Raw genomic sequence first — 144,179 nt, 5'->3', positions numbered from 1 at the left:
AATCTTTCACTTGTGGGACTAGTTTGCGACAGACTCCACTTACGGAACTAAAATGATAAAGGGTCCAGTTACACGACTAAATAAACAGTTTACCTATACATTTATTACAAATAATCAAAGTAGTAAAATTGATATATTGATAATGGACACTGATAAAATTATATAACATACATATATATGCAATACAGAGGAAATGTAAGAGATCTAGGCGCTTTTTTTTTTTTTTTTTTTTTTCAAATAAAAAATTTTTAGTATTTTTTTATTGTTTACAGTTTTTAATAAAAATATTTTTTTTTCAAAAAAAATTATATTAAATTTCAAATCAAAATCAAACAAATCCATAATAAAGCATAGAAAATGATAATTTTATTGAACACATTTGCATGATATTTATACCAATTTCTTTAATTACGTGATATGGAAATTTATTTTTATTTTTTTTTAATATGAACATAATTGCAATTTTGACCTATCACAATGATGTGAAATTATAACAATTGGTACAATGCACTCAAATTTGACACATATACATATTTTTTGTCTAAAACGAACTTTAATTATTTTATTTTTCTTAATTGATAAAAATTAAAATTAAAATTAAAATTATAAATAAATTTTAGGCTGTAACATATTATTATAAGGAATCATTAGAGAAAAGGACATATGCAAATTGGTCTGATTATATTTTCTATTAATACTGAATTACATTTTAATAGTCAATTTGTATTGTTATTATTATTAATAATATTATTATTATTAATATATTATTATTAGTTTTTTTTAGGTGATTAAGATAGAAGGGTAGTAATATATTTCAATCTGCTCAGGATAAATTGTTGGCATTATTAGAATTTAAATAAATTATAATTAGTAAATAATTAAGAAGTTTATTAGTAAAAATAATTATTGTATAATAAAAATAAATACTCCCTCCGTCCCGTGAAATTAGTCCATTTTTCCTCTTTTGGTTGTCCACGAAATTAGTCACATTTCCTAATGTAGTAATAATTAGTAAATACTAATTATAATTACAAATTAACTATATTTCATTCAATTATTAATACCCTTAACCTTTATTGTTTGTTTTATTGTAAATTTAAAAGTAGAGCTAGAATTTTGAAGAGAATATTGCAAAAAATATCTCACACTTATACCTTATTATCACTTTTGTCCTATATTTATTTTCCTAGCAAAATATATCCCACATGTTTACAAAAGACGCTATTTATGTCCTTTGCCCACGCGTGAAATTCATACCACGCGCCTTTACGCGTAATCACGCGCGGCCAAATGATAGAAATAGCGACTTTTGCAAACATGTGGGATATATTTTGCCAGCGAGATAAATACAGGATAAAAGTGATAATGGGGTATAGGTATGGGATATTTTTTGCAATATTCCCGAATTTTGAATAATAAAACTGAATAAATATTCAATATGATATAAATAAGTGTTTGTGTGATATCTAAAATTTTTAATTAACTTTTTAATTTAATATAAAAAATATTTGATTTGATATTTTACGATTGAAAATTAGTTAATAATGATATTTGATTTAGAATTTGATTTTTATATTTCATTAAAAAAAATTTATTTATCACTATTATTAAGAGTGAAAAATATCAATTTGCTCAAATAATGCATGAAAAATACTAAAGTGTCAAAATTATTGTATATCATAAATTTTTATATGGTATGATACCGTACCAAACATTTCAATACGATAATTGCATATACTTTTAGCATTGTTGGTATAATATATAACAAAAATATCAATACATTCTGATATTTTAGTATTTGATATATCGGTCTATATCAATAATTTAGTATATTGATACTAAATAATTAATTTTCTAACATATTCTTAAAATCGTAAATTATTTTTAATTTTTATATTTCAGCGTAAAATATTATATTATGATACCATACATGTAATTCGATTAGAAATGACTCGATATTGTATTTAGATAATACCGAACTATATTGTATACCACACCAAATTTTTTGGTATATTAAAAAAAATATTGATACCATATAAAAAAATTTTGGTATACTGAAATTTGACATTTTCGGTATTTTTTAGTACGGTATATGTTATTTCTGTGATTCATATTTTTTTATCTATAAATTTGGTATACCAAATTATTGGTACAATATCTCATTATGTTAAAATAGTATGCTAAAAATTTTGGTACAATATATAAAATATGCGTTATAAATTTTGGTATGTAATATCAAACTATCCCTACCAACAATCAAATTCAAAAATTTTGATGTTTTTTTTATATTAAAAATTTTAGTATTACGGCCGTTATTTTTGTATTTAAATAATTACAATTAATTTATTTTATCTAATTACATAATTTACAATCAATATAATAATATCTTTTAAAATATAACAATTCAATAAATAAAACATTAAATTTAAATAAAATATAATAAAATAAAAAAATATTTCAACTTTTATTTCAATATTTCATCAAATTTAAAATAACATTTTATTACATATATTATATTAACTAATCACACTAATTAACTATATAAATTAAATTTTCTTAAATTCCGCGCTAAAAAGAAACGTGACTAATTTTGCGGGACGGAGGAAGTATATATTAAGATTTTAAAAGATAAATAGTTTAATGAAAATTTAAAAATTAAAAATTATAAATTTTAAAATTTAATTAAAGTAGATAATAATATTCAAAAAAATAAAAGGATAAATTATGTGAAATGGATCGAAATGAAAAAAAAAATGGACATTTTATGTGGGAATGGAGAATATATGAATTGCTTTAAACAATTATTGTTTATTTAATTGTTGTTTGAAATTAATTTGAAATTAGGCGTTAAATTTGAATTTTTTATTTAAATAATTTTTCATATAATGTTTTGCGAGAAAAAAACAGTATATTTTTATTACAAAGTGTTCAAAATAAATAATAGTGATTTGCAAGGCTGGCCCTAAGCTTGAGCGAGAGGGACGCCCGTCCAAGACCCAATATAAATTGGGCAATAAATTTCGATACAATGATTGTATAAAATTTTATATATCGTATAGACTATTATCATACTAAAATTTATATATTTTCTTATAATTTTTGGTACCTTGGTTAAACCGATAAATTAGTGTAGCATACCAAAAAATCAATACGGTATTGATGTAATATTTTTATACCATAATTTTTGGTATACTAAAATTGATATTTCGAATAGTGCAGTATAATTTTTTTATACCTATTTTTTTAGTATTGCATATGATATGATGTAAAATTTAAAGTTTGAATAACTGATAAAATTAATTGGGTAATCTTTATTTTTAATTAACCATTAAAATAAAAAGTTTCATTTGTAAATAATTAATAAACTAAATTAAATATATTTAACTTATCATACAAAATAAGTTTTATTACACATATATAAAGTGTTTTTTTTTTTTTTTTATGTATGTCTCACATAATTTGTTATTATTTTTGAATTTGATTATTACTTTAATCACATTTTAAATTTTATAATTTATAATTTTCTTAATTTTAATTAAACTATTTAATTATCTTAATTTTAATATATAATAATAATTATTATATAATAATTATCTTTACTAATATACTTTTTAATTATTTACTAATTATATTTTACATAAATGCTCGTGTCTATAGTAATGTGAACACTTTAACTGGGACAGAGGAAATAATACATTATACACATTCATTATTTTTATATTACCTATACAATTCTCTATATCTCACCTAAAAACAAAATTCTTTCAAATTAATTTATAAAAACAAACACACCCTAAATATAACAATATATTTTCTTTCTTCAATTTACAATAAAAAATATTGCTAAACATTTTCATTTATTAAGTTTAAATATAAAATAAATTTACTATCCATTATAAAATTTAATTTATAATTTTAAACTATTAACGATATTATCCACATAAAAAAATAATATCATAGTACACTACTATTAACTTACTAAACATAAAATATCATGTAACAATCCAAACATCTCAATGGTTACGAGACGAAGAGAGTACACTTATTCAAATGATCAATTTGGTTAGAGATACGGTATTTTAAATAGTGTAGATTAGTAAGTTACTAACAATAAGTTATGATATTATTTGATTATTTTTATTGAGTAGCATTGTTGGCATTTTAAATATTTTTAGCATTATATCTCAATAAAAATATAGAATAATATGAATATCGTTTTGTAGATACTATAATTTTATATAATACAAATAAATAAAAAGGATATATTTATTTATAATTAACTTAAAAAACAATTTTATAAAAAACAGAGAGTTTTAAATGTAGATACAAATATTTATTTATTGAAGAGATATAAACCACCGAAACTTTGGCAGAGTATTGCCGAGAGGAAGATGCAGACGGACGCCGAGTCGACGGCGCACCAACACAGGGAGGCTAGCAGAGATCCTTCAAGATGTTCCGAAACCTCCTGGAATATTCCGGAACATTATAGAAGTTCCAAGATCGCCCCTCAACCGAATTGATGATTATAACTAGATTTAGATTATCTGTATCTCTTTATCCATATCTCTTTATCTAGATATCTTTATCTATAGGTTGCTAAGATATAGCATATCCAAGTGTGGATTTGATAAGATATGGCGTATCCATATCTTGCTAAGATATAGCGTATCCATATTAGAGTGCCTATATATAGAGAAGGGGTTTTCACTTGTACTTCACTTCGGTTTTGAGAGTTAAAAGCACTCTACTTTGCCGGGTGCATCTTATAGTGTTCTTACTTTAGCATGCATTAGAGATGTGTGCAAGGCTGTACTAGCGAGTTCTCAAGGGAGTCGAAGAATCGCTAGGCCGACGGGAAGGTGTTCGAGGAGGAACCATCCGACCCATTACAAGAGTGTGTTCTTTTAGTAAAAATCACAATTTCTCAAAAATATATTTTTACAAAAAAAAAATACTATTATTTACACAATTCTCTGTAGTTTACCTAAAAAAATATGTTTTCAAACAATTTAACTAAACAAACAAACCTATGTACCAACGGGAATCTAAGAGAAATTTGCAAACAATATCTCCAACAAAATATATCTTACATGTTTGCAAATACATCATTTTTGTCTTCTGGCGCGATGGTTGTTTCACACGCGGCCAGAAACAAAAGTAGCGACTTTTGTAAACATATAAATATATTTCTCCAACAAGATAAATAAAAAAAATAATAATTATTGAGCATACAAATATTTTTTTGCAATTTTTCCTTACATATTATTGTTAAATGTTACTCTATATATTTTCGAAAATTATGCTCATTTGGTTAAGCACTTATTATAATAAAATCGAGTAATAATAATTATATTTGCTTATAGTAAAAAAATTCTAAGGTGGTATTTTTTTTTATATACTAAAAAAGAACATAAAAAATATTTTTGATGAAAAAACTAAAAAGAGAAGTGGCAAAAGTTTGAGTGACAAATAGTAAAATTTTAAGATGGATGCAGCGATAGTGGTTGTGAGCAAAGACGATCGAAGGCGAGGGGGAGCGGATCATAGTTATAAGTATTTACGATAATAGGCGAGCGGTGAGGATGTTCAGATAATGTTGTGTTTGAGGTGTATGTTAATAGATGACTAGGTTCACATGAATGAAGTAAGCGAACATATATTTATAAGACGTAACAATAGAAGAAGTAAAGGTAATTACATAAAAACTGTTAAAACAGAAAACGACTTCGTTAGTACTTGACCTTAAGGGATTTAAGACATTATACGCAAAAAAAATTATTGTCACTAGAAATTCTGTGGCCTAATAGATTCACGCATATGACTAGTAAATTATCTCAATCTCTATCCCATTAGTGGTTTTACCCTTGTGTTAGCTTTTTTAATCAAAATAGAATTCGGAATATCAACTAAGTAGGTCGACAAGGCTCCTGTGTACTTAGCTACGTTGAACTACCTAAAATCTGTTAATGAATACGATGCCAAACTAGGCTGAAATAGTCAATTCTTCTATGTTCTTCCGCAACGAAATAAGATTATAATCCTAACGTTTAAATGCAAATATGACTCATGGATAGAAACGAAAATGTGAGAAATATTGATATTTCATTACTTACTACAAAAAACAGTAAAATTGTACATTACAAAAGCAGTAAATCAAAGCATGAACAAAACAGTAAACTAATCTTAAAAAACAGTAAAATGAGCGGCCAAAGGAGGAGAAAACCTCAATTCCTCTGGCTATTCATAACTATAGAACTCTCTTACAGGGTTGGAGCTCTAAAAAAGTTATGCAAAAAATCAACACTTGAAAGTATGAATGCGTGTGTGTATATATGTTACAAAAGAATTCTAGCCCTATTTATAGATCTACGAGATGGCGGTTGCAAAGCAGTTTGGCGGCAGTAGAAACTGTCTGGGTAGTTAGGCGGTTGACAACGGTTAATCTATTGAAGCAGTTTCACCGGCCATAACTCTCTGGATGCCGCTTCGCTCACTTCAGAATGTAAGGACGCAGACCTTCCTCGCTTGCCTAGATGGCTGGAGGGCATCAACGCAACTCAAGCGATGCTGTCATCGCTGACTGGTATTGGAATGGCCAGACTATTGAGAGATGAACACTTAGTGATTTATGGAGTGGTTCACTTTCGCTTCGCTGTGGTGCATGTCTGGTCGTTGGCACTGGTTCATTTGGAAAGAGCGCCTCTTTCCAAATAGGAAACACCATCGCTTGGATTCCAATACTTTGTTTTTCTAGAACATAAATATTGCTTAAATAGGTTAAAAACGTTAATAATCTCAACAAATGCGCTTTGGATCATACCAAAAAAAATAATTCAATAAAATGTGTCATAAATAAGATATTTTGATGGTTTTCACATAAAACTTCAAGTAATACACAATTTTGTCAAGTGAAAAATATGTTATTATTTGGAGTTATCACCTCACAACTGGATCATACAGTCTGTAACCAAACTTATATTGATCATAACTCTCAATCATACAGTGCTTCTCTTCATATTCAATTTTGATCTCTCATCTTTTGAAATATAAACATAAGACTTACTGCTGAAGACCCTCAAGTGGGCATATGATGAGTTTCTTCTTGTACATAAATTTTCTGGAATAGCCCCATTTAGAGCAATAGTGTGAGTCAAATTTATGACATGTACAATAGTTAACAAGGCCTCACTCCTAAAATATTTGAAAACTTTTGGTGTCAAATACCTTGTTTTCTGCAATAGTTTTCAAATAGTCCTCGATACTCTTTCCGATTATCTGTTCGAATGCATTTTAATTTTTTTTTTTCCAGTTTGTCTTTCAATTGAAGTTTGAAATTTTTTAAAGTAATCAAGCACTTGATCTTTCGATCTCAAGATATAAACCCATAGCTTCTTCAAATGATCATCAATACATGTCTCAAAATAAAAACACCATTGAAAATGTATACTTTCAAGGGACCAAAGACAACTGAATGCACCAAGTCCAACAGATTTCGGCGATATTGATTAGTCTTGAAATATACTCGATGTTGGTTTCTTGCAAAACAATGCGGATATTTTTCCAAATTGCATTACTCAAACTAAAAATAGCATTCCTCTTTACCAAAATTTCGAGACCCTTGGCACTAATATGACTCAACCTTCTATGCCATAGGTCAGGTAAATTCAGCATTTTCATCAAATCCACACCATCATTTAAGATTGAATCTTGCATAGAATATAGATTTGATTTAAGTTTTTTACCCAGAGCAATCAACAGAGACCTCTTACTCAATTTCCACATACTATTACAAAAAGAATATCCAAAATTATCTTCATTCAGTTAAAACTCATATGAATATCCAACGCATGTCTAACGTACTGTAGTCGGAATATGAAACCAATTCTTACATTTGCCTAAGACTTTACATATATCATTGTTACCTATTCTTAATGAACTATAGTTACTTTAGATATATTATTGTTACCCATCTTTACCAACTGTGTAAGTAGTAAAGAAATATGTTCCGGAAGTGACATGGACTTCAGCATCAGTGTCTAGCAAGCCAACAAAATGTTTTTTTTATGACATCTTCATCAAAGACAACATTGATATTGTCATTTGATGTCATGACAACGTGACTAGTATCCTCAGACTTTCCAGCATCAACATTTTGATTGTAATGCTTCCACTTGAAACAATATTTTTGAATATAGTCCTTTTTTGACAATAATGACACTCAACATTCTTATAGTAAGATTTAGACTTGTTTATTTGTCTGCTTTTACTTTCATTTTTATATTTATGTCTTCTTCTATGCTCTGTAACTAACAACTTAGTTTGTGAAGATGATAAACTTTGAGTGTTTTTTCTTATTCTTCATTCATAATCCCACGTTTTTTGATAATATAAAGTTATCACACTATCAGGAGCAAAATTAGTGTATGAAATTCGAAATATCTTCCACGAATCATGCAAGATATTCAACAACCATAATTCATGAATTACATTATCAAATTTTACCCCAACATTTGACAATGGGTTAATAAGTTCTGAAACTCAGTCATATAGTTAGAAATACAAACATATTCCTTGTAGATTAGACGCATCAATTGCTTGAATAAAAATAATTGGGTAAACTGTTTATTTAATCCCATAAGTGAACCCCTTTATCATTTTAGTCTTGTAAGTAGAGCCTGTCGCAAACTAGTCCCATAAGTGAAAAATTTTCGCTGTTTTAGTCCTTCGGCGCCGGAGATGCCCGCGTGGCTCGCCGGAGGTGACGTGTTCGCCAGGTGTCCCGCCAGGTCAGCGACACCTGGCGGACACGTGGATTTTTTATTTTTTATTTCATTTTTTAAATTTTTTTAAAACTTATTTTTAATTTTATTTGCATTTTTTTATTTTTTTTTACTTGGTCCAATTAAAAAAATTAAAAAATTAAAAAATAATAATAATAATAAATCCACGTGTCCGTCAGGTGTCACTGACCTGGCAGGACACCTGGCGGACACGTCACCTCCGGCGAGCCAGGCGGGCATCTCCGGCGCCGGAGGACTAAAACAACGAAAATTTTTCACTTATGAGACTAGTTTGCGACATGCTCCACTTACGAGACTAAAATGATAAGGGGGTCCAGTTACAGGACTAAAAAAACAGTTTAGCCAAAATAATTTAATAGTCTTTCTTGGAAGCATAAAATTTTTCAAGCTTATCACACAAGCAATGAGGTTCAACATATTATCATCAACTCACTTTGGAATGAAACCACACACTTAAAGATGCTCAAATTTCCAAGCTTCATCATCTTTTGAGTTAAACTTGAAAATAATAAACACAAGAAAATGCAATCTTTTTAAAAATAAGAGATAATTCATCTATGTAAATGTATTAATTATTTAAGTTATTTGTAATTCAAATACCTAAATAGTAAATCATATTTTATAAAAAAAATAAAATTATAATATTCCGACGACAGTCCTATAATGATTTTTAAGGAAAGAAAAGTTTAATTAATTATATAATATATTCTCTCTGTTCCAAAATAGTTGTCTTGTTTTCTATTTTTGTCCGTCTCAAAACAATTGTCATGTTTTCTTATTTAGTAACAATGGTCACCACTTTATAACAAAATTATTCTTACTTTTTTCGAACTATCCATAATTATTACTCTTACTTACTTTTTAAAATCCTTCAAAAAGTAAGGGTATTTTAGTATTTTACATTCTACTTTATACCCACTTTGAATTAAATATTATATTCCTTAATTCTCGTGCCAACTCCCAACAAGACGTCTGTTCTCGAACAGACGAAGTATTAATTTTTCTTGTATCCAAATTTTAATCACTATTTATGTATATTTTACTCTATTAGAAGTTACAAACAATAATGTAATTAAACATTTTTCAATGTATGAAAATACGAAAAGAATAATTATAATTTATATTTTTTATATTATAATGATAATTTATTAAATTGTGCACACACTTACAAAATGGTTGGATCTACCACTGTGTGGGTATTAATCTCCATAATTCTAACAATCAGCAATGCTCTGATGCCACTTTGTTGGGAATAATAATTCAGAGCAATATAATTCCCTAATTAATATAATATTGCAGGAGCCTTAATAAATAGTAAAAATATAACGGCACATTGATTTACGTGAAAAACTACTCCAATAAGAAAAGGAAAAACTGTGAGGCTCTTCGACCTACCAAAAACTCCACTATCACCAACAATATAGTACAAATGCTCAAAATCATAAATTGACATATGACCTAAATAGGAAGTCACTGAAATTTCAATCTCACAAAAATAATGAAAAATCAAACAAAAATAGAGGCAAAACATGTTCCGATGTCAAATTTTTATCTAAAAATCATATTGTTCGATCTCCACCATACAAAATAAAGTATAAATGTCCTCTATTTTCAGTAAAAATTCAAGTTGATCGGACAATGTTTACTATGCCGATCAATCAAAACTTCAAAATTGTGCAAAGAGAAGTGATGTTGTGCGGATCGCTCATTTTATCTTTGTTTCTCAACAATAATTTCTCTATAGAAAAACTAAATAAATAAATTTCCCCAAATTTTACTATTCATTCAATTTCTGTGATGTTTGTTTCTTTGTTTCTCAACAATAATATGATGTTGCAGTTTAAATATCGTGGAGATAATAAGTTAAATTTTATCATAGTAGAAGAAATTGTTTTTTCTGAAGTTAAAAGGGAGTAGAACTTCTGCGTATTTGATTGATTGTATGTTTCCTAAGAAAGCTTTTGTTATTCCCTGTGGCTGCATCTTGTTAATTTTATTGTGTGCGCGTATCAAATTGGTATCAGAGCTATGACAAATCTCAATTCAATCTCCGTGTGTCATGTTCAAAAATTAAAGTGCAAGGCAGAATTCAATTTTGGCAGAAATAGATGGTAACCCATCTTAAGACGTGTCGATTACATTGTTATGTTGCATAAGGTCTTCCAAAGAATGCTAATGAGGACCACAAGGCAAGGGATAACCAAGCATTATCATATATTCATTAGGTAGATGACATATCAATTTTTGGTAAAATAGCTATGGCAGACAATGCAAAAGATGCATAAGACATTCTGGAGAAAACATAAAGGAATTGATAGAGTGCAACAAAATAATTTGATGATGTTGAAAAGGGAATTTGAATTGATGATGATGGACAAATATGAATCAATTGATTCTTATTTCTCTCGTTTTTCGGATATGAGGAATGAGATGGCGGTGAATGATTATGTGTTTTCTGTCAGGGCATTTATTGAGAGAGTTCTCAATACTCTACCTTTGAAATTCGATCATGTGGTAACAGTGATTCAGGAAACAAAAGATTTGGAGAACTTGAGTATTGAAGATTTTCAGGGATCTCTAATTCTACTTGAACAGAAAATTAATGGAAAGTCTGAAGATACAAAAGAAAAAGATGTGGAGAAGGCATTGCAGTCACAATTAAATTTACGGGATAATTGTTGTGGGAAAGATTCGGTTGAATAGAGCCAGAGGTAGTCTGGGCACAATAATTGGCGTGTGGCAGCAATAATAATATAGGTGGATGACAAAATATTTTCAGAGGCAGATGAGCAAATTCTGAACGTGTTCGAGGTAACAGTTATAACTTTAGAGGTGGTTCTTACAGAGGACGTGGTATTTTTGGTCGAGAAAATTATGGTCAACCTAATTTTTCACACTATAACCTTGGCAAAAAAATTCAATGTTATAATTATGAAAATTTGGCCATAAAAAATCAGAATGTTGGTTTGATAATTCAAATAGAAATTTGAAGGCAAAGTTTGTAGTTGATCCTGCACAGGAGCACGGTGAAGCATCGGAAACATTACTCTTGGCATGTAATGTTGTCCATATTGGTGATGAAAATAAATGGTTTTTGGATATTGGATGCAACAATCACATGTCCGGAGAAAATAGATAAGTTTTTGAACTTGATGAGTCATTTCGAGGTGAAGTTAAATTTGGGAATAATTCTATTTTATCTGTACAAAGAAGGGGAGAATTCCCATCAAATTGAAGACTGGTCTTGTTGATTTTATTTCTGATATTTATTATGTTCCTGGGCTTCATCATAATTTGTTAAGTGTAGGCCAATTATCAAAGAAAAAGTATGACATCCATATTCATAATGGTTGTTCTAGAAATTTTGATAAAAAGTTTGGTTTGATTGCTACATTACCAATGTCTTCTAATCGTTTATTTCCTCTGTCGCTAAATGTTGGGATAGCTTGGTTGTTGAGTACTATGATTGGTGAAAATAATTGGTTATGACATGCGATTTGGTCACATGAATTTTGACAGTTTGAAGTTTTTGGCAAGAAAAAGGGATGATAAATGGACTTCCTGATATTCGATGCCCTGAGAGTGTTTGTAACACATGTGTTCTGGGGAAACAACATCGAGATTGTTTCCAAATTGAAGATTCTTAGAGGGCTAAGAAGCCACTTGAGTTAGTTCATTCAAATTTGTGTTGTGTTGAAACTCCTTCAAATGGTGGTTGTAGCTATTTTATTTCTTTCATTGATAATTTTAGCCGGAAAACATGGGTTTATTTTTTGAAACAGAAATCAGAGACTTGCAGTATTTTTCAAAGTTTCAAGAAGTTTGTTGAGAAACAAAGCGGCTGCCAGATAAGAATTTTGAGAACATATAGGGGTCGAGAATATTTGGTCTGTGATGATTTTCTCGCGAAGCATGGTACCCAACATCAACTCACTACCAGATACACACCACAATAAAATGGAGTCGCGGAAAGAAAGAACTGCACCATTATGGACATGGTTAGGTGCATGTTAAAATTAAAGAATATGTCAAAGTCATTTTAGGCCGAAGCGGTAGCATGTGCTGTGTATTTTCTAAATAGGTGCCCTACTCGTAATCATCCAGGAAAGACTCCGGAAGAAGCTTGGAGTGGTAGAAAGCTATTTGTTAGACATCTTAAAGTGTTTGGTTGTATTGCATACTCACATGTTCTGGATCAGCTGAGGCAGAAATTGGATGATAAAGGAGTACAATGTATATTCATTGGCTATAGTGACGTTTCTCCAGCCTATAAGTTATATGATCTAGTAAAGCAAAAGGTCATTGTAAGTAAGGGTGTGACTTTTGACGAAGGAGTATGGGATTGGTCATCTGCAAATTCAAAATCAGGTGATGTGGTTCTGAATTATGAACCGGATTTTGGTGATAATATTCCAATGTCACCTGGTAGTAGCAGTAGACATGATTTTCGCAGCTACTGACAACAACTCACAAGGTGAGACGACAAGTCGTCCACAACGGCAACGTCATCTTCCAAGTCACTTCCAAGATTATGTGATTCAGCATGATGATGCTCTATCTGATGAAAAGATTGTTAATCTTGTTTTATTTGCGGATTGTGATCCATTAACTTATCAGGAGGCTGCTAGTGATGAGAGATGAGTGAAAGCGATGTGCGAAGAAATTCATGCTATTGAAAAGAATAAAACTTGGGAACTTCCTGTACTTCCTCCAAAGAATGAAGCTATTGGAGTGAAATAGGTATACAGGACTAAGTTTAAATTTAACAGGGAAGTTGATAAATATAAGGCTAGACTGGTGGTAAAGGGGTACAAACAAAAGCCTGTAATTGATTATTTTGAAGTGTTTGTACATGTTGTAAGACTTAATACAATTCGTTTGGTGGTTTCATTGGCTGCACAAAAAAAATTGGAAAATTCATCAAATGGATGTCAAATCCGCATTTTTGAATGGGCCGCTCAATGAAGAAGTGTATGTAGAGCAGCCCCCAGGATTTATTCAAATAGGCGAGGAGCATAAGATGTATAAGTTGAAAAGAGTCTTATACAGTTTGAAACAAGCTCCAAGGGCGTGGTATTCTAAAATTGATTCATACTTTCTTGATCGAGGATTTCAACGATGCCCATGAACACACATTGTACATTAAATGCTCTTCTAAGAATGACATTATTATTGTGTGTTTATATGTCGATGATTTGATTTTTATAGGAAATAACTTGAAGATGATTTGTGATTTTAGGGAGGCTATGATCAAATAATTTGAAATGACAGATTTGGGGCTGATGTCATATTTCCTAGGACTTGAAATTTTCCAATTTGATTATGGAATTTTCATTTCTCAAAAGAAATATGCCACTGATATTCTAAAGAAATTCAAGATGGATGCTGCTAAGCCGGTTTGGACTTCCGTTGAAGAGAACCTAAAACTAACAAAAGAAAGTTCATGTGGTTTTGTGAATCCCACATTTAAGAGTTTGGTTGGAAGTCTAAGGTACTTGACAGCTACCAGAGCCGATATTACTTTTGTTGTTGGACTGGTTAGTCGATTTATGGAAAATCCAAGGCAGTCGCACTTGCAGACAACTAAAAGGATCTTGAAATATATTGGAGGTACGCGCACAGATGTAATTTTTTATTCTGAAGATAGCGAAGTTGAGTTACATGGTTACACTGACAGTGATTGGGGAGGTGATACAGTTAAAAGAAAGAGTACTTCTGGATATGTTTTTTTCATTGGCTCAGGTGTATTTTGTTGGAGTTCAAAGAAACAGCATGTGATAGCTTTGTCTACTACTGAAGCCAAGTATATAGTAGCAGCAAATGGTACCACTCAAGTTGTATGGTTGAGGAGTGTTTTAAGTGTGTGTTACAACAGAATCAAATCAGCCCAACAAAGATTTACTGTGATAGCAAGTCGGTAATTGAGATGTCTAAAAATTTGGTATTTTATGGTCGTAGCAAACACATTGATATTAAATATTATTTTATTCGTGAGCTAGTTCGTGAGGGGAAGATTATGTTAGAATTTTGCAAATCTTGGAAGCAGGTGGTAGATATTTTCACGGAGCCGTTGAAGATGGAAACATTTGTGAAGCTGAAGAAGATGTTGAGAATGTTTAACTTTGAGAAGCTTGGTTTAAGGGAGACAACGTTGGAAATTAAACTAAGTTAGTAAATTTTTTTATATTTATTGTAGAAGATAAATATGATGTTGCAATTTAAATATCGTGGAGATAATAAGTTAGATTTTATCATAGTGAAAGAAAATATTTTTTCTGAAGTTAAATAAAATTTCTGCATATTTGATTGATTGTATTTTTCCTAAGAAAACTCTTGTTAATCCCTATACTTGCATCTTGTTAATTTTATTGTGTGCGTGTATCACATAAACCCCAAATCTTACATAAAATAAGTTTATTTTGTCGTTGAAATTAACATAGAACAAAAGACAATTTTATAAATATTAATATAATCCACTTATAAGAATCAATATATATTTTTCTAAAATCATTATGCACAAAGTCTCGGTCGATATCATTTCACCAGTAACATTCCAATAAAATAATAAAAGTATATTTTAAAAATCCATGACATACACACGTGTATTTCTTCAATTATACAAATAATAATAAATTTTTAAAACAAATATATATATATATCTACATATATGTATTGAAATAATCAATTTCAAATTTGAGAACAATAATGGCAAAATTGATAGACGTTTTTATTGATATACATAGATCAATATATATATATATATATAATTAAAAAGGGCATTATCAAAGGATTAAAATCCACTTTCGTGTCAAATTTATTAAAGTGAACAGTGACAGGCTGCTTTAATTGGAATTTTATTTCCTTTTCTTGATTAATGACAAATTAGTGTTCCAAAATCTTATCTCACAGCCAAAATAATAAACATTAAAAGTAGGGATGCCATCGGACGGGTTCTGCAGGCCCCGAGACCCGCCCCGCCCCGCTTTCACCCGACTTAGGACCCGCCCCGCCCCGAATCCTTCGGGTTCGAGGGCCAACCCGGCAAACTTGTTTTTTTTTAAAATATATAATAATAAATATTTTTTTAACAATCGAATACTAAAACAAATAGCATTAAATGCACAAAAAAAAATCTAAAAACAATCAAATATTGATCCATAAAAATAAGATAAATAAATAAATAATATATTTTTATTATATAAATATACATATATTAGGTATAATAATTTTAAAAAATTATTTGGAGCAGGCGGTTAATTGAATTTTATATTTAAAATTATTTAAGTAAATAAATAATATATTTTTATTATATAAATGTACATATATATTAGTTATAATAATTTTAAAAATATCCAGGTTCGGGTGCGGGTCCGGGTTGGGGCGGGTTTTTAGTAAAACCCGTAACGCGCCTCGAACCCGGCCGAATTTAAAATTTTAAATCCACAACCCGCTCCTAAACATATTATTTAGACCCAAACCCGCCCCGGACCCACTCTTAATGGGGCCAATAAAACATTTTTAAATATGAACAATACATAATACACAAATATATATATATATATATATAATAAAATTAACTAACAATGTTTGGAATTATATAAATTACTAAAACTGGATTCAATAAAATAAAATAGGTCAGGGTTTGGGTGTAATTTTTGCAATTTTATTTTTTAGTTATATTTTTATTTGATATTTTGTAAGTAAAATTAATAATTAGATATAATATTTTATATTAAAAGAAGTGTTTGAAGAGAATAACTTATATTTCCACTGACAATAGCACAGTTTGTCATTTACCCTATTTCCAATCCATCAATTCTATTTATTCAGTTTTAACTTTACAGTTGCTATAGTAATTTTATTTCAATCATAATTCCATTTTTCACTGTTACTCTTCAAATATTCAATTTTTCTAATTATTTTAAACTTTTTACTTTTATAATTTAAAATATTTTAAAAAAAATAAAAAAAATAAAAAATAATTTTAAAAGTTAAAATAATTTTTTTAAAAAAAAAATAGGAGTTGGCGTTGCACTGTAGCAACACCAATTTTTTACGCACGATTTGGCATCGGTTGGAGACAATCGACGCCAAAACTACCGACCCAGTTGGAGATGGCCTTAGGATATCTATATATGTTCTTATTTGATACTCCCTCCGTCCTACATAATTTGTCCCTATTTTTTATTTCCGTCCGTCTCACATAACTTGTCCTTTCTATTTTTGAAAATATAATTATGCACTTTAATCGCATTTTAAATTTTATAATTTTTTTAATTTTAATTAAACTATTTACTTATCTTAATCTTAATATTAATCTATAATTATTTTTACTAATATACTTCTTAATTACTTACTAATTATATTTTACCTAAATTCTCGTGTCTACAGTAATACACTTATATTACGTGAAACGGAGGGAGTATGTGTGAACTAATATTAATGAATATTATCTTATTTCATATAAAAATAATAATATTATATAATTCATTCGACATACATTTCTTACAAAGAGTAGTCGATATATCTTAGGGTGTGTTTCTTTAGATTTGTTTGGGAAAATTTAGGTTTGAAATTGATTTTTAATTGAATTTTAAGATATGTTTGAATTTTTTTGTTTCAATTTGGTTTGAGTTTGGGAAATTTTAATATGTATTACTTTGATGGATAATGAATATAATAATATAAATATGTATTAAATTTAATTGATAAAATTAATAATGGTATGATTTGATTATAAATTTATATTATATCCAACATAAATATTTTTAAATTTTTATTTATTTGTATTATAAAAAATTTTATTCTCTACAAAACGACATATATAATATATATTTTTAACCTATAATTACTATAAATATTAAATAATTAAAATATTTAGATTGTATTTATGTTTTAAATTAAAAAGAAAAATTCAACGTCCAGCTTTTGGCGCCCAAATAACTGCGCACAGTGATTTTGTCCGAACCGGGCTTAAAGAAATTTACTCTTAAATATTAATATGTAATATAATGTTTTGTAAAAATATAAATATATATTTATTTCATTTAGTAATATTATATGAGTTTGATTGAACACGAAGATTAAAAAATAATTATATTGTAAAATTAAAGTAAGACAGGTAAAAAATAAAATGAAATGTATTATAAAAAATTATTAAAATTTGATAAAAATTTATTATATATATTATATATATATAAAATTATAATTTATAAATAAATAAAATCATTTTAATTTTTTTCGTAATTTATATATAAATTTTTAAAAAATAAGATAAACGAGTTTGAACGAACTCGAACGAGCTTAATCGAGCCGAACACGAACACGAACGAGCTTAATCGAGCCGAACACGAACACGAACGAGCTTAATCGAGCCGAACACGAACACGAACTCAAACAACAAAATTTTTTAACGAGCCGAGCTCGAACACTACGAACGAGCTCAAAAGCTTAATGAACGAACACGAGCCTTGCTCGCGAACGTTAACGAACACTTAAAATTTGACTCGGCCCAGCTCGGATCGTTAACAGCTCTGCACTCAAAACCAAAGTTGTAACACAAGTCAATTAGTTTTAAAGAATTCAAATGACAAACTCATTATTTTATATAATTACTCTAAGAATTCATTTAATTTTTTTTTAAAAAAAAATTAATTATAATATATATATATTATTTATCATCCAAATTTGTGTTCGTTTGACCAGAAAAACAGATAAAAGAGTAAAAAAAAATATAGAAAAAATAATACTTTTTATTAAACAATAAAATGAGAATCAATTTATACGACAGCCAAAAATAAAAAGTAAAAATAAATTTAGATTCGATAATTTCTTCAATCTTCTTCATTTGTGTAAAAATAGTGAAAGTAATTTTATGAACTAATTTTTCGATTTCAATAATTTAAATTGGGGAAGAAAGAACCTTAAGCTCCTATTAGTGGAAGGGTTATTAAGTTTTCATATATTCTAAGAATAGTAAAAAATTATGTATTTAACGTGATATATTACGAGAAAAATATATATTTAATATAATATTTTTATATATAAAAAAATATTATTGATAAATAGTATTAAAAATTTTAAAAATATACGTATAAATAAATCCTAAATAGTATATTTTTGTACTTTGAATGATATGTTGAGGATGGCGCAGTTTATTCAACTATTTTTACTTTGTTCAATCAAACAATTAATTAAAGTGTTCGATAGATAAAAAAATTTTAAAAAAATTGTTGGAGCCTAAACGGTAATTTTTAAAAAGTTATATATCATCCATTGTTTCATAATAGAGTTTTTTCAATCTATTCACTCAGCGTTCGATGAATTGATTTTTTATATATGTTATAGAAAACTGTGTTGATAATATAAAAAAATATTTTCTCCGTCGTTCAAATCTATTATCATTTTTCTTTTTTGGTTGTCATCCAAATTTATATAAGTTTCCTTTTTTAGTAAAAAAAATATCACTTTTCTTTACAAAAAAAAAAAAAAGTAAAAATTTATATTTTTACATATTTTTCTTAAAATTCGTGTCAGGTCAAATGAGCACACAATTGGATGACGGAGGGAGTAATATTTTATGTTGAATCATTGACTTTTATAAATGGATAATGTATATATTTATAAAAATAAAAAATATTTATGAAGAATTGTTCTGTTGAAAAATATTGAATGAACAAACATATTTTATGTATTTATGTATTTTTTAATTTGTTCTAAAACACTAGTTATCTCTCTCACACATAATAATCTATATTTTCTAATTGCATTATTAAGTACTTCTTTGTCCTTTAAAATTATGTTACTATTTATTTATTGATTTTCCACCAAATTTATGTACAAACCATTTATAATAACCAATTTTATTACTCTTAATTTTAAATATAATAACAAATTTGTTACTATTTTTTCTATTGCAAAATCTTTTTATTAGTTATTTAATAAGTTTTCTATAATATACTTTCTCTTTTTTTTTTTTTTTTTTAAGTCTGTTCTATTACAAATTATTTATTTTTTTTTAGTAATTTTATTATCTATTTAATAATAGAAATACCATTTTTATTTATAATATATTACACAAATGTCACTACCTTTATATCATACAATAGTAATAAAGTTATTTTAGTCTTTTTATTTATATTACATTTCAATATAATACTAATATTTCTATGACTTCATAGAAAAAGTAAACGGATAGATAGATATGAGAAGGAGAAAGTATAATTTTGCTTTTTGTATATCCTACTTAAATATTAAAATATTATTATTTTTCAGTTTTCGTACCCAAACAAAATTACATAATTTTTTCATACTAAGGGAGTAACTATTTTAATATATTTCTAATTTTTTTCTATGTTATGGTCTTATTTTTTACAAATTTAACGTAAATGACATTATTAAATTTTTGTAGATATATACTCTATGTCCCACATAATTTGATTATTTTTTCTATTTCAATCCGTACAATATAATTTGTATTTTTTAAAAAAATATATAATTATATATTTTAATTACATTTTTAATTAATAATTTATATTTTTTGTTTTAATTATATCAAATTTATTTTAACAAATATTCGTCTTAATTACTTACTAACAGGGGCGGCTCTGAGCAGGAGCAGGGTGAGCAACCGCTCAGGACCCCTAATTAACAGAGGATCCATATTTTAAAATTGTATTATTCATTATTATTATTAAATTTTAAATTTTAAAATTAAATTTTAAATTTTAGTTTATATTTTTTTTCTTCATAATCATTCAATTTAATTTTAAAATTAAATTTTAAACTCTAATAATATGTACTTTCCTATCTCTTTCTTCCTAACTATATTTTACCCAAATCCATCCACTCAAACCCAACCTGTCCCACCTTCTCTCCTCTCTCTCTTTCATCTTCACTCAGTCTTTGCTTTTCGAACATTCGGATAGTTCATCTTTCATTTTTTTTTTTCTCAAATACTACCCAGACCGTCGCATTCAACATCTTGTTCAATCGACGCCAATCAGTGATATTATTTTGAAAATACATATTAATTATGTGTTTATAGGAGCTTATAATTAATTTTTTACTCAGGGCCCAAAAAAGGTTCGAGACGACCCTGCTTACTAATTACATATATCCAGTTAAATTGGATAAATTAGTTGGAACGGATGAAATATTATTTTATTTGTAAAATATAAAATTTATTAAAATTAATGCAAACTATAATTATTAATCTTTTTTATATAATGTATAATTTTGTATTATATAAATTTTATATTAAAAAATAAATAATAAATACAATTTTTTGAAATTAAAAACGTGGTGGAATAATACATTAATCAATAATTGAGTACAATAATAATATATATGGTCTATTGTTCTTTTACATTTTTATATCATTTCAAATACAAGAAATTAGACATATTTTCAAAATGCTAAAAGAATAATATAAAATTTTTAATAGTACTTCCATAATTCTCAATAATTAATAATATGAAATTTTTAAAACCCTACACATAGGTGACTAAATATTTTTAAAATAAAATATAAAATATACTTAATATAAACAATTAGTTCAAAATAATTTTTACCAAATAATCTAACAAAAATAATTAATATATAAAGCTACTCAAATCGAATTACTTAAAAGTTAATTGTCAAACACCTCATTATTTTATTTATTTATTTTTGGGTAAAATGTTGTTTTAGTCGCGTAATTGGACCCCTTTATCATTTTAGTCTCGTAAGTGGAGCCTGTCGCAAACTAGTCCCATAAGTGAAGATTTTTCGCTGTTTTAGTCCTCCGACGCCGGAAACGCCCGCGTGGCTCGCCGGAGGTGACGTGTCCGCCAAGTGTCCCGCCAGGTCAGCGACACTTGGCGGACACATGGATTTACTTTTTTTTTTTCATTTTTTTATTTTTTTATTTTTTTAATTGGACCAAATAAAAAAAATACAAATAAAATTAAAAATAAATTAATAAAAAAAAAAAAAAAAAAAAATCCACGTGTCCGCCAGGTCAGCGACACATGGCGGACACGTCACCTCCGGCGAGCCACGCGGGCGTCTCGGGTGCCGGAGGACTAAAACAACGAAAATTTTTCACTTATGGGACTAGTTTGCGACAAGCTACACTTACGGAACTAAAAAAACAGTTTACCTTATTTTTTTTATTTTTTATATAACTAAGTTTAATATTTTAAGGTGAGATAACTATTTAATACTCCCTCTATCCCACGTAAAATTTCTATATTTTCTATTTTTGTATGTGTTATATAATTTGTCTTTTTCTTTTTTAAAAATATAATTATACGTTTTAATTATCTTTTAAATTTTATTATTTATAATTTTTTTAATTTTAATTAAACTCTTTAATTATCTTAATAATCTATAGTTATTTTTATAATACAATAATTATTTTTATTGATATACTTTTTAATTACTTATTAATTATACTTTACCTAAATTATTGTATCTACGGTTTTGTGGATATAGTACAAAAGAGGAGTAACATGTTTAATATAAAGATAGATATTAGATGTAATATGTTTGGAAGAAAAATAAATTAAATGGTAATAACATGCATACAAAATACATAAGAACAAATTTCCTTTGGATTATATAATAGGTAAACTGTTTTTTTTAAGTCGTAACTGGATTCTCTTATCATTTTAGTCCTGTAACGGAACCTGTCGCAAATTAATTTCATAAGTGAAAAAATTTCGTTGTTTTAGTCCTCCGGCGCCGGAAACCCCCGCGTGGCTCGCCTGGCGGACACGTAGATTTTATTTTTTAATTTTTTTTAAAAAAATTATTTTTAATTTTATTTGGTTTTTTAATTTTTTTATTTGGTCCAATTAAAAAAAATAAAAATAAAAAATAAAATAAAATTCACGTGTCGTGTCGCTAACCTGGCGAACACGTGGTTTCCGGTGAGCCACGCAGGCGTCTCCGGCGCCGAAAAACTTAAACAACAAAAATTTTCCAACTGATAGGACTAGTTTGCGACAACCTCCATTTACGGGACTAAAATGATAAGGGGATTCAGTTACGGGACTAAAAAAAACAGTTTACCCTTATATAATTGGTGTAATATATAGTGGGTCTTATATACTTATCTTTTGAACTTTATTTTTTAATATTAGAAAATAATAATTAAATCACATTTGATATAAATTTAAGATGTTAAATTTATTTTTGAAGGAAAATTTTTACTGTGAAATGTAAAATGTAAAATGTGGACAAAACGTTGAAGCATAATAATAATAATAATAATAATAATAATAATATAAGTGTTTTGTTCTTTGTAGTTTTTTCATTCTTAATACATCAAGGGTGTGTTTGTTTGAAGGATTTTGGTGGATTTTCACTATTCATCCAATTTTTTCTCCCAAAAAATATCAAATCAAACACCTATTTTTTATTTTTTATATTATACTAAAAATCAATTTTACATTCAAAACATCACATCAAACCCTATTTATATCACATCATACAACTATTCAAATTCAAAATTTTTACCATTCAAATCCCAACTCAAAATCCAAACCCCCAAACAAACACACCCTTGATATATTTTTCCTTCAAAAGATCATAGTAAATAACTATTCACTTGAAAATAAAAAACACTAAAAAAAAAAAAAAAAAAAAAAAAACCCCAAATTTCCATTATTTTTTGAGTATATGCACAATATTTTCATTAACTACTTATTGGGCTTGCTTTTATTTTTGACATATTTTCCCATAAAATACTTATTATATATAATATTTTTAAAAGTTGATATACTTTTACGATAGATATTAAGAGTGTGTTTAATGTATGAAAGAATTATATGAAGAATATAAAAATAATAAATATATAATATATTAATATTTTTGAAAAATACCGTGTATATATTTTTTATTAAAAGAACACACTCAAATTGTACACAAAAGAACAATAGTAATAAAAAAAATAAAAAATAATAATAAAATATCAGTATTTTAGTATAATTTGAAACTAAAAATAAATAAATAAATAAATAATGATATGATCTCCTTGAAATGAAAAAATATATCAAGTACATTTTTTTTAAAAAAAAAAGAAGTTGAAAAACATATTACTTAGTATAACTTTTTTTATAATTGGAAACTGGCCTAAAAGACATTTTTCTTGATTAATTTAAATAGGCCCCCACTACTAATTTCAATTATTACAGTATTCAATTTTAATTATAAATTCTAAATAAGTTGAAACACTGAATGGGTCCTCTTTGCCATACGCCATGTGACATTCCCTAATTATATCTTCAAGAAATTGCTCATTGTCCGAGTTAAATTTATAAAATAAATATTCATAATAAAATTTAAAGGGATCCCACTAGAGTTACAAGTCAAAAAATAAAAATAAAAAAAAGAGTAAATTGAACTCCAAATTATTTAAAATTATAAGATTAGAACAGACATCCCACATGCACATCCTAAAGGAGAAAAAAAAAAAAAAAATCCTAATCATCATTGAAGCCCATAATATAAAGAATTCCCAAATGCTTATTTATTTCCAATTAACATTTTAAAATCCTAATTATATATATAATATATATATTGCAATCCAATCTTCATATCTTGAGACAGCCAAAAAAATTCCCAAAATTAATAATGATGTGCATGTTAAGGCTGCAATAAAGCCATCATCACAAGCTCCAGCTAATGCATATCCACCCCTACCCACTCCACCCCCCCCCCCACCCCCACCCCACCCACCCTCCAAAATCCCATTACCATTAATGACAAAGCTTGACCCATGCCTTTGGTTGTTGAATCAATCTCTATTCACACTCTACTCCCTCATATGGGATGCACCCCTCCAAGAATACAACATTACTCACTTCACATTGAACCCCTTAACCACCCCCCCACCCCAAACCCAATCACTTCCACTCATTACAACATTACCCACAACACACAATCACCAATAATTAAAAAATAATGGTAATGATAATATATTTAAAGACACAAACATCAACAAGACTCCAATACAAGAACAAGACTATTTTGTCCTACAAAACAGCCCCTTTTAAGGAAAGTAAAGTAACACTAAATCCAAGTGATTAAACCTCAGTTAAGTTGCTAATTATGGTTAGTTCTCACCATTCTAAACATATAATATTTCCAGATTAAGCCCACTAAGCATGCAATTAGGGCAACACAAGATATGCAAGAATATCTATATATGTATAAAAAAAAGAGCGGACAGGGATTTAAAAAAAAAAAAAATTAATAGGCACTTTAGAGAGATACATTAAAATAAAGGGCATGAATTAATATTATTAAAATTATTATAATAATAATATAGGAGGAAAGTAGTAGTAGGAGAATGAGGAAGATCTTTGTTTTTAATAATCAGGTGTGCTACAGAAGAAGATGAGGAAGAAGAAGAAGATATATAGTAATAAATTATTGCAAGTAATTGCCCTAATTTCTCCCTTTCTGCTGCCTGGTTTCAGACAAACAAACCCTTTGCGTCTCCACAGCAAAACTTATGAGAAACAAAGCAATCAATTTGAAGAGATTTTGTATAATCAAGAAACTAGCTAGATTAATGGCAGCTCATAATAATTAAAGATGTGAAATTATGTAAATTATTCTTGTTCTTGAATCTGATGATGTCTAGTTGTTGTTGTTTTTCAAAGAGAGGCTAATCCAAATAAACAAGAGGATGAAGAAGAAGATGATCAGGAAACAAAACCTACAGAAGTTTGAAATTAAAGGAACAAATCGATGCCTCAGCTCAGCTCAGATCAACTCAGCTCAGTTCTCTGTTTCTGCCTAGAATTCTTATTCTAATAATTAATTAATTAATTAATCAGATCAGGAAGAAGAAGAAGATCCGTTTGTACCGTCGCGGGGGTATTGGGAGGAGTCGCCGGCGGCGGCGACGCTGTGGTTGGCTCCATTTCCGGCGGGAGGATGGTGGTTGTCCTTTTTGCCGAGGGTGTTCTTGTTGTTGTGCATCCATACTTTGAAAACGCCTCTCTCAACCCCAATTTCGGCGCAGGATTCGTTAATCAGGTCTTCGTCCTTCTTCTGCATTTTCCAATCGACTTTCTCAGCCAATTCCAGCATTTTGTCCTTCTGATTTTGAGTGAATTTGGTGCGGAACCGCTTCCGGCTGTTGGACTTGAACCGCGGTGCGGAGGCGGCGTTAATCGCCGGAGAAATCGGCGGATTGCTCTCCGGATGCGGCGCGGAGGCGCCATGGCTGAGGGCGAGGAGCATGTGCGACGCCGACGGGTAGAACGACGACGAGATCGGAGGCGGCGAAGGAGAATTGTTCGGGCTGCTGCCGCTGTCGCCGCGGCGCGCCGGAGGCTGCGGCGGCTGGTGGCGATGGAGAGACCTGAACTCCATTGCCGCCGCGAGCGCCGCCTCGTCCGGCTCGCGCCGGTGGAAGTTGCGGTGGCAGCCGCACGCCGCGCATTTGAGCGACGTAGGGTCGGCGGGGTCGGAGCCGGGGGAAGGCATGAACTCGCCGCATCCGTCGACGGCGTGGCCGCCGATGGACGCGGCGTGGTTTTTGAGGCAATCTCTGTACGTCACCACCACCGGAGGGTGTAGGTGCTGCGGCGCGTGCCGCTTCAGCACACCGTTGGCGTTCCCAAAAGACGGCTGGATCCGCGTCGGAGTTTCCGATTCAGCCTCGGGCGTCTTGACAGTCGAATTACCGGCGGCGGTGGCGTCCATGGCAGCTGATCGAGCTGTGCAAACAACATAAACAGGATTAGATTGATTCGTATTCCAGAATTCTGAAACTTTGGGGATTAGGGTTTCTGGGGAAGAGAGAATTGAATTGAAGAAGAATCAGTGGAGAAAAATGGCTGTGTGTGTGTATGTATGCAGATGATGATGATGATGATGTTGATGATGGATGATGTATTTTTCAAAAATATATTTATATAATAATAAATATTATAAATATAAATAAATAAATAATCACTTATGTGACTCTCCTCCTTAATCTCACCTTTTATTTTATTCCTAATTTTTTCACCTCTTATAATATAATAACTCTTTTATTTATACTACTCAATAAAACCACGCCATATTTTTTTATATAAATACATTTATTACATTCTTATCTCTACTATTGTTTTTTTTTTTTCATTTGGTTTATTACACAATTATCTCATTATACAATATTGCCTATAACTATTTAAATATGATATTTTATAAAAAAAAATATATATAAAAGAATTTATTATTTTTATATGAATTTACGTCATTGAAAATCATTTTGGCTACATATATCTTCTACTAGGAATAATTCAAAATAGATTATATTCCTCAAATAATTTATCAAATATAAAGCGAAAAATGACAAAAAAAAAAAAAAAAAAAGACGTATTGGTGATTTTATATATAAATAAATACATGTATTTTACAGACATATTTTTTAAAAAAAAATAAAATTGAATAGTAGTAATTTTTAATATTTTATTTTATTTTTTTTTAAAAAAAATGGGATAGTAGGAAAAGGGTATTAAATTTATGGTTGCGTGAAAGTTACATATTTATACCAAAATGGTGTAAATATAGAGAAGGGGACAGGTCTGCCGTATTTACTGAACCCCCCAAAATATTAATATTAATATAAAAATATATATATATTATTTATTATTTAATTAATTAATTAGGCCGTTAAAGCTGCCACTGCACCAGACCCTTTTTAACCCTCGATATTATTTTGGATGCGGTTACTTTTTTTTTTCTTTTTTTTTTTATTTTAAATTTTATATATCTCTTTTTTTAATACTTACTTTTTTTTTAAGAATAAATTACTATAAATACAAAAATTTAAATAAAATATAATTAATAAATATATGGATAAAAATAATTACTATATTCATTGAGCTTTAAAGTTTTTATTTATATTAAAATATAGTACAAATTAAAAAAATTCAAAAAAATATTTTTTTTAATATTTTATAATAGAAGAACGTTTGTATAAATAATTATACAAATATAAAAAGATATTTAAGTAAATATAACCTTTAGAGTCATATAGAAAGAAGATAAATCAAAATTAAAATAATTAAATAATTTAATTTAAATTGTAAAAATTATAAATTATGAACTTTTAAATATGATTAAAATATATAATTATATTTTAAAAAATCAAAGAAATGACAATTATATGGAATATACAAAAATAAAAATTATGAATAATTTATGTGGAAGAAAATGTGTATATTATAATAAAATGAAAGTTTAAATTATGGTTGTGTTTATTTGGACGATGAATTTTGGTTTAGGATTTGAACAGTACAAATTTTGAATTTGAACAGTGGAATGATTCGATATAAATAAATATTGATATAAAAAAATGTGCTTGATTTGATATATTTATGTTAAAATTTTTTGATAAATAATAAAAATTTGATAAAATATTATAAACAAATACACTCTGTATGTTATATGAAGTGTATTTATTTTGTATTTTTTCTGAATGAATATATTTTTAAATTAGATATATAAATTTATATTTAATAGTATAAAAAATAATATTTATATTAAATAATTGATTTTTCAAGAAATTCTAAACATAATTACATATGCATCACAAGTACTGAGGGCTAAATATATAGATCATATACATTATATACCTCCGTCCCATAAGTAAATATACATTTGTTTTTTCTACGTAGTTGAGAAATATTAGTATTATATTTGGATATAGTAGGAATAAAGTAGAAATGACTAAAATAACTTTATTAGTATGTGTGATATAAAAGTAATGGCATTTGTGTAATATACTGTAAGTTGTAAAAGTATTTGTAATGTTAGATAGATAGTACAGTTACTAAAAAAAGAAAATTAATACTTTGTTATGGGACGGAATAAAATTGAAAAATTGATATTTTGTTATGGGACGGAAAGAGTATATTATATTCCCTTCATCCCGTAAAAAAAATGTCAGTTTCTATTATGTCCATTCTAAAATAAGAGTAGTGTAATTTTCAAATTTAGTAATTGAAATTTTTATTTAATATAATAAATATTTTTATAATTTATAATATATTACACAAAAATTATTATTTTTATATTAAACAATACTAATATAGATATTTTTATATTTTTACAATATATTAATATAATACTAATATTTAAAAAATATGTATAAAACGTAAATAATACTTTTTTTTTATAAGACGAAAAAAATATTCTTTTTGTAATATTTATGGTAATAATATTAATTAAAAAATTGTTGGACGAACGAACTCTTTTTTTTTTTTTTATACATGTGTATTTTTTGGTATCTTGAAGGATGTGTTAGGTTTTTGTTTAAATTTTAATTTTTATTTGAATTTTAATTTAAATAATTTTTTTTCATATTATAATATATTTTTTAAATTGTCTCAATAATACTTTTTAAATACAAAATAATTAACTATTAAATGCTTAAATAAATATATGTATATATATTTCTTTTATTAGATTACTTAATTTTCAATTTATTTTACTATTTATTTAAATTTTTATGCTGAAAATCAAATAATTTAACATAAATAAATGGAAAAAATATTTTTATCAAAACCATTTAAATTGAATAGTATTATTTTTAGTTTAAAATTAAAATCAAACAAACACCAATTTATTGGAGCATTTTTATTTTTTATTTTGATATATCATAGTTTAATGTTTTTGGAGTAAACCTAATATTTTGAGTGAAAAATATGTATTGATATAAATTTTTTAAAAAATAAAAAATAAATAATACTCTTTCCGTCCAAGCAAAATTACTTTTGGTGCGGAGTTTAAGAAATAATTGTATTTAATTATAGTAGGGATGTAAAAGTAATGTAATGATATTTTTGCCCTTACTTTTTTGGTATAAAAGTAATGAGGTGATGTAAAATAGGAGTATTTGTGGAAAAATTGAGTATTTAATGAAATAGTTAATTTGTAATTGGACGTGTCAAAATAAAAATATGTATACTTTATAACCGAACGGAGAAAGTATAAAATATATATTTAAAAATACTACTAAACAAATCCATTATTTTCATTTAATTTAAATTATTATTGTTATTATTATATGCATAAATTTCAAATAAAATAGCACATAGTTTTCTTTAGATAACTCCAAAAAATTAAAAATACTATAGTGAATTTAATGTGGCCGAGAGAGTATGAAATTTTAGAATTTTGATGTAATATTTTGAATCAAAACAAAATATTTTTTTTGATAATTCAAAAAATGGAGTATAATATTTTGATTGATTAATTGATTAAATCATTTCGACACATTTTATGATAAATGTCAGAATAGTTAATACTTCCCCCGTGTCACTTCTTATGTCCACCTTTCCATTTTTGTCCGTCTCATTTATTTTGTCACTTTTCTTTTTTGGAAAATAATTATACACTTTAATCTTATTTCTAAAAAATTTAATTTATAATTTTTTTAATTTTAATTATACTAATCAATTATACGATAATTATTTTCACTAATATATTTTTAATTATTTACTAATTATACCTCTTCTAAATTCTCGTGTTTATAGTAACACGGACAAAATATTCGAGACGGAGAGAGTAATAACCAACCAATTTAAAATATCAACAATATCAGTTATATTAATAAAAATCTAACACACGTTTAATTATTTTACCAAAAATAACCTGGTTGATTATTGGTTGTTGGACGTTGTAGGATCATAAATTCATGAATGAAAAAACACACATAAAATGAAAATTTATTTTTGTATTAAATTTTAAAAGGGAAAATATATATACAATAATTTTTTAGAAATTTATAAATATATAATATAAATTTTACAGTTTTATTTATTTTAAAATTCACAAAAAGTATATGTAAGGATTCTATATACAAAATACAAAAACTCTATGTATCATATTTATAAATATGAGAGGAATTGATGCTATAGGATTATTACCTCATTTACGTTATGCGTGTTGATCTTTAAATATTAATTATTATATCAAAACTTATGATAAATTAAAAAAAAAAAGTATATAAATACTTCAACTAGTATTTTATAATACTAATAAAATGATATTTGTATAAAAAAATTATACAAATATAAAAATATTTTTAATATTAAGTACAATGACACAAAAAGTAAATGTGACTCTTAAAGGCGAACAGAGTGAGTGAGTATAATATAATATTTAATGTGTTATGTCAAAATATAAAAATTCTTTTGTGATTTTAAATAAAAATTCATAATATTTATTTCGATTGATTTTTAATAAAAATATAATATTTTATCTGACAGAACATTATACTAAAATATATTTTGAATAAAAATTTAGATTAATATTTTATTTCAAATTAAGCTAATCTGGCCCTTATATGAATATATATATATATATTAATGGAATGATTAAAGAAATGTGCATAATACATAATAATATATCCATAATAAGGAAAACAATTACAAATTAGTAGTGCTATAAATTTTGGGGAAAATAACGAGATTGTCTTATTGATCATCAAAATAAAGGAGCCTACATATAGGTCATACAAAACAAACTTGATAGACTCAAATCTAAGTAACCTAATCTATTCTATGAATAAGATCAAATCCAGATATAAATCTACTAAATCTAAAACTGAATATCTAAAATATCTCAACAAGTAGAATGTAACATTTAATAATGACTTTTATGACGGGCTTAATATAGTAACATTTTGACATAATTAGTCAGATACGCTACATAGTGATTGTTTGTTTAATGTTATTATTATTATTATTATTTTCTCTATCCACCTCTAAGAGTTAAATTTAGCTTATTCGTCTGTCTCTAAGGATCACATTTGTTTTTTATATCATTGTACTTAATATTAAAAAATATTATTATATTTGTACAATTTTTTATACAAATATTATTCTATTAATATTTTAAATACTAATTAAAGTATATTTACAATTTTCTCTTAATTTTTACTACATTTTGATATAATAATTAACATTTAAATATCAACACACAAAAAAATAAATGAGAACCTTGAAGCCAGACAGACAGAAATAGTATTATTTAGTGCAAGGAATTGCGAAAATGTTATGGAAAATAGTGTTTCTTCTTTTTTAATAAATTCAAATTGAAATTCATTTTATTATTTTCTTTTACAAAATATTATATCAATACTATTTTTAAAATAATTCAAATCAATATTTTATTTCATTTAATTTCAAATTACAGCCCAATCAAATTCATGTTTGAATTATTGATTTTATTATTATATATATACAGTGATTGACTTTTATTGAATGGTATTTATTTATTTAATATTAAAGATTTTTTTTTAAATAATAAAATTTTAATTTATTATTCTCTATAATAATAATAATAATAATAATAATTATTATTATTATTAAATATTACACTTAATTACTATTTAAGCAAACAATAAAAATACAAAATCCAAAATAATATATATATAACTCATCGTGTTTAGTTTTAGTTTCAAATCAAAATTAATATTATTCATTATGAATTTATTTTCAATAAAAAAAAAAATTATCTTAAAAGAAATTACATTAAAATACTAATGGAAAACTCAAATTAAAATTCCAAACTCAAATCTAAATCAAACAAACTCTTATATTAAGTACAAATAATTTTTATTTACTTTGAGATTTTTAAAGCATTTATTAAATTATATTTCATCCGTCCCCACCTAATTTGTCCACTTTAGCTGGGCACGAAGTTTTAGGTATTCTGTTATTAATAAGTAATTAAGAAATATATTAGTAAAAATAATTATAAAATAAGATTAAAATAACTAAATAATTTAATTAAAATTAAAAATTATATAAATCATGAATTTTAAAATATAATTAAAGTATATAATTATATTTTTAAAAAATAAAATAATAAATTATATAGAATGAGTAGAAATAGAAAGAATAAAGAAATTATATGGAATGAAAAAAAAAAGTATATTCTTACCAACCAAGTAAATTAAATAATGACAAAATACAACATATATAAATACAAGTTTGTTTGGTTTTTGTTTGGGATTAAGATTTTAATTTGAATTTTTTTATTTACATGATATTTTAATATAATATTAAAAAAATTTACATTCGTCTTGAAAAAAAAAAAAAAGTATCTTTTAACTATATTAATTGGACGATGGTTAAAATTCAGTGCAGTGCTGAACATATAGTCTACTAATAGACAATATATAATATTACTGCATGCAATTTACCATTTATATTAACATAAAATAAACACAATATATGAAATCATATAAATATAATTTAACACAATATATACAATAATTAATTTTAGTACATAATATTTTCTCCGTCCGCCTCTAAGAGTCAAATTTAACTTTTGCATCATTGTATTTAACATTAAAAGTATCATTATATTTATATCATTTTTTTTTGTAAAAATATTGTTCTCTTAGTATTACAAGACATTAATAAAAATATTTTTATAATTTTTTTTCTTAATTTATACTATATTTTGATATAATAATTAATATTAAAAAATCAACACGCAAAAAGTAAATGAGACCCTTATAACCGAACATAAGTAGTATATTTTTATATAATACACTTATAAATATAAACAAATAAAAATATTAATGGTTGTGTTTACTCGTGAGATTTTGGTTTTTGAATTGAAATATTTTTTAGTACCAATACAATAGTCTTATTTACCATTTTTGTCCATCCTAAAACAATAGTTTTATTTCCATAAATAACCATATCACCATAAAATTACCCATATTTTTTCATTTTTATTACACAATTGCCACTACTTTTTACATTAATATACTCACAAGGGCAAAAGAGTCTTTTATCCATACTTTTTACCCGCTATCAATATAATATCAATATTCTTTAAATCTCGTGTCCAACCCAATTAAGACTATAGTTCTAGAACCGAGGGAGTAGTAATTTGATGTGATATAAATATGTATTGATGTGATGCTTTGAATGTAAAATTTAATTTTAGTGTAATATAATAAATAAAAATAAATATTTAATTTGATATATTTTTTAAAAATATTTAAAATAATAAAACAAAAAAACAAATTTAACGGGTAAACACAGGCAAATATTTTCTACTAATTTTATTTGTACCTAATTAAAAAACTGTGCTGACCTTCCGATATTAATTAACAATAAACAAAAGTATGCCCTAAATATAAAATACTCCCTCCGTTCCACATATCATGTCCACGTTGCCGTTTCTGTCCGTCCCACATACCAGCCATTTTTCAAAAAGGAAAATAATTACATACTTTAATCTCATTTTAAACTTTTTAAGTTTATTTTTTCATAAATTTTAATTAAACTAATTAGTTATTTTAATCTTAATTTATAATTATTTATATTATAAGATAATTATTTTCATTAATATATTCTCAATTATCTACTAATTACACCCCTCATAAAATACTGTCTACAGTGTAACTGACACGATACGTGGACTGGACTGGACTGAGGGAGTAATAAGTAAATACATCAGAGTGTATAAAAATTCAACCTCCGATGTAATTATTACATCTTTAATTATCGTAACATTTAAGTCCACCATAGTCTTACTGACATTAAATACCGCATAACATTAATATTTGTGTACATATTTTATTAAATCATTCAAGAAATAAAGATTTAATTTGTACGTCCAATACAATATTAATGATACGGTTTTCAACATATATATATATATAATATAAATTAATACTCCTTTATCTATATATTCATTTATTTTTTACACAAAATTTTAGAAATATTAAAATAAAGTAAAAATAAAGGTAAAAAGATTAAATTAATCTTATTAGTATTTGTCGTAAATTTATTCTCGAATCATTTGAATTTATCGAACAAACCTCGTATATAAAAATACGAATCAATTAGTAGCGGAAGCAATTAAATCAAATAAATTCAATACCGAATGGAAATGAAATTAAACACAAAGCACTAGGCATAATAACATTCTGGAAATTTGGGAAAAAAAAACGCAAACAAACAGCCCTTAATTCCAAGTACTAGGCAGAGTCTTCCCTGGTTCGGACTTTTGAAATTGAGGCCGCCGACTTCAATCGTAATTCCAAAATCGATGTACAAATCGGATGATTCCATCGCCAACGGTCTCCTCTTGGATGGCGGCGATTCGACGAAAACAAGCAGCGACGAGCGGAAGTCAGCAGCGGCTTCTGGATTCTCCTCCGGCGACTCCAACGGCAGCTCCGGTCATCTCCTCTGACGAAGGGATGCGACTTTCGGCTGACAGAGGTTGTTCCGGGAATGGACATAATGTCCCAATTCCGAACAACTCCAAGAAGATCCGACTGGCAGCACTCCGGTGACTCCGGCGCACAACTTTGAATCTCCAGCGACTCCAACTAACGGACAGACCACCGGTTGCTCCGACGACTCCCGACTAGCACCTATCTTTCACAGGCGGAGAAGGGACGGCGGATATCGATTCCAACTAAATAGTTTAATTAAATATTAAAAAAGTTTTAAAATTTTAAATTTTAAAATAAAATTTAAAATGTATAATTAATTTTTTAAAAAATAAAAAGATAAATTATCTGGGATGGACGAAAATAAAAAATATGGACAAATTATGTGGAACGGAAAGAGTAATAAACACCTCCAAAATTATTGCACATAAATGCTAATTATTCCGTCCTAACTAATTTGTCTCATTTAGTTTAAATATAATTAAAAAATATATTAGTAAAAATAATTATATTTTAATAAAAATAATTATATATTACGATTAAGATGACTAAATAGTTCAATTTAAATAAAAAAATTATAAATTATAAAATTTAAAATGTGATTGAAATATATAATTATATTTCGAAAAAAAATGACAAATTTATACATGACATACGAAAATAGAAAGAGTGAACAAATTAAATAGGACGAAGGGAGTATATATTAAACAAAAAATGATGTAATGATATTTTAATTATATTAAAGAAGTTGATATTAGGGTGTGTTCGTTTGTAGGATTTAGACAAAATTTTACTATTTATTCAAAAATTTTCCCCCAAAAAAATCAAATCAAACACTTATTTTTTATTTTTTATATTATATTAAAAATCAATTTTATATTCAAAACATCACATCAATACCTATTTATATCACGTCATACAATTATTCAAATTCAAAATTTTTACTATTCAAATCTCAACTCAAAATTCAAACTTCTAAACAAGCACACCCTCAGTCCAAAAGAATAGACAGACATTTAAAAAATATTAAGTATTATATTCGTAATTGGTAGAAATTATAAATAAAAGCTTTTATTTTTTGCATTTGCAGGTGTATTGGTGTAAAAAATAGTGATATATATTTAATAATAAAAAAATATAGTAATTTTATAATAATATAATTATTTATAAAAATAAAATCATTCTTTTGAAACGAAAAAAAAAAATGATAGAAATATTTAAATATAAAAGCTTTATCCAAAATATATAGATTTATTTAATTAAATATTTTTCAAACTATATATTTAACGAGACAATGTCTCCATTTAATAAATATTTTGTCTAGTAAAGGATGATTTGATGGTGTGGGGATGAATTCGTAATCGTGAGGTCACGAATTCAAATTTCGACACCTCCAAGTCTTGTATGTCATATATAGTTTGTCTAATGTGACTTGTCTTGTTGGACCTAATATTAGATTTGATCAAGCATTACTCAGAACGCACCTGAAGAGTACTAGTTGCAGGTTCCATATTATCATAAAAAAAGATATTGTCTGCAATATAATAATATAATATCCTTTTTAAAGCTATTAGGTTTGTTTGTTTAGATGTTTTTTTTTTCTTCCAAAATTTTTTTAACACATTTTCCCAAAATACTAATAGCATATTAATTATTTTTATATTATTTACACAATTTTCTATAACTCACGTAAATTATTTTTTTCTTCAAACCAAAACAAAATAACAAACACACCCTATGTTTTGAATTTTTTTTCATGCGAAGTTATAAATAATACTCCCTCCGTCCACTTAGAAAGTTGACATTTGCTTTTTGCATGTTGATCTTTAAATATTAATTATCATATCAAAACGTAGTACAAATAAAAAAAATGACAAAAATACATTTATTAGTGTCTTATAATACAAATATAATGACATTTGTATAAAAAACTATACAAATATAAGTATATTTTTAATGTTAAATATAATGACGCAAAAAGTAAATGTAAACTCGTTAAACGGACGGAAAGAGTAATATTTTAGCTTGAATTTTGACTTTGTGTGACATAATAAAATATATATATTAAGAATTATATCGAAAAAAAATTGTAGGAAAAAAACCTATGTATTATTTATGTAACGAATTTAGGTTTATATTTTCTTAGTACTCCATATTAATCTTGTTAATTACGTTTTTTATTTTTTTTGTTTTTGTTTTTGTATTTGTTTTTTTGTTTTTATCTATGATTAATAAAATTATTTTTGAAAAAACAAATCACGAGATATGCATATATATATATAATAATCTTTTATTTAATGAAATATATTTTACTCTATTTTCAATAATTTGCATAATACATTTATTAAATATTTTTAATTAAATTATATGTTATTATTAATTTAATAATATATTTCAAAACTTATATTAAAAAAATAATATGAACATTATTTTTACTCCTAACATTGATAATTTATCAATGATAAGAGTAACCGTTATAATTATTACCTAACTTTTAATATCATTACTTAATGCATTATTATTTTTACCATTTTATAAAATCTACAGAAATTTATTTATTTTATATATTTTTATTGTCTAATAATATATAAATCATATTTTTTATATAATACTTTTATACTTTAATTTCAAGATATTAATTTATGTAAATTGTAATAATAGTATATAATTTTTATTATTATTTTAAAATATTAAAATTATTCGAATTTATAAATTAATAAGATTAGAAAATTTGAATAATTGAAATAAACTTGGACTCATGCATCATCAAAAAACTTTTCATTTTTGATATTTTGATTATTGTTTTATTGGTCATGTATATGAGAATTTAAAGAAATCTAATTGTTGAATTTAAATATAAAAAAAAAATAAAGAAATATGATTAAAAAGTAGATAGATAAATGTGATATTTAATAATTTAAAATTTTAAAAATTTGGATAGTAATTAAATAATTACTTAGTATTGAAACAATCTGATCATAAGAAAAGTAATATGTAAATGATATCTATATTTCTTAATAAAAGTAATAAAATTTATTATAGTAACAATGATAAAAATAATTATATAAGTAATGAAAAAAATGATCACAAATACTAATAAATGTAATTAGATTAAACACAATTGCTCGCCTTCGCCGTCAACGTAAAATTAAACTCATTCCCTCACCGTCATAGTAGTTGGAGCAAATGTTCCTCCATCTTTCTCAAGATCCCAGTTCTATCCACTCATTATTTCTATCTCCGTTCAAGACTCTTATTGTTGACAATCAAAGCTCAATCCATCACCATAATAATAGTTATAGACTAGAGATCCATCGCCATCGTCTATAATGAGTATTAATTTGTGTTAATTATATATAAATATTTATATTTTTATGTAATTATATCATATAAAATTTTATTCGTTACAAAATGACATATATATTGTGATTCTTAAAATTTAAGTAAAAAAAAAAAAAAAAACAAAAAGAAAAATCAAATTGACAGGACCTACACCATAGCCGCAGATAGTGTTGGTATAGGGGCAATTTTGCGCCCGAGATCAGTTCAACAGTACCATAAAAAAAACTCAAACTTTGGTCGTAGAAACACACCCTTAAGGCCTGGGTCAAAAAGAGGAAATAAAATATCACAATTTATGAAACGTAGAATGTAATTATTGAATTTTAAATTAAAAGAACTAAATGATTTCATTATATAAAATTTCGTATTACATTATGAATTTTGTTAATACATAATTTTAATAATCATTTTAAGTATTCTATACAAGTTGAATTATAGCATGCTGAATGAAGAACAAATATTATATGACACATCTAAAAATAATGTGATTAGACTTAAACAATTTTGAATTATAAACTTATAATTATATCCCAACTGAAAAGAACAAGATTATCTCTCGATGTTTTCTACATTTTTATCTGCATCGCACTACTAGAAATGTTTTAGAAAAATTGTTTTCGAATCTGTGTAGATACGAGAGAATAAATTAAATCCTCTCGGCAATTATCTCGAAATCTTTTCCGTGGCCGTTTGATCATGACAATCTAAAAAAATCACGGAATAGAGAAACAATAGATTGTCTCGAAAATATTCACGAACTCGGCTACTAAATTTTATCTCGAACACCGTAATGATTTATGAGACTATAGTTTGTTACAGCCGGCTGTGATAATTTTCAAAATTATATTTTGTTTCAAATGTTTATAATGATTTTTGAGACTATATTTGTCTTGAAGGGGCCATTATAATTTTTGAAACTATATTATATCTTGAATATTCGTGATAATTGTTTAGATTATATTTTATCTCGAACGGCCGTGATAATTTCAAAATTATATTTTGTCTCAAACGATCATATAATAATTTTCAAAACTATATTTTGTCTTGAATATTTGTGATAATTTTGACTATATGTTGTCTTGAAATTGTCCTGAACAACCATGACAATATTGAGACTGTATTTTATATTATATTTCAAAATAATTGTAGCAATATCTGAGGCTATAATTTTTTATCGAAACCGTGACAATATATGAAATTGTATACTACTATATTGTATCTTAAAAATAATTATAGCAACATCCGAGATTATATTTTTCACAATCTAATGCCAAAATAAGTTAATTATTTTGGATAGTTCATTTCTCATGATATTTTCATAGAAACTAGTGCATATCAATATCATAAATAAAATTATTATCTTAATCTCAAATTATAATACCGCACTTCACACAAATACACCATAATCAAATTACAATCTTCATAGGGCAAGAAATAGAAAATGTAAAATAATGTAAATGTGTCAAATTTGTAATAATTAAAATTGAAAACAAGAGTAAACTGTTTTTTTAGTCCGCAATTGGACCCCTTTATTATTTTAGTCTCGTAACTGGAGGCCGTCTTAAAATAGTCCCGTAAGTAAAATTTTCTCAATATAGTCCTCAATGTCTATGTGGCATCTGCGTGGCATGCTGACGGACATGTGTCGGCCAGATCAGCGCCATGTGGATAACGTTTTATTTTTTTAAATCTTATTTTTAAAATAAAAAATAAATGAAAAATATAAAATATATAAAAATAAATTAAAAAATTAAAAATTTAAAAAATTAAAAAATTAAATAAAAATTAAAAAAATAAAATTATCATCATGTTCGTCAGGTCAGCGGCACGTAGTCACTACGTGGATAATTTATATTTTTTATATTAAAATAAAATATAAAATATATAAAATATAATTTAAAAAGTATATTAATATATAAATTATTAAAGATCACATGGCGCTCGACGGACATATGGATAATTTTTATTTTTTATTTTATTTTATTTTATTTTTATTTTATTTTTAACTTTTATATTTTTATAATTTATTTTTATTTTTATTTTTATTTTTATTTGTAATTCTTTTTTATATCTTCAAAAAATAAAAATAAAAATAATATACGTGGCAGACACGTGTCAACCACATGGCGCTGACATGACCGACACATATCCGGCAGCGTGCCATGCAGGTGCCACATAGACATTGAAGACTAAATTGCGAAAAATTTTCACTTACAGGACTATTTTAAGACAACTTTCAGTTACAATACTAAAATGATAAAATGGTCGAGATTAAAATATCAATTTATCGTAAAAACTATTACTCCCCATTCGACTCAAAGCCACTTCTTATCTCATCACCACCATCCTCTTAATTACGTGGTTCATATGTAGGAATAAATTTGATTAGATCATTTTCATCTAAAAGTGATGGATCTTTCATACGACTTGGGGGTTGCATTATACGCTGAGAAGGGAGAGTGTCTTCATCGAAGTGGATGTAAGGATTATGAATAGACATAATCCATCGAGATTGAGTCTTAACTTTTTTAACTATCTATCTTAATTATGCAAACATTACTAATAAAAATTTATAAAAATGAAATACAAAACTATCAAACAATTTATTCTAGGGTAAACTGTTTTTTAGTCCCGTAACTTGACTCCATTATCATTTTAGTCCTGTAAGTGGAGCCTGTCGCAAACTAGTCGCATAAGTGAAATTTTTCGCTGTTTTAGTCTTTCGGCGTCGGAGACGCCTGCGTGGCTCGCCGGAGGTGACGTGTCCCGCCAGGTCAGCGACACCTGGTAGATACGTGGATTTATTTATTTATTTATTTTTTTTTAATTTTTCTAATTTTTTTTAATTGGATCAAATAAAAAAATAAAAAAAATACAAATAAAATTTAAAATAAATTAAAAATAAGTTTTAAAAATAAAAATAAAATAAAAAAAATCCATGTGGCGGACATGTCACCTCCGGTGAACCACGTGGGCATCTCCGGCGCCGGAGGACTAAAACAGCGAAATTTTTTCACTTATGAAGCTAGTTTGCGATAGGCTCCACTTACGGGACTAAAATGACAAAGGAGTCTAGTTACGGAACTAAAAAAAACAGTTTACCCTTTATTCTATATGATATAGATCCTTCGTGTGTCTTTTCCGCATCAACCAATTCATATTTTGTCGATTGAGTCTCATCTAAATGACCTGTGTAAGGTGGTGATAGATAATTTAGTGAACATAGATAATAAGAGTAATAAATTTATTAATAATTAACGAGTTATATAATTCATATGGACAATAATTCTTTAGCAATACTAAATAACTAATACATAAATACTATATACTATTTGCTATATGTTAATGATTCAAAACAAGATAAATAATTTAATTGCATGTAGATAATCTAAATAAAATCATAATAGACTGATCATGAATGTGAACAATAACAACAAGTTCGACTAATTATTGAATAATGGAACCTAGTATTTAATTATAAATGTAACATTTAATTTAAATTCTTACTATTATAATTGACTTTTTATCTTGAGACAAGAACCGCGAAGCACCATTCCAACTGTATTTCTACGTGATCCTAGCCTTGGCGTCCTCCACCTTATGATTAAATAAAATTACTAAATGAATAAGTTATTTCGATTTCAACTACCAATTTGGATTAACAATGTCAACGGGGCGGGTTCGGGACGGGTTCTGCAGGCCCCGAGACCCGCCCCGCTAGAAAATATTAGGCTCCGAGACCCATCTCGCCTCGCTTCCACCCGGCCCCAGGACCAATCCCGCCCCGAATCCGGAGGTTTCGGGGCCAACCTGGCAAACCCGTATTTTTAAAAAATATATAATAATAAATATTTTTTTAACAATCGAATACTAAAACAAATAGCATTAAAAGCAAAAAAATAATAATAATAAATAAATCTAAAAACAATCAAATATTGATCTATAAAAATAACATAAATAAATAAATAAATAATATATTTTTATTATATAAATATACATATAATAATTTTAAAAAATTATTTGGAGCAGACGGCTAATTGAATTTTATATTAAAAATTATTTAAGTAAAAAAATAATATATTTTTATTATATAAATGTACATATATATTAGTTATAATAATTTTAAAAAATATCCGGGTTCGGGTCTGGGTCGGGACGGATTTTTAGTAAAACCCGTAACTCACCCCGAACTAGGCCGGGTTTAAAATTTTAAATCCACAACCCGTTTCGAAACATATTATTTAGACCCGAATCTGCCCCATTAAGAGCGGATCCGGGGCGGGTCCGGGGCTAACCCGCCCTATTTGACATCCCTAATTTGAATGCATACCTATCATCTAGTTTTCATCAACACTTTCGTTACATTTCAAGCTCAGAAGGTATTCAACTAAGTCCAATTTGAATTCCTAATTACAATTAGGAACATTAATTTACTGATATGCTCAAACCAATTATATAAAGCAACCATCATAACAACAAATAGTAAATATAAATACATATATCAAAGTTCTGACATATAAATTATTTTATGTATAGAGCTTTACTATGAAATTAAAAATAACAAAATCTTGCAATATATATCGTCTAAGATATAATGATATCAATATTTCGACAATATATATATATATCGTACAAGACTTTCATTCGTATGCAGGGTCAGACTTAAGTAAGGGCAGACTTTTACTATGAAATAAAAAGTAATAAAATTTTAAAATATATAGCATCTACGATATAAACATATCAATATTCCGACACTATCTTTATCATTCAATACGTACATACATATACAAGGTCGACCCCGGGCAAGAGTGGAAGGAGCCCTCACCCAGAGCCCATTATATAGAACGGCGCAAGACTCCTATAATTATAATTATATATAGGTATATAATTTTATTTTTCCTAAACTAGCGAAAAATATGCGTACATATATAAATTTATAATTTTCAAAAACAAATAATGTATAACATTTCGAAGATGTCACTGTTATAGAAAATAGTAGAGAGTGATCAATGCTATTTAGGATATTTGTAAAGATAGTATTTTCTTGAATCGAGGCTTTTGAGGGAGTTCATGAAATTGGTTGTCAATGGTGACTAGTGTTCATCTGCGAATCAATTTTAGAAAGAATGGAGTCATAACACTTTAATTGAATTATATATATTTCGAAAAATATACATATATATATATATATATTAATTATTTAAGTTTCTTTATATCTAAATAGCCTAGATGACAAATTTTAACTACAAATCCGTTCTTATAATTATTTCAAGGATCCATTTAAATTTTTTCAAGAAAAAAATAATGAATTATATAGTAGAGACTTAATATATATATATTAAGTCTCTACTCTTTATTTAAACTCTAATCTTCTTCACTTCATTTTATTTTGTATTCAAGGCACATAACATATCGTTTTAATGATTTCTTTAATCCTCTTCATTTTGTGAGCTATTGTAATTACTTCTTCAATTTTATTTTATTTTATTTTATTTTATTTTTTATTTTTTATTTTTATCTTTTTTTTTTGGCTCTTGAGGTTGCATGTTTAAAACTTTGGATTGTGTGGTACACTTATTTAGATTTTTGTTCACTAGTTTTTTAATAAATATAGGATTAGTTTGAAAAATATTTGAGTAAATTGCAAAAAAATATCTCACACTTATACCCTATTATCACTTTTGTCATGTATTTATTTCCCTAGCAAAATATATCCCACATGTTTACAAAAGTCGCTATTTATGTCATTTGCCCGCGCGTGAAATTCACACCACACGCCCTTACGCACAATCACGCGCGGTCAAATGATAGAAATAGCGACTTTTGCAAACATGTGGGATATATTTTGCCAGAGAGATAAATACAGGACAAAAGTGATAATGAGGTATACGTGTGGGATATTTTTTACAATTTTTCCAAAATATTTTATATACTTTAAAATTAAAATTGGTTTAAAGGATTGAGAAATATTTTTTAAAGAAAATTATTCAAAAAGAAAAAATGTTTAGATATGACACTTTTACTTGTGTTAACTCATAATATCTCCCAATCTATTCATATTACTTCAACTATCAAACATTTTGTTGATTTAAATATCCTTATAAAGAAGAAAAAGATGGAATATTGCAAAAAATATCCCACACGTATACCCCATTATCATTTTTGTCCTGTATTTATCTCGCTGGCAAAATATATCCCACATGTTTGCAAAAGTCGTTATTTTTATCCTTTGACCGCGCGTGATTGCGCGTAAGGGCGCGTGGTGTGAATTTCACGCGCGGGCAAATGACATAAATAGCGATTTTTGTAAACATGTGGGATATATTTTGCTAGGAAGATAAATACAGGACAAAAGTGATAATAGGGTATAAGTGTGGGATATTTTTTACAATATTATTTGAAGACAATCTCAACTAAGTTGATAATATTATAAGAATTTATTTATTGAAGGCTCATTGTCAACTATAGGGTTATGACTTCCCTAATAAAATAATTGGAGCTAAATTATGCTATTTTAATCCAAATTGTTTAATAAATGCTAGTTGGATAAAGTATAGTGTAAAAAAAAGATAAAAACATATTTTTGTGTTGCTATTTGTTTTGAGATCAAATCATCAGTAAAAGTGATGGCGGAGGTTAAGGAAGGATTTTGTACTTAAAATAAAAAAGAAAGACTGAATATTTACGTCGGTAAATAAGATAAGATCAATCTATTGCACACTACAAGAAATCATCAATTTTGTAATAAAATTTTTTCTTTACTAAATTTACTTTTTCTGTTATTAATGATATTAGAGACGGAATTAGAGATGGAATTACGTTAGCTACGTGAACTTTAGGAACGGAATTCCGTTACAAATATACTAATTTTTTTTTGTAGTGGCAGTTGCTCTTCGTAGACAATGAGATATTGTGAAAAATAAATATTGAATTTAGCTTTGTAATTCAATTGATTCTTATCGGGTTTTTTTTTTTTTTTTTTTTTTTTTGTGTGTGTTTCTTGCACCAAAAATTGTCTTTTTATGGTTATGATAAAGCTGAAGATTATTCAAATATATGAACTTTTTTGGAGATATTTAAATACTGCTGATCAAAATGACTCTTTTAGTAACGTTGTTTAAGGAAATTCTAAAATAAAAAATGGTCAAATGATTTATCCTAATATTCAAACACTACAAAAAAAAAATAGTATATTTGTAACGGAATTTCGTTCCTAAAGTTCACATAGCTAACGTAATTCCATCTCTAATTCCGTCTCTAATATCATTAGTAACGGAAAAAGTGAATTTAGGAACGAAAAAACCTCGTTACAAAATTGATAATTTTTTGTAGTGAAAAGGATATTGTTTATTGTTGCGCACAAGGGATAGTGCAAAAAATGATTGTTTCTCATTAATGGTTGACGAATCTAGTGATGTTTTTGGAAAATAACAAATGACAGCGGTTGTTTGATTTGTTTATTTTTGTGGGAATGTGAAAATATATTTATTTGCATTGTCCATATGATAGAGACATTTGCTTTGTCTTTTAGGGTGCGTTTGTTCGGAGGATTGGATTAGATTTTCGCTATTCATTCTATTTTTTTTTTCAAAAATATCAAATTAAATACCTATTTTTTATTTTTTATATTATACTAAAAATCAATTTTACATTCAAAACATCACATCAACGCCTATTTATATCACATCATACAACTATTCAAATTCAAAATTTTTACTATTCAAATCCCAACTCAAAATCCAAACCCCCAAACAAACACTCTTATTGTGTGTTTATTTGGGGGATTTTGTGGGATTTCTACTATTTCCACAAAATTTTCCCTCAAAAAAATATCAAATCAAACATTTATTTTTTATTTTTTATATTATACTAAAAATCAATTTTACATTTAAAACATCACATCAATTCTTATTTATACCACATCATACAACTATTCAAATTTAAAATTTTTACTATTCAAATCCCAACCCAAAATCCAAACTCTCAAACAAACACACCCTTAAATGTATTCTTGGTAATGTGTTTGTCGATTGGGGTTTGTGTTTAACGAAGATTCGAGACCAAAATTATGATAGATCAAATAATATGAATGAAGAATTTAATAAGTTAAAAACCTTGAATATGAAAAAAAAAAAAAAAAAAAAAATTCAGATTTTTTTAATATGATTTTCTTTTTAATTAATGTTTTAATATGATTTCCTTTTTAATTAATGTTGTTGGAGTTTCTTGTAAATATAAAGCTCTAATTCGATAAAAAAAAAACAATAAGAAAAGACAGTGAAAGAAATCAAAGGTGATTTTCTTAAGATTGAAAGGCCATTAAATCAAGAGTCTTAAGAGTCATTTTGATCAGCAGTATTTAAATTGTTTTGTGTAATATTAAAAATTCTTCATAAAAATGCTCAAACATGTGCATTATTAGAATATTTGAAGTTGTTTGATTTTGCTTTAATTTGTAAATGATGTTGGTTATACTTGATCTCACACATGAAGTGTCATTAGTATTTGTAACAAAAAAATAAAAATAAAAATAAACATAAATATTTTGAATGCTATACCACTTATAGAGTAAGTAAAGAAAGCTTACAAGTAGTCCCGTAAGGGATGGTCTGCTAATGTAGGGATTGGATTTGTGACAGTGAGGTCATAGATTTAAACCCCCGACGCCTCAAGTCACCTGCCATATATGGTTCGTCTAGCGTGACTTTCCCGTCAAGCCTGATTTGCAGAGTATTAGGTTTGGCCGGAGATTTACCCGCTATAAAAATATTTATAGGATAACGAAATTGAGAATGCAATATATATATATATATAAACTCAATAATTTAAATTGTCAACAAATATAAATTTTAAGTCAAAATATTACTTGATATAACTATTATTTAAAAACTCACATAAAAAAATTATTTTATTAAATAAAATTTAAATTTATCCTAAATTTTTCAAAACAGATTCAAAATAGACTATATACTTTGCTCCAAGTTGCAAGTGAGTAATAATAGGGATGTCAACGGGCTGGGTTCTGGACGGGTTTTGCAGACCCCGAGACCCGTCCCGCTAGAAAATATTAGGTTATGAGACCCGTCCAGCCCCGAATTCGGAGGGTTCGGGGCCAACCCGGCAAATCTGTTTTTTTAAAAAATATATAATAATAAATATTGTTTTAACAATCGAATACTAAAGCAAATAACATTAAAAGCACAAAAAAAAAAAATATAAAAACAATCAAATATTGATCCATAAAAATAAGATAAATAAATAAATAATATATTTTTATTATATAAATATACATATATTAGGTATAATAATTTAAAAAAATTATTTGGAGCAGGCGACTAATTGAATTTTATATTTAAAATTATTTAAGTAAATAAATAATATATTTTTATTATATAAATGTACATATATATTAGTTATAATAATTTAAAAAATATTCGGATTCGGGTCCGGGTCCGGATGAGGACGAGTTTTTAGTACAACTCGTAACCCGTCCCGAACCCGGCCGGGTTTAAAATTTTAAATCCACAATCCGCCTCAAAACATATTATTTAGACCCAAATCCGCTCATTAAAAGCGGGTCCGGGGCGGGTCGTGGCTACCATTTGACATCTTTAGTGAGTATTGCTATAAATCTAAATAATCTAAATAAAAGTTAGGTATTATATAATTACTTATCGAATAATTCCTTTAATTTAAAATAAATCCAACCATTAGAAAGATGCAATAATATTTTAATACATGTAGGAGTATTTTATATGAATTGTAGCCTTCTCCATTTACCATTATTTTATACTTCATCTATCTCAATTTATATTTGCTATTAATTCTATTTTAAGATATTTAAAATATATATAATTTTTGTTTTTATTTTATAATCAGTTTTTACTATTTTACTCTTATCAATACAATTTATAAAATCACTACAAATAAAAGATAAGAGCAAAAAACAAAAATCCAGTATGATACGATAATTTAGGTAAAATATAATTAGTAAATAATTAAAAAATATATTAATAAATATAATTATAGACTAAAATTAAGATAACTACCTGATTCAATTAAAATTAAAAAAATTATAAAATTTAAATGTAATTAAAGTATATAATTATATTTAAAAAAATAATCAAATTATTTAGGACAAACATAAATAAAAAATATGAACGAATAACGTAGGACAGAAAGAGTAATAAATAAATAAATATAATGAATAAAATAGTGTGAAAATGGACGTAGGATTTTTTTGGAGTTTAGTGCATGGCATGGGTGATTAGTCAATAATTAAGTCCTCTAACCATCCTTTAAATACTGCCACGTGTAATCATTATTGACACGTGGACCACGCCCGTTGTCCGGTCCGAATTAAAGAGATTACCTGTCCGTTTGACTCGTAATTTCAGTATTAATTATTATTTTAAAAACCGATTTTATTTATAAAAAAAGAGATAATCATAAAATTAAAAAATTATTTTCAATTCATTAAGCATTGGATTTATTATTTTGTGCAGCAAAAGCTGGAAACCGTTGGGAACTGCAGCATTTTCTTAAGACTATTAATAAAGTAAAATAAAAAAAAGGTAAATTGATTTTTAGTCCCGTAATTGGACCATTTTATCATTTTAGTCCCGTAAGTGGAGTCTGTCGCAAACTAGTTTCATAAGTGAAAAAATTTCGTTGTTTTAATTCTCCGACGCCGGAGAGGCCTGCATGGCTCGCCGGAGATCACGTGTCCACCAGGTCAGCGACACTTAGCGGACACATGGATTTTATTTTATTTTTTTAAATTTTTTAAATTTTTTTAAAAATTTATTTTTAATTTTATTTGATTTTTTTAACTTTTTTATTTGATCCAATTGAAAAAAAAAAATTTTAAAAATTTTAAAAAATTAAAAAAAATTAAAAAATAAAAATAAAATCCATGTGTCCGCCAGGTGCGCTGACCTGGCGGACACGTGGCTTCCGGCGAGCCACGCGGGCACTCTCCGGTGCTGGAGGACTAAAACGACGAAATTTTTTCTAAAGTACAGTTTTTTTAGATATTTGCCTTTTTTTTATATATATATATGAATGGACAAATTTATCCTTTATGATAAGATAGAGATTAAAAATGATAAATAAACGAAGATAAAAAAATAAAATTTGTGTTTAAAAAAAAATAGAACAATAGTTATTGACAGTCCCAAATAAAAAAAATAGGAGATTAGTTCATGGAATATCCACATTAAAGGTGGGTTTGGTTTTATTTCAAATTTAAATCAATACTTCTAATTAGTCTGTAAGATTTTATTTTATTTTTTTACAAAAATATATTAATTCTATTTTATTTTTACAAAACATTACACTAAAAATACACTATTTAAACTTACACTCAAATCAAAACCTAACAAATCCTGAGTTTATTTATAATATTGGGTGTGTTTGTTTTGAATTTTGAGTTTGAGATGTTTTTAACGGAGGCTTGTTCTTCTATGATTTTAAACTGAAATCAATATTATTTATTCGGTATAATTTTCAATTAGAATTATTTTTTTTTAAAAAAAAATTAAATCAAAATACTATTTAAACAAAAATATAAATCAAAATCATTTCAAATTAATTTTAAACCACAACCAAACAAACTATAGAGTAATGGAGAAACATTTAGATAACATAAAAAATAATATTTTTTATTAAATTGTTGATTTTTTAATGGATAAAATATATTATTATATATTTTGTATAAATATATATTATATTTTTTTATAGTATTAATAAAAATATATATATATATCGATTTTTATTTTTTTTGTTGAAAAACATATTCAATAATAATAATAAATCATGTGTGATATTAAAAATATTTGCATAAAATTTAAAATCTTATATACTATACATTTTCTGGAGACGAAAGTCTTCGACCACGATCGCCCTCTAATTTTCTTATTTAAAAAAAATAATTGTTATAGGCCCTACTATTTTAAAATAATAATAAAAATAAAGGAAAAAAAGAATGGAAAGGAGAGATAGAAAATTGCGACTGAATAATTTTAAATTGTATATTTATATTTAATTTTATAAATATAATTTATTTGTAGAATTTTGATTTTGTATTTTAATTTTGATATATTATGATAATTAATAATTTTATTTTAATGTTTACAATTAACTGTTAGTTGATACTTTGTTCTATTATATAGTTTAACTAGTTGAACATATTAGTTAATTATTGCTAAAATATTAATAAAATATTTTTTTTTATATTAATTGTTTATACGTAAAATGAAAATTAATATATTTTATGTGAGAAATAAATTAGCAAAATTGAAAATTGTATTATTATTTATAACCAAAATAGAGGCACATAAATAGTGATAATATACATACTCGATAAATTTGATAAAATAAGACCAAATTTAAATCTAAACATACTCAATCTTAAATTGAATATATAAAATATCTCACAATTTTTATTTTATTTTTCAAATAGTTAGTTGCATTCTTTTGATATATAAAATTTTTAGAATTTTATTATTATTTATTGAGGATTATGAAATTTTTATCAAAATATTTGTTTTTGCTTTTTTTTTTTTTAAAAAAAAAAGTGGATATAGGGTGCACTTTTAATTTTATTTATTTATATTTCTCACCAATTTCTCTTTTATATATATATATATATATTTGTGCATTTATTAGGTATTCATTTGATTTTTTTATGTAAAACTTTGAATATTAGTAATACAATATTCATACATAATGCAAATTAAAAAATAAAATAAAATATAATTATTAGTATTATATAATACAAATATAATGATATTTCAATAAAATATTATTTAAATGTAAAAATATTCTAAATTTTAAGTACAATAAAATAAAAAATAAATTAATATATTGATGAGGAACATATGTTATTCTACTAATATAATACTATTAATAATATAATTTTTATAATTTTTATTTAAAATATAATTATCTATTACCATACATCACATAAAATCTTTCTCATTTATCAAATAAAATTATTAAACTCAATATAATCATTCAAATAAAAAACCTTACATGTAAATATATTTGAAAAATCAATACTTAAAAATCCTCGGAACTAAGACCTCACAAGTAAATATACTATTTATAATTTAGATTTTAAAATGAAATTAATATTGTTCAATTTGTTTATGACAAAATATTATTTAAAAATATTAATTAAATTAAAAGTTAAATTAAAACTAGCTCTAATTCAAATAAAAACCAAATAATTACTAAAATTTATTGAAAATGAAATTATAAGAACAGTAAGAATAAAATTTGAATATTCTCCTAAAAATATAAATAAGTACAAAAAAATTATAAAAATTCGAGTAGATATCACTAATATTATATAAAGATTCGAATGATATGTAATTATATTAGATTTTAATAATAAAAAAAGTAAAATAGTAGCAACAAGTTAATAAAATTTGACATTGACTTCGTCCAAACATCTTAAATTTTTTATCGACATAATTTTCAATTAAATTATAATTTTAAATTTTTTTATAAAAATATGAGTAGACATCACTAATACTATAGATGAATATATACATGTGTGTCTGTGTATCAAATTACAATTTTTATTGTTTATGTTTGTCATTTTAAGTATTCATTTCCTATTTTAATTAAAGTATACACTAATACGAAAATACTTTTAACTTTTAATTAAATTAAAAACATATTATTACACGTATAATTACTTTATACATAAAGTCAATAGAAAAAAAATGTCAAAATGTTTTATATAATTTCACTGACTAATAAAATACTATTATTTCTTAATCTACTACAAAATTCTAAATAAGTATATTCGAGTAAGACCGAGGGAGTACAATTTAAAAGAATGAATTAAAATGACAATTACATGTATAAAATTTGATTTTGATTTTGTTCATACATACACTTTCCAATTAATTATAATTTAATTTTTTTTATATAAAAATATGAATAGACATCCCTAATATTATATTCCCTCCGTTCCATTGAAAGATTGTCATATTTTTTATTTTTGTCCGTACAAAAAAAAAAAAAAGAAAAGAAAATTATCATTTTCTAATTTAGTACTCCTTCCGTCTCACTTAATTTGTCCACTCTTTAATTCTATTTTCGTCCGTCTCATATAATTTGTCATTTTCTTTTTTAACATATAATTATACACTTTAATCACATTTTAAAATTCATAATTTATATATTTTTTATTTTAATAACTATTTAGTCATCTTAAATATTAATTTATAATTATTTTTATTAAATCATGATATTTTTCACTAATATACTTCTTAATTACTTACTAATTACACAATACCTAAAACTTCATGCCTAAACTAAATAGGACAAATTAGCTGGGACGGAGGGAGTAATTGTACTACCTACCTAATATAATAAATATATTTCCAACTTACAATATATTACACAAATGTCACTACTTTTATATTACACAATACTAATAGGTGTATTTTTATCATTTGTTTTACTATAATCCAATATAATACTAATATTAAAAAATCTACGTACAAAAAATAAACGAAAACCTTTCAATGAGACATAGAGAGTATATCGACTCATTTTTATAATATCTATATTTAATCGATAAAATCTACAAAGATTCAATATTTAGAATAGTAAATGTTGATCATATAAAATATTTTAATTTATTAACATAATTTTTATATTAAAAAATTATTTATTTAATAATATTAATTAATTTTAATAATTTAATAAAATTTAAAATCACGCCGTGCGTAGCACGAAAATCGAACAGTATAATATAACTGAAAACAGTAAATATGATTATTACAAACTCGATCTAAACCTTGGGGGCGTTTGTTTGTAGGTTTTATTTGGAATTGGATTTTGAGTTTTGCATACTAAAATTTTATAATTATAATATATATTTTTTTATGTAATATATATGAATATCTATATGATATTTTAAATTTAAAATTATATTTTAGTATGATATAAAAAGAACAAATATTTAACAAAATATTGCAAAAAATATCACACACGTATACCAATTATTATTTCTATCTTGTATTTATTTCGATGGTAAAATATATTCCACATGTTTGTAAAAGTTGCTATTTCTATCATTTGGCCACGTGTGGCCGCGCGTAAGGGCACGTTGTGTAAATTTCACGCGCGGACAAAGGATATAAATAACGACTTTTATAAACATGTGGGATATATTTTGTTAGGGAGATAAATACAGGACAAAAGTGCTAATAGGGTATAAATGTGAAATATTTTTTGCAATATTCTCAATATTTAATTTAATCATTTTAGATATTTTTTTAATATAAATAAGTACAAATCGAGTGAATTACGGGTGTTTCTTTTTGTGAAAAACAAACACATGTTTTCTCTTAAAAAAAATTAAGATATTACATGCATTCATTATTTTTATATTAGTTACACAATTTTATGTACTTCACGCCAAAAACTTATATTTTCAAACCATTTTAAAAAACAAATATGCCCTACGTATTAACAAACACATTTCATTAAATTCATATGCATTTATTTTGTAAAATTATTTGAATATATATATTTTTTACGTTAAATATAAATAATTTCGTAGATAATATAAAATAATTAATATATGTAATATATTAATATTTTAGAAAATGTGTGTTATGTTTGGCAAAAAAAAACATAAATTATTAATTTATATATTACTAAATTAGTACATTAATGTAAAGTAATTATCAAATCATCATAAGACAAATAAGACATGTTTGCTATATATAAAAATATGTGTTGTATGAATATGATACGTGCTGAAATCAACATATATTATACTATATACAATTATATAATAATTCTGCTATATATTATGTTAATATTTGCGGCTTGAGTTATGTACCACCTCTGTCTACCGCGAATCTATCCATTAACTTTTTGCATGTTAATATTTGAATATTAATTATTATATCAAAACATAGTATAAATTAAAAAAAAAATGATAAAAATATTTCTATTAGTGTCTTATAATACTAATGTAATGATATTTATATAAAAAATTATACAAATATAAAGATATTTTTAATATTAAAAACAATGGCGCCAAATACAAATGGATAGATTGGTGGTGGACGGATATAGTATTATATTGTGTTATATAACTTGTTTATTATACTATGGTGCTAAAATCAGAATCTATTGTTTTAAAATTAAAATTATATTTTGCTTAATGTAATTATATAATTTTCTATTAAAATGTTTGCTCTATATTATATTAATATAAACTAATTTCTTTATAAATATTTGTTGATTGGTCAAAATATATTATGTTAAAATCAGAATTATATTTTACAATATATAATAATATAATTTGCTGTTAAAATATTTATTAATATTATATCAATATGTGTTATTTATTTTATACATATTTACTAATTGGATCAATACTGATTTAATTCAATAATCATGCTAACGAAAACATATTTTAAATGTTATATATAATTATTATACGATTTTTAAAATATTTTTTTTTTTTAAAAAAATCTTATTAATTCTTTTTCTTTATTTTAACATTTTTTTTCATTTCATTTGTCAAATTATTTTTTCATCAATTCCTTAAATTTACTTCATTCTTATATTTGGCAACGTCGGAAAATCAATATTTAATTATTACTCTTCAAGTAATATTTATTTACAACAAATATTACTATATATTATATTTTTTCTTTATTATATTTTCTCTTCATTTATTTTAATTACTAACTAAATTTTCAAATATACTCCAACTATTTTTTTTTTCTTTTCTCATTTTTTTAATAAACTCCTTATTTTTTTTATTTTTCGTGTCAAATTCAAATGAATTATATTTTTACCGAATGAAAGTAGTATTTTGTATTGAATTATTGACTTTTTGTAAATAGATATTATATATATTATATTAATACATATATATTATATTTTTTTGATAATATTAATTGAGAATTACATCCAAAAAAAAAAAAAAATTAGATGAACACACCTAATACTTTAATAAAATAAAAAAAATTCATTTTCATAAAATTGCATTGCAAATGAAATAAAATAAGAAATTAAAAATAATTAATTTTTTTTAAGTTTTAAATTTTTAAATATTAACTAAGGGTTATCTTTTCAGTGATTTATTTAAATTGAATACAATAGCCATGCGCTAAACACCTCCCGAAAATAATACTCACTCCGTCACAGATAATTTGTCTCTATCTTCTATTTTCGTCCGTCCCACGTAACTTGTCATTTACTTTTTTGGAAATATAATTATACACTTTAATTACATTTTAAATTTTATATTTTATAATTTTTTTAATCTTAATTAAACTATTTAGTTATCTTAATCTTAATCTATAATTATTTTTACTATATAATAATTATTTTTACTAATACACTTTTTAAGTACTTACTAATTATTCTTTACCTAAATTCTCGTGTTTACAGTAGCACGCCCAAATTATCTAGGACGGAGGGAGTAATGATTTTTTTTTTTTTTTTTGGTATTTGATTAAGTATTTTGACTTAAAACATTAGTATAATTTAAGACATGGAAATATAAATAATATAAAAAAATTAGTAAATTTGAATTTACTATATAAATGAATGCTCAAAACAAAGGGTGGAAAAATATGTGTGTTCCATTTTCTTTTTTAAAATAAAAGTTCTAAACTATTAGAATTAATTCATGTTAGACTTATGTGATCTAAATTACATACAAGCTAGAAGTGTGAAAAAAAAGTATTTTTATCATCTTTATAGATTATTAAAGATTATTGGTACTTTCATGTGTGTTTGTCTGGGCGTTTGGATTTTGAGTTGAGATTTGAATAGTAAAAATTTTGAATTTGAATAGTTGTATGATGTGATATAAATGTGTTAATGTGATGTTTTGAATATGAAATTGATTTTTAGTATAATATAAAAAAAAAATAGTTGTTTTATTTGATATTTTTGGAATAAAAAAATAGAATGAATAGCGCATTTAAAATCCAATCCCCCAAATAATATATTACTGTCAGTATAAATAATACTACTATATACCAAATATATTAGTATTTATAAACCAACACTATAATATATATATTTATATAATACTAACTCCGTCCCACATTGGGTGTATTGCTCACTGTAAACACAAGAATTTAAAATAAGTATAATTAGTAGATATTAAAAATATATTAGTGAAAATAATTAACTTATAATATAAATCATTATCGATTAAGATTAAGATAACTAATTAGTTTAATTAAAATTGAAAAAAAAAATTAATTAGAAAATTTAAAATAAAATAAAGATGGATAATCATTTTCCAAAAAAGAAAAGTGACAGAAGATGTGGGACGGACAGAAACGACAATATATGAACATGATAAGTGGGACGGACGAAGTATAAATACGTGTAAAAAAAAAGAAAAAAGACATGCTAATACAACATCTATAATAGAAATGACAATATATGTTAATACTCTATATAACATCTACTTTTATGAAGTACTATTTAATATATTATTCACTTATCGTTTTAACAATCTATTCATTTTTTTATTTTGATCTGTTATATAATAAAGTATTTATTTATTTATTTTTTTAGTAATTATATTTTCTACTGACGTTAAAAATACCCTTACAAATTACAATGTATTACACAAATATCGTTACTTTTGTATCACACAATACTAATAAATTTATTTTAATCTTTTCTACTTTATTCATACTATACCCAAATATAATATTAATATTTTTAAAATTTCGTGCATAACACAAATAGACAAATAAATAAAAGACATAGGAAGTATCATTTATCGGTTGAGGTTAACTCATGACCTAACACAAGTGTAGTAATAATAATAATAATTTGAAAATTATATAAAATTATTTGAAAGGAATCAAAACAAACATGGTATGGGCTTTATGGAAGCAATTAATAATTCATGATGGAAAGAACTAACCAAATACATATAAATAAATTAAAATAAAATAAAAAAAGGTTTTATTATAACTAAGCCCATAACATACTAACATGGGATTTGCCTTTATTTTTTTTTCTTTTGTCATTTAAATATTTCATCCGTAGTACAAATGTGTGCTTATTTGATTGGACAGATATTTTAATAAAAGTGAATAATAATTATTAATTTTTTCTTTTATAGAAAAAAATAATATAAAAGTAGAATGGTTTTTTACTTTAAAAAAATGAGAATATTTTTCGATAACAATCGAAAAAGAAAAATGAACATAAATTTGAACGACGAGGGAGTATATTATTATGATTTTAATCAAATCTATAAAACTCGAGTTTGGTATATTGTGCTTTTGGTATTCATGAAATAATAAAGGTTTTAAATAATTATTTGATATTATATAAATAAATATTTAATATAATAATACATAATTAATTTATTATTTTAACGGACAAAATAATTAACTTTACAAGAACATTCCGACACATTAAATTTGACTTAAATAGTTTATATCATAAAATAAAATTACTACAATAACGTGTATTTATTTGATGGTTTTTAAAATATTTTAAATTTAAATAATTATGAAACACAATGTTATATTAAAGAGATTTTTTTTTTTAAAAAAAAAAATATAATACTTAAAAAATAAAACAAAATAAAATAAAGCAAATGAACAAACTTAATATCAACATCGTCTTATTTTACAAAGTACTATTTTGGGCCAAAATGGATTGAGGTCCAGCCCACTATCAGCCCGGCCCGGCCCGGCCCGGTTCGGTCAAACCATTTGTTCCCTTGACTGTTATTCTTTCCAAGTCTCTTTTCCCCTCTCTTGCATTTCAATAAGTTTTTAGATTATTTTTTAAATTTATGTTCAAAGCGTGAAATGAAAGCTTTTGGTAAACTCATAGTTTGTTCTTTCAATTTTTTTCGATACAATTTCTAATATATTTATTTTATCATCTCACACTAATCAATATCAACATAAAATATTATTTTTTATATTACCGGTACAATTTTCTATATCTTATATAAAAAAAAAATTCAAATCAAAACACTGAACAATCAAGCCCATATTGATTTATAATTTTTGTGTGTTCTTAACCTCATCGTTCTCCTCATTCTGCTCTCACTCACAAAATCGATAAGGTTTTTAGAATATATTCTTTCCTTAAGTTATGTATTTATAAATATTTTGATAAATATTTTAATATCAATTTTTTCTCTTATCATATTGTTTTATTGTAGATTTTGTAGTCCTATTTTATTCTACGGAAGCAAATGTTTCAACAATGAATCAATCTCTACCGTCTCATAGATTAGAGGTTATGAATATGAAAGATGACATTGTAAAATATTAGTGAAAGTTGTACACAAACAGTTCAGTCGAATGATCCTCCTACCATTTTGGAGTAAACTCCTGAAATTATAAAGAAGTTTAATTCGGAAGAAAATATGTATATCTTATGCGAAGAAAGTAGACTTTGACATTAAGAAATGATAAGTTTCTATAAAGATCAAAGTGATAAAGTATTTGATAAATAGCTTATTTTTAGTGCCAAAAGAAAAGGCATAATCTATTGGACTGATATAATTTGTTTCCTTTTTGTTCAATTCTTTATGTTATGATTTGACACATCTATCATAATACTTCAATACATTTGAATTATCTTTTCTGAATGAATTTTTGGAGAGATGAAACGAGATATTGGTAAAATATGATTTGGTGGAAAATGAATAGTTAAAGACATCTTTAAAGTTAAAGAAAAATGAACATTTATATACGATCATTGGTTCTTTTGCACTTACGGCACATATTTGTGTAAGCATAAATAGTGCCATCAAGAAGTACCTCAGCTATAAGAACAATTTATGCCATTTTTTTTAATGTTTGAAAATTTAGTTGAATCTCGCGGGTATGAATAATTGAAAACTGATTTCAAATTTAAAATTAATTTTACCTATAATTGATTTATTGGCATGGTATTGTAATCTTGTATAAATTTTTTTAATGTAGATTCAATTACTTAATTGCTCACCAGACATACAATCTCAATACCATGATAATTAACCTTGTTTTATGAATTTTACTACTTTTTTTTAGGTAGTTCTTATAAAACAAGCCTAGCAACACTGTTGTTGATTGATTAATTAATTGTATTTTCATTGATTTTTTAAAAACTATATAAATACAAGTTCAAATCTTAAGAATATATTAACATCCAAACGCTAGAAATGAATAGTATATTGCTGTTTAAGAATGTAGAGTAATAATATTTAGAAATGCATATTTTGTTATGTTATTATAATTACTTTAATAGATATTTGCTATATTTTCTTTTATGATATTTCAATTCAACTTCATGTTCTGTTAATTTATTTCAATTACTACATCTAACAACCGGACGACTTAAGAATAATTTGCAGATTCACCAACCCCCGTTGCTACAAAGGTTGGTCATTTGCTTGAGATATTCAGGAGAAGTTCTTTCTAGTGGCTTCATTGTTACCACTTTTTGGCGTGTATATTGCTACAAATATTTTGTTGATTGATATAGCTTTTTGGCGTGTATATTGCTTAGCTAGGTTTTTGTTATATATTTTTTTTTGACCTCTAATGTAATTGTTTCCCTCGCACTTCGGTAGCTTTGGTATTGTTCATTATTTACTTCATCTTTCGGATATGTAGTGACATATTTGTTCATCTATTTTTTCAGTATTACTATACCTCTGATATTTTCTTATTTTGGGGGATATTTATAGTCCTATGCAAATTATAAGGTTATTCTCAAATTGTGTTGTTATTTAGTTGTTCGGAAGCATAATATTATCAATATGGTGGGATACTTTATTTCTTATGGCTTTTCATTTTTCATTTTTCATTTTTCATTTTTTGTTTTTTTTTTTCCATTGCCATTGAAGTTGAAACATCATCATATATTGTTTCATATCTCAGAACTTTACTTTGCTTCACTAACATGTGGCCGGATTGATTGTTCATATAAAATGAAAGAAATTTCGTATTGTTATTTTCCTTACTTTGAATGAAGACGTTTGTATATTGGACCTAAGAATCCCAAATAGTCAGTGTATGAGAATTAAAATTATTTTTGATGTTAGGATTACAAAAAGTGAATGACGTTCACTAGAATCCTCACCTGAGTTTATGTCATTTGGATGATAATGTAAAACCTAATTAGATATAACATTTCAACTTAACTTGTTGTCATTTTTGCAAAATTTTATTTCTATCAACCAGTAGCATAGGATTGAAAGGTTCCGAAATTCCTGTTGTACTAGATGATGCTAATGAACATCCCAGTAAGCAAGAATTGGGATAGTCATGTAAAATAATCAGTCTTGATTCCCTGCATGATGGGATATTGGATGAGACTATTGAGGTGAAGCTTTAAAAAACAAAGGGATGTAACAAAAATAAATCAAGAGATTTATACAAAATTGTGTCATATCGAGATATTTAAGCAGAATTTGAATTGGTGATGTGATTAGGCGACAAATAAGATAAAATAGAAGTAATATGTACTATCTTATTTTGATGTTCACAAATTCACAATATGATGCAATATTCATCATATTGAGTAAATTTGACTTTTGTATTTATAAAAAATTCAAACATACTCACGAATCAAATTTAACCTCAATCAACGGAATTATTTTTGAAAATCAACATCATAATCTCGAACTGATCTTTTTGTATATTAATTTTAGAATATTCCTTAAATAATTTTTTTTCGATAATTAACAATATACAACTATTTACTAAACGAAATAACCCTCCACTCCCCAAAAATTCACCCAGCCCTCACCCCCGTCGTGAATCTCCTAGCCACGCCGCCGCCGCCGTCTTTACCCCCCCGGTCGACCACACACCGTCATCATTGTTCGCCTCCCGTCGTCCATCAAAATAACCCGAGTTCTAATCCCGTCGGACCGAAAATCCTCTTTCGCAATTCTCAGCCACCCGGTCGCAGTCGTTCCAATCCCGCCATCGACCACACAACCGCCGTCGCCGTCAACGTCCAAAACAAATAATCTAGTTCCAGAGCTCTCAATGAAGCCCAAGCCAAAGAAAACTAAGTACATACAAATCTTGTGTGTTCCCAGTAAAGTTTCCGATTTCAATAATTACAAGTTATTTCGTCCTATCGGCGACTCCTTCAGGAATTTCTTATGGGGAACATGCTTTAGGGATTTTCTTTTTATTAATCTGATGCCTATGGTAGATCCAATTTTAAAGTTAATAAGTTTTTGAAATATCGACCGGAAGTGTTTTATGTTTAGATGGGTTGAAATCAGACATTGACGGTCGATATAGGCACTTACGGTCAACACCCAATAACTCATTAACTTTAAAATTAAATCTACACACATAGGCATCGAATTAACAGAAAGGAAACTCCTAAAGCATGTTACCCATACGAAATTCCTTAAGGAGTCGCCGCTAGACCGAAATAGCTTGTCGTTATTGAAATCGGCAACTTTCCTGGAGACACGCGGACTTGAATATACTTAATTCTCTTTGGTTTGAGCTTCACCGAAGGCTCTGGAACTAGATTCTTTGTTTTAACATTGACGGCGGCGGCAGTTGTGTGGTCGACGACGGGATTGGAACGACTACGGCGGAGTGGCTGAAAATCGTGAAAGAGAGTTTCCGGTCCGATGGGATTAGAGCTCGGGTTATTTTGGTGGATGACGAGAGGCAAACGACGGTGGCGGTGTGTGGTCAACGGCGGGAGGGGAAGACGGCGGCATCGTGGCTGGAAGATTCGCGACTGGGTGACTTCACACAGGGGTTAAGGCTGGGTGAATTGTTGGGGAGTGGGGGTTATTTTTCGTCTAATGAATAGTTGTATATTGTTAATTATGGGAAAAAAATATTATTTATGGAATATTCTAAAATTAATACATAAAAAAATCAATGCGAGATTATGATTTTGGTTTCCAAAAATAATTTCGTTGATTGTGGTTAAATTTGATTTGTAAGTAGGTTTGAAATTTTTAGAAATACAGAAGTCAAATTTACTGAATATAATGAACATCAAAATAAGATAGTACATATTACCTTCATTTTAATTTAGACATCATGTTAAAAATACTATGACAGTATGTGTGAAATGTGTGTACTTCATTACGTTTTTCGAATGATTTTTATTTGAAAAGAACTTATATTCGTTTCCAATTTATGTAGTTAATATTTACAATTATAATATAACAATTAATGTATTTAACCTTTTTTTAAATAAATTGATATTTAATTACCTCTTTCCAAAATTTCTAAAATATCCTTCATGAATAACAATCATTGAATTTAGATGAATTTATAATAATGATCTTGAATCTTACATAAAGTCAAGAGGATACCAATAACCACATATATATATATATATATATACATAAAATGTATTGTTTGTTTGTGTTGCTAATATGTAAATATTAGAACATTGAATGATATCATTGAGCATTTTACTTGCCGTCATTTATTAAATATATATATATATATATAAAATTACAGAGTTTGTTCACCTAAAATATTTGAGTAACACAATCTTTAATAAATATTTTAAAAATATATTATTTACACATATTTATACAATATATATATAATATGTATTTTATATACGTTTGGTAAAAATAATTTGAAAGTACAATTTGAATTTATTTAGAACGTATATAAAAAATACTAGTCATAAAAATCAAATGTAATAAAAAATATTATTTTTTTATATAACTTACATAATTTATCGTGTTTTAACATAAATAAATAAATAAATGCACAAAACATACAAAGTGAACCTATCCTACAATAAATTAAAAAAAAAAATTGCAAAAAAAAAATAAAAAGATTGGGTCACACCCCCTACTTCCATTCCATATCCCCAATTTCGGTTTAAGAGATTGCTACGAATCTTCCAAAACACGTTCCATAAACATAGCAGTAAAATTTTCTTGCCCCAAGTCAACGAGTCAGTCAATCATTGAACGAATCAATCAAAACATAGACAAGAAGAGTTATTCCTTCCTACATAATTGTCCAAAATTTTCATTTTGTCATTTATGTTCTATTTTGTTACCCAAAAAAAAAAAAAAAAACTATTATTATTATTATTATTTAATTCTATTTTAATTTTTTTTAATTTATAATTGTTAAAATTTTTAAATTAATTAATTATATTAATTTTAATCTACTATAATAATTTGCATTATATAGTAACTACTTTGACTAATATATTTTTAAATTATTTAATTGTATTATTCCTTATATTCTCTAGTGGAATTTAAGGGTGTATTTCTTTAGAAGGAATTTCGGGAAATTTGAGTTTGAATTTTGATATTTATTTTGTATTTAGGTTTTGGAAATTTTTGATGTATATTGATTTCATGGTTATAAATATAATAATATAAATGCATATTAATTTGTATAATTTAATTATAAATTTATATTTTATCTGTATATATATATTTCTAAATTTTTTATTTATTTGTATTATACAGAAAATTATTCTCTACAAAATAACATATATATATTTTATTAAATTATAATTAATTATAATTTTTTATATTTATAATTTTAAAAAAACTTAAAAAAAAAAAAAGAAAGAGACAGACACGTCTGTCCCCAAAACTCCTCCGGTATTTGCACAGTAATTCAGCCAAAAACTAGGTTAAAGAAACACAGACTAAATTCTCAAAATCGAACAAGTAAAGTAAAATTTAAATTTCTTTGTCTATATAAAGTTAGATAAGACTTGCACTCCTATTTTATAGGAAATCGGACAAGTAAGATGAAACTTAAATTCTTGGAGGCGGATCACCATCCCTAGAATTTTCAAAAAAAAAAACATTTTTCGTTAGGGGTGAGAAAAATATCCGAAATCCGAAAATTCAATTCGAATCAAATCGAAATTTAAATTTGCTTCGGATTTTTGGATTGGATCGGATTAAATTTTTAACAAATTTCGAATTTTCGGATCAGATCGATATACTTAAAATCCGAACCAATTCGAAATTCGAAATATAACATTTTAATATAATTTTTTATTATACATATTTAATATATTTTATTAGAAAAATATTATATTTTAATATAAAAAACTCAAATTTATTAATTATATTTAATATATTTAATATTATAAAATAATAATAAAATTTAAAAGAAATTTAAAATTTTTTAAAATAATAATAAAAATATTTAGAATTTCGAATTTTTCGGTTTGGTTCGAATTTTTTAGTTCGGATTACGGATTTTTGGATTTCGAATTTTTGTTATTTCGATTCGGTTCGAATTGGTTTTTTCAAAAATTTCGAATTTTCGAATCGGTTCCGAACCGAATATCCGAATGCTGACCCTAAACCCCTATCCTTCTTTCTTCATCCTAGAATTTTCAAAATCCCTTATTAGCTTCTTCTTCATTAAAAGACTCGAACTTTCTCTGCACCTTCTGCAACAATGATTCATTCCTTCCTTGTTAGTCTGTCTTAGGTTGTTTCCACTCTCTTGCAGTGACATGGATGTACGGACCAACCTTATAAGAAGTTCTTCTCAATCTCCAAAAGAAACATCATCAAATCAATTCATCATGAATGATCAATCAGATCAGTTCCAAAACCTTCAACTCTTCCCATTCAATCTCAACCTAATCGTTCCAACTATTCTTTTCATCGACTTCCTCGCATTCCATTTCCGCATCAACGGGAAAGGAATCCGGAAATGGTTCGCGGGATTCATCGAATCATCCGACGAGCTAGTTCATGCACGTCCACGGGTCGAGAGGAAAGAGTTCGATTTAAGGGAAGATCGAATTTTGAGTAGAGGTGAAGTCGAGATCGCTCTGAGATGCCTCGGAATGTCATGCGACGACGACGACGATTCCGAGGAATCGAGATTTGACGGCGACGATCTTTATCGAATGTTCGAGGATGAGAATCCTACGATCGACGAACTAAGATCAGCTTTCCACGTGTTTGACGAAAACAGAGATGGTTTTATTGATGCGGAGGAGTTAAACAAGGTTTTGACTAATCTACAATTGATCGAAGGCTCGTCGGAGATCGACGCCTGCAAATTAATGATTCGGGCTTTCGACGAAGACGGGGATGGAAGGATCGATCTCTGTGAATTTGTGAAACTCATGGAGATCTAGTTTATGTGGATGAATTATATCGTTGTCATAATACGTACATATAAGAACAAATGCTATTTCAACTAAGCGTCGATGTTTTTTCGATCTTTCAGGACATCCTAATAGTTGTCAGCAATTGCTATTATTTCATAGGGTAAACTGTTGTTTTAATCCCGTATCTGACCTCTTTATCATTTTAGAATTTTAAGTGAATCATGTCTGAAAAATAGTCCCGTAAGTAAAAAAAAATAATTCGCTAAAATGGTCCTCCGGTACCGGACTCACCATGTTGGCCCGCCGTTGCTAACATGGCGCTGACGCGGCTGACATGTCATCAACTTTTATCATTTTTAGAACTTTAAATGGTTATATCTAAAAATAGTCCATTAAATTTTTTTCGCTAAAATGGTCCAACATGGCATCTAGTGGCGATAATATATCAGTCACGTCAGCAACGACGGACCAGCGTGGTAAGTTCGGCACCGGATGACCATTTTAGTGAAAAAAATTTACTTTTTAAAGTCTTAAAATGATAAAATGGGCGGATGCGGGACTAAAAAAATCAGTTTACCCTACTTTATATGAACACTAACGTAGTATTGAACGGTAAGAATGATACTAACTTGTACAATCACGACATCGAAGAAGAACTTCCCCGTCGCGTCGAACCTGCGAAAAGCAAGCCACGAAAGCATCAATGCAAAATAATCGTATCGGGATAGCCGTGAAATATGTTCCTTACTCGAGCATTTCGTATTTTCACCAATAATCAGCGCAAGAGCAGCGGCCGTCGACGAGCCTGTGAAACCGGCTAACGTCTCTCACAATGATCGTCCTCTTCGCGTGCTTTGAGATGTACTTAGCAGCCGAGTGGCAGTCGTCGCACATCCTCAGGTTCTTCATCACGCGGATCGGCGCTTCCCGGGGTGTCTTCATCAGCGCATACGCTATCGCCAACTTCTCGCTGTGATAACTCAGGAGATCCTCCTTCTGTTCTTCGTCGACGTCGTGGAGCTCGGAGCTTGTGTCGGGGGCGTATCCAATGTTCTTGATTTCGGACAGCAGCTCCTTCACCGTGTCGCGGATTTTAGCAGACTCGACATGTTTCCGGTCGTCTGGAACGAAGATGTGCGTGCTGTTCCCGATCTCGATCCAGCTCAACCCGGGCTCCTTCTTCATGTTCCTCTCCTTCATCAGCCTCCGAATCTGTCGAGCGAATCAATATCGATAACGACAACGACAACGACGTAACGAAATGTAACGATCATTCAGCGGTACCTTCACAACTTTATCCCATCTTCGAGCTTTCGCGTGCATATTCGAGATCAAGATACACGCGCCGCTATCGTTTGGATTCAATTCCAGCACAGCCTCAACGATTTTCTTCCCCAAACCGTAATTTTGATGGACGTAGCACGCGTTGAGCAAAGTCCTCCACGCGACAGCATCGTATCGTACAGGGTTCGATCGGATGAAATTCTCGGCCTCGTCGAGCCTCCCCGCCCGAGACAGAAGCCCGACGATACAGGTGTAGTGCTCGATCCCCGGATCGATCCCGAACTCCGTCGGCATCGAGTTTAGATACTCGAAAGCTTCGTCTACTCGTCTCGACGATGCGCATGCAGAAAGCACTCCCACGAATGTCACGTAGCTCGGGCGACGTTTTGATCTAATCATCTGTCGGAACACATTCAGGGCTTCCTCGCCGAGCCCGTTTGACGAGTAACCATTTATCATCAAATTCCACGACACGACGTCCCGGCACGACATGTTATTGAAAACGGCGTAACCTTCTTCGACTAAACCACATCTCGACAGCATCTTGATCAAAGCATTGCCTACGACGGCGTAGTCCTTCATCCCGATCTTTTCGACACGCGCGTGCAACGAGTTCCCGTACCCGAGCGCTGACACAGCTGCGCACGCATTCAAAACCACCGCGAACGTACACTCGTTGGGGGCGACTTTTCGAAGAAGCATTTTCGTAAACAGCTTCAACGCTTCTTCGAAGAACTCGTTCTGTAAATAAGCAGCCAGCGCCGCCGTCCAGGTGACCTCATTTTCGGAATTCTTGGCGAGCAGAGCATCGAAGAACTTCCTCGCAGATGAGATTTCGCCGCATTTTCCGTACATATCAACTGCTGCACTGCCAACAAAACAGTCACCATCGACGCCGGTCTTTAGCACTCTCCCATGAACCTGTCGTCCCAAATGTAAATCCTCGAAACCTCCACAGGCTCCCAACATGTTAACGCAAGTTACAGTATCCCACCCGTCGTATCTGCATTCGACAAACATAGCAAACAATACAACCCTCGCTTCGGCTACATCTCCCTGATCCAGGAGTCGATTTAACACCGTGTTATACGTGCAAATATCCAATCCAGGGGTGAAATTCATAACCTTTATGGCCTCCTTCGCATCCAAACACATCGAATACATATGCACGAGCGCATTCTTGACATACTGATGAAAGATCAATCCAGACTTGAAGGCGAACCCGTGCCATCGCCGGCCATCATCGGGGAAGCCGGAATTCGCGCACGACGACAGAATTGTAGCCAGTATGTACTTATTGGGAGATAGCTTGTGCACGTCGATCATGGTTTTTGTCAGGTGTATTACTTCTGGACCATCCCCCTTGTGCAAATGACCAGCCATTATACTGCCATAAGTAACAATGTTCTTCTTCGGCATTTTGTCGAACACCTTGCGAGCACTTGATACATCGCCGCATTTCGAGTACAAATTGATGACGGAGTTCCTCTCGATCACTCTGTCTCGAGAGATTTGATTAGAGACGATCAAATGTGCGTGAATGGCTTTCCCAAATTTGAGATTCTTCGCGCCCGCAGATGCTTTCAAGAGCTTCCGTATGTCCATTGGATTGGACAGGCAGCATCAATCTCCACGCCAATTATTACTTGGCCTCAAATCCTAAAGCCCACCTCATTTATGTAATCAAAAGACGACGTCGTCTCATTGTTCTGGTGGAAAATAACTCGAACCCTCTTCTTCCACCCTCTTCTCCCTCGCTCGAATGCTGCGAGCTTTCGATTCGCCTCGTCGCATTAGGGTTTGCTTAATTCTCTCTCGAATCTTCAGTTGTTCACCAGAATTTACTTCTTCAATCTCGGACTCGCCTGGGAGCTGGAAAAACCTATCGATTCCACAGGAAACTCGGCCGCACGAAGATTTATCTTTATCTCCTCTGAATTTCCGAGGCATTGCCGATTCCTTGATATCGAAGTGTTCATATACTGCGGATTACAATAGATGTAAGTCATTCACTGGATTTTTACCGAAGGATTACTTACTTGAACTCTCTTGTATCTACCCTGACATAATCCGTCGATTTTGGCGAATTTCCGTGTGGCAACCTCAGGATGTTCTTGAGATATTACTGGTGTTTGAATCCGACGAGGTTAGGGCCAAAAATGTTGAGTATTTATGGGGAATTTTCAATTGGGCGAGTGGACAGTCCGAGGGGTTTGAGCATCTTCCTCAATCATGTAAGATCATGGCATCGATGCTTGCACGAGCGGGATTTTTCAGTGAAACTGAGTCCTTGCTATCGAGGAGGGAAATGGAAGGAAATTTTTTGGATTGCAAGGAAATTTTCGATAGCTTGATTAAAGGATATATAGAGGAATTTGAATTAGACTCTGCTTTTTCAGTTTATATGAGAATGAGGAGACTTTCATTAGTTCCATCATTGTTAAGTTACATTTCTCTCATTAAGTATTTGATCGAGTTGAACGATACTCGAACGTTGTATCCGATTTATGTTGATATGATAATGATGGGAATGGGAATGGGAGGAAGTGTAGAGGAGAAGATGATTCATAAGAATGTCATTCGTCTGCTTTGCATCGATGGAAGAGTTCAGGAATCGAGGGATCTTGTTAAGGAGCTTGCAAATTATGGAATCAAACCTAGCGATTTTGTTATTAGTGTGATCATTCGAGCTTATTGTGCCAAGAAGGATTATGATGATGTGTTGGGTTTCTTGGCCGAATTCAGGATTTCGCCTGAAGTTGTGGTTGGAAACAAGATTCTGTTCTCAATGTGCAGGAATTTCGGTGTTGATCGAGCAAGTGTGTTCTTGGAGAAACTGGAGAGACTCGGTTTCTACCCTGATGAAGTGTCGTTTGGGATTTTGATTGGATTTTGTTGTTACGAGGGTAAACTAAAGCTTGCTTTCTTTTATCTTTCAGAGATTTTGTCAAGAGGGCTTAAGCCACATGTGTGTTCGTATAATGCTCTATTAAGTGCAATATTTGAGGAAGGCATGCCGATTCTGTCCCAAGAAATAATAGCTGAAATGAATGATATGGGAGTGTCGCCCTCGTTGGCTACCTTCAGAGTTCTGCTGGCTGGGTTTTGTAAAGCTCGAAAATTTGACGAAGTGAAGGCAATAGTCCATGAGATGGCGGACTGTAACTTAGTAACCCTCTCGTCGATGGAAGATCCATTGAGCAAAGGATTTGCCATATTGGGTCTCAATCCTTTGGATGTGAAAATTAAGAGGGACAATGACAAGGGACTTTCTAAGACTGAGTTTTACGATGATCTTGGGAACGGGTTGTATTTAGATACAAATTTGGACAAATTCGATGAACAGATCTCCCAGATTCTTCGCGAAGCCATGGTGCCTGAAATGGGAATTGATGAAATGGAAAGATGGGGCCAAGAAATGTCTCTTCCCGCACTGTCTTCTTTGCTCGGTGGCCTTTCTAAAGCTCCATCGGGTGTTGAGATCATTAGCCATCATTTGGGGGCCATGTTAAAATCAATTTATGATCTTGATCGTAAGAGTTTAAATGTGCTTGTTCGGACATACAGCAAGAGGGGATTTACTTTCAAAGCACGAGCACTTTTCGATGGAATGGTTAGAAGGGGTTGCAACATTGAATACGGTACATACTCTAGTCTGTTGTTCGGTGCGTGCAAGAATGTTGATTTGAAAAGCTTCCATTATTTCCGTAAAATTGCTCAAGAATCCGCGTGGTCACCTGATTTAAAAGAGGCTAACGCCCTTTTAACTTATCTACTTCGGAACAAGTGGATGAACGAGGCATTGGAGCTTTTCGAGACCATGCTATTAATCGCAGCTTCTTCTGATGTATCCGACATTTTTCAATCCTTACTCGAAAAGCTTTGTCGCCATGGGTTCACTGATACTGCTTCTGTTTTGCTCAACAAATTCTCAAGTCGGGCCACCCTCTCGGATCGCATTGCTTACAGTCATTTGGTCACTCGGTTTTGTCGGGACAATAGATTTCCTGAAGCCTTGAAATTGTTCGAGACTATGCTTTCCATTAACTTATCTCCATCTTCGAGCTTGTATGCCGAGTTGATTTCTTGGCTCTGCCGGACCAACAACTTCAAGAAAGCTGTTGAATTGAAAACTACATGCTTGAGGGATCAACCCTCTGCCGAACTTCTTATAAACACAGCTTTGATTAAGGGTTTCTGCAAGTCGAGAAGAGCTGATGAAGCCGGTGCTCTATTCACGACGTCTCTTCTAAAGGGCTTATCTCCCGATGATGAGGTATTCAACTCGTTAATTGAAGGCTACTGTAGAGTGTATAACTCGAACAAAGTTCGAGAGCTTCTGGGGTTTATGATAAGGAAGAATCTGAGCATATTTGGATCTAGCTATAGCCATGCCGCACGATTGTTATGCGCCGAAGGAAGGTTCGCTTTGGCGATTCGTTTGAAAGATCTCATTCTTCGAGTAACTGAACTCCCGGATCTCGTTCTGCATAACGTTTTGATATTTCACCTTTCGTCGTCACGGGACAGTTCCTTATTGGATGTGGCAGTCGGAATGGAAGGAATCCTGTTTGATGATGTTACTTACAATTTTGTCGTTCGGGGATATATGATGAGTAACGACATCCCTCGATCTCTTCACTATCTGACAGCTATGATAAAGCAGGATCTTAAACCGAGTAATCGTGTCCTCAGGGAATCGATCCACTTTCTTTGCCGCAACGGCGAGATTCAGCTCGCGTTGGATTTGAGTCTGGAAATGGAGTCTCATGGTTGGGTTCACAGTTCGTCTGTTCAAACCAGCATTGTCGAGGCACTTCTCAGCACCGGGAACCTGCAACAAGCAGTCGAGTTTCTAGACAGAATGGCGTCGAAGGATCTGATTCCCAAAAATGTACAATACGATCGTTTAATCAAGGAGTTTTGTCGACACGGTCTGCTGGCGAAATCCGTCGACCTTTTAAATATCATGTTACAGAAGGGGAGTCGGCCTGCTTCCACCAGCTACGACTATCTCATCCAGGGCTTGTGCAGCGGCGGGAAATTGAATTTAGCACAAGATTTTTACACGGAGATGGTGTGTCGGGACATGAAGCCGGGCAAGCATACTGGGGATATTCTCGTTTGCAAGCTGTCTGAATACGATCGGATTGGGGAAGCAGAGAATGTGCTTAAATCGAGGATTCGGTTTGGGGAGAAGCCGAGCCATGAGGCTTTCTGTGCAGTGATCGATGGGTATCGGAGCAAGAAGAGCGTCGGGAAGACGACGGAGCTGGTGGAGGCGATGCAGGAGATGGGGTACCGGCCGGATTTCGATACACATTGGGGTCTTGTGAGCAGTCTGAGTAGCAAATGTAGCAAGAGGGATGAGAGCAGTAATTTTGTGGCAGGAATTCTTTCTGGATTTGGGTTGTCAAGGAAGACGTCGAGCTAACCTTAGGCTTATGATGGTGAGAATGACAACATTTCTAAGGTATACCTATTCTTGCTGTGAAATGGATTTTCTTTGTCGTTTAAAGCTTCTACCCTAAGGCTTCTGATGTTTATATTCTAGAGCACAAATTTAGGTTACTGAACCTTAGTTGCTCTCACATATGGGCTTTATTTATTTATTTTAATTAGCTTTTCTACTGTTCCTGCCAAGGTTGAAGTAGATAGCAATGAAGTGAAATCATGTGGTAGGGTGACTTAGTTTTTACCATAATGATTGTGGTATAAGAGTTGTATAAATAAACACACCGGACTGTATTTGAGTCAAGATGAACAGCTGTGTTTGATGTCAAGTTATACTAGCTTTGAAATGCTAGCATCGATTGCTCCCATTTGCTTAATTTTGATGTAGCGCTGTAAAGTTACACACCATTATCCTATGTTTTAATCCGGAATTGGGTCATATTCTGTTCTGAAAGTTTCTTGCTCGCATGGATCCTAGCCAAATCCTATTGATTTTTAGATTTGACTTCTTGAGTGTTTGGGCTATTCCTACTTAATCGTTTTGTGTCTTGTTGTATGTTAACAACAAAAGTGTGTATTACTAAATTATTCCATCATTTTCTGTTTAATATATAATAGGGTGGAATTTATACACTTCCAAGCCATTTATCTGCTGGTGCTAGAGATCTCATTCCGAGGATGCTTATAGTTGATCCCATGAAGCGGATGACTATTCCTGAGATACATGCTCATCCCTGGTTTCAAGCTCATCTCCAGCGCTATTTGGCTGTGCCACCACCGGATACAGCCCAACTGGCAGAAAAGGTATCTAAAATTTGCAGTGCCATCCATTTTTCTTGGTTCTTGAATCATAAAAAAATAGCTGTAAATCTACAGGATGTTAAATCTGGATTTTTGGTGATATTAAAATTTATGTATGCTGTTCAATTTCAGATTGATGAAGAGATTCTTCAAGAGGTTGTTAAGATGGGTTTTGGTCGGAATGGTCTTGTCGATTAGCTGCGAAGCAGGGTTCAGAATGAGGTGAGTATTGTGAATTGTAGTTGACTCAAATGTGAAGTTTGTTTGCATGATGGTTTAATGGCGCCACTGGTGTTCCCTAATCTGTTGTCACTCACAGGGAACTGTTACGTACTATTTGTTGCTAGACAACCGGTTCCGTGTTTCTAGTGGCTACCTTAGACTATTCATGATAAATAAATGTAGCCGTCTTCCTGTGTTATATTCATGAAGATGAAGCTCATCACTAATCTTCTAATTTTAGAATTCTTGTTTCGTCGTTCTCATGCTGATTTCACAGTATCTGAACTTGTAACATCTGAGTATTATATGTGGATCTATCTCCATAGGAATATGGGTACAATCGGACGAATCCTAATGAGACTATAGCATCTCCTGTTGGGCGGGCGATAGATTATCCACAATTTGGGGGGAGCAGGTATCCGGTTGATCGGAAATGGGCACTTGGACTCCAGGTTAATCGCCGTATATCTTTTGCATTTCATTCTTACAAATGTGAAAAAAAGAGCCACTATTATTACTTCACCAAGAATATGATCCCAACAATGGTTTATGCTGCCTATAGAGATCGTAATACTATTGTTATTGTTTCCTACTGCCCCCGGCAGCTGACAACTATTCATGTATCCATCTGTTTTGGTTATTAATATTTCAATTTGCAGTCGCGAGCCCATCCTCGAGAGATAATGACGTACGTTTACTGGAAAAAGATCGGGCAGTACAGCATTAAGTGCAGAAGGGTCCCGGGCATGCTGGATGGTGGTAACTATTTTGGAGATGAGTCTGCCGTTGCCATTGTGGAGAACGACAGCAATTCCAGGCCACAGAACGTGATCAAATTCGAAGTGCAGGTAAAAATGATGATGATGATCTTCAGTCCTTTAATAATATTATGAAATGGAAATTGATGTTTGTTTCTAAAAGTTTGGCTTGTTTCCACTCTATTTCGAGGTATTTTTAGTGTACTTCCTGGAAAAAAAAAAAAAAAAAAAACAGTGCGATGAGATAAAGATCGAGGCAAATTTTTCGATTTAAAATCCCTCGCGCCTCGTGCAGTCGAGGCTTTGCCAATGGATTTCTTTCTCTTTTCTTCCCTCTCCCAACTCAAACCTACCGATTGCATCCGCCTCTCTTACAGTTGATTACAAAATCTTGAAGAGCATTGTCTGACATTAAATTAATTTAGATTTGTGAAGTATATTATTTGTTACGAAATAAAATAGGTAAATGTAAAAAAAATTAAAATAAGTAGTATTCCCTTCTACCCAGATATCTAGACACGGTAAGATATCTAGACACGGTAAAAGGGATGTTGTTAACATATATTTAGAAACAATATATTATATTTATGGTAGTTATCTTATTCGTAGGATTTTTGTCTTATTTAAATGGTTTATATATCACTATAAATATGTACGTAATCTTATGATTGAATAGAGAATTTCAGTTTCATATTCTAACATGGTATCAGAGCCAAATTCTCTCGGTGTACCTCCATGACCCGTTATATCCCGTATATATTTTTATTTTTATTAATGTAATTGTTTCTATCCACGATCATGGTGTTATTTTCATGTCGTCTCTGTCTCTACTACTCCACTGACAGAGTCTACTTTCGACTCTAACACTGTTGAGAGTCATGTTTTCAACTCTAACTCTATTGAGAGCGAGAGAGTCCTGTTTCCGACTCTAGCTCTGTTGTGAGCGAGCGAGTCCTGTTTCCGTCTCTAGCTCTATAGAGTGAGCGAGTCCTGTTTCCGGCTCTAGTTCCGTTGTGAGCGAGCGAGTCCTGTTTCCAACTCTAACGGTGTTGAGAGTTTTGCTTCTGACTCTGATCCAGTGGACGACATCAATCTTGGTGAATTCAGATTTATACGTGAAAGATCTCGGCTATATCTTTTTCGGTCACTTCTAACAAACTCAAGTTTGTTCGATCATATCTTGAGTTTGAGGAGGGGTGTTAACATATATTTAGAAACAATATATTATATTTATGGTAGTTATCTTATTTAAGAGATTCGTAGGATTCTTGTCTTATTTAAATGGTTTATATATCACTATAAATATGTACTAATCTTATGATTGAATAGAGAATTTCAGTTTCATATTCTAACAGATGTAATTAGTATATTATTAAGAATGTATTAGTAAAAATAATTATTTTATAATATAAATAATTATAAATTAAAATTAAGATAATTTAGTTTAATTAAAATTAAAAAAATTAAAATTTAAAATAAGATTAAAGTGTGTAATATTTTTTTAAAAAAAGAAAGTGGCATGGACGGACAGAAACTGTAATGTGGACATAGTATCTGGTATCTGGACGGAGAGAGTAATATTTTATATTTAATTGTAATTTCACCAAATTGTATCAAATTAACAAAGATTTATCAAAAAAAATTATTAAGTGAAACATTTGGCAGAGGTAAAAACATCATATACATGAGTTTTTAATATTTTTTATTTCATATTTATCAATCGATTCTATTAGTATTATAAAGGTAATGACAATGATATTTGTAGTGTTACTAGATAATATAGTTAAAAATAAAATAAAATAAAATAAAATAAAAATTAAATTGGATTATTTTTTACTATACTGACCAAAATAGATAGATTATTCAGTGAGTATAACATTTAAACTGAAAATTGAAAATAAATTATTAATGTGTCTTTCCCTAAATCAGATAAGTAGAGTCACAGTTCCGCCGGGATCCGTTTATACTTGTATGCACTTATATCGTTTGCTTCTGGTAGATTTGCAAAGTTCCAATTTTACCCCCTCTGTCCTCCGATCCGTGATCAATGGCCTCGTGTAATTGCTCAAGGGCATTTCCGTCTTTCCAGGGACGATCGGATCCCAGCTGCGGCGGTTTCTCCGTCGACAACAAAGCCTCCAGCCTCCGTGTCTCCGCGGCGGCGCGCGGCCTGTCTTCGTTAATTTATAAGTTTCCGCCGAACTTCGTCCGACAGTTGAGCACCAAGACCCGGCGGAACTGCAGCAACATCGGAGTCGCTCAGGTACCGGCGGCTTCGTGGTCGAACAACCACGACGCTTCGGAGTTCACACCGGCGGAGGCCGAGGCTGGCTTTGGAGAGGCATTTTCTGATGGCGAGAATGGAAAGCTTGAGGGTTCTCCTTTTTCCGACTACGAATCCTTTCTGAAATCCGATGGCAGCGTTGCGATTCATGCTGGTATGGAATTATTTGATCGAAATAGCTTCAAATGTTGATCCTAAGCTGTACGTGTTCGATTAATTTTGCAAAGTTCTAATTGCGCAGTTGCAATGTTCTTCTGCCTTTTCTTACTGACTATACACATGATCATTATTAAATTAATACTTGTAAGATTCTTAGCTTTCCCTGGTGTTGATCATTTTGCAGTGCAACGTCAAAGTTTGAAATGAACTATAACTCAATTCATACATTTGGAAAATCTTCATTAACTTGTCCAGGTGAAAGATTGGGGCGAGGAATTGCTTCCGATGCAATAACTACTCCAGTAGTTAATACTTCAGCTTATTTCTTCAAGAAAACTGCTGATCTCATTGATTTTAAGGTATATTAATCTGTTAATGAAATTTGCTTCTCATAGAAATGACTATGGCTTTGCTTCGAGTATACCATGCCACATTGGTGATTGGCATGAACTGTGAGCTTACAGCCATTGACAAAAGTGCCACTAGCAGCTTCATTTCATTGCATGATTTCTGAGAAGTGTTTTTGTCTGATCTGGCTGTAAATTTCAAATAATTAAAAGTCTCGACATTTCAGGAAAAAAGGCGAGCGAGTTTTGAATATGGTCGTTATGGAAACTACACTACTATTGTTGCGGAGCAAAAGATCAGGTCTGTTTGGTTTATAGTTTTTGTTTTTGTTTTCTTATGTTTATCTACAAGAAGATTATATGAGTAGGCTTCAAGAGAATACAATTTCAGTTTTACATATGCTTCAGTGCACTGGAAGGAGCTGAGTCGACAATTTTGATGGCTTCGGGAATGTACGCTAGCACAGTTCTGCTGATGGCACTTGTTCCAGCAGGGGGGCATTTAGTCACCACGACTGATTGTTATAGGAAGACTCGGATATTCATTGAGACTATCCTCCCCAAGATGGGGATCACTGTATGACTCTCTGATCCATTTATGTGTTCTTTGGAGGGTGGATAGTGGGAGGGGGTGAATGAGGTCTTCCAAAACTTACAACTCAAATACTTTTTACCCTATTCTTAAAGTAAATACGTGAATGGAATTGGCAATCAATAATATCACCCCATGAGAGGGAAGTTTAACTCTATAAGTATATTGTAAATACTGAAAAGTTAGTTCAGATATCTTTCGACAAAGTAGATGCATGAATAAATTGAACTCAAATTGAAGGAAAAATGAAGGGAAAATTTAGATAGAGCTTAAAAATAGCTAGGTTTGATTCATCCACTTCAAATTTTTTGATCTGGGCCTCTGGATGAGATTTAAGTGACCTGGTGTTTTCTTTCATGAACAAAATGAAGGCAACTGTGATTGATCCGGCAGATATTGGAGGTCTGGAGTCTGCATTAGAGAAGAACAATGTCAGTATGGACATAGATATTTTCATTCTCCTTTCTCAACCTATATATTTTTTCTTGCGAGGGTCCTTATTGAACTATCCGCACATGCTTCCATGTAGGTTTCTCTTTTCTTTACTGAGTCTCCAACCAATCCCTTCTTAAGGTGTGTTGATATTGAGCTGGTTTCGAAGATTTGCCATGACAATGGAGCCTTAGTGTGCATCGATGGGACATTTGCTACCTCTCTTAATCAGAAGGCACTGGCACTTGGTGCTGATATTGTTATACACTCTGCAACCAAATACATTGCCGGACACAATGATGTATGTTGGCTTTGATGTCAATACATAACGAGAGAATTTGGATTACAAAAAGTTTTGAGGTTACTAATTTTTTTGCACTTAACCAGCTTGGTATGCTGTGTAGGTTCTTGCGGGATCAGTCAGCGGCCCTGAGAAGTTAATTTCTGTTATACGTAACCTCCATAACATTCTTGGTGGTGCTCTAAACCCTGTAAGTAGATAAACATTGGTCTTGGTTAATATGCTCTGTTATAGGATTGGTTTGCATTCGTTGTTATTGAATCAATGTTGTTTGAGCTCAACGAGTATGGATTTATGCAACTTTTATGTGTAATATCATTAACTAATGCTGATTTTCCCTTTCATTAGAATGCCGCATATCTGATCATCAGGGGCATGAAAACACTGCATCTTCGTGTACAGCAGCAGAACTCAACAGCACAGAGAATGGCTGAAATTTTACAGGCACATCCCAAGGTAAAAAATGGGATAGACTTGTTATCTGTGATTCAAAGATGCTTTAAGAGGGTTTGCACCTCGTAGTCATATCTTCCTCGGTGATAATGTTGTTTTCCATTCCTACGTGTCTATGTAGTGGTGACAGTAGTTGTCGTCAAAAGCTTCTCAAAATCTCATACCTTAGGCTGTACAGTAGAAGCTCATCTTACTTCAAAATTTCCACATTGTTATTTTACATATTCCAAACCACAATGGTCATGATTTTCTATGTAATACATGTTCATTAGCCATTCAATCAGCTACACATCTTTTTTATAGAACAATTGACAATTAGTTTTTAGCCCCTAAAGTACAGAGTGATTATTAATATAACCTTGCAAATTGTAGTGCATTTGCTGCACGATAATGCATTATTTTATCTTTACATTTTTGGATTTGTAATGTCTCATTTTCCACTGTAATGGGTGAGATCCGTCAATTTTTAAATGCAGATTAGGCATGTCTATTATCCAGGCCTGGAAAGTCATCCAGAGCACAAACTGGCTAAGAGACAGATGAAAGGTTTTGGTGGTGTGGTTAGCTTTGAGGTCAGTATTGCTAAAGCTGCACTGTTAACATAATTTTTTATTTTTTCTCTTCTGAATGTTCAACACATTGACTTCAATTAGGTTGATGGAGACCTACTGACTACTGCAAAATTTGTTGACACATTGAGAATTCCATACATAGCCCCTTCCTTTGGAGGCTGTGAAAGCATTGTTGATCAGCCAGCTATAATGTCCTATTGGTATGTCTTTCACCTTAACTACTCAGCTGCAACTTGAAAGTTTATGTTAATTGATGCTAGAGGAAAAATCATCATTAAAGTGTACATCTGTCACTAGTTGGCTTAATAACTTCCTTGTTTGTTAGAATCTAGTTTAGCAGAAGCTGCACATCTGTTATACATGCACTGTTTGCGAGAGAGGCATTTACTACATGTCATTTTGTATTATTCCATTGACAGCAATGTCTTAACATGTGTATGCCACATAAAATTGCTTGAAACAGGGATCTCTCTCAGTCGGACAGGGCTAGATATGGAATCGTTGATAACCTGATTAGGTTCAGCTTTGGTGTTGAGGACTTTGAAGACTTGAAAGCTGATTTTCTTCAGGCTCTGGATCACATATAAGTTGTGGTTACATCTTTTTCTTGGTCTTTGTTTAGCTGATTTTAACGTGGCATTATAAGTGTGTGTGTTAGAGCAATAGATATACATATGACATTGTACTAAGATGCTATCTAAGTATATCTTGCAGTTCCCCTTCCAAGAACGAAATGGTTCTAATTTCTATTTAGTACAAATGGTGGTTGTGTTGTTTAAATTCTTCAAACTGGCCTAATCTATTATGTTTATGTTTTTCAGCTTTTAAGAGAAGCTAGATATAGATCCACTAATTCTGTACAAATATGTAAAAACTGTGATTCATCTGAAAGTTGTGATTTTAATAACATGCTTATTGCTTGTGTAGTTTTATCCGCGATGGCTTCGTAGATATACATATAAGCTATTCATGATGGTTATTTCGTCATGCTTGGGAGTTGCAGATTCAAAAGCATGTTCTATGTGAGAATTATCATCTGAATGTTTCATTCAGAAAATTTTAAAATTTGTGAACTTCCCTGAAAGCATTTAGGATACCTTTTTGAAAGAAATCATCCCAGACAAAGGGACAATTACTTGTTGTATGAACCTTTGAAGAAGCTCCTCAGGTTTTTCTGCCTTTGTTGGCCTTAATCTGCCCTCCATCCATCTCTTGCCACATCTTCCGGAGTGGTTGTGGAAAGGAAACATTGCAAGAAGCTTGAAAAGTTCAACGATTTCTACGTCAATAAGGAGACTTTTTGCCTGCTCTTCCAGGTCCGGCCATTTTACTATTTCTGTTTGCTTCACTTTGTTTCTTAGTATAATTTTCTGATTATACAGATATTATGAAGTAACTAAATCTGATGAATATTCTTTGTGCTGAGTAACTGAAAACTTTGAAACTATCTGATCAACAGATTTATTTTCAAAGGATTTGATTTCTTAATTCAGTTGAAAAGGTAGGAATGAAGCACATAGCAAGGAAAAAGAAAACTCCGAGTTTCTTGTTTTCGTAGAACTAATATGAACATGAGGATGCAATTTAATTCCTACATGTAATGCAGATCTCATTTACATAGATATGTAAAAAATATATAAACTAAAAAGCTGTGTCTTGTAGTGAATTTGAACAGAAAATTTAGATAATATACTGATCTGGACTTGGAGATTGCCAGTTGCTTCTCCTTATTAACGTAGAAACCGTTGAACTTTCCGAACAGTAGGAAACTGCACCTGAAAAATTGATAGAGCGCCAGGATAGATGTTTGTGATACATCTTGTGAAGGCAGGGTACCTGATCCGAAAGATGGTATTTATATAGCTGTCTGACTCTGGGGAAAGGGTTTGCCAGGTGCAGTTCTTTGACTGGGTGATCTCGAGAAAATTGTGAATTGTAATAGTTTAGTTGTGAGTGGAGATCAGCCTTTATGAAGTTGGATGGGTTCAAAAGGATCTTCTTGGGTATATTCCAATACTCATGTGATTTCTTTATTTAGTCTTACTAGAATTGCTAACTTCGACGTGGCTTTGAATGGGCTTCTGCTCATTGTGCCATTGTGGTTATATATCATTGGATCCTTTCGACGAGAAATTTGATTATACATACGATAGAGAAAGGCTGGCATACGCTTTTGTTGGTTGCGGATATATTCTTTGGCGAAGTTTGCTGCTTGGATCGCACATTTTTTGTCGTTGCTGTAATAGTTTTGTTGATTGCGAATATATTCTTTGGCGAATATAATCTAATCTTGTTTTGTTTAATGCACTATAATTATTTCAGCTCGGAAAAGTGAGCTGGTTTTTACGTTTGTTTTTGATGCTTACTGTAGAGTGCCATTGCAGCAATCACTACATTCCTTCATGTTTGTTGGAAAGTCAGTTGCCGTAACAGCAGAAAGCTCGTCTTGCCATGGTACGCGTTGGTTAGCTATTATGTTGTCTGCAGTCGAGCTAACCTATCTTTGTGGTCATCTTCGTATGCAAGAAACAATGTGAAGTGATTCCATAATATTCCAGCTTCCTCGGGGAAGGAATCAATAATGTTTGTCGAAAATGTTGATATTTATGAGTTGATAAAGCCTACAGCCTCGCCTCCTGGTAAGAACAATGTTCTTCCATCTTGCTCTTGAATTCTGTACTTGTATATGTATTTATGTAATAATATTACTGAGTTGGATTGGATGCTCCATTGTTTCAGTTGTTTGAGTTGTGTGGTTATTCGTACAGAAGCTGGAACAGATGCTGCATTGAATTTGACATTGATTTTAACTACGAAGAACTTGTGTAGCAATGCCAATGACGGACAATGCAGGTAACAATTTATACATACTCAGATTATTTTTAAAATTATATACGTCAATCTAAGGGAGTGTTTGTTTGGGGATTGGATTTTGAGTTGTGATTTAAATAGTAAAAATTTTGAATTTGAATAGTCATTGATGAAAATAGGTGTTACTAAGATGTTTTGAATGTGAAATTAATTTTTTGTATAATATGGAAAAATGAAAAATAGATGTTTGATTAAATATTTTTAGGGAAAAAAAATAGAATGAATATTATATTTAAAATCCAATCCCCAAACAAATACACCCTTAATAAACATTTTTTATGATAGAAGAGTATTTTAGAAATAAAATTAATTAAAATTTTATTAGATAAAGATCACTCAAAATAGATCTAAACAAGAGTAAGTAGTTTAATACTCCATCCGTGTCATTACACTACTTTTAACTACTTACTATAATTAAAATACTATTATTTGGCGCCAAAAGTAAATGTAACCCTTGTAAATTTACGGAGAGACTATTACTATACAATTAATGTTTTCTTAGCATTACAAATTAAAAAACTATTATGTATTTTGTACAAAATATATTACTGTATCTTTTTAGAAAATATTAGTACATAAAAAATATTATGGATAAATTATATATCACTCTCTTGTTTCAGTAAAAATGTATAAAACATCATTTATTTTATTTATTATGTGAAATTATTTTGTATTAATATAAAATTTGTACAAAACATTATTTTCGTCTCAATAGTGATATTTGATTATAAATATGAATAGGATAATAAAATTTTATACAAATAAATATATAAAATATTTTAAATAAAATAAATAAATAATTTTTTATTTTATAGGTTTTTAAAATAAATTATCTAATTTTTACAAAAAATTATAAAAATATATTATTTATCAATTATTTATATATTTATTTATTAAATATTTTATTGGAATTAAAATCTTTATTTAAAATCAAATATTAATATTAGCTTTGGGTAAATAGAATGTTTTGTGTTAATTTTATATTAATAAAAAAAAGTTCTTTAGTTAAATACAATAGAATATTATTTAACTTAGTCAAATATTATTTCAATAAAAAATTCCAAGTGCAAGATCCAAACAAATTATGGTAATTATAATTAAATTTAATTTCATAGCCCAAAAATTTTGGCAACAGGGAAAAAATTATCAATAATTTCAAATTTTGGTAGCAAGAAAAGAATATTTATATGAGCATTTATTCTGAGGTTTACTAAAGTGACAGACCGTCATTGATTAGTGCGTCACAGATCTCCGTTTTCATCTGCCGTCGCCATTGGGAACTGCAAAATCTCATTCTCCGAGCAAAACCCTATCTAGCGTCGCCGCCGGCGTGAAATGGCCACAACCGCAATAATCCTCACGGTGTCTCAGGACGGTAGCGGCGATTACCGGACGGTGCAGGAAGCCATAGACGCGGTACCGCTCGGTAACACGCGTCGGACTGTGATTCGTATATCGCCGGGGGTTTATCAGCAGCCGCTTTACGTTCCGAAGACAAAAAATCTCATCACGTTTGCCGGAATCATGCCGGAGGTCACGGTGCTGACGTGGAACAACACCGCGACCACAATCGAGCACCACCAGTCGGCGCGAGTGATCGGGACAGGAACCTTCGGGTGCGGAACTGTCATTGTTGAGGGGGAAGATTTCCTCGCCGAGAACATCACCTTTGAAAATTCTGCTCCGCAGGTGCCGATATCACTTCACGCTTATAAATTCAGTCAGTCAGATTCTACGGGGTTACGTTAAGTAATTATCTAATGCCATTTTTGAAGTTTCGAGTGGTAATTTCACTGCCATATGAAAATTACGTTATCTATGTATGTAGGGTTCAGGCCAGGCCGTGGCGCTTAGAGTGACCGCTGATCGATGTGCATTCTACAACTGCAGATTTCTTGGATGGCAGGTATAGATCATTGAAATAAATAAATTGTGCTAGTTAGCGTTTTGAGGTTTTTTCAGTTAATTGCAAGCTCCAATAATGGTGGATGTGATGACAACTATAGGTTTTTTGGGGAATCATGATTTTCCTATTGAATTGCCCCCTCCCTACTGTTATTCTTGTTGATCCTGTGTTGCGATCATCTGCAACTAACAGATTTTAGAAGGGTGTATAGACAGACTGTTGAATAATGTTAGCAGAAAATGCCGATTTTCGTGACAAGGATTGAGAACAGTTTCTTAAAAAAATAAATAAATAAAAGCTATTTGCTTTGGTTTATGCTTTCTAGAACTTTGATAGTTTTTGTGAGAAAGATGGATTTTTGCTTAAATTGGGGATAACAAATGACATTTAGAAAATATGGCAGGCGGTTTATAGGAACGTTGTTACAGCTTGAAACTATATCTACAAATGCTATTGTTATTGAGTTGATGTATGCCATTTGAGGCATTCCTGTAACTATGAGTTCTGTTAGGTGAACCAACGCTTCCTTTCTTCGTCCAGAATTTGTAATTTATAGGACTCTTTTAATTAATGGTTTATGCAGGATACATTGTATTTGCACTATGGGAAGCAATATCTACGGGACTGCTACATAGAAGGAAGTGTGGATTTCATTTTTGGCAACAGCACAGCTCTGTTGGAGCATTGTCATATTCACTGCAAATCGGGCGGATTCATAACTGCTCAAAGCAGAAAATCTTCCCAAGAGACAACTGGATACGTGTTCTTGAGGTCTGTCTTCCTTCGCCTTTTGAGCAAACATTAAGTATGTATCGAATCTTCTGTCTGTCCCTTGATACCAGGGAGGCCTTTGACTGACATGATTGGGATTTGTCCCTCACACTGTAGCCCTTTTTCTGTGGAATATCATGCTTATGTTACTTGAGTTATCGCTATTATTTGGGCTTGCGGAGATTCTTTTTCTTGGTGTTTTTCCATCAATGCAGTTACATTAACTATAGCTTCTGCCGTATAATTAGCAACAGTGTTGCGATGTAATTGGTCTTGAAATTTCTCCCAAAGACATGATGTGGGACTTATGTAGTAATTCGATGCAGATGTGTAATCTCTGGTAATGGAGATGCTCAATATACGTATCTTGGACGCCCATGGGGGCCTTTTGGGAGAGTGGTCTTTGCCTACACATTCATGGATAAATGCGTTCGACAAGTGGGTTGGCATAACTGGGGAAAGCCTGAAAATGAAAGAACCGCTTGCTTTTACGAGTTCAAGTAAGTTTTTTTTTAAACTTGTTCGCCTTAATAATATGATTGTGCTTGCTTTTACAAAAAAAACTTGTTTGGCTTAGGATTGTTCCATTTATGACGAAAATGAGCAAAAAGCATAAAAAGTAGGACAAGAAGATTTGAACTCATTTTATGTTATCAAAGTTAAGTGAATTTGGGCGGAGGTAGTTAATATCTTGATGCAATTCATTCATTATATTCGATATATATATATGTATGAATGTATGAAGGTGCTTTGGGCCGGGTAGTTGCTCATCAAAACGCGAGACATGGGCGAGAGAGCTGGTGGATGAAGAAGCTCAAGATTTCATCACACACTGCTTTGTCGACCCGGATCAACAACGGCCATGGCTGGCTCAGATGATGGCGATACGGGTACCCTACTCGGCTATGTCGTAACTATGCATCATACTCATATTCATATGTATTACTGTTGGATCAGTTGCAGTTATGTCGATTGTCATGAAATAAGGAACTGTTGGAATATGATTATTAGTTTTTCTTTTTTATGTATGTATATTGTGAACTACTTACGAATTGATCTCATTCATGTCTGTCTATGTTAATAAATGATACCATAGAATATAATTATATTGCTAGTTGATGATTCAAAAAATGATAAATTAGATAAGATAAATATTATTGTAATTTTTAATTATATTTTTAGTTTGATAATGTATTTTTATAATAATTTAGATATGATATTTTACAAGAATTGAATAATATAAAAATTATAAAAACTAAATAATAGTAAAAAAAATAAATAGAAATTCAATCGTAAAATAAATAAATATATAAACACAATACGCTCGTAATTTTATTTTTTTCTATTTCTCTGCGTATATGATAGAAATAAAACTAAAGAATAGAAAATAGTTTATTTTCCAATCCTTGAATTCTTTGTGTCAATTGAATAAGAGAAATTGAGACATTTTTATTTTTCAATTTCAATTTTATCTCTATCTATATCTACCATCCTTTGTTCGTATGTATATTTGTTAAGTTGTCTCAAATGTGTTTCGATTTTTTTTAGGGTTTTGATATATAAATTTTAAAAAAATAAATAAAATTGTAAACTAAATTTATTTTAAGAATAATATTAACGAAAAATATAATTTTACAAAATAAAATTTATTTTAATTATATATTCAATAAACATAGCTTAGATCTAATTTAGGCTCAAATTTAGAATGTATAGATTTCACACTATATGAGAGGTGTTACGTTACAGCAGTCCGCCCTCTCATCAGATAGGTGCTATTTTTTGTTTTGTATTTATTTTTAATTACAAATTATATTTATATTCTATCCATTTTATTTCATCTTTAACCTTGTAAAAATAAATATAGAAAATGAGTTATTGTAGAATGGTCTTAGACATGACTTTTTTTTTTTTGTTTTTTTGATAATTGGATTGAGTGTAAAGCAAAATAAAATGCCGTCCCATTTGTGTTATTTCGTTTAAAATCTTATTTGTATTGATGATGTTTTAGTTGAGTGGTAAGTTTAATTAATTTCGAAATAAATAAAGAAATATACATGTAGAAATTAATGTGTGTAAATTCTTAACCGTCAGAGGCCAAAGCAGATAAGATAGATTACCAACAACCCGGCCCTACCCGGCCCAATTTTAATGGTTTAAACGGTCCAAAATATGGGAAAAAAATGGAAATGCGGGAGATCGAACCCCGTGCCTCTCGCATGCAAAGCGAGCGCTCTACCATTTGAGCTACATCCCCTAATATTTTTTAATATAGTAATTATTTTATTTCAATATTTAGATGATTCTCTCGTTCACTGAGGGAAGAATGAGAAAATACCCAAAATATATCGGCAATACCGAATTTTCGGTATATTGTAAATTTCTGTACTGGAAAAAGTATCTATTTTTTATTTTTTTTATATATACCGAAAAAATCAACGTATCGAATTATTTTTTATATTTCAATATTTTTGATATAGAATTGTTTCACAGGTACAAAATTTAATATACAATTTATATAAATAAAATTTTTTAGCCTACTTCAAAAGTGATTTTACTTGCATATTTTAAATGTTGTGTATGTCATTCACTTACTGTTTTTAATTCATACCAAGATCGTTTAAATTTTGGTATAATACGGTATAATACAGTATATATGTCAATACTGTCTAAATTGCAATATTTCGGTATAATACAATATATATCGATACCGTTAAAATTTCGATATTTCGGTACAATACAGTATAAATTAATACCGTTGATATCTTGGTATAAATCAATATATACCCGATAACTTACAAATAGTTCATACCAAATAATCGGTACAGTATAAAATATAAATCATACCGAATTTTCGATATACCAAACTTTTGGTATAGCGATTTCTCAGTTCATGCGATATACTGAACTTTTGGTATACCAATTTCTCAGTTCGACAACGGTATGATAAATTACCATACTGAAAATTTTAATACGTTAAGCAATATACTATATAAGTTTCGGTATCCCGTACCAAACCAGCCCTTAACAAAGACAAACCAGAGAGAGAGAGAGAGAGAGAGAGTTGTTCAGTGAATAATATCATCCATCCTTAACTGTGGTTAAGTATCAGAATTTGAAGAGTTGAACTTGAATGAACGAACACCCTCACTCACTCACTCACTACTCAATTCCTGACGCATAAATTATGATTATGCCAAATTAGAAGAAGAAGAATAAAGGCCAAAAAAAAAAAAAAAAAAAAGAGATGGTCTAAAACCCCCGAAAAAGCCGACATCAATCAAAGACATCTAGCCTAACTGGGTTTGGTTTGGTTTGACATGAGATGATCCATCCTACTACATTGATCTCAGATCAGGATTTGGACTCCGGCGACAACAATGATGATGACGGAGGCTCAGCCGAGCTGGTAACAATGATATATACACCATAGCATAGCATAGCATCATCAACTTTCGATGCTCCCTCCCTCTTCAGAGGACGCGAAGCTGCGCAAGGAATGCCGCGCACAGGTCAAGAAACAGGAACTGCGGCCCCTGCACCCGCTGCAGATCCAGCAGATACTTGTCTTCCCGGGTTTTGTATAGCTGGCATCACAACATCCATCACACACATCAATTTCCATTTTTATAATAATATTATTGAAGGAGTGAAGATGACCATCTTTTTTACCTGCACTTCGAATTTGATCACGTTCTGTGGCCTGGAGTTGCTGTCGTTCTCCACAATGGCTATCGCAGACTCATCTCCAAAATAGTTGCCAGCATCCAGCATGCCTTCTCTACGCCCTGGGCTGCCCGGGACCCATCTGCATTTCATGTTGTACTGCCCGATCTTTTTCCAGTAAACGTTCAGTTCTTGCAACGCTTTCAGAACTTCTGTCATTATCTCTCGAGGATGGGCTCGCGACTGCAAATATTAATAAGCAAAACAGATAGATACATGAATAATTGTCAACAAAAGATGCTGCTGGGGCCAGTAGGAAACAATAACAAATTTATTACGATTTCTATAGGCAAAATAAATCATTGTTGGGCTAATATTCTTGGTGAAGTAATAATAATGGCTCTTTTCCACATTTGTAAGAATGAAATGCAAAAGATACGGCGATTAACCTGGAGTCCAAGTGCCCATTTCCGATCAACCGGATACCTGCTCCCCCCAAATTGTGGATAATCTATTGCCCGCCCAACAGGAGATGCTATAGTCTCATTAGGATTCATCCGATTGTATCCATATTCCTATGGAGATAGATCCCACATATAATACTCAGATGTTAAAAATTCAGATACTGTGAAATCAGCATGAGGATGACGAAAAAAGAACTCTAAAATTAGAGATAACAAATGGATATATAGTAACAGCATCATCTTCATGAATATAACGCAGGAAGACAGCTACATTTATTTATCATGAATAGTCGAAAATAGTATTAAGTATACGCACCATGTTCTCCTGAAATTCAGATCCAAGGTAGCCACTAGAAACACGGAACCGGTTGTCTAGCAACAAATAGTACGTAACAGTCCCCTGTGAGTGACAACAGATTAGGAAACATCAGCGGTGACATTAAACCTTCATGACAAACTAACTTAACATTTGAGTCATCAACTACAACTACAACTACACAATACTCACCTCATTCTGAACCCTGCTTCGCAGCGAATCGACAAGTCCATTCCGATCAAAACCCATCTTAACAACTTCTTGGAGAATCTCTTCATCAATCTGAAATTGAACAGCATAAATAAAATTTAAGATCACCAAAAGAAATAAAAAAATCCAGAATGAACATCCTGTAGTAAACAATAAGATACATTCAGATTTACAGCTATTTTTTTATGATCCGAGAACCAAGAACAGCATTTATTACTTTTGAAAAAGGGTCTTCACATGGCACTGAAAATTTTAGATACCTTTTTTGCCTGTTGAGCTGTATCCGGTGGTGGCACAGCCAAATAGCGCGGGAGATGAGCTTGAAACCAGGGATGAGCACGTATCTCAGGAATAGTCATCCGCTTCATAGGATCAACTATAAGCATCCTCGGAATGAGATCTCTAGCACCAGCAGATAAATGGCTTGGAAGTGTATAAATTCCACCCTATTATATATTAAACAGAAAATGATGGAATAATTTAGTAATACACACTTTTGTTGTTGATATAGACACAAAACAATTCAGTAGGAATAAACCAAACACTCAAGAAGTCAAATCTAAAAATCAACAGAGTTTGGCTCAGATGCATGCAAGCAAGGAACTTTCAGAACAAAATAAGAGCCAATCCTGAACTAACATAAGATAAAAGGTGTATAACTTCTACAGCACAACACAAAATCAAGCAAATGGAAACAGTCGAAGCTAGCATTTCAAAGCTAGTATAACTTGAGCTCAAACATAGCTGTTCATCTCAACTCAAATACAGTCCAGTATGTTTATATAACTCTTGTACCACAATCATTATCGTAAAAACTAAGTCACCCTACCACATGATTTCACCTCATTGTGATCTACTTCATGCTTCGCAGGAGCAGTAAAAAAGCTAATTTACACACACCAAAGAAAAACAAGGGACCCATATGTGACAGCAACTAAGATTCAGTAACCTAAATTAATTCTCTAGATTATTAACATCATAAGCCTAAGAGTAGAAGCTACAAAAGACAGAAAATTTGTTGCACAGAAAGAATATGAATACCTTAATCTTTTTGAAAAGGTTAGGAATGTTCTCATCATCAAATGGAAGGGTGCCACAAAGGAGTGCATAGAGAATAACACCACAGCTCCACACGTCGACTTCAGGGCCAGCATATAGTTTCCCAGATATAACCTATTGAAGAGATGCATATAAAATAAAAGGTTTTGGCATCCTGATTTTACATTTAAAAGGGTAGAAATTTCTTCAATCGCTCTAAATACCTCTGGAGCAGCATAGTTGGGACTTCCACAGCTTGTCTTCAGGAAATGACCGTCACGCATAATATTGCTCAAACCAAAATCAGCAATCTTCACATTGCACTTTGAATCCAACAGCAGGTTTTCAGGCTTCAGATCTCTATGAACCACCATATTTCTGTGGCAGTACTCCACTCCAGATATAATCTACAATCACCCAAACACAGTTAAACTAAGTATAAGACTCGAGTAAATGGAATTCTATGAGAAAAACCATGCAAGAAAGCACCCTACCTGCTGAAAGAAGTTGCGGGCCTCTTCCTCATGCAGCCTGCCCTTCTCCACAATATAGTCAAACAACTCACCAGACTTCACATATTCCATCACCACATAAATATCAGACTGCGTCTCGACAACTTCATAGAGACGAATAATATGCGGATGCATAAACAATCTGAGAATTTTGATTTCCCTTCTTACTGCCAAAAAATCATCACTCTTAGATGAGTGCAAAATAGCTCAAAATAATTTGAGATAATTTACTTCTGCAATGCTGAACTAAAGCAATGAAAATAAACGTAAAACAAATAGCATCACAATGAATTCGGCATACACAGCATCCTGCTTCAATGTATACTGTTGGGCCATATCCATTATTCAGGAACATAACCATAAATCTTTAAAAAGCATATAGTTTATACAACTCAGGTAGCTTGTTATTTTTTTCTACAGGGAATGGAAAGCAATGTTATTTATTGTCCTTATAGAGGGATTGAAGGAAAGGGGTGTGAATAAAACTAAAAAAGGTTGCTTGGCGGATCGACTCACCTTTCTCTTCCATATCCATGTTCTTTATTTTCTTGCGGTTAAGGATCTTGACAGCAACCTTGTGGCCTGTCAATGCATGTTCTGCAATTTTAACTTTACCAAACGATCCAATTCCCAGTGTCTTGCCAAGCTTATAGTTCCGCAAGAATGAATCCACACTACTACCCTCTTGGATTGCCCCATCCATATTCCTACATCATATACAGATATAAAAACCGGAAATTAAATGTACATTTGTCGAAACAAGCACGTGGCATTATCGTTTAAACAAGTCAAGCACATCATTAATGCATCATCATCTCTGCAGAAACATTTAATGGGACCTAATTTTGGGTCCGACAAAGATCACACCTGTTTCATTCAAAACCATAAATATACCAAATCAAGCCTCGAGATTGCTAACACATGAATTTAATGGCGTCGCCGTGCAGCTATGATAGATAGGGAAACACATAGTTTCAAGCCTCTTACAGATTGATAATATCATAAAATTCCAAAAAAAAAATTAATCAATCAATTAACAGCTAAAATCATTCTAATCTCAAAGGCAACAAAAATCTTAGCCAAGTCTCAAACATTTCCCCCATCCAAAATCCCAAACTCCGATAACAAAATCCTTCCACAAAAATCCATTTCACAATGCAAATCAAGTACCAAACAGCTAATCTCAGCTCGAAAACCAAAATCCAACAACAAGCATCAACCTCCACCGAATTCCTCAAAATCCATCCTACATAAGACAAACCGCCAATCCCTCCATGCCCTAAAGCTCGAAACTCCACAATTGAACCAGAAAAACAAAATCCCCTCCAAATCTCAAACGCCTAAACACGTAAACCCACTCCCCGCCCGCACAGATCTGAAACTTCCACATAGAAAACAACAACACAACACGCCGAAAACAACTCGAGGCAATTAAACACAAAATCAAAATGCGCAGACGATAATCCCGAGGAACAAAGGGCAGCAAAATCGAGGGGCGGGGCGGGGAGGGCGAAAGCAGACTCACAGAGAAATCATACGACGACGCAGCAGAGCGAGCGAGAGGAGAGCGGGGCGGGGGAGAATCCAATTATTGCGGAAGAGGCGTTGCAGACAATATTTAGAATAATGAAAATGAAAAATAAATAAATAAAATAAATAAATTATTAGAAGCCTTTTTATTTAGGCGCTGAGAGAGGAGATTTGATTCGGTGCGGTGACGTGTACCAGAATCGATTGCCTCCTCCAATCGCCTTTCGCCGGAGTTAAGACCTTCTTCTTTATTTATTTATTTATTTATTTATTTTTAATTAATACTATTATTATTAATTACTTTTTGCATTTAATTTGAGTGTGTTTATAGTTTTTTTTATAAATTTAGATATATATAATTATAAAATCATTATAGAAAATAGTATTTTTTTTATGTTTTTCTTTTTTTTTAATATATGTATTCTGTATTTTTTTAATATTTTTAATAATAATTTAATTTTTGAAAATTTTTAAAAATAATAAAAAATAAATATTTGATGTAATATTTTATAAAAATATGTATACAATATGATATTTATTTTAGAAAAATTATCATGGATGAATAATATCAAAATTGGCATGAATATTGATTTGTAAAATCATCAAATTAGTTATAATCTAAAAATAATAATTGTCAAGAATGAGATAATTTGTGTGCAAAGTAATTGTTGTAGTATTTTATAAAGTTTTATAAAATTCACAAATATTTGTAGCTTGAACAATTTCATTTTTGTAAAAGGTGACTTACATAAGTTGGGTTTTGTATTCATGAATGTTATACTTATATGATATTATTTAATATATAAAATTTTTATCTTATTTATGTTCTATTATCTACTATAAATTATAAATTGTCCGGACGTGCCACATCATGTGATGCTTGTGCTCGTCACGCGTATATGATTGTCCGACCATGTTACATGCTCGTGCTCTTTTCATTAATTAATGTGTTAGCACGATGCTAAAGTACTGTTATTTAAGAAGTAGATAAAATATCAATTTATGAAATTAAATGAGTAATAGTAAAATTTATTTTTAAAAAATATTTATAATTCAAATTTTAAATTTTTTTTAATAATAATCAATCTTTCTTAATGGGATTTTATTTTAACTTTTGATTTGAATATAATGTTTTATGAAAAAAAAAAAAAAAAAAAGAACAACGTTTAAAAATATGTAATTTTGTCATAGTATAGTATGTTAATTATATGAATTGTTTTACATTTTTTTTATGTTTTTAATATTAATTTTATACTCTATATATCTACATTTTTTTTTTTGTAAGTATTAATTCCAACATCTACTTGTATTATAACATATTTTCTACTTAATTATTTAGTATTAACAAATTAATTCAAATTTCTAAAACTATTCTTAGGTATTAATTAATAGAGAGAGAAATAAATAATACTTTCTCTAGTTGGAATTATGCCAAATTGGCTGTATCAGTATTTGAATGTAAAAATGGGTACGTAAACAAAATAAAATAGAGGTATTATAAAAAATTATTAAATAATTAATAATAGAATAGTAAGATAAATAGAAGACGATTGTTTAAAATAAATTATTACTCCCTCCGTCCCATATAACATGGGTGTATTAGCGTAGACACGGAAATCTAGGTAAAGTATAATTAGCAAGCAATAAAAAAATGTATTAGTAAAAATAATTATAGACTGAGATAAATAAATAATTATAGATTGAGATAAATAAATAATTTAATTAAAATTAAAAAAATTATAAAATTTAAAATTTAAAAGTGGAGAGAGTATTTAGTTTCCGTTCTATTAAAAGTGTCCACGTTACTGTATAGATAAGAGATCTTTTTAAATATAATTAGTAAATAATTAACAAGTGTATCGAATTATAAATTAAAATTAACTAGATAATTTTATTAATATTTAAAAAAATTATAAATGGTATAATCACTTAAAAGGAAAGAAAAAATTATATATGATAGACCCCAAAAAAAAAAAAGCATTTTATTAAAATAAAAATAATAAAATTATGAGTAAATAAAATTTACTTACTATAAAAAATAACATAATTATTATAGAATATACAAATGTTGTAGTATAAAAATATATAAGAGAATATTTTGCACATTAATAAATTACATATTCTCTATATATTTTTTTTAAATTTCGACAATAACTATGTATATATATATACAAATATACATAAAGAAGGCATCAATTACAACATGTTAATATTAACTCTTTGAAAAAGCATATAGAACATGGAAATTTTGAATTCCATCAATCAAATTGTATACACATCAACCACTGTGAAAAAGACAACATAGTTTACACATGGTTCGTTTAACGTGACTTTTCCGTCGGGCCTGGTTTACAGGATATTAGGTTCGACCGGGAGTTTATCCAGTGCACACTTTCGGATAGCGAATGCGGATTCCCACTTCATCCAAAAAAAAAAAAACCCACTATATATATGGAAGGAAATAAATTTGAGTCCAAAATCCGTCGATATCCTCTTCTCTTGTAAACATCTAAAAAAAAAATAACAATTGCGGATTCTCAAAATTCACATAAAAACTTAGTACAACACAATCAACCTCATGATATATGACAAAAAAATAAGCTTTTATACTCTCCAATAGTCTCCATGGCCGATCGAAAGACATGACACTCAGATTTCAAATGATGCTTCTGCTTTTGGAATGTACAAAAATACTTGGTTCGATTTGATTGAATAACTTGCCGCTGCTAAGGATGAGAGCCCGAGGAACAAAGAAGGAACTAAACTAAAACTAAATAGCAATGTTGAAACATACGTAGATTTCAGTAGTCGGGAATTGAAGCAAAGTTGTATCCTTCGGTACCCCGCCAAGAATAGTAGGCGATCCGCGTTTCATAGAAGCCTGTGATGATATCAAGAGAGTAGATTTAAAAACAATGGAATGCTCGGACGTAAATTCTTAGAAAAATGAAACAACGAGGGAATTTTCAGAAAACTCGTGAAATTGTACAATACAACAACATTTCAGAAAACTAATTCGATGGTCACATTCATAATATCACAAAATTCTGTAACCCATACACTTGAAATGAATGATAAATATTTACCCAGTCGCATAATATATTCGTACAAAAATATTTTGTATTAGATCGAATGTATATTTGGTTCGATATCATTATACTATCAAAAACACTGGAAAATACTTCCAAACACAACAGATCGCCAATGTATTCTACGTCCGGGTTGGAATGAAAGGACTTCGAAGCTCAAGGAAAATCAGTATATATGAATGATGAAGTAAGCATAATAACAAGAAACCAAGGGAGTGTTCTTTCTACAAAAAAACATAATTTCCAAAAAACATATTTCCCCAAAAAATAATACATTACACACACATTTATTATTGTTATATCGCTTACACAATTCGTCAATTACCTAAACATCACATACAAAAAATTTTCTTCAAATTATTTCACTAAACAAACAAACTCCAATACTCATGTAAACAAAAAATTATTTTATACAACTAATTGAGCATCATATAAGTTAATCTTAATTTATACCGAGGATTCATATCCACATCCCAAAATAGAATCACTTTATTTAAATGAGAACCGCAGAGATATTACCTGGCATGAAAGCAAGAAATCCGAGTCCCAATAGGCTGTATGCTTGAGAGAGCTCCCCTTGCATGTGGCCAGTGAAGATGAAAATGGAAAGCAAGAGAAGAAGGCATCCGAGGAGGAGCAGAAACAGTGCTAGAAATATTGATTTCCAAGGAATTCTGTTGTAGGTTCTGGGTGAATAATCAAATCTGGGATCGTGTCTATTCTGGTCACCATAGTCGTCGTTTTCATCAACAGGTAGATGGCTGTAACGGATATTTCGTCTAGATGCCATACGGTTCAATACAGGTCGGAAATTTCTTGCTGGAATAGAACCTACACATTTTGATTCAAAACAGAGCAGTTATTAAAATAAGGATAAGTAATGAAAAAGAAAAACAACTTCAGAACAGATCGACAACACCTTTCATGCAACATTTCTCTGAACACAGTTGTAAGGAGAAAGTAACAGCTGCTAGTTCTTGCATGTATCAATGCATTCATTTTCTACAAGACTGTACATAACCATCATTCTCACCAACCACAACTCCAGCTTGAATCAAGCAAAATATTTTCGTATGTTGAAATTCTCTTCTAATAAACTCCTTAGAAATTAAATCGCTGGGTCAGACTTCAATAGGAGAATAAAATAATCATGAGTCACATCCAAATCAGCATATGATCCGTTAGTATTGATGCATGATCAAATTTCCATTCCTAGCCTATTATAAACTGGATAAACTACATAGAAAAACTATATAATGGTGTATTATGCTTGGAAACATACGTAGTTTTCATAAAGTACGAGCATGGAGTTGCGAAGGGATTACGAGCACTGTGATCCATGTATTAACCGCACCAGCTAATATTAATCATTTGAGGCCTTGTTTACATAAGGTGATGATACTAGGGACTATTCAATCCTCAATTCCTCATGTGTTTATCACATTTTATACTACTCCATAATAATTACGCCCCCATTGTACACCTCATGATAGGAGAACTGATTCATCACAGGAAGATGTAAGGTGAGAAGCAGGCCGCATTACAAAACTCTATAAGCATGTTTAAATCTAAACTTTTCATAGATAATACAAAACTTGAACCAACAACACACTATATCCAATAATCTATACAGCAACCAATTTTGGCAAACTTTGGATGATTGAACAAATCCAAAAGAGAAATTTGCTTATTAAAATGTAACAATGCAAGAAAGAACAAATTGAAATATTCTTTTCACATGAACAACATCAATTACATAGGCTGTTGCCAATACTAATACTTATCACAAACTATGGAAGATGAAACAAAATCGATGATTTTCATAATACAAATTTAATTTATATAACAGAAAGGAAAAAAATAAAAAAATAAAAAAAAATCTGAAAATACTTTATCCACGTGAATTACATCAACTCCAAGAGCTAATACCTGTTTTTCTTGCTTTCCATAATGATACATACAATTTTATTTACTGAAAATAAAGAAAGTACAATTTTCAGGACGAATCTAACCTAATTTTGAATTACCAAGGAATGAAAGTTTCCATTCACTCGATTAAACATGCTCCGTGAAAACATTTTTTCGTTAACGAAACTGCATAATTCAATATCAATTAGCATTCACAATCAAATTCCCGAGTCATCATTTAGCCGCCATTCCCCACATTCTCCCCGTATAACCGATCCATTTACGCACGCATACACAGAAAAGCTTTAAACTTCGGACCACCTAAAATAACATATAAAGATGATCCATCCACCACAGGTTCGACACTAGCCTCTAAACATCATACCAAACAAAAAAATCCAGTTCCAATAATTTATCATGAAATTTATCAGCATTTTCCAGCGAGCATGAGCGTCAAATTTACCAAAAACCTCTAGAATCATTAGATGCAGCGAAATTTAGCCAGCAAATAAAAAACCAACCTGAAATTAGCAATTGCTGCAAGACGTCAGCTCGCAGGAAAGCGTCAGCACACAAATGGAATTATTCGCTCAATCTCCGAAGAGAGAAGATCCCAGTCGGGACGAACGAATGATCGTTAAAGATAGGCGACGATACTAAGCTTCGCTCAAAGAACTTCTGAGCGGAATAAACCGATCTAGATATGTGGAAACTTACTGGGCCTTAATGGGCTATTGATTGGGCCTACTTTATTTTATTATAGTCACAGTGACGGCTCTGCTTTTGGTCCCACAATTTCATATGCTTTCCCCGTTTTGTCACTCTCTGATTTTTCCTTTGTCTTCTCCAACAAAGTATATATATATATATATATTTTTCTTTTTTTTTTTATAAATTATATAACACCCTTGAGTTTTTGTAAATATATGTATTTTATTTATTGCGTGAAATCCTTGTATTAATATAAATTTCGCACGACAGTCTGTGATTTTATACAAATAAAAAATAAAAAATATTTTAAATAATTTTTTTAATAATATAAATAAATAAATAATTAATTAATCTTTTCGTGCAAACTTTATACTAATATAAAAGTTTCACGCAATAAATAAAACATAAATATTTTGTACATTTTTATTCAAATAGGAGGGAATATTATATAATTTATCATTTTTTTTAATAAGACCTCCATGGATCTCAACTCCAGAGTCAATCCACATCCCATGTACGAATTGAAATCCCGGACCCCCCAAGAATGTCTCATGTAATAAAATCCTGCTATTTTTCGTTGACATTCCAAATCCTAGTAGAAATCCTTATCCAACAAAGATCTGAGAAAATAATAATACAACACAGCTTTTTGCACAACATCCAAAAGAAAACAACTATTATACATTTTCTTACATTATATGCATGCTTATTCCAGCATGATGCCATTTCTGCTGCAGAAGGTTTGAGTTTTTTCTTCTCCAGTTACCGTTATAAGAAGCAGAGGTAAAACCATGTTTCTTCCTCGTATCAAGCCGCAATTTGTTCTTCTTTGAGCTGCAAAGTCATCTGTATTTGGTCTTTGTTCATCCCAAACTCCGTCGCTGCCGTCGTCGTCGATCCGTCGTTGTTCTCGGGTGCTGTCTTCTGTGAACTTCCGGAAGCGCTGCTATTGCTTTGTCTCCCTACCGGGATGTCGTGATTATGCTTCCCCTCATATGTAGTTATCACGGCTTTTGGGTCTGCCGATGCCCTCTCCACATGTTTCCGGACATTACAGCCTTGATATGTACATCTGTAGTAACTCCTGCAGAAAATGGACTCGAAAATGACGGGCATGGCGCAAAATAGGCAATCTGTTTGGTAGTATTTTCCAAACAGCGCAATCGGAATAAGTAATTTCAAAATAAAAATGACAAAAGATCGAACCTTGGATAAGGATTCCCCTTCACTACTTTCTGTCCGTATTTTCTCCATTTGTACCCATCGTCCAAGAGATCGACCTCACTTCTTGTCTGCAAGACAATCTTCGATTCTGTAACAGTTTGATGCGACGGAGCTGCAATTGACGGCGCTGTATCCCTGCACCTGCATCTCCAATAGTTAAGGGTCCGTTTGAATTGACTTAAAAAATAAGCAGAAGTCAAAAGCTTAGGTTTTGTGTTTGAATGAATCATTATAAAAGCAATTTTTCATTAAAAAAAAAAGTATTTTGGATGTAATAGAATTGAAAGTGCTTTTAAACTGTTAAAATTACTCAAAATGACATATTGTGAATAAAATTGTATTTCTATAAAAATTACATATATTTTTAAATTTTTTAATTATATATAAATATTCTAAACAGAAGTATAGAAAATGTATTTTAAAAATTTAATTATTTAAATTTGGTATCTCAATTATAACTTTAAATTTTAATTCAAATACTACAATATATAAATTAAAAATGATAATATAATTATGTATTTGTTTTTAAATTTTTAAAAATGTAATATATAAATTAATTGTTTTTATAATATATTATAGCATTGTATTTATTATTATTATTATTAAGAATAATACAGTTTTAGCTGAAAAGTGTTTCTGCTTATTTCAGACGCTATTCTCAATGTGCTTTTGGAAAAAAGCTGCTTCTGCTTTTGGACAAAAGCCAATGCAAACAGCTACACAGTGCTTTTTTTAGAAGCAGAAGCCAAAAACAGCAGCTAGAAGCCGATCCAAACGGGGCTTAGATTTCCCAATAGATGAAATTATCATTTCAAGAACTAAAATAAATAGTCGAATATGTAATCATTTTACCTTCTTTTGGGGGTGGGTTCTTCGCCATCCACAACCACTGCAGTATCTTTCCTGTCACTGTTTTGACTAGCAACCACACGATGCTCGGTTGCCTGGAAATTTGTGGGCTCGGAGCAAGCTGGTGCAGGCCCGTTGTTTTCGATCCTCGATTGTGAGTTTGTCACTTTGTCTGAAGCATTATTATCCTTTCCTCTTTTCTGAGGCTGAGGCGGATCGTGATTATGTTGTCCTTTGTAGGTAATCTCGGATATACTGCCATCTACGGACCGTTCGACTTTTTTCTTGACGGGGCAATTGAGATGCGTGCACTTATAGTAGCTTCGGGGGCACTCACTTGCCTTAACTTGCTTTTGACCATATTTTCGCCAGTTGTATCCGTCGTGAGCTGGTTTATCAGCGGAGACCTTTTTCTCGGACTGGGAAGCTTCAGAGGAATCTATCTTTGAAGTCTCGGGTTCGTTTGGCAATTGTGTTGTCTGAAGTTGTGTGTGTTCAGCTAGTGAAGAGGAAGAATGGTTTGCCGGAGTCTCTGTGGAGGAATTCTGAAACTCGGCGCGCATTTGCTTGAAAGATTGGGAGAATGCTGCCTGAGCCGTGACGTGCGCAAGGGCCTGCTGGTGGGACATCCCGAACGGGCTCTGCAAAAAAATTCCAAGCAGTTCTTATTAAGTTCATGTTGCAGAATGGAAGCATAGTAATACTTTGAATCACATGACAAGTGTTCATCATCGAACTTTCTAATTCTCATTACAATTCCTATCTATAACTTCATTTGCAGACTTGGTTAGGATTCGAACTTAAACTGGATTGTAGCTTTGATCCTATACATATTATCATTATTATTGTCCCAAAAATTCAGATCATCAAAACTTCATCATGTAGCTTTTACAAAAGCATCAATGGATAAAAAGTTTGTGAGACAATTGGACGAACATTCTAGACTCCTACAAACATTCTTGCACAATCTATAAATTCAAGAAGCAGACAAAGATGTTGGAAATGAAATAAGATCATTGAACTCGGGAATTTGTGTTGAACTTAGACAGAAAAAATTAAGAACCCTAAATTCCTGGAATCAATGTCGTTTTCGAAATGCAGCAATCAATCAGACATCAGCAGAAATGAAGAGCTCAAATTCAGGTTAGGAATTTTGTGATTCCTCATACAGAAGAAATGGAGACGCGATTCATATATGATTCAGCTAAACTTTTGTATGAAGCCCCAAATTCTAGGGTTTGAAATAGTTTCGATCAATTTTGACTCCCATCGCTGAACTCGATGTAAAAAAAAATAAAACAAATCTACAGCATAGTCGGAAGTTTACCTGAAGTGGAGATAGAAATCCCGGTGAATTGAGAAACCCCGGGCTGAGCCCCGGCGGCGCTGCGAACAAGGAGCTTAAATTGTCGATCTGCAGAGGCGGCGGCGCCACCGCCAAATTCATCGGTCGATTCAGATTATGGCCACCGCCACCGCCACCGCCATCTCTAGGTTTGTCTCCACGATTCCCCTCTTTCCCCAAATCAGCGGCCGACGCGAAACCCTGCTTCGCGGCGAGCGGGGACGCCATGGCACCGGCGAGAAGCTGGGAGAAGGAGAAGGGGCTGTTCTCCGGGAACATATTAGAGACAAGGGTCATCGGGCCCGGGCTGAAGCCGGGGCCCGACCCGGTGAGGAACTCCATGGAAGCGCGCGGCGGGACGACGATAGTCGGCTTGGATTTCGCCGCGGCGGCCGCATCTTCAACGCTTTCCCCCATAGCTGAAGTCGATAAAATCGAAGAATTAGAGGCGAAAACGGCAAGAAATCTGGGATTTGCGGAGTAATCTTCTGGTCACCGACTCAACTGCAGCGCGTCTGATGTGTAGATTGATAGATAGATATACAGACAGATGCACTGCTGCGCAACTTGTGAAAAGGAAATTTTATTAATAGTATTAAAAAAATTAAAAATAAGGAAACTGTAGTGCACTGCTGTGGAGCCCAATTCAGCATATTCTGAATAATAAGGTTTTCCTTACACAATATATTTTGAAATTTTGATGATATTTCTGCCTTCTCAAATTTTAGTATGAATTTGGTATTAAAATAATATTTAATAAAATATTTTATAAAAAAATATATATATTTTTGAAAAATGCAGACTTCAAAATAATAAAATTTAAAAAATTTAGAATAAAAAAACATTTTTCATCTCAATTGTCTTTCATTTTTTTTCTTTTTTCTTATTTTAATAGTAAGTTATTATTATTATTATTATTTAAATTTATTAAATATATATTTAACAAATATAAATTAATTTAATTAATTTTATACAATATAACATTACACATTAGCCTTCGCTAATTTATAAAATTAAATTATTTTAATTATAAATAAATAAATATTTTTTTATTTCTTAGTATTATTTAAAATTTTATTCTTTATAAAATAATATTCATAATATATATTTTATTAAAATATTCCCTCCGTCTCATATTTATTTATTTATTTACTTTTTTTTCGGAGATGTAGTAGAAATAAATGTAAAATTACTAAACTATCCTTATTAGTATTGTATAATATAAATGTAATGTCATTTGTATAATATATTGTAAATTAAAAGGTTATTTGTAATATTAGGTAGATAGTACCATTATTAAAAAAAAAAATTGTGACAGACCAAAATAAAAAAAAAGGAGAATATAATATTTAAAATAGTTAAATATATATTTCAAATTTATTTTAATTATATATATTAATTCTTATTTTAAAATTATTAACAATACTATTTATATAAAAATATAATAAAATAATATTATAATTCACAATTATTAACTAATTAAATTATTTTATATAAAAATATAATAAAATAATATTATAATTCACAATTATTAACTAATTAAATTATTTTACCTTAAATAATATGTCTTAAATAAAACCAGTCATTTCAAATGGAACAGATGAAGTATTTTATAATATTATAGTTATAAAATACTACATTTTTTTCTTATAAAATGTTAAAATTTTACTATTCTCAAAATTTTAAAATATTGAAACTTCCAATTTAGATATAATTCTAATAATTATATATTTTAAATTTATTTTAATCATATATATTAATCTATATTTTAAAAATATCAATAATATTTTTTATATACAAAATAATAAAATAATATAATAATTTATTAATTTATATTACCTAAATAACTGCATCCCTGAACAAAAAATCATCTTCCAGGGGACGGAGGGAATATATGTTAATGTATTGTGTTTTTTTGAACAAAATATATTAATAAATACTACAAATCTAAAAATATAAACAAGGTTGGGGTGTGTTTATTGTTACCAAAATAAATACTACTCCGTCTTACTCGAATGTGTTCCTTTTGGAATTTTGTAGTAGATTAAAAATTAATATTAGTATTTTATTGGTCAGTGAAAGTGTAAAGTTTTTTATATCATTTGATTTTATGTGTAAAGTAATATATATAATAATATGTTTGTAATTTAAATAAAAACTAAAGATATTTTAGTATTAGTGTATGCTTATTTTTACTAAAAATACTAGCGTATAAACTTGTGCGATGCACAGTTTGTATAAATTATTGAAATAATATTAAACAAATAATTAATATTATTGACAAATATTTTGTAGAATGATATAAATATTTTTAAGACTAATCAACAATTAATACTAAATTTACCATGTGACGAAATTTTTTTATTGTGTCTATAATCTATAAAAGTGTTAATAAACTCTCATACTAATTATATATTATTTCTTGTTATAAATTTAAAAAAGATATTAATATGCTAAAATAATTAACAATGAAATAATATATATGTATATTTATAAATCATAAAATATGTGTGATTTTGTAAATTTTTGAAATAGAATAGTTGAAATCGAAATATAAATTGAAATTGTTTGTGTGACAATTTTAAATTCATACTTACAGTATCGTCTTTTATTATCTAATTAGCATCATATCTACATTAAAGATTGTATATAAAATATAAATAAAAAATTATAATGTATTTATAGTTATATAAAAATATAAAAAATATAAAAAATTAAAATTATAAGTTGAAAAGATTAATTATAAAGTTAGTATATATTGTACAATAATTATATAACAATTTTTAATATATTTTCTATAAAAACATATATGACATAATTAAATTATTTATATAAATTAGAACAACTACTACTAAAGTAAAATAAAAAATTTGTTTTAAAAACTAACTTTTATTTTTTAAAAATAAAAATAAAATAAATTAGTAGATAGTCATTTATCTTAATTTTTCATTGCAAATTTAATAAATAAACAAAAATTAATGTAATTCAATAATTAATATTTATAGTCACTAAAATATCAACTATAATTATTCAAATATATTTTTTAAAATAAAATTAGATATTAACTTATAAATAGAAATATTATATATAAAAAAAACAATCGTTTAAAGTTTTGGAAATTGACTAAATTTTTTTAAAAAATTATTCAAATATATATTAATTGAATATGATATACATGATGGATAAGAGTTAACAATAAATTTATATATTAAATATAAATTAATAAAATAATATTTCATTCGTCCCGCCATATACCATATAGGATCTTTTTCCTTCTTTGTATGTTCTATAAAATATGACATTTTTCTATTTTTAGTAAATTTATTAATCTTAAGTATACTTAAAAAATATAAATAAATTTAATTAAAATTTCTAATATTTTATACGTATGATCCACTCAAAATTCTTTTATTTCTATATGTCTCCCCAATTAACAAATATTTTATTTACTTTTAAAACTTCCAATTTTTTTACAACACTAATTTATGGTAATGATACATAAATAAATATTTTTTTTATTAAATAGTATTCATATTGTATATATATTTTATTGAGATATATAATGTTTAAAATATTCAAACATATATTTTAATTTTTTTAATCGTTAAATAATAATATTCACTATTTAAATAACTAATTTATACACATAAATTCTCGTGTTCAAACAAAATGTTGCATCTTTGTCGGTACGGAGGGAGTATATTTTAATGCTTATCGAGTTCAATATCTTTTTAAAAACGATATCAAAAATTTATGAAAAAAAACTAATATAAGAATAGAAAATGAGATTTAAATAATCTAAAAATTATCAAGTTAAATATTATTACTGTAAAATAAATAAGATTTTGCAAAATATAAATAAATATCATATTAAATTATTTATACACTATAAAATAAATATAAAAATAAATATCGTGATTATATATCTTCCCAAAATAGTAAGATAAAAAAAAGGAAAAATTTTATTAAAAAATGATGAAACAAATCTGAAAAAAAAAATCATATAATAATGATATAATATGAGATTTGCATGCTTCAGGAATTCACGTCAAAATCTATACAGATCAAATGAAATAATTATAAAATATAATTTATAGAACTAATAATTTTTTTTAACAAAATAATCAAAACTATAAACGTAAACTTCTGCATTTTCATATTTGTCTTTTTCTTAAATCAAAATAAATATAAAAGTATATTTCCTTGATAAATATGCAAAAGAAATGAGAATATGAATTTAAAAAAAAAGAGAAATAAACTTTATAAAATTAAAAATAGTGTATATATATCCACTAACACAATAAAAAAAAAATTGTAAAAATTATATTACCTCGTCCACCGTCAATCTATTCATTTGCATTTGGCGTCATTGTTTTTAACATTAAAAATATTATTATATTTGTATAACTTTTTGTGGAAATATCGTTGCATTAGTATCATAAGACACCAATATAATTATTTTTGTCGTTTTTCCTAGATTTGTACTATGTTTAGATATAATAATTAATATTCAAATATTAACATGCAAAAAGTAAATTGATAGATTGTGGATGGAGATAGTATAGATTTTAAATACCCAACAATCATATAAAAATGATATAAAAAACTGTAAAATTAAAAAAAAAATCAGAAACTTCGATTTTTACATAATAAATAAATAAATAAATAAGCAGTTAGATTTATAATAATTTTATTTTAATCATAAACTTCAATTTTTATTCTTAAAAAATATATTATCTATATATTATTCTTTTAACTATTTATACAATTTTTCATATTTCTAAATTACACCAAACTTTAATTTTTTATTACTTTATATATATTCGAAAAATAAAATTATATATCATTCTTTAAAATAAAAATTTACATATCACTTAAAAAAATTAAAATTATACATTCCATAAACTTTAATTTTTATTCTTAAAAAATATATTCTCTATATATTATTTTTTTAATTATTTATACAATTTTTCATATTTTTAAATTACACCAAACTTTACTTTTTTATTACTTTATATATCTATTTCCGAAAAATAAAATTATACTACATATCATACCCGAGGTGTCAGAAATTTGAACCCATGACCTCACGATTATATGTTCAACCATCAAACCATCTCTTACAGACATCAATTCATTTATACTTATTAAAATGAGATATTGTTTAAAGTAGATTAAAATATTTTATTTTTCCAACCTAAGCCAAGTTCTTTTATATTTTCGTTCTTCCTATTTCATAGCATTTGTGTTTGTTTTGGGGTTTAGATTTTGAGTTGGGATTTGAATAGTAAAAATTTTGAATTTAAATAGTTGTATGATGTGATATAAATAGGTGTTGATGTAATGTTTTGAATGAAAAATTAATTTTTAGTATAATATAAAAAATAAAAAATAGGTGTTTAATTTGATTTTTTTTTTGGAGCAAAAAATAGAATAAATAGTGGAAATCTAATCCAATCTCCCAAAGAAACACACATATACATATCTTTATTTTATCGCAACATGTCTTGGATGAATTAATAGTATTTCATTGTCATCTAATTATGCAATCACATATTTAGGCATGTATTTTAATAAAATTATATAATAATTGTTGTTTTTTTTATTATTTATAGTAAAAAGTACAAAAATAAATAAATAATAAATAAAATGTTGTATTTTTTGGCTAAAAGAAAAAGATATTTTTTGACAACTAAAAAGAATGAATATACATTTAAATAATGAAGTAAGTATATTTTATATACATCCTAAAAATAATATAGTAAAAAAAAAAAAATCACAAAAGATCAGAGTCTTCCTTACTAGTTTAAATGTTTTGTGCTATATTATTTTTAATTAAAGTTATTAGTATTATTAAAAAATTTAGTTTGAAAAAGTAGTATTTGAATATGATGGTATGTGAAAATAAATTATATTATAGGTCTATATAATTAGTGTATTATTTATTTTTTATAATTTCAAAAGCTATATTTATTTATTTTGTAATATAATATAATTTGAAATAAATAAAGAAATAATTTTAATTATAAAATAAAGTTGTCCATGTTTGAGTCTCGGGTTATTCGGTAACCTGATTTCTATATTTTGGATTATTAGGTCAATTTAAAACCTTATTTAATCCAATCTATCTTTGTACTATTTGAGTTTGAATCGGCCCGATTTTTAAAAACTCAAAACACCTAAATTCAAATCTTAAAATTTTCAAATCAAACATGTTCAATATCAATTTTCAGATCGAATTCAACTTTGACACCCGAATTAGAGGGATGAGTTCATATTATATAGGTTTTTATTTTAATCATATATATATATAAAATATATTTTATATTAAACACATTCTAAAGCTCTTGTTAGCATATATTTTTGTTGATGTAACGAATTTTAAACTCACAATCTTACGATTCATAATAAATCTACCGACCACTTCAATTCAGGGACACAAAGCTTTTTGGATTATGGAGAAGATATTTTATGGACATTAATGGAAAATAAATCATGAACTCAAACTAGAGATTAATCTGAATAATTTTTCTACCTAAATGATATTCTCGCCTTGAATATATTTGAGAATTGAGATTTAATATTCGGGTGGGCAGAAGATGCCGAGTGGAGACGCTATTTAAAATTAGAAGAAAAATATAAAGAAAAAAAAAATAAAATAAAATATTGAGGAAATATTTTAATTTTAATGTACATTTTTGTGAAAATTTTCTTCATATTGATATTGATTTTATTTGAAAATTTGTTATGCATATTTGAAGACTTTTATAATAGAATCCAAATAAACTAAAGAAAAAATTGAAATATGTATTACAAAAAGATTTTTATTTTTATTTTTGTGGAAATACAAACAGGGGTCAATTTATTATATATATATATATTAAATGTCTCAATATAATACATAAATCTAAACATAATTCCTTAAGTGAGAGTTTTATGTTTTTTAAGTACATTATGAGAAAATATTTAGGTTTGTGTAGGTAATTCTTACGATGAAATATGAAAAGCAGTTGATATTTGAATTGTTACTTTCCACGACTCTAATATATTATCTCTTATAATTAAGTGGCTCTATCACCCAATTAATAATTTATGCACATAGGAAGTCCACACTTAGTAAATATATTTAAGTCTTATAAATTTAATAGATCGTTTTAATTTGACGGATAGCCTAAATAATCTATATTTAATTCACAACTGAATTTTTAATTCAACAGTCGATCGAATGTAAACTAACAAACAACATTGGCGGCCTGTGACCTTCCTCCAACAACAAACAGCAACACAATCAGCAACAACAACGTCTCAGTCTCTAACAGCTCCAACAATGATTCTCCAAAGCGATGGTATCATTATAGATTTGCGCAGATCCAATATCTACTGGCGGTGAAGGACTCAAATAGAGGAATTTATAGTCTAATGGCCTCTTAACAAATTTCAAACCTACGAATTCAGACCACTAGAAACCGAACTTGACCAATCAAACGATCACTGATGAATCTCATCGAACACTCACAACTTACAAAAACAAGACTCACCGGAGAAATTAAAGAAGAAAATAGTTTTAACTATTAAAGAATTAGAAAGAAATTTCAAAAACTCCACTAGGAAAAATTACGAAAAAAAAAACTCAAATACAAAATGAAACCTCTGTAAAAAAATGACGAGGAAAAGCGATATATATGGGTCAAAAGCGATATATATATGGATTACAAAGTTTGGGTTACAGACAATGGGTCCCAATTATTTTGTGGAGTAAAAATTAGTAAGTTAATAATAATAAATTATTATATTATTTTATTATTATTTTTATATAAGTGATGTTTTTAAAATATAAATTAATATATCTAATTAAAAAAATAGATGTATTTAAATATTATTAATATTATATTTTAATAAACTATATACAACCTAGATTTTATATAATATAAATAAATATATATTTATAATAAATATAATTTTATAAAAAAAATAGGAAACTTTAAATGTATTAATAAAAATATTTTTTTATTAATGAGATTATGAAAAAAAAAAAGAGTGAATCTATAAAATGTTAAAAATTTTAATTAAATTGATATATTTATTAAATATATTTAAAATTAATAAATTTATCAAAATATAAAAACAAAGGGATTAAAAAGAAAAACAAATCGTTGGACTGATGAAGTACATCTCTATACATATATATTTAATAAAATTGAAGAGGTATTTCAGGCACATGCTTTTCATCTATATTTTTTTATATATTTGTATTTAAAATAAATTTTCTTTTCTTTGTATATCCCTCCTTGTCACGATCTATTTTGACGTTCCCTTCGTCCAAAAGGCGTCAACAGTAATTATATTTGAGGGTCTCTGTCACTCTCAAAACCTATAGCTAAAGAATTATAATTTATAAATAAATAAAATATTAATTTAAAATATATAAATAAAATAATTTTAAATTTTCTTTATAATTTATATATAAAATTTAAAAAATAAGACAAACGAGCTCGAACGAGCTTAATCGAGCCTAAACGAGCTGAACACAAACACGAGCTCAAACAACAAAAATTCTTAACGAGCCGAGCTCGAACACTATGAACAAGCTCGAAAGGTTAACAAACGAACACGAGCCTTGTTCACAAACATTAACGAACACTTCAAATTTATCTCGGCTCGACTCGGATCGTTAACAACTCTACTCACACCCAAATGATCCTTACTGTTGCTCATTTCCATCAACGGCATAGATATTTATCTGGAGTTGGGTTCCATGGAACTCCTAATATCACAACTATCTCTAGTTAAAAGACATATTTTTTTAGGGTCTATTTTCCAGCCCAGTTTTAGATTGAATTACTGTCTAAACAACTGGAGAAGTTTTGGGACCTTCTTCTTTTTTTTTTTTTTCTTCTTTTTTTTTTAATTATAAATACAATTTTTTAAAATAATTATAATTTAATAAAATATGTATAATATATATGTCAGGGTAGAGAATAAAATTTTTATAACATAAATAAATAAAAATCTAGAAATATATGTAAGTATAATATAAATTTATAATCAAATTATAAAAATTAATACACATTTATATTATTATATTCATTACCATAAAATCAATATACATCAAAACTCTTCAAGCCCAAATCAAATATAAACACAAAAGAAACACATAAATTCAAACTCACCTCAAAATTTAAATAAAAACCAAACTCAAATTCAAATTTATCCAAGACTACGTAAAGAAACACACCCTTAAAGTTTTTTTTGTTTTGGATTTATATATAAGTATTTTAATAGAACTATTTATAAAATATATATTATTTTTATTAAAATATGTTTGTAAAAATATTTATTAAAATTGAAAACTTAAAGTAAACATATTTTTGATTAATCAAGGAATACTGATAAAGTTAATTTTAGTTATTTATTAACTATTCGGTTATGCTTTGAGTTTTTTTAATAGTATCAATTAATATTTTAAATATTATTTATTTTAATAAAATATAAGTGCAAGCTACTGGTATATTTCTTTTGATAAATTTGGTATTAAAATAATGTTTAATAAAATATTTTGTAAGAGAAAAAAATGTATTTTTTTCGAAAAATAGAGAGTCCAAATAGTAAAATTTGAAAAATTTTGGGGTAAAGAAACATACTTACATCTGACACATTGACATGTTTCTATATCGTATATGATATTGTTATGATTTTTTCAAATAACACCGATTTAAAATTCCAAAAAATATTCGTTTTAAATATAATATATATTTTATTTTATTGAACATATGCTATCTGAACTCTTGATCGATATTTTTTGAATTCCAGATTGATGCTTTTTAGACCCTTAATTGGTATTGTCTACCTTGCTCGGAGTGGTCACAAATTTTGTTGGGTTGATTCATGATTTGTTACGAATGCCCATTTGTAGATGCACGCCCATATTCACATCACTATTTGACCAAGATCTCCGGCAGCTCCGAACATTGGCAACTCTCAACGACCAACAACAGCTCAACAACTTAAGCTTCGGCGTGCAGCAAGTCGCAGTGGTCAGCGATGACAACTCTCTAGATGTATCGGCTTAAACTCTAGGTGTACACAACTAGGGGTGAGCAAAATATTTGAAATCTGAAAACTCAATTCGAAATTTAAAATTTGGTTCGGATTTTTCGGATTTGATCGGATTGAATTTTTAACAAATTTCGGATTTTCGGATCGGATCGGATCCGTATACTTAAAATCCGAACCAATCCGAAATATAACATTTTAATATAACTTTTTATTATATATATTTAAAATTTTATTAGAAAATATTATATTTTAATATAAAAAACTCAAATTTATTAATTATATTTTAATATATTTAATTTTTATATATTATATATATATTTAATATTATAAAATAATAATAAAATATAAAAGAAATTTAAAAATAAAAAAAATAATAAAAATATTTAGAATTTCGGATATTTCAGTTTGATTCGGATTTTTTAGTTCGGATTACGGATTTTCGAATTTCAGATTTCGGTTATTTCGGTTCGGTTCGGATTGGTTTTTTCAAAAATTTCGGAACCAAACCGAAAATCCGAATGCTCACCCCTAACACAACCCATGTTAATCTTATCCACACTGTAGAATTCGGCCGATACTTTAAGCCTCAACACTTATCAATGTAGAACTGTTAACAAGTCAAAATGAGCCTAGTTTTTTATATGTTTGACTACGGCTCGTTAAGAACTTGAGTTAAACTCGTGTTCTTTTATTACAAGTTAAAATTTTTTATTTGAGTTTGACTCATTAAACAATTTTTTGTGTTCGTGTACGGCTCGAATTGGATTGTTAAAGAGATATTTTTATTTATTTTAAATTTAAATTCAACTAATAAACTATTTATTTATGAATACATTTACATAAAAAAAAAAATTAAAAAAAAATAAAATTGTTTATAACTTCCGTGTGGTTTCGAAACTAAGCGTAAATTTCCCATTTATTTTAAAAATTACATTGCGCTCCCTTATACTTTCAAAACGTTGCATGAAACCCCTATGCGGTTTCAAAACTCAGCGTAAATCCCCATTTTACTTTAAAAAATTACATGACGTCCCCTTATATTTTTAACAATATTGCATGAAAACCCCTGTCATACAAAATATATAGATAAGGAAATCATTTTCTCATCACGAGAAGTTTCATGGTAGTTATATTTCATGTAATGTTTTTTAAAATATAAGTGAATGTCATGCAATTTTTAAAGTACAATGAGATTTGACGTCCCAAAATAAAAATGCGTATACTTTCTAGTTGGACGGAAAGAGTATTAGCAAGACATATATACTCCCTTTGTCAATTGATAAATTTTTCATATTTGATTTTCATACGCGAAATAAAGTAAATTAATATTTTACTGATATATATTGTGAAAAGTGGTGTAATATCTATTTTATTTATGACATTAACATAAAAATGATATGAAAAAGTAAAAAAATAAAAATAAAAATTGATATTTATTTAATAGTTACGTTTACTAAAAAAATAGAATAAAAATTTTGATTGGAACAAATAAAATAGTAAACTAAAATTTTTTATCTTAAATAAAAAGAGTGTTTATTATATATAAAAATATTAATTTATTGTTTTTATTTATTTTTTTAACAAATACTATTGAAGATTCCTTAGAGCAATTTCAAGGGCATCCCTCGTAAATCTGACGTGTCAAATGGAACGGCCACAGTTGATGAATAAAAAAGTAAATTTGTGTACAATAGCTTTTTATTTCTCTTTTATTTTATTTTTTTAATTAAAAAATCTAGGGTTTCTTTTTTTAATGGAATACGAATAGAAACTCACATTCTCATTCATCTTTGCAAATATCAGTGCTATTCTTCTTCGTGAACACTCTCGCGCGGGCCGTCGTCATTCCACGCTAGAAGCTCGTCTCAGTGGTTAACTTGGAAAGGTAAAAGAAAGTCCTTATCGCATTCTCTTTTCCTGTTGCGGTAAGATGGTTTGTTTGATTTTTGGTTTGTATGAGTTTTGATTTCCACTACCGGGTGAATCTCGATTTTTAGATTTCATTTCCGTAGAAATTTGTGGCGACTTGTTTTCGATGTTGATTTCTCTTTAATCTTGGTTGAATAATATCACATGTTTTGAATTTTCGATATATTTTGGCTTTGCTTTCAAAATTTAAGAGCAACATTCCTATGAAAACTTGGGTACTTGATTTTGTGTTGGGATGCAATTGCTAGGTCGGGATACTTGTTAGTACAAACCGTGTGAAAGTCGAAATCTTTGGAAATATAATACTATGTGCAATTGAAAATTGATTATGTGTTTATCAGTTCGAAGAGAAATGATTATTCTAATTTATAATGTTAAAATTCTAAAATCCTTGATTTATAATCTTTGGAAGAATGATTTTTGGAACTTGCTACTATAAAATGCAAGTAATTCCAAGATTGTTAAATTTTAGTGAGTATGCCACTTTTGTTGTGCAGTTGTTTGAGTTTCTTATTAGACATGTTTATACAAAGTTTAACTACTCTTATTCCATAATATTAAGTTAAAATGGATGGTCGTGATGGGATAGAGTGGATGATGTGGAAGATTTAGCGGATTTGTCTCAAACAACTAAGAAGTCCCGGACAATGCCAAATAGCTCATCAGGTCCTTGTATTGACAACAGCCTGAATTTGCCTCAAATTCAAAATTCATTCCTGAACCAATACAACACGAACTTTGGTGCTCCTTTCAACCCAATGCAATACTATCAACCCCGAGGTGATCCCATGTTTTACACTAATATGTGGAGTTTTATACCATCTGGGGGTTCACCTCAAGTTCTATATCACGAGACATAGACATCACAAGCCAACACGTCTCCCTTGACTTTTAACCGTCCATCATTACAACGTCAAATTGTTTCCCAAAGCATCCCCGGTGTAAGGTCTACTGAAACAAACCAGCATGCAAATAAGAAGTGGAGCACTGAAGAGGATGTTGAGTTGTCCACTGCCTGGTGTAATATAACGACGGATGCGCGAGTTGGTGTCGGACAAAAAAAAGTAAGGTTATGGGAGCGAGTATGCAAGAATTTTATCGTTCTTATGCAAGAGAACCATGGAGTTATAAGATTAGAGAATAAAAGAACACCGGAAGGTTATGAGAATCGCTTGATGGAAATTCGAAACCAATGTACAAAATGGTCCGCCATACGAGTTCAGGCAGAGCCAAATTATAGGACGGATGGAGCCCAGTAGATTTCGTGAGTATTTTATCAACTGCCTTTAAATGCATACTTTTTTTTAGTTGTTTTTAATCTACGTATAATAATGCTTTTACAGGAACATTATTGTCACGTAACATATAAGGACAAACACAATTTGAGCTTCAAATGTGAGGCATGTTGGCAAGTATTGAAAGATCAACCCAAGTGGCTAGACCTTGTCGGTAGAAAGAAAAAAAGACCAAGGAGAGGTCTAGCACTTCTAGGAAAGCTGCAATAGATAAGCAAAATGAGACTCAAAGACCTATTGAGGTCTTGTTCCCAGTCTCTCCTATTGACGTGGTGTGGGGGAGATACCTATAAATACGGATTCGTCAGCGAAAGTCCCTATTCAGCCAGAATTAGAAGGCCCGGCTGCAATTGATTTGGAGCGCCCAATTGGAGTTAAAAAGGCGAAGGCTAGCAACAAACCAAATAATCAACGGCAATGAAGAATAAGGAATTATGAAGAGTCTCAAGTATCGGTTGCTCAAACAATTACTGTCAATTTGATGAAACTTGAATCTGCAAGTACTGGAAGATGGTCAAGAATTAAGGAGTTCGATCGAAAAACTCAATTGCAACTCGATGAGGAATATGAGGTGGCCTCTAAAAGATCTAAAAAGAAGGTGGTTTCAGATTTTGACTGTTCTTTTTTTTTTTTTTTGATCTCGTGTTATGTCAATCATGTTTACTTCTACTTTCAGGATTCAATAGACACAGGGACAGAATATGCAAATATAGCGAAATAGCTTGAAAACATTGGCGACAGGCTGATGGGTTCAATAACAAGACTGGAAGAACTGGATGAGGAAAACATACGCACCGAGTACCAGGAAAAATTATACAAAATACGGAAGGAGCAAGTGGAGTACTACACACGAGGTTATAATAGTATGTATATTTTTCTTTTTCAATTACAATATTATGAGATTTTGTTTTCTGATCTTGTCAAATTGTAGGGTTGAAATCAATTCTTGAATCGATTGACGAGACACTTTTGGGAAGTTGCCCCGAGACAAATTCAAGTAGCGAAAGTAGATATTGTTTCTTCATAAAGCCGTCCACAGTTCGTGAAAAAGTGTTACATGGAAGATACATAAGTGATCCCAATCCTACACAGACCATACAAACTAACTACTACATGCAACTAACGAAATAAAATACAAAAAAACATCAGTGCAGTAATAACTAAATTAGCCAACATTAGAAGATGTAGCGTTGAAATATCCTCCCTTTGTCTTTTCTCCTCATGGCCTGAACATGTACATCAACATGTAGTACCCGCACGTGGATGTTGCGAGCTTGCAGTTGAATCACCAGTGTAGAAAGATCTCTCTTTCTTCATTTCAAACTCTCGGTACGATTGTTCATTTAGATCATCCTCCCAACACAACCATTTATCACAGGGATTACATCTATAGTATAACCTACCTGGATTGTTGACACTCCTAGAAACTCTTAGCACACCGTCCCTCCCGCAAGAACATTTTCGCCCCATTTCCCACAAAACTCCTTATAAATTTCACAACTTTGCAAAACTGCACAACCATAAAAACATCACAACTATAACATTACGAGCATCCCATCCATTGGGTTTCATATCAAATGCCAACAAACTATCTTCGGAAAGATTCACAGAAATGAACAATAACAACATTAATGGTAGTCTAAAGCTTTCACAATTGTTATAACGAAATAGTATGTGATGTTAATCCACAACATCTAGACTAAAACCAGTCAGAATTTTAGTTCCATTGATAACATCAAATTCAAATTTGGACAAAAAATAGTTGAAGCAAAACTTAAAATCGAATGACTTCCCCACTGATATTCTACATATATCGATCAAATGTTTCTCCAAATTCATATTCAAATTTCTCAACATTAAACAATAAACCACAACAACCACAACGAGTTGCAACATCCATAAATAAAAAAAAACTAGTCTTTTGTCTTAAAACAATCTTTCATCATCTCTGAATATCAAACAGATAAACACACAATACTACATACTTAGAAATCATTACCAAAAAACTTCATAGAAACTTCGCGAGTTGGACAATTAGATGGTTCCAAAGGCAGATTGCACGATCACCCAAAATATATATGTTTAACTCCCCCTTCGCAGCAACAAAGCCCTAAATTTTGCTACCACCGAAGGAAACAGCGGGTTCAAAATGGACAACTTTTTTTTTGTTCGAGCCTCTCGAAGAGGTTGATGGGAGAGTACCTACACCAAAAAACGCTTGCCTTCGATGGACGGATAGGAGAAAAAAATGATGGAGAAAAACACTATGTAGAGAGAGAAATGAAGAAAGAACAGTGAAGAGAAGAATAAAATTGGGATTACCTGTCCGTCACCTGCACCAGGCACAAGTCAGGTTTTAATAAAAAGTTAGTATGGAATGCATTGCATTGTGTGCCCTTATTTTCGATTTAAAAATAGAAGGCCTCTGAATAATAAAAAATAACATCTCAAATAAAACTATTGTTAATGCTTTAACAACCCTCTCACCCTTTTCTCCCACAAAGGGTAGTCTCGAAAAGGGTAGTCTCGGAAAAAAAAAAAAAAAAAAAAAAAGTATTTCAATTAGTGTGTTTTAATACAAATATAATTACATTTTTACAAAAAAATTATACAAATATAAGGATATTTTTAATGTTAAGTATAATAACGAAAAAAGTAAATATAAACTTATTAAGTGTACGGAAGAAATATTAGTTTAATTTCCTACAAAATTCTATAATGGTACTTTGGAGTATAATTGTACCTTGAGTGAAGCATGTGTTTAAACTAACAAAAAGTTAGATTAGGAAATAATAAGGAATCTATAAGATTAATTTGGTTGGGCACGTGGGTCTAGTTACATGGTGGAGCATGCCGCAGATTAGTTTTATAAGTGAAAAATTTTTGTTGTTTTAGTCCGCCGGCGCTGGAGACGCCCGCGTGGCTCGCTGGAATCCAAGTGTCCGCAAGGACAGCGACACTTGGCGGACACGTAGATTTTATTTTATTTTTTTATTTTATTTTTATTTTTTTTTAAATTTATTTTTAATTTAATTTTAATTTAATTTGTCTTTTTGTAAAAAAATTTTTATTCGGTCCAATTGAAAAGAAATTAAAAAAAATTATAAAATAAAATAAAATCCACGTGTCCGTCAGGTGGCACTGACCTGGCGGGATACCTGACGGACATGTGGATTCCGGCAAGCCACGAGAACGTTTTCGGCGCCGAAGGACTAAAACAACGAAAATTTTTCACTTATAAGATTAGTTTGCGATAGGCTCCACTTACAAGACTAAAATGATAAAGAAGTTAGTTAATGGACTAAAAAAAAGTTTATTCTTTTTTTTTTTAATATTATTATTATCAAGAAATATTAGATTAGACCACAAAAAATTAATACTATATATTTTGTATTTTAATTATAGATAGACGTGGGCGGAGTTTGTTATTTCAATTTTTTTTTTTTATACTACTATCAATATAATAATATATATTTTATCATTTTACATAAAAATTAATATTTAATATAAAATATATTTCTAATCTACATAATTTTTTATGTTTTATATATATATCTTAAATCAAAATATTAAAAAAATAAACCTGTGATATTTTATAAAAAAAAAAAAAATAATAATATATCCTTGTCACCTAAAAATGTTCAAACTTTTGATCAAAAATTTTAATGTGCTTACTTTAAAAAAATATAGTATGTTTTATTAAAAAAATAAGAATATTCTTAGATAATTAAAAAGCGGTAAACATATTTTTATGTGACAAACAATTATAAAAAAACTTTTATAATAATAACTCAAAGTAAATATGGCATTCTAAATCTTTTTATTAATATATATATTACAACAATCTCACATTAAAAATATTTTTTTTAAAAGAAAAAATAAAAAAATTACAAGCAAGCGAAGCCAAGTGCATCTCCAACCACACGTCAATTTTGATGTTCCAACTGCATTTATGCCGCTGCGGGTCTCCAATCCAGTGCCAATTGCAACACCATTTTTGGTGTTGCACGATAGCAAACGCCATTTATGGTGTGTTTGTTTTTTTTTTTTTTTTTTTAATTTTTTTTAATTTTTAATATTATAAATTTGACTTATAAATTTATTTTTTATTTTTTAAAATTTTTAAAAAATTTATTTAATATTATAAAAATAAATAGTTGTTTAAAATAATAGGAAAAATTGAATATTTGAAGAATAATAAGACAAAATGGAGTTATGGATAGAATAAAATTACTGTATCAACTGGATAAACGTAGAAATAAAATAATTAATATATAATGTGAAAAACTAAAAGGTCCCACCGGGAGTCGAACCCAGGTCGCTGGATTCAAAGTCCAGAGTGCTAACCACTACACCATGGAACCACGTTTGAACAGGTTTTCAATTTAGTTAATTTTATTATATTAATATGTTAGGTGGGGCGTCGGAAATTGCATAATTGGTCAATGCCTATTACATTACATTACATCGTCATCATCAAAATCAAACTAGAAATTTCCACCATCATCGTAATCAAGTCGTCATCATCATCGAAATAAAGCTAAAGGATTACATCATCATAAAAAAAACACTAGGAAATTAGACCATCGTCATAATCCAAATAAAAGCTAGTAAATAAATTACATAGTCTGTCATCAATTCGTCATCATTAATCGATCATACCATAATTAAGCAATAGGAATAATATTAAAATAAAATTAAAAAGAATTTATATCAAAGTTTTTTTTATTATCTAATCGAAGTCGATGTTTGAGATTTGAATAGTAAAAATTTTGAATTTCAAATAGTTGTATGATGTGATATAAATAGGTGTTTGATTTGATATTTTGAATTTAAAATTATTTTTTAGTATAATATAAAAAATAAAAAATAGGTGTTTAATTTGATGTTTTTGGTAGAGCTGACAAAAACTGACCCGACACAAAATAATTGGGTTTCGGTCAAAGATTTCAACCCGATTATGTATACGGGTTGACACGAACCCGACACGATAGTAAACGGGTCGGGTTAGGGTTGAGCTCTCAACTCGAACCCGACACGACAATCCGATTATAATATACTAATATTGATTAATATATTTATTATATATAAAATAATCACAATTTAATAATTTTTTCATAAATTAATTTAAACTAAGTTCAATTTAAATACTTCAACCTAATTTAGGTTCAAATCAATAAAAACTAACATAACACGACAACATAACAAAAAATTATTTAATTTGAATCAAGAAATTCGACTTAATTATGTATACGGATCAACACGAGTCAACCCGAACCAGACACGATAACAAACGGGTTAACACAAATCCGACACGATAATAAACGGATCAGATTAGGGTTAAGTAATTTAACCCATTTAAAATAGTCAAGCCGACACGAATCGACCCATTGCCGGCTCTATTTAAAATACTGCAAAATTTATTTTCAATAGACAAATATATAAATATATATATATATGAGAGATATCCTTCCGGTGATATTTAAAATTTATTCGGTTGAATAAAAAAGGCCTTTACAAAACTTCATACTCTAAACCATTATTTTGCGGCATTTCGAATACGAAGGTCATTTCAAACTCTCCACTCTATTTTTGCAATTGCTACAGTAAAAATGTAAAAATGCAGTTGATCTACAATAATTTTACTTTAACCATAAACTTCAATTTTTACTGTAAAAAGTATATTCCCTATATATTCCTCTTTTATATTATTTTATATAATTTTTCATATCTATAAATTACACCAAAACTTTAATTTATTTTTACATTAGATCCATACACATATAATTTATATTACTTTTCAACAGTAAAATTATATATCAATTTAAAAAATAAAATTATACATTAGTTTTTTAAAAAAATAAAATTATATTACTTTCCAAAAACTAAAATTATATCGCTTTTAAAAAATAAAATTATACATTATTTTTCAAAAAAAATAAAATTACATACAACTTTTTAAAATATAAAATTATATATCATCTATTAAAAAATTAAAATTATACAATACACCCAAAAAATAAAAAAAATAAAAAAAACAAATACGAGATTATTTTGAAAAAACAAAAAGAAAAAATTAAATAAGTACGAGATGGTGTAGTATTTAAATTGACATTAATTTTAGATTTCAAATTTTTTAAATGAAAATTAAATATTTAATAGAATACACAAACAAAAGCAAACCCTAAAATGCTGTTAAATATAGTGGTGTAAATCTTATTAAAATATTTGAATAAAATAATAGATAATAATTATAAATAAATAAGAAAAAAATTATTTTTGGTTCCAATATAATCAAAATTTATTAATTTTGGTTTTAATATAAAATTTTTATTAATTTTAATGTCAATATAACCAAAACTCATCATTTTTTGTCACAATATAAAATTTTTATCAATTTTAGTTCAAATATAACAAAAACTTATTATTTTTTGTCTAAATATAATCAAACCTTATTTTTTTGGTCCCGCCGTCAACAAACCGACGGAAAATGCTGACGTGGACTTGCAAGATTGTGCAATTTCTTCAAATATAAATATAACGTTTGATTTCTTTTCACGTCAGCATTTTTCGTCGGTTTGTTGACAGTGGGATAAAAAAAGATAATATTTGATTATATTGGGATAAAAAATAATGAGTTTTTGTTATATTGAGACTAAAATTGGTAAAAAAATTGATATTGAGACAAAAAATGATGAATTTTGATTATATTGGAACAAAAATGATAAATTTTAGTTATATTAGGATCAAAATTGATAAAACTTTTATATTATGACCAAAATCGATAAATTTTAATTATATTAAAACTAAAAATAATTTTTTTCCTTGTTATTATCATTTTGTGAAAGCTCACACCACGGATACAAAACGGGGAAATAGAGACTACACCCTCATTCATAGTAGAGACTATATTATTACTTGTCCCAAACAAATAGTCTCTAATAAATTTAAATTACTCCATACTTCGCATATATTAATTATGTTATGATTTTTATTTACGTCGATTCTACATTTATGTCACTTTTTATATAAAAAAAAATCATACATTTTAGTCATATTTTAAATTTTATAATTTATAAAAAAAAATTTAACAAAAATTAATTAGGCTAATTAGTTTTTTAAATTTTCATTTATAAATGTTTATATTAGATTGTAGTAATTAATTTTACTAATATATTTTTAATTGTTTATTAATTGTATTCTTCTAAATTTTTGTATCCTCTTTAACAATGACATTCTATAAGGAAATATTAGTTAAAAAAATAAAAATAAAATCCAAATATAATCTTTTTTATTTTTTTATTTTTTTATCGATAGAGATGAATTTATTTTAAAATTTATTGTAATATTTCATTTAATATTTGTAAATAAATATTTTAAATCTAACTTAGGTTTGAATTTAAAATGGTATATAAGTTTTATTTGATTTATGATTTACTTAATATTATTTGTTTATTTTTCTTTTCGTTACTATATACTCCCTCCGTCCCGATGCAATGTTGCCGTTTAATCGTAAATTTTTTAATATTAGTATAATAATGGGTTGTAGTAAAAAAGACGAAAATACCCCTATTAGTATTGTATAATATAAAAGTAATGACATTTGTGTAATATAGTATATAGTGTAAGTTGGAAGGGTATTTATTATGTTACGTAGTACAATTACTAAATTAGGAAATGATAACCTTGTTTTGGGATGGACGAAAATGAAAAATGATAATATTTCAATAGGACGGACGGAGTATATTATTTAGTATGTTGTTTGAACATTATTTTTAACTGAAGGTAACAACCATATATAAATAATGACAAACTTTTTTCAAATTTATTTTAATTTTAATTTAAGAGTGATTATGAATAATTATTTTTTATCTCTATTATGTTTGAGTTTAAATTGGAGTATATATTTATGAAATTTTGATTCTCTTACTTAATATTATTTACTTGTATTTTTTATTTATAGTTTATTTTTTATACAAATTAATTTTTATTATCTTCGTACTTATTATCAAAATAAAATTTATTATTTTAAATATAAATTAAATTAATATCATATGAAAATATATTCCACTTTAATAATATATACAAATTTTAGAAAATTAATTTACTTACGCAGAGTGATGTCTATGGAGTATAAAAAAAGGAAAAAAACAAAACACCTACCAACTCTACGGTCGTCATATATATACCCAGCAACCGACGAGCCATTAATGTCCCATTATTGGAACTTGTTTAAACTCACAATTAATTAAATTAAATTAATATTGCTTGCAATTAAATTGATTTCAAGAAATTTCCAATCAAATTTACTATATAAATATATACTTAAATCCATGCATGTTTTGAATATATTTCCGTTTACCCATTCGGCGCCGGATATTTCACGCAGCCATGTCCGCCGCCGGAAAACCCTACGACATAGTAATCCTCGGCGCCTCCGGCTTCGCCGGAAAATACGTAACTCGTGAAGCTCTCAAATTCCTCTCCGACCCTAACTCGCCGCTCAAAACCGTCGCTCTCGCCGGGAGAAGTCCGGCGAGGCTCTCCGAAACCCTAGCCTGGGCAATTAGCGACTTCGCCGGCGAAAAACCTCCTCCAAACGTATACACCGTCTCCGCCGACACCGGCGATTCTGTTTCACTCTCGATCCTCGCCGCGCAGGCGAAGATCATGATTAATTGCGTCGGACCGTACCAGCACCTCGGCGAGGCGGTGGTCGCCGCCTGCGTCAGCCAAGGCTGCGATTATTTAGACATCTCCGGCGAGCCGGAGTTCATGGAGAGAATCGAGATGCTGTACCACCGGAAAGCTGTTGAGAACGGCTCCTTAGTCGTTTCCTCCTGCGGAACCGATTCGATACCGGCGGAGATCGGCCTGCTGTTCCATCTCCGCCACTGGAAGTCGCCGGCGACGCCGAATCGTGTCGTTACGTATTTGCAGTCTGATCGGAAAGTCGCCGTGAATTACAGTACGTACGAATCGGCTGTTTACGGTTACGCCAATGCAGAGAAATTGATGAAGATTAGAAAGTCCAGGTCCTCAAGACCCCGTCCACGTGTACGGTTACGATTCTAGATTCTATATAAAATTAAATTTCTTCCCTCCTAAAATCAACGGTTCTGATTCGTTCCGTCTTTGACAGATCCCGGGACCCCCACCGTCGCAGTACTCCGAACCCGTCGTACAACGGCAGAAGCTTCTAGACCTATGGTCGGTGCATCTCCCCGTCGCCGACGCCTCCGTCGTGCGCAGAACCCTAACCACGCTTACAGAAAGCCCCGACGGTCTCGCCGGAAAAAATGAATCCGGTGACTACGCTGCCAACCGGCGATCCTTCTGGTCTTCTATTAAACCGGTCTATTTCTCCACCAAAGTCGCCACAAAATCAATTCTCGGATTGCTTCCATTTCTCTCCCTCGGATTCTTCTTCGACAAGCTCAGCAAATCTCCTCTCGGCCGGCGCCTACTTCTCAATTACCCTAGCCTATTCAGCCTTGGAATGTTCTCGAAGCAGCGACCGACGAAGGAGGAGGTGGAGAGAGGAAATTTCACGATGTGGTTCGTCGGGGAAGGCTACAGCGACGGCGGAGCCGCCGTTAAAAAGGCCGATACGGCGGTGATCACGAGGCTAAGGGGGCCGGACATGGGATACATCACGTGTTCTAGGGTTTTGATTCAGTGTGCGCTGGTGATGCTTTCGGAGAGGGGGAACTTACCTGCGGGCGGCGTTTATACGCCGGGGATCGTTTTTGGGCCGTCGGATCTTCAGGAGAGGCTGCAGAAGAATGGATTGGATTTTGAACACGTGTCCACCTCGACCTCCAGCCTGTCCGACGCTGTGGGGTCCACTACGTCACCATGCTTAATTTTGGGGCAATAAATTCAATTGAAAATTTGGTATCTAACTTATGAATGATGGTTATTGTAAAAATAATTGTTCAATTGGAGTCTTAGACCATCTTCTACAGCTCACTCTTAATTTTTACTATAATAATAACCAGTTATTTTTGTCATTATTTTTATGAAGAGATACAATTATTTATTAGTTTTTGTTAAGAATCGATTACCTTCAAAAACAAAAAATAAATAAAAAATAATAATTTTATATTATTTAAAAAAATTTAAAATTGAACATAAATTATATAATATATATGTTGATTTATTCAAATAATTTCAATTTTTAAAACAATAAATTATATGTTTTAATATATTAAGATTTATATAGATGAAAATATAAAAATTTTAATATAATATTATATAAAAATATTATTAGATAATAAAAATATATAGAAATATGTATAAGTAAATAATTTATATATATTATGTAATTAAAATATATAAAAGTAAATAAATTAGTGTGGATTTATAAAATAGTAAAGATAATGTATAGAACGTGATTACTATAACGAGCTATAAAAAAAGTAATTTAAATGTTGAGTTGGATACGAGAGAGATAAAAAAAATAACAAAGTAGATGTAATGTTTGTAATAGATACTCTTAGGGTCTGTTTGTTTGAGGGATTATATTTTAAATATACTATTATTCATTCTATTTTTTCTCCAAAAAAATATTAAATCAAACACTTATTTTTCATATTTTATACTCCCTCTGTCCCATAAGTAACCTTATGTGTGATATAAAGGTAATGACAATTGTGTAATATATTGTAAGTTGTAAAGCTATTTGTAATATTAAGTAGATAATACAGTTACTGAAAAAAAAAAGAAATGAATACTTTGTTATGGGACGAACTAAAATTGAAAAATAGATAATTTGTTATGAGACGGAAGGAGTACTAAAAATCAAATTTACATTCAAAACATCACATCAACATCTATTTATATCTCATCATACAACTATTCAAATTCAAAATTTTTACTATTCAAATCCCAACTTAAAATCCAAACCCTAAACAAACACACTCGGAATAACTGTTAGGCCCAAATCGGATATTGGGCCCAAATAAGATATTGGGCCTTTATAACACATGAAACAAACAGTACAAAACATAGACACAAAGAAACAACAGTACAATTCCACCAAACGAGTGACACAATCATCAGCACAGTAGTTGGCAAGTTGAGAGTTGGAAGCTACCACATTGTTTGTAGGGCAACAACCAATAGATTGACGAAACGTCAATCCAACGGCTCCTATTGATGCCACGTCATCATTATTTAGACCAATCGAAACCGTCTGTCGTCGACCGAAAGTGACAGCCATGCGGCCATGTCAAAAACAACTTGTGTGCACGTTTTATTTAAATCTTTTTCTTGTTCGAGATATGCAGTTCCCTCACCTCACCTGTGCCGTGCCGCCTTCGGTTCGTGTGCATAAATATTCAAAATCCGCAACTACTCTCCGTCTCTCGTCGGATGAAATCAGTTTCGGTGATTGGTGTTAGTCGCCGTTTTCATCACTTACTCCGGATTGTTTTCCTCAATTTTTGCCTGGTGTTGGATTTGTCTTCTCAAATCCCCAAACGCCTGCTTGTTTGCGCTTTGATGAAGCTGAGCTTGGGGCTTATGCTGAGAGTGAGCTGCTGTTGGATTGAGGTTTGTATTTTTGGGGATTAATTTGGTCTAGTGCGTTCGTTTCTTTTATTTTCTAGAATGGCGATTTTGATTTTGGTTTTGTTTGCGTTTAGTTGAATTTGTTTAATTTCTTAATTTTTGAATTGTGGAACTGCGTTTCTATCGTATATAGTGCCGATTTTGTTCTGAATGGGGTGCTTCAGAATTTTTTTAAGTGTGGAGTAGTGTGCCCATTGATGTTCGTCTGTGTTGAGTGTTGACCGCTGCATTTCTGGCTAGAAAAAAATTGTGATGTTACTGCGGTTGTTTAGTGGATTTTGTTCAGTATGCTAGAGCACTAGAGGCTTCCTAATTGCTCCTGATCTTTCATTTTAACCTTTTATTTTGAATGATTTTCAACTTTCAATCGAGATTATTCAAAAGTGTACTAGAGCTGCAGAATTACATTGTATTGGGAAAATAATAAAAGTAAAGTTAGTGCCTAGTTATTGGCAAATCAACCACTGGCAAGGTTTGTAGTGCTGGTTGTGATCTATAAACAAAAGTTTTACACTGGACTAAAATAGCTTGCATGAGGTTCTTTCAATCTAGTTTGAAGTTGCTAAGATGAAATTTTCAATTTCATTGTGTTTGTGTGAGAAACTTAGCTTTGTCTCACTAACAGTTGCTAGGTGGTGAGATTGTGGTGTATGAAACCTAGCTTAGTGTTATTGTGTGACAATAAGCTAATTATCAAACCTACTTGTTAGTTAATAGTTTTATGTTATAGAAAATAAATGAACTCGCTAAGTTAGTCTATTTGTTGTGGTCTACATATCAACTTCATGAGATTTAGCGCTTCTTTTGAGGACTGTTGGAAGATGTTTAGAAATAAATATAGAGTGATGGAGCATTCTATCAACTTAAAGATATACTTTTGGGTGAAATAAATTTTAGTTTGTGGACAAAGAACAAATAGTTAATAGCAACTTGTATCAGATTGGGGAGGCCAGGCCGTGCATTCGAATCTCATTAATAAGGGTGTCACATGTTGAGGTTTTGGGGACGATATTTCGTTTGCAAGGGGAGTTTGCTGAAAACCTAGGTAAGTTTATAATGATGCATCTCCGTGTCAGCTTGAGTGATTTGAACATGTAATGAAAATTTGAACATATCTTGACGACACATGTCTTAGCTAGCTTATGACTAGGAGAGCATATGAACTAAAGTGCTTGAATCATGCTCGGCTATGTGCACCGTGTGCGTGTGTTTCCAAAAGAAAAACAAACTTAATGGATAATACAATAGTACTATATAATCTTTTAGGTGAAGATAAAAAAGATTCAACATATAAAATGATTGAGATTGAGACTAAACCTTATTAATTCTGTTGAGCTCTATATATCATTCTCGATCCCACAATGCTTCTTGATGCATGTGGATAACCACCTAGTTATATTAATGCCATATTTATTTTATTTGTTGAAGGTAGTTGTTCTTGTAAGAAATAAATTCCATTTATTGAAATGAGAGTGCTTAAGCAAGTTATGAAATGATCATTGTATCTCCTAAGTACAATATCAATCAATTAGAATAGCCGGAAGAGAGATTTTTCGTCGCATTTATTGAAATAAACAATGCCTTGTTATTTCTATCAACGAATGGGCTTTTTCTCTGCCTAGCCTTTTCAAATTTCTACAAAAATTGAAATGCAATAGATGATATTAGTGTTTGTATGGATACTAACATCAATTCCTCTTATTCCTGCCAGGTCAAAACATCGATTATACACTACACCTTCCTGTCTATTTTCCATGTAAGCAAATGAATCCAACGAAGCAGTATCGCTGCATGCACTCCGCCTGCTGCTTATGTACAGCAGGGCACCTTACCGAAGAAATCATCTTCTTAGTCTTCAACCAACTAAACTGGAATCCCAAATTAATCGCTGCATTCTCTTGCACATGTAAATGGTTCGACGATCTTGCCAAGCGAATACTGTGGAAGGAATTCTGCAAAACCCGAGCTCCAAAGATGATGCTCGATTTACAGTCCAATGGAAGCCATAGCGTAGATGGAAACTGGCGCGCCCTCGGTAAGCTCCTCATATACTGCTCAGGATGCAACAAGGACGGGTTATTCAAGAGCAACCAAATCCCGGGACACTTTGTGTACAGGACTCGATTCTCAAGGACATCAGGCAAGAGCTTTCTGTTACCACAATGCAGGACGGATGTTCTATACGTGTCTGATCCATGCGAGCATCTCGACCAGGGGGATGATGGTGATGTCGGATTTTTCCGTGGGATTTTCAAATCTTTTGTCACATCGAAGGTCAGGAAAATGCTTATAAGGAAAAGCGCACCACTGCATCCGACGGAAGTGTGCCCTTACTGCAAAGCGAAGCTCTGGAACATGCTGGCTGCAAAAATGGTGCCATCGAGCGCAAGCTGTCGCCTAGGCGCGTATGAAGACTGCATCGAGTATTACGTTTGCCTTAACGGACATATGCTTGGGATTTGCACGCTGCTGCCGTTGTCGGACACTGATGAGGTGGCGTCGGAAGACGACGGATAAGCTCATGCAAATATAATATATCAGGTAGCCTTCAGCCTCATCTTCTTTCCTTAATGGCGCTTAGCTATTCAAATCTTATTGTTAATGTTTATAAAGGGAGCAATTGAATGCAACTAACTGCCTACCTGTTGATGAAAAGAGAGAATGGATTGATTGCTTCAAGGGAGTGGGCAGCACAGGTAAGTTTGTGTTTTGGCTGTGTATTAATTATGTGTTGTTTGTTGTATCTATCGAGTCTCTAACTCATGACGGCCCTTCTTTAAAATCCTCAAATGCTGTTAGTAGTTCTTTCTACTCACCAAATGCTCACTTACTGTAGAAAATTTTACATTAATAACGTGTCTTAAGTGAACTGCAGTTTAGTACTCAAAGAACTTCATTATGACAGTAAGCGTAGTACTATTTTTAACTATAGAAATCTCAGTTGTGTACTCTACTGTAGGTAGGGAAGTTACGGACCGCTGTTTTTGGCTTGTGTCAGTTCACGAGTGATAGCACGTGCACGTGCATGCATTCGATATCCTCATGTTGCCGATGAAACCGCCTCTTGGTTTTCTGAGGATGAAGCTTCGGAAGCCGATTCCAGCTTCCGGAAGACGAACTTCTGCTGGGGCAATTGGCCATTGGAAAAGGCCGTGACCTCGGTGTCGACAAGTATACTGTCCTCCTCCTTGTAGTCGCCTCTCAAAATCCCCTTTGCGAGTTCGTTTTCAATGTACTGTTGGATCACTCGTTTCACCGGCCTTGCTCCGTAGTTCGGATCATAGCCGAGGCTCCCTAAGAGCTCTATCGCTGCGTCGCTCACCTCTATCTTCATCTTCCGATCGGCTACCCTTTTCTGCACCCGATCCAACTGCCATAAACACCAAGAGAAGATATTAGTCAAGCCGCATTGTTCAGCAAGTGGGACAAATGGGTATTTACCTGTAAGCGAACGATGCTGCTGATCTGTTCCCGGTCGAGAGGCTGGAACACTATATACTCATCGACCCGGTTCATGAACTCGGGGCGGAAAATTGCACGTGCAGCCTCCATCACGCGATGTTTTATCGTCTCGTAAGCCATCTCCGTGTTCTCATCCTCCTGCGTGTTCAGTATATACTGCGATCCGACGTTCGACGTCATGATAATCACAGTATTCGTGAAGCTCACGGTCCGCCCTTGTGAGTCGGTCACCCTCCCGTCGTCGAGGATTTGAAGAAACACGTTGAATACGTCGGCGTGGGCCTTTTCTATCTCGTCGAACAGAATAACAGCGTACGGCCTCCTCCGCACCGTCTCTGTTAACTGGCCCCCTTCCTCGTACCCAACGTACCCAGGCGGCGCCCCTATCAGCCTCGACACAGCATGCTTCTCCATGTACTCGCTCATGTCGATTCTCACCATCGCTTCCTCCGTGTTGAAGAGGTAAGAGGCGAGCGCCTTGGCCAGCTCGGTTTTCCCGACACCTGTAGGGCCCATGAACATGAAGCTCGCGATTGGGCGGTTGGGGTCCGATAAGCCCGCTCTCGATCGCTGTATGGCTTCTGCGACGGCTCGTACTGCAGGGTCCTGTCCGACTACGCGCTTGTGCAGCTCTTCCTCCAAGTGCAGGAGCTTCTCCCTCTCGGATTGTTGTAGCTTGGAGATGGGAATTCCCGTCCATTTGCTGACTATTTCTGCGATGTCGTTCCCGGTGACTTCCTCTCTGAGCATCGACTTTCCCGACCTCATGTACTCATCCAATTCTTTCTCTGCAGTGTCGAGCTGACGCTGCAGGGAATTTAAGCTCCCGTATTTCAACTCGGCCGCCCGATTGAGATCATACTCTCGCTCGGCTTGCTGTATCTCCAGATTTACTCTATCGATCTGTAAAAGTTTTTAAGTTAGAACTCTATAAGTTTCCGGTACCAAAAGGGTTCGAATCGGAAAAAATGTATACCAAGCAAGGATTAAGCAATTACCTCTTCCTTGATCGATTGGATGCGCGTCATTACAGATTTTTCATGCTCCCATTGCTCGGTCAGATCGGCCTGTCTCTGCTTCAAGAGAGACAGTTCTGCCTCCAGGCGATTCAACCTATCTTTCGATGCTTTATCAGTATCATTAGTCAGGGATAGCCTCTCCATCTCAAGTTTTAGAACTGCCCGATTAATTTCATCGAGAGCTGTTGGTTTTGAAGTTATCTCCATTTTCAATTTGGCAGCAGCTTCATCGACAAGGTCAATAGCTGGAATGGAATAAGTATTAAATAGTCAGTAGATATATATCATCATATAATGCGGAAGGAGCGAAAAAGGAACTGCGAAAGAGGGAATCTCTACCTTTGTCGGGAAGAAACCGCCCACTGATGTAACGATCGGATAGAATTGCTGCTTCGACAAGGGCACCATCTGAGATACGGACTCCATGGTGCAGTTCATATCTTTCCCTCAAACCACGGAGGATAGAGACAGTGTCTTCTACAGTGGGTTGGTCGACGTACACCTGCTGGAACCGACGTTCCAGGGCTGGATCTTTCTCTATGTATTTACGGTACTCGTCTAAGGTGGTGGCTCCGATGCACCGGAGCTCTCCACGGCCAAGCATGGGCTTCAAGAGGTTCCCGGCATCCATTGCACCGTTTGTCGCACCTAAAAATGCATAACATCCGTATTTTAGGGTGTCGGAGAACTGAACTATTGACGGCAAGTAGAACCTAGGTGGCAGAAGAGCCTTGAAATGTGCTATGGTATTGGTAACTAAATCATTGATTAAAATGTCTGGTGAATTAACAATGGCAGTTACCTGCACCAACTACTGTGTGGATTTCATCGATGAAGAGGATTATCTGGCCATCAGAATCAGTGACTTCCTTCAGCACAGCCTTTAATCTGTCTTCAAATTCTCCGCGGTATTTTGCACCAGCAATTAGAGCTCCCATGTCGAGAGATATCAACTGCACCAAGAAACGGAATTAGCTTCAACAGACGTAGTGCGAGCTAGACGTGATGGCAATATCGATAGCTCAAGCTTATATACATACCCTGCGATTCATCAAAGCCTGTGGAACATCTCCTTGTACAATCCTCTGCGCAAGCCTGCCATTCAGAGAAAATATGTATATATATATATATATATATTACAGACAACTTGAAACCCTCTAATTCGAAATTGAATCAGCAATTTCTATCTTCAAATTGCCATTTCCTTAGTTTGCATAAGTATGTTTATATCATTATAAAAAGAATGATTATTGGCTTACCCTTCAGAAATTGCAGTTTTTCCAACACCAGGCTCACCGATTAGAACAGGATTATTCTTAGTTCTCCTAGAAAGAATCTGTATGCATCTCCTTATCTCGTCATCCCTTCCTATGACTGGGTCCAGCTTGCCTGCTCGAGCCATGGCTGTCAAGTCTTTTCCATATTTTTCAAGTGCTTCATATTTTCCTTCGGGGTCTGCGGAAAATGGAAAACAGCACAGATAAGATTTACCCTTTTCAAATGCAACTTAGAACAAATCTGGCATAATCTACTACAAAGAATGAAAATTAAGAAACTAAAACACAGAATCTCTTTCCAACGAAAGCTTCAACAATATAGTTTCGTGTATGATCTGTTTGAATCCAAGTGCATAGCTAGTTTACGATATTGCGAAAATCAGTATAAATTTCAGAACATGTTCTGTTCCCCTTCTCAAAGAGTGCACATCCAATCTAAAACTCAGGACTTAGAACTCTACCACGACTAATGCCGGCAAGGCAACCACTCCCAAGTGGTAAGATTCACTATAATTTAAGTTACTCATATAAAACAGGCAGTATGGATAAGCAAACGACACTCAATAATCAATGACAATGTTCTATCAACTTTAAAACTTGCATAATAGAGAAATGTAAATACTTACCCTGGTCAATAACTGTTTGACGTCCTCGAATGGCCTGAATGGCATCTTTCAATGATTTCAGTGAAAGTTGGAAATCCTTGAATAACTGCTTCCCGAAACGCTTATCTTCTGCAAAACCAAGAACCAGATGCTCCACTGAGACGAATGAGTCGCCGAACTCTTTCTTGTACTCCCTGGCTTGCTGTAATAGCGCTTCAAGATCTCGTCCTAACATTGTGCCAGCGGATTCACCAAGAACCTGACATGGTGTTTACAGAGGTTACACATGTCACAAAATCACCAAGTCAACCTCAATGAATCATATTATGAATGCCAAACTATTCATGCTTTATGCAGGCTAATAGCCATAATAACAAGTTAAACTGATACTGACTAGTGCATAGACAATCACATCTTCAATATACATAAATAGAATTGGAGAGAACATTTTATAATTGGTGTTATGCCACAGTAAAATGACAAAGAAACATATGAAGATGATAAAATTTAGATGCAATTTTAAGTCAATTGCATAGATCCTAAAATTTGCCGATCCTAACAGAAGTAAATCACTTAGCACTACATAAAACAGTAATATGGAATAACTGAAGACAATTTCAAGTTACCTTTGGCTGGCGTTGAATGTATTTATCCGTTGCTTCAAGCAGACGAGTATTATCCACACCAGCCTTGGAAAAAATACGACGAGCAAGTCCATTCTTCTGCTCCAAAAGAGCCTTCATCAAATGCTCAGTCTCCACTATCTGATGCTTATTCTCCTTCGCCACTTCCGGCGAAGATACAATCGCTTGCCACGCCATTTCCGTGAAATCCCCTTGCGTAATCTGTAGTTGCAAAACAAAACAACAAGAACAATGATAATGATAATGATAATAAATCCTCAAACCAAAGCATTCAATCACATGAACCCAACCACACCATCCAAAAAATGGAAAAACAGCAAAAATCGAAAATCAGCTTACTCGTCCGGTCGAGGAAGCCTCGCAGCGTACTCTGAGTGATCGGAAATTCCTGGCAAATCTATCCGATTTATCCTTGAAAACCGCGCCCTTACTCCTTAACTTCAACGGATTCACATTCTTCAACGCTCCAGGTTTGGTTGAGAAGTTAATACACACCGGCGTTCGGGAGAACAAGGCGGTCCTGCTCGCGCACTCCGACGGATGAACATTAAGCTGAACGGCGGCGTACGACGAGGCAGCCATCAAACTCCGGCGAGGTATCAAAATTGTGAGTGGTATGTAGATAGGTTGGGAGGAAATCTGCTCCGGCGAGATATGAGCGGTGCAACGGTCAGTGATTAGGGGAATTTAAAGGAGGAGACGAGTGGATTCTGGTAGGTTCCAGCGAAACCAACAAGTGTATGTGAAGCTAAATTAGAGAATTCCGGATTGATTGGGGTCAGTGGTAGCATTCGTATCTCGCTTGGGTACACAGAGTGCACGGTGCCATTGGTGCTTCCCCAATCATTTCACGACACGTGTATGGGAGACCTCTAACTTGGGTCACGTATGATTATTGTATTCAAAATGTGATGCGTTTCTTCTGAGTTTAGAAAAAAAAAAAGTTTGAATTTTGTATGAAAATAATATTGGATGATAAGCTTTGTGAGAAGAAAAAATATACTTTTTTTTTTTTAGTCGGTTGTTATTTTTTATTTACCATTTTCTAATTTAACAATGGTACTACTTACCTAACATAATAAATACTCTTTCGACTTACACTATATTACACAAAAGTCATTACTTTTATATTACACAATACTAATAGGGGCATTTTTGTCTTTTTCACTACAATTTATTATAATACTAATATTCAAAAATCTACTTACAAAAAGTAAACGAGCAATCTTGCACCGTGACGGAAGGAGTATATTTTTCGGGAAACTTTGCTAAAAAAAAAATGTGGTTGTGTTCTTTTGTTGTTTGAAATTACGTGTGCTTTGCTTTTTATATACTCCTATATTTTTTCTCACACATTTTTTTTTTTAAAAAATATTAATACACTAAACATTTATTATTTTTTTATTTACTCACATAAAATATATATTTTTGTTATATGAAATAAGAGTATTATCTAAAATTATGTTAATAAAATTTTAATATACAGTAAAAAAGAACAAAATAATACTTCTGTTATTGAAAACTCTATGAATAATATTAATTTTGATTCTAAATAGTAAAAAAAAATAAAAGGCATATATTATCTACCCAACACTATTTTAAAAAATCCTCAATTCTTAAATTAGTATGTGGATATAATTAGATATTAAATAAAATTAAAAGATAAAATTAATTTAAGCCGTGCTGAATTATGCATTTCCATGCTGAAAACACAGACAAATATTTCTATTGAATTATTCTTGTTTATTTATATATTTTTACTTAATTACTATCCAGTTTCCTATAAACATACATCATTACACTCACAAAATATTAATTTAAATTCAAATTAAAAGTGCATAATCCAACTCTAACTAGACAAACTCATTCATTTAGCAGTATGCTTTTATCTTACAAAATATTTTTAAAAGTACAAATAAATAAACCCACTCCGTATATAAATTAAAATAATCAATGCAATTAAGACATTATTTTACTTTTTCAACTCTAAATAAATATTATGGTTGTGGTTGTTTGGGGGATTGGATTGGATTTACACTATTCATTCTATTTTTCTCCCAAAAAATATCAAATCAAACACTTATTTTTTATTTTTTATATTATACTAAAAATTAATTTTACATTCAAAACATCACATCAACACCTATTTATATCACATCATACAATTATTCAAATTCAAAATTTTTACTATTCAAATCCCAACTCAAAATCCAACCCCCAAACAAACACACCCTATATATATATATAAATATAAACACATAAGTTTTTAGTGAAGAAGTTGCTTATAGAGCTTAAAATTCCTTTCTTTTTAAATCCACTTTTCCGTTGTATCCCATAAGCAAAGAACATATTATAGGATATTTAGTAATGTGTGTTTCCCTGCAGAATGACAAGAATTTGGCGCATATCACGAACAAAGAGTAAAGCTGTTTTTTTAATCTAGTATGACTTTAAATGCAACTGTCTAAAAATAGTTCTGTAAGTAATTTTTTTTTTTTTTTTACACATTGGTCACGTTGGTCTACAGTTGCTGACCTAGTGCTGACACGGATGACATGTCATCGCCACCACGTTAGCGACATATGAATTTTTTTTAATTTTGTCTTACAAAATTTTTGGTAAACTATTTTTTAAAGTCCCATATATGACTTTATTTATCATTTTTAGTACTTTAAATAAACTCTTAGGTAAAAATTTTTAGCTAAAATGATCCTCCGACTTGGCATTTACGTGGCGATGCAACGTTAGCAACGGTGGGCCAGCATAGCGAGTTTGGTACTGTAGGACCATTTTAGCGAAAAAAATTTAGTTATGGGACTATTTTGAGACATAATCTACTTAAAGTTTTAAAATGATAAAGGAAGTCAAATACAGGATAAAAAAAAAAAAAAAAAAAAGTTTAGCCCAAGAACAAATGCTACAATTAACTCAATTCCTTTTAAGGTGTAACACAATGATTAAATAATCTCATCCAGTTAACTGTAAACACCAAATCATGTGATAGAAAAAATCAAATTCAAATAAAGACTAGAAAAAACAAAGCAAAACAGTATACAGCCACAGATACACACAAGAAGTACTAAACATATTTCTTCCACAAATTCACAAACCACAAAAACAGTATATGGAAAAGAATAATAATAATAATCTGTATTTTGCCAATATGGCGAGGAATGGTGGCTTACAGAGAATCTGCATCCTAAGTCTCATCTCACAGTCATATGCATTATCATCACCATTATTCCTCTATGAAGGTCAAAAAAACAATGTACGTACGTATGTATCTATGTATCTATGTCCATACTCAATCGAAAAAGGAAAATATACCAACAACAATGAATGCTACTTTACATAACGAAAGAATGGAACTCAGGCCAGTCTAGAAGTGTACCTTTTTATACTGCGCCAAAATCGGGATCCCCTTTGATTTTGGAAAGGCTTTTGAAAATCTTGAAATATCTACACCCCACACGAGGCTTAAAGGCATATATATATATGTACCCGCGATCATGTATCGTCATTTGTCCCATGAGTGCTCAGGTGTGTGTATTTATGTATATGTATCTATATCTTGCATTGGTTGAAGACTGCTACTCAAAGAAGTGGCAATTTCGAATGAAATCATTAGAGTAGTTTACGTACTTGGTCCAAAATGGGCGGAGATGTTCAAAGCCAATCTCCAGCCAGGGCTTTGACTGGCCATTGTAGTGAATCACTGCAGCCTTTTTAACATTTTCAACGGAGGTCTTGTTCTGATAGCCCAACCCCAGCATGTGCCAGGTCGGGGCGATTGGGTGGACGTGGCCCTTGAATGCAATCAGAGCAGGAGGGAGAGTCCCGAGTTTCCATAATGTCATGTTTGACTTCAGATTCTGCAAAATGTAAGAATGCATTGCAAGAACCTCATTCAAAAGCGTATGTTATAGGAGGCGTAAGCATTAAATGGTTTAGTTTCTTATGTAGACAGCATTTTTTCTTTTTTTCAGTATAGCTTACCACATAAATGTGCTTAGGGGTAATATTGAGATTCAATTTTAGATTTCTTACACTTGGACTATGTAAAAAAAAAAAGTCGAATAATAATTTCAATTGGAGGTTGCATAAAATTGAAAAGGGGACATTGAGCAGCAAGTGGTTAGCATACCTCCTTAAGCCATGCATGATATGTATCTCTAATATTCGTCTTTCTCCATGCATCCAAGTCGAAGATATTCATCCCATAGGCCCATGCACAATCATCGGGATTTAAGCTCTTTATTATGAGTGGATGAGAGAAGTTGAAATAGTTCCTGAACCGCTTAGACATGACCCATTCATCTTCTCCTTTGCAAGTCTCTACAGCTCCATTAACTTTTCCATTGAGGTCGATTTCCCAAAGAGGAGCCAGATCCCTTTGAACTACAACATCATCGTCTAAGAAAACAACCTTGTCCAGGCTCGGAAATAGCTGCAGCGTAAATTGTTATTCTAAGCATTGAAACAATAATGATAATACACCAGATGGTGAATGTTGATTTCATATCGATGGTTCCATAATGTAGATGAGCAAAACTATCATCAGCTCTTTTAAAATAAATTCAACACAATTAAAAAGCCATAGATTACCTCAGGAAGGTATATGCGAAGATGATTGAGGAGTGAGATATACTTTGGGCTTCTTGCCTGTAATTTTGAGGCAAATATTCGCGGGGTAAGGTTGCTGAGATTGGCTGTGGTGACATGATTTCCATGATAATAATTCCGTACCCCATAATGGCTCTCAACCGCTTCAAGAACAGGGACATTCTCTCTTGTTAACCAATCAAATTGATGAATACCTTTAACTTCAATGATAGCAGGGTACATAGGATGCAATGCAAACCATGAATGCATGCCTGGATAAGTTTTCTTGTCTGTTATGACATGGAAAACAATCTTTTCAGGGTTTAGGGAAGCCTGGATGGTAGATGTCACAACCACAGAAGCAGCAAGAATGTTGTCAGTCGACACAACAAAGTGGTGGTAAGAGTTGTCGGAAAGCAAAGGAAGTAACTCCGGAGAAGGTAGTTGCCTCCGTGCGTGAGCATTGGAGGAATATTCATCGGTTAGCCTCAATGAAAGACAGTGGATAGACTTAGGAATAGCACTAGCAGCAAAGTGTTTATTCATTAGCTCGGAAAACTTGGACTCCCTGGTCTCTCTTTCATATTTCTCCATCTGTTGGATATTCAAAATATATAAATTTAGCATGGAAATATCCCAGAAATAAATTCTTGCAAATAAAGAGGGATAACATAATCTAAACAAGTAAGGAGAATCTCAAATTCTGGTTCATATCATTTTGCAAACAGAAATAAATCAGGAATGCTATAAGTGCTCTACATGAAGCTATCAGTCTTCCAAGTTTTCATCAATTAATTCATCCAAAAATGCTTTAAATGTATTAAATAAAATATTCGAAACAATGGTGGCAAAGAAGACAAATAATTGCCATCAAACAAGTTTCTATTCTCTTCTAAAATAAATAAGCTTCACTGAAAAGGAAAGGAACAATCAAATTCTTTCACAAATTTGATAAAATCAGTGCAACTCGCACATGATAGCACACCGCACTTTTTCTCCCTTGCATTTAACACATATGGATTCCACTCAAAGATGGCGGACATAGGTCTTATGAGAGCTACAAAAAAATTTACAATATTCATAGAGAAAGAGTAGAATGGAGCTCATACCATTCCTTTCAAAATCAGAGCAAACTCCTTGGCATTATACTTGTTGCTTTTCAATTCAGATACAAGGTTGCTGAATGAGTCCGGGATCTTTAGATTATCTGGGATTTTCTCAGAGTTCACTTGATTCATAATTTTAACCAAGTCCTTGACCAGCTTCTGTCAATGCGGCATCAATATTAGGTTTCAAATGAATGGTCTATTTAAGTTTCATAAAAAGGAAAGTAGAAAGATAAAACGCACCCCAGAATCATCAGCTCTACCAAGAAACTTTGGCCCCAATCGTCTTCCTAAACAGTCTGAAACAGACAGAAATGGAAACACGAGACCTTAAATTTCAATTTCCATATAAGAAGTACAAAAAAGCACATACCAAAAAAGACATTCACAAATAGGCCTATATAGTCGATTATCACTTGTCACATATTCACTTTATTGGAGATGTGCAATACAGATCAACATAACCACAAAGAACCTCAGATCAGTAAAACTTATCCTGTCCCCAGTTCATCGCTAACATTTCTTCAGCTCAATAAGCAAACTACAACTACTTCTGATTGCATTTGAAAAATAAAGGATCACAGCCAACACTACACGAACAACACAAAGGCAGAAACAACAATTCATTCCCATATGGATCACCATGTTACGAGTCCATAATATCATTACCACTAAAGAATCACCAATCATAAACAGACTGCAGGGAAAAGGAAAATGAAGGGAAGTACCAAGTGAGGAGCAATTGTTGACACCTTCAAGTGTAACTAAGGCGGTGAGAATGAACACAAACGGCAACAGAAATGCAAGTATCAAGATGGTGTAGAAGAGCGTGCGATACGAAATGTGCCGAGCTGCAACCTTGATCTTCATCAAATCTCCCACTCCTCCATTGCCAGCAGTTCCACCATTGACGCTCGAAGATATTGTTATACTTCTCATGCTAGGTGAGAAGTGCAGCTGCATCTTCCTCCACCGCCGCCACCGACGCCAATATTTTCAACAACGATAGTTTCCGAATAAAATCGATTCACAAAATCCCTATGAATTGCCCTTGCGCTCTTCACCATCAGATCCGCCGACGCCTCTATTCAGCAATCCTGATTTCCACCTCCGGCGGTGGATTCCACCGCATTCAAAGTCCTAATCCTAGAAATTCGATCATATCCGCAAACCCTAGGATTTCCGATTGCCTCTCCGGTACGTATATCTGCACGCATGCACAAACAACAAATCTTCTGGAAAACCGAACAATGAAGGAATCACGATGCTAGATTTAACGCGACAGTCAAATGAACAAATCAAATCGACTCGAATACGCCTCAGGCACAAAAAATTCTGCCGTATTCCGTCGATCAAATGCTGGTGATTGAATTTCCGAGCCTGGATCGGAAGCCGGAGGAGCGAATGCTGAAGATGAATTTGATTGGCCGATCGATTTCGATCTATAAACAATTTCTTCCTTTTCTTTTCTTACATTTAATTTTCTCCGACAAAAAGTTTGACTGCAGGGGGGCAATGATTGAATTATGGTTAAATGCAATTTTACCCCTAACACTTTACTAATTACAAATCGATCCCTAATCTCTTGTCTATTATGACAATAGACGGTTCGGTTCGTGTGGCAAATAGAAGACGAAGTTACTTGTATATCTTCGATTTCGAATGCTCGTGACACGTGCCAAACTGCTACTAGTGTGTTTGAGTATGTTTTAAAGTTGCTTATTATTATTATTATTTTTTTTCAATTAAAAAATATATATATTTATATTAACATTTTTATAATAATAATAATAATTAGTTATACTACTATTTTAGTATCATCACATAAGAAAATAATATAAAACTATTTTATTTTGGATTACTGTTTCTAATAAAGAGTCAATGTCTATTTAGGATTTTTTTTATACAATTTTAAATAATATTTTTAAAAATGTTTTATAAAAAATATGTTTATTAAAAACTAAATTATAAATATGTGTCTAAGTAAACAATACATGTATTCAAGAGTTTGTTTGTTTAGTGAAATTGTTTGATTTTATATATATATATATATGAAGATAGCGAATTGGGTAAATAATATAAAAATAATGAATATTGTATAATATATTAATTTTTGTTTTGGAGATGTATTTTTGAGAAAATGTGCTTTTTATTAAAAGAACACATCTTTAACCAATAATGTATTTTTGTCTTGCTATAAATGTCATATCATTTGTAAAACCTCTTGCCTTTCAATTTTTTGTTTGACGGAAATTTTTATGACTCTTTCAGTTTTAGTTGCTTATTTCGCAACATGTTATCGAAAATATGTACTATTTCAATGATGTCAAATGGATACTGTTATTTCGGACTAACTTTTTTCTACCGGGACTGTCGTAAAATTGGACAAGTACAGGTTTCTCATGCACAATTTTCGCCAAACAAGTTTTCTTTATATCGTCCTTGAACTCAATATCATCATGGACCTGCAAGCAATGGGCGATACCTCTTATTACTGGTTGTTTGCGTCTCCTTAAAAATTTGCTCCGCTTTGACCACATTGGTCGTTAATTGTCACAAATTATGATACTCCTACAAGGTTAGTTTATCTCGGAGGGTAGGATGAATGTTGTCAATAATAATATTAACAACATGATTTTCCGGTATGCGGATTTGACATTGGTTTTTTACTCGCTGGAATCGTTCTAGAAATTGTTCCACAGATTTGTCTGCTCTTTGCCGTAGTTGATTAAGTCCATTATGGTCACTTCGAGCAGCAAGCTGTAGAAGCGCTCGTAGAATATACATTTTAATTCCGCCAAAATTTGTACCAAATTAGAACGCAATAAAGCGTACCAACTAAAAGCGGGTTCTGTCAAGGACAAAGAAAACAACTAGAATTTGAAAAACTCGTTATTACCTAACTCTCCACCACCTGAGCCGTAAATTGGCTCACGTGTTCGAAAGTAGATTTGGAATTTTCCTCCGATAATAAGGTGAACTCCAGTTCGTGCATTTCTTGGCAATGGATGTTCTTCAACAATTCAATTGGAAAATGAACATTGGTACTGCGACCTGACAAACATCCATAAAAAATCACCATAGACTCTCTGGACTGCTTCGTCTAATGTATATAGATCCACTGACGGATTCTTCTTCATGTTCTCCTATTACCTCTAGTTAGGTGGAATCCGTTGGGAAAAATCTTCTGTCGGGCAATCCTCCCGCATGGGCAAAAGACCTTAAAATATATGTCCTTCTCCGACCGGAGGTAAATAATTTGCCACTAGAGGTTACAGATTCTAATACATTGGCTTCCTAACGAACAGTTGTGGTCGTTGTCCTTCGGGAATACCCATAGCTGGTACTCTTATAGGCCGATTAGTAGAAATCGGCCGTTTCACTAAAATCCGTTGGAACGGATTTGGACTGATATTTCTGATGGGTATTGTGACAGTGCCTATAAAACCACCATGATTGTCATACCATCCACAGTTATCTGTCCACTGCCAATGAATAAATCGGAGAGATTTGAGCGTACGAGCCACACGAAACTTTATACTATGAAACAGGAACAACGAAGTATTGCCCCATGATATACAATTCTTCCGTGGCCTTGGTGAAAACAATGGGACAGCATTTCCTCTTGAAAAATCTCCTGCTAGGTCAATAAACCCTCCCCCTTCCCAAAGCGGATTGACTAGATTGAGGGCACTAGCGGCAGAAAATCAGAGTTCTCCTTAAGGAGGCACATTCGTGGAAGTAGCTGATGAAGCTTCATCCCTTTGTAATATGGAAACTTGTCTATATTGTAGCCGGTGGGAAGGAGGACTACCTAAAGTGGCTGAAAATATGAGACAACGTCGACAACATGGCTATCTTTCATCAGTGTTTTATCTTTTTTAGCCCCTTTATTTCGCAACAAGGCTATTTCATCGTGGATAGCCCGCCGATTCACCTTCGTTACATATTTGGACACCAACATGGTTGAATGATATAGAGATTACTACAACTTTCCTTGATTTGACTGTTGAATACATCGGCGGTAGAACTGGAAATAGGTCAGATCAGACAAATTGTTGACTGAACATATTAGACTTATTTTGAAAAACTAAGATTTGAGCATAGCCTATTAGCATTTAATAAAATAACTATAAAGCCTAAGCCTGGTCTATTTTTAAGTATGTATAGTTTATGAGTCTATTTAAAAGTTTATATAATAATTAATTTTTTATTTTTTAAAATTCAATATTAGTAAAAAAAATTAATGCAATTACTATTATTTTTTTATATATATAATTATAGTTAAAATAAATTGATGTTATATTTGGTTATTATCACTAAATTAATTTTTTTTTTAAATATAAACACTTAAAAATATAATAATGTTATGTATTAAATCAAAATTATATATATAAATAGGCCTAAAAGACTTTTTTTTTTTTTTTGTAAAGTCTAAACCTATTCTAATTAATTAAATAGGATTTAAAATAAACTTAAATTGAATTGTTTAAATACATATGCTATACTAAACCAAATTTTATGTCGGTCAAGCCCTAAACCCCTGATGGGCCGCCTAGTCTATTTTCACCCATAAGGTGGACACGGATAAGACCGGTTGCTTTTTATTTTCATTGTGAGATGAAAACTTTCCGGTGTTGGGATCACAGTCATGTGAAACATTTTATTGATCATCGGTGTTGTTCTTTGGTAGCATAATATGTGGTAGTTGTTGGCTACGCAATTGTATTCGATCGTGAAACACAAAACAATTGTGGTTCATACTTGACGTACTAATTTTTTGTATCAAAAAATTTGAATAGTCAATTTATTTCATTTTTAGTAATTCTGCTTACTACATAACTTAAAAAAAATATCTTAAACTTAAATATTATTACAATAATAATAACAATCATTGTTTAAAAGTAATATTCATAATTTTTTATATAAAAGTAAACAAATATATACATATGAGATTGATATAATATATGGTTTTTTATTTTTGTCAAAACATTTCAATGTATTTTTCAAAAAAAAATTAATATACTATATACACTTACATAGTTTTTTAATATCTTATGTAAATAAAAAAATTTTCTCAAACCAAAACACAACAAACACACCCTATA

The 144,179-nt window shown here is 30.3% G+C and overlaps 13 protein-coding genes and 2 non-coding genes across 24 annotated transcripts; 6 read left to right on the top strand and 9 right to left on the bottom strand.

The window, feature by feature from the left end:
- Positions 1-25,483: 25,483 nt before the first annotated feature.
- Positions 25,484-26,681, bottom strand: LOC127240740 (zinc-finger homeodomain protein 9-like). Its single transcript, XM_051259572.1, has one exon. It carries the CDS (start codon positions 26,505-26,507, stop codon positions 25,635-25,637), a length of 873 nt encoding a protein of 290 aa, XP_051115529.1. The 5' UTR covers positions 26,508-26,681; the 3' UTR covers positions 25,484-25,634.
- A 38,042-nt stretch (positions 26,682-64,723) lies between these two features.
- Positions 64,724-65,463, top strand: LOC127240717 (probable calcium-binding protein CML46). The gene has a single exon (XM_051259536.1). It carries the CDS (start codon positions 64,828-64,830, stop codon positions 65,461-65,463), a length of 636 nt encoding a protein of 211 aa, XP_051115493.1. The 5' UTR covers positions 64,724-64,827.
- Positions 65,464-65,648: 185 nt separating this feature from the next.
- Positions 65,649-68,341, bottom strand: LOC127240714 (pentatricopeptide repeat-containing protein At5g39680). The gene is made up of 3 exons (XM_051259533.1): positions 66,721-68,341; positions 66,185-66,648; positions 65,649-66,111 (listed from the first exon to the last, which is right to left on the bottom strand). The coding sequence occupies exons 1-2, from the start codon at positions 68,323-68,325 to the stop codon at positions 66,202-66,204; spliced, it is 2,052 nt and encodes a 683-aa protein (XP_051115490.1). The 5' UTR covers positions 68,326-68,341; the 3' UTR covers positions 65,649-66,111; positions 66,185-66,201.
- A 141-nt stretch (positions 68,342-68,482) lies between these two features.
- LOC127240713 (cystathionine gamma-synthase 1, chloroplastic-like) lies at positions 68,483-79,855 on the top strand. Of its 3 annotated transcripts, XM_051259531.1 has the most exons (15): positions 72,797-72,978; positions 73,108-73,197; positions 73,524-73,649; positions 73,857-74,045; positions 76,045-76,393; positions 76,654-76,757; positions 76,973-77,046; positions 77,154-77,322; positions 77,709-77,768; positions 77,867-78,070; positions 78,174-78,260; positions 78,419-78,526; positions 79,000-79,095; positions 79,177-79,295; positions 79,559-79,855. In XM_051259531.1, the coding sequence occupies exons 4-15, from the start codon at positions 73,881-73,883 to the stop codon at positions 79,680-79,682; spliced, it is 1,659 nt and encodes a 552-aa protein (XP_051115488.1). In that variant the 5' UTR covers positions 72,797-72,978; positions 73,108-73,197; positions 73,524-73,649; positions 73,857-73,880; the 3' UTR covers positions 79,683-79,855. The 3 variants fall into 3 exon arrangements, 2 of the variants coding, with proteins under 2 accessions (XP_051115488.1, XP_051115489.1); XM_051259532.1 differs by lacking the exons at positions 72,797-72,978; positions 73,108-73,197; positions 73,524-73,649; positions 73,857-74,045 and having other exon boundaries at positions 76,271-76,393; positions 76,583-76,757; XR_007836354.1 differs by lacking the exons at positions 76,045-76,393; positions 76,654-76,757; positions 76,973-77,046; ... (6 more) ...; positions 79,177-79,295; positions 79,559-79,855 and adding an exon at positions 68,483-72,193 and having other exon boundaries at positions 72,793-72,978; positions 73,857-73,879.
- LOC127240516 (SNF1-related protein kinase catalytic subunit alpha KIN10-like) lies at positions 72,853-73,841 on the top strand. The gene is made up of 5 exons (XM_051259235.1): positions 72,853-72,978; positions 73,051-73,131; positions 73,174-73,197; positions 73,295-73,390; positions 73,524-73,841. Exons 1-5 carry the CDS (start codon positions 72,853-72,855, stop codon positions 73,839-73,841), a joined length of 645 nt encoding a protein of 214 aa, XP_051115192.1.
- A 1,730-nt stretch (positions 79,856-81,585) lies between the features above and the next one.
- LOC127240715 (pectinesterase 31) lies at positions 81,586-85,712 on the top strand. 2 transcript variants are annotated; one of them, XM_051259534.1, is made up of 7 exons: positions 81,586-81,734; positions 81,864-81,948; positions 83,204-83,655; positions 83,795-83,872; positions 84,456-84,643; positions 84,970-85,143; positions 85,389-85,712. In XM_051259534.1, exons 3-7 carry the CDS (start codon positions 83,302-83,304, stop codon positions 85,555-85,557), a joined length of 963 nt encoding a protein of 320 aa, XP_051115491.1. In that variant the 5' UTR covers positions 81,586-81,734; positions 81,864-81,948; positions 83,204-83,301; the 3' UTR covers positions 85,558-85,712. The 2 variants fall into 2 exon arrangements, with proteins under 2 accessions (XP_051115491.1, XP_051115492.1); XM_051259535.1 differs by lacking the exons at positions 81,586-81,734; positions 81,864-81,948 and having other exon boundaries at positions 83,171-83,655.
- A 1,112-nt stretch (positions 85,713-86,824) lies between these two features.
- On the bottom strand, positions 86,825-86,897 carry TRNAA-UGC (transfer RNA alanine (anticodon UGC)). Its single transcript has one exon. It is a non-coding gene; the product is annotated as a tRNA-Ala (tRNA).
- A 709-nt stretch (positions 86,898-87,606) lies between these two features.
- On the bottom strand, positions 87,607-92,497 carry LOC127240444 (SNF1-related protein kinase catalytic subunit alpha KIN10-like). Its single transcript, XM_051259139.1, has 11 exons — positions 92,372-92,497; positions 91,363-91,553; positions 90,829-91,013; positions 90,559-90,741; positions 90,338-90,469; positions 89,557-89,742; positions 89,279-89,368; positions 89,087-89,170; positions 88,756-88,881; positions 88,313-88,549; positions 87,607-88,227 (listed from the first exon to the last, which is right to left on the bottom strand). Exons 1-11 carry the CDS (start codon positions 92,380-92,382, stop codon positions 88,114-88,116), a joined length of 1,539 nt encoding a protein of 512 aa, XP_051115096.1. The 5' UTR covers positions 92,383-92,497; the 3' UTR covers positions 87,607-88,113.
- Positions 92,498-94,591: 2,094 nt separating this feature from the next.
- LOC127240125 (uncharacterized) lies at positions 94,592-98,076 on the bottom strand. 4 transcript variants are annotated; one of them, XM_051258604.1, is made up of 5 exons: positions 97,895-98,076; positions 96,385-96,565; positions 95,985-96,296; positions 95,171-95,257; positions 94,592-94,885 (listed from the first exon to the last, which is right to left on the bottom strand). In XM_051258604.1, exons 2-4 carry the CDS (start codon positions 96,446-96,448, stop codon positions 95,178-95,180), a joined length of 456 nt encoding a protein of 151 aa, XP_051114561.1. In that variant the 5' UTR covers positions 96,449-96,565; positions 97,895-98,076; the 3' UTR covers positions 94,592-94,885; positions 95,171-95,177. The 4 variants fall into 4 exon arrangements, with proteins under 4 accessions (XP_051114561.1, XP_051114559.1, XP_051114560.1 ...); XM_051258602.1 differs by having other exon boundaries at positions 94,600-95,257; positions 97,895-98,071; XM_051258603.1 differs by having other exon boundaries at positions 94,600-95,257; positions 96,385-96,475; positions 97,895-98,071.
- A 560-nt stretch (positions 98,077-98,636) lies between these two features.
- LOC127240539 (probable WRKY transcription factor 4) lies at positions 98,637-102,040 on the bottom strand. Its single transcript, XM_051259263.1, has 4 exons — positions 101,485-102,040; positions 100,161-100,798; positions 99,291-99,449; positions 98,637-99,168 (listed from the first exon to the last, which is right to left on the bottom strand). The coding sequence occupies exons 1-4, from the start codon at positions 101,917-101,919 to the stop codon at positions 98,892-98,894; spliced, it is 1,509 nt and encodes a 502-aa protein (XP_051115220.1). The 5' UTR covers positions 101,920-102,040; the 3' UTR covers positions 98,637-98,891.
- Positions 102,041-115,527: 13,487 nt separating this feature from the next.
- On the top strand, positions 115,528-124,662 carry LOC127240515 (probable mitochondrial saccharopine dehydrogenase-like oxidoreductase At5g39410). The gene is made up of 5 exons (XM_051259234.1): positions 115,528-115,636; positions 115,714-115,788; positions 116,207-116,419; positions 123,172-123,839; positions 123,925-124,662. Exons 1-5 carry the CDS (start codon positions 115,528-115,530, stop codon positions 124,660-124,662), a joined length of 1,803 nt encoding a protein of 600 aa, XP_051115191.1.
- Positions 119,075-119,146, bottom strand: TRNAQ-UUG (transfer RNA glutamine (anticodon UUG)). Its single transcript has one exon. It is a non-coding gene; the product is annotated as a tRNA-Gln (tRNA).
- Positions 124,663-126,046: 1,384 nt separating the features above from the next.
- On the top strand, positions 126,047-130,737 carry LOC127240192 (EID1-like F-box protein 2). Of its 3 annotated transcripts, XR_007836313.1 has the most exons (5): positions 126,047-126,338; positions 127,296-127,401; positions 128,068-128,897; positions 128,970-129,052; positions 129,316-130,737. XR_007836313.1 is itself a non-coding variant. In XM_051258720.1 (4 exons), the coding sequence occupies exons 1-3, from the start codon at positions 126,159-126,161 to the stop codon at positions 128,871-128,873; spliced, it is 1,092 nt and encodes a 363-aa protein (XP_051114677.1). In that variant the 5' UTR covers positions 126,047-126,158; the 3' UTR covers positions 128,874-128,897; positions 128,970-129,167. The 3 variants fall into 3 exon arrangements, 2 of the variants coding, with proteins under 2 accessions (XP_051114677.1, XP_051114678.1); XM_051258720.1 differs by lacking the exon at positions 129,316-130,737 and having other exon boundaries at positions 128,970-129,167; XM_051258721.1 differs by lacking the exons at positions 127,296-127,401; positions 129,316-130,737 and having other exon boundaries at positions 126,049-126,338; positions 128,970-129,167.
- LOC127240191 (chaperone protein ClpB3, chloroplastic) lies at positions 129,058-134,133 on the bottom strand. Its single transcript, XM_051258719.1, has 10 exons — positions 133,703-134,133; positions 133,346-133,564; positions 132,741-132,978; positions 132,097-132,292; positions 131,878-131,932; positions 131,640-131,790; positions 131,177-131,485; positions 130,817-131,082; positions 129,798-130,721; positions 129,058-129,726 (listed from the first exon to the last, which is right to left on the bottom strand). Exons 1-10 carry the CDS (start codon positions 133,943-133,945, stop codon positions 129,397-129,399), a joined length of 2,931 nt encoding a protein of 976 aa, XP_051114676.1. The 5' UTR covers positions 133,946-134,133; the 3' UTR covers positions 129,058-129,396.
- A 2,355-nt stretch (positions 134,134-136,488) lies between these two features.
- LOC127240613 (probable galacturonosyltransferase 14) lies at positions 136,489-140,570 on the bottom strand. 2 transcript variants are annotated; one of them, XM_051259388.1, is made up of 6 exons: positions 139,824-140,570; positions 139,315-139,370; positions 139,075-139,230; positions 137,969-138,559; positions 137,508-137,810; positions 136,489-137,235 (listed from the first exon to the last, which is right to left on the bottom strand). In XM_051259388.1, exons 1-6 carry the CDS (start codon positions 140,032-140,034, stop codon positions 136,954-136,956), a joined length of 1,599 nt encoding a protein of 532 aa, XP_051115345.1. In that variant the 5' UTR covers positions 140,035-140,570; the 3' UTR covers positions 136,489-136,953. The 2 variants fall into 2 exon arrangements, with proteins under 2 accessions (XP_051115345.1, XP_051115344.1); XM_051259387.1 differs by having other exon boundaries at positions 139,800-140,569.
- Positions 140,571-144,179: the final 3,609 nt, after the last annotated feature.

The sequence above is a fragment of the Andrographis paniculata genome, unplaced genomic scaffold, assembly GCF_009805555.1.
Source record: "Andrographis paniculata isolate CXL003 unplaced genomic scaffold, ASM980555v1 Contig79END, whole genome shotgun sequence".
NCBI lineage: Eukaryota > Viridiplantae > Streptophyta > Magnoliopsida > Lamiales > Acanthaceae > Andrographis > Andrographis paniculata.
This window is presented reverse-complemented; position numbering and strand designations above follow the sequence as displayed.

Bases quoted from the DNA above. Each gene is read 5' to 3' on its own strand.
- LOC127240740 (XM_051259572.1), bottom strand. From the start codon at position 26,507: ATGGACGCCACCGCCGCCGGTAATTCGACTGTCAAGACGCCCGAGGCT.
- LOC127240717 (XM_051259536.1), top strand. From the start codon at position 64,828: ATGGATGTACGGACCAACCTTATAAGAAGTTCTTCTCAATCTCCAAAA.
- LOC127240714 (XM_051259533.1), bottom strand. From the start codon at position 68,325: ATGGACATACGGAAGCTCTTGAAAGCATCTGCGGGCGCGAAGAATCTC. The intron at 66,649-66,720 runs GTACCGCTGAAT...TTCGCTCGACAG, and splicing joins GATGGGATAAAGTTGTGAAG to ATTCGGAGGCTGATGAAGGA.
- LOC127240516 (XM_051259235.1), top strand. From the start codon at position 72,853: ATGCTTATAGTTGATCCCATGAAGCGGATGACTATTCCTGAGATACAT. The intron at 73,132-73,173 runs GTTGTTAAGATG...CTTGTCGATTAG, and splicing joins ATGAAGAGATTCTTCAAGAG to CTGCGAAGCAGGGTTCAGAA. The intron at 73,198-73,294 runs GTGAGTATTGTG...TGTCACTCACAG, and splicing joins GAAGCAGGGTTCAGAATGAG to GGAACTGTTACGTACTATTT.
- LOC127240713 (XM_051259531.1), top strand. From the start codon at position 73,881: ATGACGTACGTTTACTGGAAAAAGATCGGGCAGTACAGCATTAAGTGC. The intron at 78,071-78,173 runs GTATGTTGGCTT...TATGCTGTGTAG, and splicing joins ACATTGCCGGACACAATGAT to GTTCTTGCGGGATCAGTCAG. The intron at 78,261-78,418 runs GTAAGTAGATAA...CCCTTTCATTAG, and splicing joins TTGGTGGTGCTCTAAACCCT to AATGCCGCATATCTGATCAT.
- LOC127240715 (XM_051259534.1), top strand. From the start codon at position 83,302: ATGGCCACAACCGCAATAATCCTCACGGTGTCTCAGGACGGTAGCGGC. The intron at 83,873-84,455 runs GTATAGATCATT...TGGTTTATGCAG, and splicing joins GCAGATTTCTTGGATGGCAG to GATACATTGTATTTGCACTA. The intron at 84,644-84,969 runs GTCTGTCTTCCT...AATTCGATGCAG, and splicing joins ACTGGATACGTGTTCTTGAG to ATGTGTAATCTCTGGTAATG.
- LOC127240444 (XM_051259139.1), bottom strand. The intron at 90,742-90,828 runs GTAGGGTGCTTT...GGGTGATTGTAG, and splicing joins CCCGCAACTTCTTTCAGCAG to ATTATATCTGGAGTGGAGTA. The intron at 89,171-89,278 runs GTGAGTATTGTG...TGTCACTCACAG, and splicing joins GAAGCAGGGTTCAGAATGAG to GGGACTGTTACGTACTATTT.
- LOC127240125 (XM_051258604.1), bottom strand. From the start codon at position 96,448: ATGCAAGAACTAGCAGCTGTTACTTTCTCCTTACAACTGTGTTCAGAG. The intron at 96,297-96,384 runs GTGTTGTCGATC...CAAAATGTGTAG, and splicing joins AGAGAAATGTTGCATGAAAG to GTTCTATTCCAGCAAGAAAT. The intron at 95,258-95,984 runs GTAATATCTCTG...ATATCATCACAG, and splicing joins ATTTCTTGCTTTCATGCCAG to GCTTCTATGAAACGCGGATC.
- LOC127240539 (XM_051259263.1), bottom strand. From the start codon at position 101,919: ATGGGGGAAAGCGTTGAAGATGCGGCCGCCGCGGCGAAATCCAAGCCG. The intron at 100,799-101,484 runs GTAAACTTCCGA...ATTTTTTTGCAG, and splicing joins GATTTCTATCTCCACTTCAG to AGCCCGTTCGGGATGTCCCA. The intron at 99,169-99,290 runs GTTCGATCTTTT...CATTTTCTGCAG, and splicing joins AAGGGGAATCCTTATCCAAG to GAGTTACTACAGATGTACAT.
- LOC127240515 (XM_051259234.1), top strand. From the start codon at position 115,528: ATGGGTTCAATAACAAGACTGGAAGAACTGGATGAGGAAAACATACGC. The intron at 115,637-115,713 runs GTTATAATAGTA...GTCAAATTGTAG, and splicing joins AGTGGAGTACTACACACGAG to GGTTGAAATCAATTCTTGAA. The intron at 115,789-116,206 runs GTAGATATTGTT...TGACACTCCTAG, and splicing joins GACAAATTCAAGTAGCGAAA to AAACTCTTAGCACACCGTCC.
- LOC127240192 (XM_051258720.1), top strand. From the start codon at position 126,159: ATGAAATCAGTTTCGGTGATTGGTGTTAGTCGCCGTTTTCATCACTTA. The intron at 126,339-127,295 runs GTTTGTATTTTT...AACTTGTATCAG, and splicing joins TGAGCTGCTGTTGGATTGAG to ATTGGGGAGGCCAGGCCGTG. The intron at 127,402-128,067 runs GTAAGTTTATAA...TATTCCTGCCAG, and splicing joins GGAGTTTGCTGAAAACCTAG to GTCAAAACATCGATTATACA.
- LOC127240191 (XM_051258719.1), bottom strand. From the start codon at position 133,945: ATGGCTGCCTCGTCGTACGCCGCCGTTCAGCTTAATGTTCATCCGTCG. The intron at 133,565-133,702 runs GTAAGCTGATTT...TTGCAACTACAG, and splicing joins AGGCTTCCTCGACCGGACGA to ATTACGCAAGGGGATTTCAC. The intron at 131,933-132,096 runs GTAAGCCAATAA...TCTGAATGGCAG, and splicing joins AAAACTGCAATTTCTGAAGG to GCTTGCGCAGAGGATTGTAC.
- LOC127240613 (XM_051259387.1), bottom strand. From the start codon at position 140,034: ATGCAGCTGCACTTCTCACCTAGCATGAGAAGTATAACAATATCTTCG. The intron at 139,371-139,799 runs GTACTTCCCTTC...TGTCTGTTTCAG, and splicing joins CAACAATTGCTCCTCACTTG to ACTGTTTAGGAAGACGATTG. The intron at 138,560-139,074 runs GTATGAGCTCCA...AATATCCAACAG, and splicing joins CTCTGATTTTGAAAGGAATG to ATGGAGAAATATGAAAGAGA.